The 144,179-nt window shown below is 42.6% G+C and overlaps 3 protein-coding genes across 4 annotated transcripts; all 3 read right to left on the bottom strand.

Moving 5' to 3' along the window:
• Positions 1-14,694: 14,694 nt before the first annotated feature.
• SMAD4 (SMAD family member 4) lies at positions 14,695-45,674 on the bottom strand. The gene is made up of 12 exons (XM_077816679.1): positions 45,384-45,674; positions 28,372-28,740; positions 27,528-27,702; positions 27,046-27,075; positions 25,095-25,307; positions 23,681-23,800; positions 23,429-23,542; positions 21,784-21,834; positions 20,562-20,745; positions 19,142-19,310; positions 17,741-17,879; positions 14,695-16,077 (listed from the first exon to the last, which is right to left on the bottom strand). The coding sequence occupies exons 2-12, from the start codon at positions 28,618-28,620 to the stop codon at positions 15,866-15,868; spliced, it is 1,656 nt and encodes a 551-aa protein (XP_077672805.1). The 5' UTR covers positions 28,621-28,740; positions 45,384-45,674; the 3' UTR covers positions 14,695-15,865.
• A 31,424-nt stretch (positions 45,675-77,098) lies between these two features.
• On the bottom strand, positions 77,099-89,822 carry ELAC1 (elaC ribonuclease Z 1). 2 transcript variants are annotated; one of them, XM_077816678.1, is made up of 4 exons: positions 89,807-89,822; positions 83,457-83,678; positions 80,147-80,614; positions 77,099-78,421 (listed from the first exon to the last, which is right to left on the bottom strand). In XM_077816678.1, the coding sequence occupies exons 2-4, from the start codon at positions 83,611-83,613 to the stop codon at positions 77,952-77,954; spliced, it is 1,095 nt and encodes a 364-aa protein (XP_077672804.1). In that variant the 5' UTR covers positions 83,614-83,678; positions 89,807-89,822; the 3' UTR covers positions 77,099-77,951. The 2 variants fall into 2 exon arrangements, with proteins under 2 accessions (XP_077672804.1, XP_077672803.1); XM_077816677.1 differs by lacking the exon at positions 89,807-89,822 and having other exon boundaries at positions 83,457-84,751.
• Positions 89,823-96,398: 6,576 nt separating this feature from the next.
• On the bottom strand, positions 96,399-143,578 carry ME2 (malic enzyme 2). The gene is made up of 16 exons (XM_077816676.1): positions 143,447-143,578; positions 132,643-132,764; positions 122,970-123,103; positions 121,058-121,207; positions 120,212-120,287; positions 119,117-119,278; positions 117,364-117,467; positions 116,895-117,004; positions 116,669-116,766; positions 116,124-116,237; positions 115,917-116,031; positions 114,447-114,589; positions 108,443-108,545; positions 107,591-107,661; positions 106,147-106,245; positions 96,399-103,986 (listed from the first exon to the last, which is right to left on the bottom strand). Exons 2-16 carry the CDS (start codon positions 132,748-132,750, stop codon positions 103,822-103,824), a joined length of 1,752 nt encoding a protein of 583 aa, XP_077672802.1. The 5' UTR covers positions 132,751-132,764; positions 143,447-143,578; the 3' UTR covers positions 96,399-103,821.
• Positions 143,579-144,179: the final 601 nt, after the last annotated feature.

Here is a 144,179-nt window from a genome sequence, read left to right as displayed (position 1 = left end):
AGTGCTGTTGACAGAGCTGGTGAAGGGCTGGTCTAAAGGAAGCAGAAGCAGGACTTGGACGAAAACCCTCTCACCTCACTTGAACCACCTAGTAACCAGGCCTGTGGAAGCAGGAGGTGATGCGGCACTGCTGGGTGAGAGAATGCACACACCGCTACCTACGGCCTGGGTACCAGCAAGGCAAACAACCAGCAACCTGTTTTCTTAAAGGCACTTTTCTAGAAGGCCATTTTTAGAAGCTAGGGCAGGAACCTAGATCCTGAGTTCTGTTCCCAGCTCGGCAACTGGCTCCCTCTGTGACCTCGCTCATACCATTTAACCTCTTTCTGCCTGGGATACTTAGCTGCTATGAAGGGGTGCTGCGGGACCTAATTAACATTTGTGAAGTGCTTTGGGGTCCTCAGGTGAAGGGCTCTGTACACTTGCAAAGAATTCAGACTACCCTTACTTAACACAAGATGGGCTGGGCCAGCCTGCAGAAGATGGGTCACGCTACAGCCATCTTACCTGATGCTGCGCTCCCCACAGATCTAGCATGCTAAGCGGAGTTAGTGCTGGAATGAGAGAGCTCCAGGAAACACCAAGGTGCCACTGGTTCAGTAGGGGGCATAATCAATGCATGAGGTGTAATCCAAACTTGAGGAATGTTGTTGCTTGTTCTCGATAAAATTAAAATAATCAAAGGCATTTGTTCCTTTTCTACATATGCTGTGGTACAGCTGGCTTTTTAATTTCTCCTTTATGTACAGAGATGTGAACAGGGAGAAAATGCAGGCATCTCAGGAAAAGATCAAAATAAATGGCTGGTTTAATCAGCACAGGTTACGCAAACCAATCTCATCACAACCTCAAATTAGTCAGTTAGCACCCACATTGTTTCAAAACCAAGCTACTCTTCTGTTCTTCCTTCCTCCACTGAAGGCATTTCTGTGAGCATGGAGAGATTTTTCTCATTGAATTGCCGGTCACATCCTTCACTGCAGTCTGATTTGGTTTTTTCCCCCCAAACACCTGATCAACCACAATTCTGTATAATCATTTTATTGATAATGCAAGAGCTAGTGGTGCAGATGTATACCTGAATATGGATAGTTTTAATATTTAAAAACACAATGTAAAATAAAAACAGACAAAATATTCAAGCAAATCCATGTGGCAGAGATGGGCTAGAGTAAAAGGGCCACAATCTGATGTATTTTACACCATTGTAAAGCAGGAGGAATGCTACTGGAGTTAGCAAATTTGAACCAATGTAAATGAGTCCAGAATCAGGCCCTATGACTAAGGCTGCGAGTTTGTCATGGAGGTCGCAGATTCTGTGACTTTCCGTTACCTCTGTGATTTCTGCAGCAGTCGGTGTGCCTGGCCTGGGGGCCACCTGAGCAGCTCAAGCAGCTGCTGGGCCAGGCGTACTGGTCGCTGCTGGGGCAGACTCGGGCCACCGCGCCTCTTTCCCCTCCCCACCCAGCAGCCTTCCCCTAGGAGCTGAGTGAGGGGGATGTCACCGCTTTTGGGTAGGCATGGGGCCAGGTAGGGAGCCTGCCAGCCCCGCCAATCGCCACCCCAGTACCCACGGCACCCCCGGGGCCACCGCTATCCCCGAGCACCCGTGGCACCTCCCGCCCCCAAAATTTAGTCAGGGGTATATAAGTAGAAGTGCGTTTTTGTTTACTGCCCGTGACCTGTCCATGACTTTTACTAAAAATACCCGTGACTAAAACATAGCCTTACCTATGACTGAGAACCCCTCTAACAAGGTAGAGTTTTCAGACTGCACACCTGACAATGAACAACATGGGGTACAGCTACCTGAGCTGCAATCACACCTCAGATTGCAATGTAGAAATACCCCTGTTATTCAACCATCCCACCGGGGCCGAGGGGGCATTCACAGAGCAAGAGATACCTAGCTGGACTCTGTATCCCTTCAACACATGGATGATACACTCATGCTTAGAAATCATTCTTCCTCACAAAGAGTTTTCCTGTGTATTTTGAACAGCACAGGAAACAGGACAGAACATGGAGGGACACTGCATTTCAAATCCACCAGCAACAGCACAATTATTCATCCTCACTACCTGACCCCTAATTTCTAGGTATGGCTGAAATACATTGGTGGGCGATTCCAGATGCTTCAACAACTGAGGGCAATTCCTGGTGTAACTAACCCTGAAAGCTGCTGAGATACTCCAGCACGTCCAGAATGGACAGCTGATCCTGAATTATCTCCAGAAGGTCTTTCATTCGCTTCCCCAAGTCCAAAGGAAGGAAACCCTTGAAACATACTCAGGAGTGTCCAGATGTCCCTGGATCTGAATAGCCAGCACATTTTCTTCTGCCCTAAAGGAGGGTTGACTTGAGACCAGGCAGTAATTAGCAAGCATGCCCATACCAAAGATAGTTTCTTGAGAAAGGGGACGAACCATTGTATATTAAAGGATAGCTGTACCCTCCTGCCAATAAGCAAGGTGTCGGTAATATCTGCCAGCAACAGCACCACCGCTACCCAATTTGCTTAAATGCAACCAAGGTGTTAAGAGCCACTGCGGATGGGCCTTGGGGAACCCAAAACCATACATGGCCTCAGGCACCAGACAGATTCAAACACTGGATCATAGACTGCTGGCAGCAGACAGCTCTTGTAACAAGAGCTGGGGATGCCAGCCTGGAGCCTCCTCCTCACCGGTAAGTTCTCACAAATCCACCATGTCATATGAACTCATGACAGAGACCAAATGAAGGAACCACCAACAGGACAAGGAGTCCAGAGGCTCCATATTATACATTATCCTGAAGAGTTCAGCTGAACCATTGCTTGTGGTGTATGTAGCTGAAGATAGGTAACATTTCATATACTTTTTATACACCAGCAGAACCCAGGAACAAGTATGGGATGATTCTGAAAATAAACTCATCTTCATCTTATGAACAGAAAAGAATCAAAGCAACAAAAACTCACACATAGCCATTGCACTCCTATTAACCTGCATGAGTTTGGTGGATCACTCAGAATCAGTCATGCCAAAACTGGGCCTGCAGCATCATCCATGCCGGTCTCAGAGTTAGATCACAACAGAATCATCAACTATATCATATCAGCTTTATTCAGACAGGCCAGACATTGGCCAAAAATCACCAACCTGGATGTCTTTAATTGATTATCTCCCCAACAGGGGTTTCTTTAATACATCTTTTCAAAGGGGCTAGCCCTGCTCCTTCACCAATCCCACATCCACCTCACCTACACCAAACACAAAAGCGGTCATAGTGAACAAGCAACTCTACATGAGCTCTAGTACAGGGGTTCTCAAACTGGGGATCTTGACCCCTCAGGGGGTTGCGAGGTTATTACCTGGGGGGTAACAAGCTGTCAGCCTCCACCCCCAAACCCCACTTTGCCTCCAGCATTTATAATAGTGTTAAATATAAAACAGTGTTTTTAATTTATAAGGGTGGGGGGTTGCACTCACAGGCTTGCTATGTGAAAGGGGTCACCACTACAAAAGTTTGAGACCCACTGCTCTAGTGTGATGCTGTGGTAAGAAGGGCTAATCTAACCCTTGGATGTATAAACAAGGGAAGAAGTGATTTGGAGCAGGGAAGTGATTTTACCTCTAGATGGCACTGGTGAGACCAATGCTGGAAAACTAACACAATGGAGTTCTGGTCCATAACTAGGGACTACAGTAAAACAAATGATAGATAATAAAATAATAATAATAATAATACCACCTCTACTTCTGGGGTCCACATTTTTAAAAAGATATTGAAAAATTGGAGCCGATGCAGAAAAAATAGCCACAAAAATGATTTGAGGGCTGGAAAAAATTCCTTAATGGTGAGAGACAAAGAGCTCAATCTGTTTAGCACAGCAAAAAGAAGAGTTAGAGGTGACTTGATTACAGTGTACAGGAAGAAAATACCAGGCACTAAAGATCCCTTTAATCTAGTGGAGAAAGGCACAATCCCCACCAATGACTGGAAGCTGAAGCCGGGCGAATTAATTTGGAAATCAGGCAAAAAAATGTTAACCGTGAAGGTGGTTAACCATTGGAACAAAACTATCAAAGGCTCAAGACTGGATGCCTTTCTGGAAGATAGGCTTTAGCCAAAGACAAGCGTAGTCAGTGGGTGAAATTTAATGGCCTGTGATACAGAGGTCAGACTAGATGATCGAATGGTTCCTTCCACCCTTAAACTCTATGAATGAAAAAACAAAGAATATTAAAGGGGAGGAGAAACTCACTAACTTTTCATGAAATGGATTAATTGGAAAATACTCTTACCACAGACTCAATCCTGGAAAATTATGTTATTTTAAAAAATAGTAATTAAAACACACACTATTTGAATATATGCTTATTTTAAAAAAATATTTTCTACCTGTCTAAGATACTTAGGCCAGTGGTTCTTAAACTTTTTTTTTCGCGGACCACTAGAAAATTGCTGGGGGTCTCGGCGGACCACTTAAGGGTCTTTCCAAATGTTGTTTATACCGTTAGCTAACTATTGTAAAGTGCTTTGGATAAAAGCCCTATATAAAAAAAACCTTAATAATAAACATTTTTTGTTCTACAAATAAAAGCACACAACTCATATTTTAATATCAGGAGTCTTACCTTTCGAATGCGATGGATGTGCCCTCTCGCCCACGCCGTGGCAGCCCCGAGCTGGGGCTGGGAAAGAGGGGGGGTGTCTCCCCAGCAACCTCCAAGCTGGGGCAAGTCGCCTCTTTCTCTGGACGCCGCAGCCCTGCATGTCCCAAATTCCCTCCACCCCTCTCTTCTCACCCAGTGCCCCCTCTCACCTACCCCCTATTCCCCCCAAGGCCACCACCTCACCTTACATGTGTGTCTTCTCCAGGGTCCAGGCGCCTAATTAGTGGAGCCACGCCTGCGCCGCTCCACTAATTAGGTGGGTGGCCCTTCCTTCTCATGTGCGGCCACCCAGGTGCGCACCTTAGAGGGAACTATCCGTGGACCACCTGAATGGAGCTTGCGGACCACTGGTGGTCCACGGACCGCAGTTTGCGCACCACTGACTTAGGCCATGTCTGCATTACAGCCGCTACAAAGCTAAGGCAGTGCTGCTGTAGCGTGTACATTTCCTACACGGACAGAGAGGGTTTTCCCATCGCTGTAGTTAATCCTCCTCTGCAAGAGGCAGTAGGCTAGGTCGGTGGAAGAATTATTCTGTTGATCTACCGGCATCTACACTGGGGGTTAGGTAGACCTAACCATGGTGCTCTGCTCAGGGCACAACAGTTTTCACAGCCCTGAGCGATGTAGCTAGGTCAATCTAATTTTTAAATGTAGACCAGGCTTGATCATTACAGTATCTGAGCACCTGTCTTTGATGTGCACCCCTGAAAGGTTAACCAGTGCTTTTATCCCCATTTTATTTGCAGGGAATGGAGGTAGAGAAAGCTTACCTGACTTGCCCAAGATCACAGAGGACATCCATGGTACAGCCGGAATTGAATTGGGTCTCCCATACCCCAGGTTAATGCTCTAATCAGTGGGCCATCTTTCAGCTCATTGATCTGAGATAGTGTGACTGGCAATGAATGTTCAACTCATTTAGTTGCATTATTTCCTAGTATTTTGTTTTTAAATCACTGCTCAGGCATTTCAGAATTCCTGTAATTTTAAAAATGGCAACAGACAAATCAAATGATTGCATCTCAAATCTGTTTGTAGTATCATACAAAAAAAAACCCCTTTAGATTGTGAAATATAGAAGACGTATTAGCTAAATTGGATCTGCAATAGTTTGCTGTAGAATATAGCAAGACTTGCTCCTAAACACTTCCTATTCCATCTTGACTAGATGGTGCTGTGCCATCTTATTGAAGAAAAGTACAGCACATACCATTTACTTGAGACCCCTCAGTTTGCAATCAAATGGATCTGGAGATATTTAGAAACCAGTCCTGATCTGGAGAGAAGATAGTCAGTCACATAGAGATTCAGAAACAGATATTTGAGAGGTTTGACAATCATTCTTGGGACCTTCATCAATATTGGTTCTCAATGGAGCATGTTGCCCTTTACCCCTGAATGATGCCACATGCTTTGTTAGTCAAGACTATTCTGTGTTGATAAGGGTGGGGGGGTCAGACTGATGAGTGGAATTTTTTTTTCAGTCTGTGAAAGCACTGTCAAGCATGAGGGGTTTGTTCTGATAGTTACTTCAATCAATATTTTTTCCTCCTCTCTATCAGTCCATTCTAGATACTTGTGAAACTTCAGATAATCACTCATAGTAGCCAATCATCACTTTTCAAGTGGACCATAGGTTTGTGAAGTTATTGGAAATGCATATCAGGACAATACTTTTTAAAAAGTCATTAAGTATAAGATTTCTGAATGGGAAGGCTCAAATTCTTCTTAAATACTAGTGCTTCCAAAGAGTGGATTCATGTAATAGCATATCATTCTAGTGCAAAGGAAAGAGCACAGCTCCTAGTCTTTAGTTAATAATACTCACTGTGAAGCAACGATCAGGTCACCCTTGAGTCAAGGTAATTAAGTGGAAGTGTGACATTGGTAATAAACCTAATTCTGCATGCCTTGCCCATTCAATCAGATGTAATAATGCAGCCAACTGGCACAAGAAAGACACTAATAGCAGTAACAGTATAGTGATATTAGTAGGAAACTAATAACACTTCGCATTTGTTTCATGATTTACATATACAAAGCCACTACACAATTCAGTAATCCCTACAGCTATGAGATAGCTAGGTAGGTACGTTTCCCATTTTGGGGATGAAGAAACTGAGGCAGGGAGGGACTTGCACAAAGCCACAGAGTGATTTGGTGATAAAGCCAGAATTAGAACTCAGATCCAAGCCCAGATCCCATTCTTCCAGACCATAATGCTTTAGGGCTCTCTGCTTGATGTTTTGGTACACTAATTAGTAGGTAAAATAAATACACATGTATTTATGAGGAAACAGAGGATGGGGGGGGGGAAATGTATATAACATACTCAATTAAGATCCTCCAACTACTGTTGCATTCAGCAACACATGGTTAAAACAGTAACAAATGTACAACAGAAGGACAAAGCACCAGTTTCAAATGTCAATCCAAATATCAATTTTCCACTTCACCATTTTTAATCAATTTTTTCCCGCTGCTATTACGGAAATAGGATTTAATTTCTTACCGTGGCTAAAAAGACTGTGGGTTTCTATTAACATCAGCATCATATATCTTCATATATGAAGTGTATCATATAAACTGATTTTATTGAACATAAAAGGCAGCTGGCAATTTCGTTTCTCAGAAGGAGCCATGAGTATGCTAAGTTTAGATAACCAGAAATTAAAAAACCGAATACAATACCCACTGAAGTCCCTGGAAAGACTCCCATTCATTTCAATCAGCTTTGGATCTAGGGCTATGTGAACAGCTGGTTAAAGACAGTTCCAAAACTGATAGCTGGAATTATGCACCATCCCTTTAAAATTAAGTGATGCAGACTGCTTTAAGAGAATCCCATTTCCTACTACCCAGTCAGAATTAAAAATAACTGATACCGCTTGGGTATGTAAATCAGAGATTGAAGCAGTGACATAGGAAGCAAGAGCTCAGCGTCCCCCTTCAGTGGCAATAGAAGAATCCATTACCAGTTACGAGAAGTCTAATCAACCTGGATGATGTCATTCAATTTGCCCTCTTCAGACTAGGAAATAAGGGGATGGGTGACTTCTTGCAAAGGAGTACGCCCTATAGTAAGGGCTAAGCACTGACCCATGAGGATAGAAAGAGAATAGCTATTGGTGCCCCTTTAGATAGTTCACAGCACAAGAGAAATGATAAAAGGGGCAACAGATGGGATGTATGGAAAAAGGATCTCTTTCCCTGTGTAATAAACAGGATGAATTAGAATTAAAAATGCTGGAGGAAAAATACCTTGTGGCAACTGCAGACGTTAGGGATGACTTGTTCTGGAATGATAACTAGATGCACTGCACAGAGGAAAAAAGGACAGATGGTTTTTATTAGGTTTTATATTATTTATACATTGTATATAAGCTTCTTTATTATGTGTGTATATGTATATATATATATTTATATATACACACACACTATGTAAAAATACACATACAAACCACAGTTTAGATGGTCAGATTATATATTAATGGTATGTACATAAAGCGGAAAGATAAAGGATATTTACAGCAGAGTCCTATAGATTTTTACTTAGGTGAAAGAAAAAGATGAATTGTTGCAAAGGACTTGGGGCAGATGAGTAAAGGGAAAGTTGACCATACTCATGGGACTCTGCTGCCGTTCATGAGCTGTTTAAATGTCAGTGGTGCCCCCAAATCAATTACAGCCTTGCATATACTCTGTCCGTCTGTTATCCTCTTATTGTCAAAACAGTCGAGCACTAACATCATTAGCATATTAGTTCATTTATTAAGAATCACAGTTCAAGTGTTACCAGCCCAGTAAGAGCTGAGAATGGAATTATATGTTTCTGGATTTCATCTGCTAAACAAGAACGATAGCTTCACTCATTTAAGCAGCTGCCCGTCACTGTGGTCTGGGGAATACACAGATGACAATCAGTTAGGTCACTCAAGAAAACATCACTCATTACAATGGATTTCAGTCTAGATGTGTTTCAATACTGAATCAGCCATACAAAAAGTACCTCAGATTGGAATGATAAACAGTTTACTGGCTGGAACTGGGGGAAGTAAGTTCCAAGCAAAACAGCCAAAGGATATCTTAATTGTTGTAAAATGGATTACAAACTTGTATTAGCATTCTGGCCTGTCATCCACTAACATACTGCATTATGCTATGAAGCGTCCTTCCATCTCTTTAGAGAACAATACATTTGCATTAATATGACCTTTACTTTTAAACGTTTATTTGGCTTCCTCAGTTAATGCAGGTCTTTCTTCAAGAGCGACAAGTCTATGCTACTGTTCTTTATTCCATATAAATGCTGTTGACTTATTACTGGTAACTTAATAGGACAATATTTATTTTGAACACCAAACTGTACACTTATGTGGTATTAGATGTGTTTCTAAAAGTTCCAACAGCTTAAACATAACTTTGCTGTCTGTCATTCTGTTGTATGGTAGTCCCACTGTTGTTATTCTGGAACTTGTACACGTCTATAGGTCTTGACAGAAAAACATTCCTTCCATTTATAATCTGTGTGTGGAAGCAAGTAGTTGTGTTTTCTTGAGTTATATAAAGAACAGTGAGAGGACTAAAGCTACAAGCATTGACAATTATAATATAACTTTATAGGGAAAGTTTTTGCCCTTCCCATTAAACTGTTCCATGGCTTTAAGTCTTCAAAAATCTGTTCAGTTCAATTCCAAACATTTAAAATTCTAAGCTTTCCAAACTTTTAGTTGGGTTTTGAAAATGCATCTAATCTCTTCCCCATAACAATTACCCTTTTCCATGACTGTCTTTTGCAAGCAAAAGGAAGGACATCTGCCCCAGAATTAGGCATTTAAAAACTATGCCACAACTGAGATGTTCCCTGCACAACTTTTCCATCCCAGTAAATACTCCTATTAAATGCTACACATACATTATGCCCCTTAATTTTCTAGGTGTGGAAGTCCTCATGGAGGACACCAAGCCAAAGATGAAGGAGGAATGGCAAGCCAGGAAAGAATTTATTCATTTTGCAAAGAATAAAAAGAGCACACAGTTTAAAGTTCTTCTCACACACAAGATAATTCAGAAACTATGGTTTTAGATTAAGATTATGGAACTATCCTTGACCTTGTGTGCAGACTCAAGGTGCAATGTTAACATAAAACCATATCAGCAGACTTATACTGATATAATTAAATATGTGATTTTATACCAATTTAAACTGGTGCAACTTGGGTGTACACTCTAATGCTGGTTTACACTCGATTTACGTATATTCAGCTTGTGTCGGAAACTTTATAGGCATAAACTAAACCAATAAAACAAGTTCTAAACCAATATAAGTGTGTCCACACACACAAAAGACACAGCAGTTTAAATTAATTGAAGTTAAACTGGTCCAACTTCTGTCTTATATAAGCCCTAGTTGTCCTCATGTACAGGCAGTGCCTACCACACTGTGAACCGTACTAGAATTCAAATAGTACACAGTAATAGTTTGCAGAAATATATTACTAAAGTACATGCACTTCAAGCAAGGATTCTTTAATGTGATGCAGCCTAAAATGGCTACCTTAGCTAAAACGGTGCTCCCTCACTGCTTCAATTTTCAGTATTGACAGCCAATTAAAAAAATGCATAGAAGCCATCCACTGAACAAAATAACGAAGCAGCCAAAGATTTGAATCTTTACTTTTTTTAATCAAAAACATACTCTGTTACAGAACTTTCAGGAAAATTAACTACAGTATATTATCCACAAACTGTCTAGTGAAAAACATACAATAAGCTACAAAGGAACTACTGGGAATTCTATTGACCATTTATCAAAAAGGCAATGGCTACAAGCATTACTGTTCACTAGGCTTTTGTGCTCAAAAGAAAACTTCCACGGTGCATTTTGGGCTCTGTATACTTTACAGTAATCAATCCAGTTGTGTCTTGGCTTAGTAGAGCTATCAAACACCAAGGATAAAGGTATTGGAGCCAGAAAGTACTTGATGAATTCATCGACCTCCAAAATGTTGAGTCCTGTAATTCCAGAGTGATGAAGCACTCTCACATGTGCATAAGGTAACTAGCAGCCAACAGTATCAAATCTCTCAGCACTTTCTAGACCATATTCCTACTGTTAGCGGGGATCGCCAAATTAAGTTTTCAGACAACTCAAAAGCAGAGTCAAAATCCCTGTGAAACTCAGCGGGAACATGCACAGTAAAAATAGTGACAGAATAAAATGGGATATTCCAGATCAGAGATTCAGAAATGTTGGGTAGGTAAACTCTTTGATAGTGTTTGCAAAGTGCTTTGAATAGGTAACATCCTATGAAAGGGCAAAGTATTCTTTCTACAACCTCACTGTCCACCGATCTAGATCTTGGAACATCTGGGTAGAGGTGTCTCATGGAGAATGTCAACGAAGGTACCATGTTCAGTAACAACGTGCTGACTAGCTGCACCAGAGGTAGAGGAATCCAGCCAATGGTGCCTCAGAAGAACGCAAAAGTGATCAGATAGCCGCCTTGTAAGTCTCTGCTCCTAGAAGGGTGGATATCTCCTAGAAGAGACCTTAACTGTCACCAGACACAGAAACCCCCAGATACATACACCACAGAAACAAGCATGGTCAAACAAAACAACTCTTCTTAGCAACTGTTTTTCTTCAGTCTTGTTTATAAAATAAAACATACCCAAATTAATGGAATTCCTTTGGATGTTGACAGTACTTTACGTCCAAGATGCTCCCTCTCACAATGTGAAGGAATAGAAATTAAGCAGCACAGAAGAGGAAGTGAAAATTTTTTGACTCAAGTAAAATCTGGATGCCACCTAAAGGAAGAATCATCTTGGGTATTTTTTTTTTTAATTAATTGTATTACAGAAGCACCAAGAAGTCCCAGTCAGAAAGTGGACCTCACTGTATGTGATACTGTAGAAATGCCAAATAAGAGACAGTCCATGCCATACTTGGTCTTAACTATCTTGAGCAGTTTAGTATCATCTGCAAACTTTGCCACCTCACTGTTTACCCCTTTCTCCAGATCATTTATGAATAGGTTGAATAGGATTGGTCCTAGAACTGAGCCTTGGGGAACACCACTAGTTACGCCTATCCATTCTGAAAATTTACCATTTATTCCTACCCTTTGTTCCCTGTCTTTTAACCAGTTCTCAGTCCATGAAAGGATCTTCCCTCTTATCCCACGACAACTTACTTTACATAAGAGCCTTTGGTGAGGGACCTTGTCAAAGGCTTTCTGGAAATCTAAGTACACTATGTCCACTGGATCCCCCCCTTGTCCACATGTTTGTTGACCCCCTCAAAGAACTCTAATAGATTAGTAAGACATGATCTCCCTTTACAGAAACCATGTTGACTTTTGCCCAACAATTTATGTTCTTCTGTGTCTGAATTTTATTCTTTACTATTGTTTCAACTAATTTGCCCGGTACCGAAGTTAGACTTACCTGTCTGTAATTGCCAGGATCACCTCTAGAGCCCTTCTTAAATATTGGTGTTACATTAGCTATCTTCCAGTCATTGGGTACAGTAGCTGATTTAAAGGACAGGTTACAAACCATAGTTAATAGTTCTGCAATTTCACATTTGAGTTCTTTCAGAACTCTTGGGTGAATGCCATCTGGTCCCCGTGACTTGTTACTGTTAAGTTTCTCAATTAATTCCAAAACCTCCTCTAGTGACACTTCAATCTGTGACAATTCCCCATATTTGTCACCTACAAAAGATGGCTCAGGTTTGGGAATCTCCCAAACATCCTCAGCCGTGAACACTGAAGCAAAGAATTCATTTAGTTTCTCCGCGATGACTATCTTTAAGTGCTCCTTTTGTATCTTGATCGTCCAGGGGCCCCACTAGTTGTTTAACAGGTTTCCTGATTCTGATGTACTTAAACCTTTTGTTATTACCTTTTGAGTTTTTGGCTAGCTGTCTTCAAACTCCTTTTTGGCTTTTCTTAGTACATTTTTACATTTAATTTTACAGAGTTTATGCTCCTTTCTATTTACCTCACTAGGATTTGACTTCCACTTTTTAAATGATGCCTTTTTATCTCTCACTGCTTCTTTCACATGGTTGTTAAGCCACAGTGGCCCTTTTTTAGTTCTTTTACTGTGTTTTTTATTTTGGGATATACATTTAAATTGAGCCTCTATTATGGTGTCTTTGAAAAGTGTCCAGCAGCTTGCAGGGATTTCACTCTAGTCACTGTACCTTTTAACTTCTGTTGAACTAATCTCATTTTTGCATAGTTCCCCTTTCTGAAATTAAATGCCACAGTGTTCTTCCCACCACAGGAATGTTAAATGTTATTATACTATGGTCACTATTTCCACATGCATGCTGGGAATCGTACCATGACCAGAGGAGCCTGCAGCCTGAGAGTGATTCTAGGGGATCGCAGAGATGGGGGTATGAGGAGAGGGGTGCAGCCCAGCTGTATGTCCTGCTGAGACTGTCTGGCACATAGCCTGGACAGAAGATGCTCATGGGCCTAGAAGCAGCAGGGTGCCCTAGCTGGAATGGGCTTCCAGACTCCAGGTATCAACGGAAATACCGTTTCTTAGAAAGAAAGAGTACACATGGGACATGAATCTCTGAAAGGGAGTTGCAGCCAAAAGAGTTTGGGAACTGCTGCTCTCGTCCATCCCCCTGCAAGCTCAAGATTGTTCTTATTTGTTTTAAGTGTCTCCAGGAGGAGGCATCCACACACAGTTTCACCATCTCACAGACCTGGCAGGAAAGTTTTCCTGATTATAAACCTGGAATTTGTATTTTTGGTTAATCCCTTAGTCATCTGAATGTATTGCTCTAATCTGAATACTCTCGTTTGCCTAATCTGAGCACAGTATTCCAGATGCTGTTTACAAGAAATGAAGGGAGAGATCATTGCTCCTGTTTTAAATCCCTCTGTATATACAGCCTAATCTGTTGATTCCTTTCAGGCCACAATAAAGTATTTGATTTGGTTTATTTTAAATCAGGTAGCGGGAATCTTGCATTACACTATCAAGCTGGCAGAAAGTTTGGGGACTCAGGTATATGCAAAGTTCTGGAGGATTTCTTCCATGTAGCTGTGCAAAGATCAACAATTATAAACTGAAATGATGAATGCCTTTAGGAGATGCATAATTCTTCATAAGGAAGTGACATGGAATCCAGTTCATGCAAACTGCCCCACGACAATTAACTTGTCAAAAGTTTGTACATTTTCCAAGTGGTTAGGAACCAAGAATCCAGGATTAAGAGCAGCCAGATGGGTAAGAGCAGAGTCAGGCTTCACTAGTTCCACCAACAGAAAAAAAACCTTCTCCCAGAGACCTTTTTTAGTTTGTTTTTTGGATGAGTCAGGATCTTTGACCAAATGGTTAGAAGCATCCTACCACCTAAGAAAAGCACCCCAGCTGTCACTAATTTGGGCAAGTCATTTGACTTCTGTGTACTCATCTGTAAAATGGGAATGACAACTGCTGACCACTTTTGTAAAGCACTTTGAGATCTATGGATGAAAAGGGCTCTATCTAAATGCTATCATTGTCCTCTGCAGATTCTTGATTTGATGCAAGGAACATGGCAAAAAACAAACAAAAAAACCCTTGAATAATCTGTTTCAAGACTGTTTCTTATTGTGTTACCTGCTGAAACTGTTCTATTAGATTGGCTCAACACAACAATGCAGGCAGATTGAATTAACAGTGTTTGAATGCAACACTGGATTTGCACTCACTAGTTCTGGACCATTTCTTCAAGTTCCAATTCCTCACACAAATGCTGTTAGAAAACCCCATAGCCACACCCAGTTGCGAAGAAACAACAACTCTTCTGTACTTGTTGAGATGTAGCAAAAGAAAGAAAAGCTAGAATAGCCCTGATGAAAAAATCAAAATTTAGGTTGGAAGTTACATAAATCTTAATGCTATTGGCTGCTGATGATCTTTCAAGGGAAAGTGACTAACCACTCTAGATTAGTGCACTCGAAGTGTAGAAGAAAATATTTAATCTAAGCAAACAAAATATAATTGTATAAACTGGGGTTTTCAGAATTTTATTTCTACTATTAACTAGAGAGAAAGCATACATATTGTAGCTGTCATACAGTCAATACATTTGCAAGTTTTTCTACTTTAAATTCTCTATACAAAGTCATTGCCAATTGATGAGGTCATTGATGGCATCGGGCTTAAAATAACCAAGAGGTATAAAAACAAGTTTGTCATCTTGCCCCGAATGGAAATGGTGAACAGATACAAAAACTGGATCCTAAATACTGATGTCATAATATACATGATTTAATGGTATATGCAAGTTATCACTTTTCAAATTAAGTATAAACAATCAAACTACCCATTTTAGTCTGACTTTTTTTCCTTTGTATTTAGATCACAGAAGTCAGCAGTAGTTATGAAAATATGTTCCTACCATTAGATATTCATTATGTCATTTAATTGGCAATTTTACAGATCGGATATTTCATGTTCTATTTAAACTGAGTGCCAGCACTGAAAGTATCCACTCCTGTTAGTGTTTTAAAAATTGTGTGCCTATATAAATAAAAATCTAAGACATCTTTTTAAAATACAGTAAAGGAAAAGAAACATTTCTTTTTCCAGGCTACTTTTAATTATCACCAACAACATACTCCTAATTTTTGGCAGTTTGTACCCTTCAATCTGGAAAACCACAGCAAGATCCTTATCAAGATAAAGAAATCTCTGTTGCTAATGATTTGTTCCCTAAAAGAATTAAATGCAAGATTTCAGTAACTTTAAAGTTCTTTTAAGGTAAATGTTTATGGTGATTAGAAAGAATTTTCAGATATAAATATATATATATATATATATATATATATATTCTGCATACAAAAGGGTCTCATTGGGCTCGTCAGCAAGTTGCCATAATAGAGCAGATCAAAGTTACCAGTGCTGTGTTCAATCCCTTTGAAAATATCCATATAGGCTTTACTTTAAGCCCTGAGCCACCTGTTGTGACAGTAAAGTTCTGAAAATGTAACTTGAAATCCAATTTCTGCATGTTCAGTTTCTTTCTGAAAAGAGCAAGAAGGCAAACACATTTTTAAAACCTGGTTTTAAAAGATTAAGCAGAACAAAAGTAAAATATATCTTCAGGTTATAAACAGAATTGTATTTTACAATCCACCATCCTGACAATATAACGGCCCACAGCAGTGCGCAGAGGGATCTCAGTCCAGAGGTTGTGGGTCTGCAATAGGCATGGTATGAAGTACTTCATCTAGAAGCTGGAGGGCCCGGTGTAAATGAATTTCAATCCAACAGGGTGTTTCTTTGATGCTCTGTCTTGGGTAATCAGGTCCCCAACCTTTCACAAAACTCATCCTGAGTATGCATAAGCGGCGAAGATCATCTACGCCGATTCCAGCAGCAGCCGACAAACCTAAATAAGAGGTTTTGAGTAAGTGTTCATGTGCATTTAGTTGCCTCAGACATGCTGTTTTACGCAACACCTAGCCAATTCTACATAGTAACCTGTTTGCTCAGCTGTTCCTTCATGTACAGTTCTCCCTCTCCACAAACCATACCAATCAAGATTTCTAGATTTGTGCTACAGATACATGTACCTGTAGCCTGTGTAAGCTACCAGATACAACCAATTAGCCTGAAAACAGTTATGTGATGCAAGCCAGTCTTAAAAGCCCATTTTAGAAAGTTAAGTACACTAAAGATACTTATGTCTGGAATTAAGTTAACAGTACACTGTCAGCCTTATGAGAAAGTATTGACAATTCAATATATAGCTGTGCCATCTTGATTCACAATGGCCCAAAAGACAAATCCAAATTAAACAAAAGCAAGCAAAAAAAGACTTCCAAATTTGTGTATGTAATTTATCCAGATGCACCTTCTATGTACAAGCACATGTATGGAGCCAATCTCAGTTTTTTCACTTCAACATGATAACCTAACAGGACTGTACAAATGGTGTTGGGAAAGCTCCAGCATCTACTGAAGTTTATTTGCTGCTAACGTGATTTCTTTAAAATATTTGTAGAGCGGGGTCTAAAGCCATAATTGTCATTTTAAATGTGCTATTAATGAGAACTGTTTGTATTTCCATTTTAAACCTCTATTTCAGTGAATTTAGCTTCGCAATAAACATTTCCCAACAGTGTAAGGTTGGTACAGACAATAGATTGCCTTCTCAAGGAAGATTTTTTCTGTTTAAAATGTTTAATGTTTAAAAGCAGACAAAAATGTACTCCATATTTAAATAAAAAAACCTTACCCAAATTATTCTGTTTCTTTTTTATATTGTTTTGTTCATGTTTAATGAAACAAAAGAAAAGATGAATATGGCAAGTGATCATTAAATAGGACTGGTGCTTTCTGTTAATAAAACAAGTTAAATGTTGTGGCCAAAATAATTTTCAATGTTCTCTGAAATGGCTTGAAATATCTACTTGCCAACAGCAATACGGAAGCTAGAGAAGATTGATTTGCTTAAGTGTCCAGCATTTTCAAAAGTCTGGCTACTTATTTAGGTGCCTAAATATGGACTTAGGAGCCTAAACTTAGGCACCAATTTAAAAAAACAAACAAACTTTCCTCTTAGCAAAATTCAGGGCAAGCTCAGTGACAGATCCCAGCACCTTCCTCCAGAACAGGCTTCTTACATGGCTGTTTCCCCTAGACCTCAGTGATGGGCCCCAGTCTCTCCCCCTCTTCCCCCACATTTCTTTGGCGGCTGACTAGTACATTTAGTTCTTTCTGGGAAATTTTTCACACTCTGTTTTAGGAGGGGGAGATACAACTTCATTTAGAGGAAAAGAGTTATACTGTTTGACCTTTGTGCCTCGGAAGCAGCGTACTTTGTCACACTGCTTTTACACAAATTCTGCAGCCCCGTTCACACCCGGAATTTCCACAGACTTCACAATGGGAGCTTCATGTGCAGAGAAGCTACAGAAATGGGTGCTTTATTTACTTGATAAAAATAAGAGTAAGTCTGAAGTGTGAATAAGCAGAGATATAATATGGTCCCCATTCTCTGTAGGGTGTTTTTCCTCAAAAAGAGCAAAGAAATTACTTAATGTACTTACTGATAGCTGGGGCTATTCCACCTACTGATCCTGGTCCAGGGATGTTTCCAGCTACTGCTGCAGCCTGGGCAGCAGCTGCAGCTTGGGCAGTAGCAGCCTGCTGCTGCATCTGACGATGACACTGGCGTAAATCAAACACCTTTAAAAAAATGTAAGTCCTGCATTACATCGATTTATCTTAACCACTGAGGGAAAGAGTTCATAAGAGCCCGTGCTATCATTGCTGTTATGTATGAGATAAATTAAAAATCGTAACACCACAGAGTTACAGGCAAGCTTTTACCGACTGAATTTTTATTTCTAGAACATATAGGGGTCAAAAAAATTCTATCCATTGTTTTTACAGACTCTTCCAAGATTTGAGCACTAGTAGCTTTAAAAAAAGCCCAACACATTGAGGCCCTGACTGAATCTGAGTGGCCTCAAGAGGCTACTTGTGTAGATCAAATTGCAGGATCAGGGCCTAAGATTGTCACAAACCGACAAAATCCAGGAGAACGTCATAGCTTAATACTTAATTTAAAAAAGCAAGGCATATAAATGAAAAATTAGAGATGTGTCCTCCTAAACTTTGAGAGTCCCCATCTGCTTTTGTCACAGCCTTGTTGAAATATGGAAATTTACTTACACAGAATACGGACACATGGTAGGCCTCAAATTAGAACAGCTAGGTTTCAGTTTGTGGGCACACTGCTTTTTTTATGATCAGACAGGTTATTGAAATACACAAGAATTCTGCTCTCAGAGACTGAGGGTTTCTGCAGTGAATGAAAGAAATCCAGAGCTCTGGGTATGTTGCCCAGCAAAGTAGTTTGGTTTTAAACCTCGTTTTACCCTGAGATGTACGTAAAGAGAATGTTCATTTTAATGTAGGTTACATTTGAAATCTTGCAGAAAAATATACGATTTTGTATAAAGTTTGACTTTTGGTGGATTCATTGGTTCAATATTTCCATGTCAATGCTTTTAAAAAAAATTAGCTATTTTTTCAAGATTTTAATATTACATTTCAAAATATCTTTTTTTCCAGAATGAGAAAAATAATTGGACCATATTATAAGCTTAAGTAACCAACTTTTTTTCATTTGAACAAAAACTGCTAAAATGCAATATCACTGCTAAGATTGCTTGTGACAGAATTATGAAATGGCTGATTGCTTCCATAACATCTAAATAAACACTGCCAATTTAAAAAGCCAGTCATCAACAATAAAACGAACAAAACTTCATTGGGCACTAGTTAGAGACTAAAACAGTTTTTTTTTTTTAGTGGGAAAAAATAATTTAGGTTATTTGGTTTACATTTCTTTCAATACTTCATAAAACAATTTCTTTGCCATCTACAAAGAACAAATTCATTTGTTATTTCCTACAACTGTCATCCAGGATATTCAAACCAACCTTTATATATGCACTTGGGTAAATCTTGTGAACTGCATCTCCTGGTGCACGCCCTGCTTCTCTATCCAAGTAGTAACTCTGAACGAAGACTGCGTGGTCACTGAGGCACCTAACCCACACGTCGCCTTCACCTTTACATTCCAACTGCACCCCTTTACCTATGTGCAACCTTGAAAAGGGAAAAAGGTCCAATGTACTTATGTTCACAAACTACATACTAGAATCTCCTTAAATGAGCCATACACAAATCCTAAGAGTTCTCAGCAGTCCACTACACCATAATCTAAATTTTAGGCTGTAAAATAATTTACCTAGAAGGTGAATAATTAACTTTTTCAAAGAATTGGGATTGCTGAAGTCTTAGCAGCAGCAGCAGTCCACTGCAAGCTATGCAACAAAGCATGAAGGTATATCACATCCACTGTATAATGAGCACACTGCATTGTACATGTAACATTAACTTTATGGAAGTAGCAGCATGGATAGGCAATGTAGGTCAAGGAACATTTAAAGTAATTATATAGACATAGAATCTGCATTCCAAAACTGTATCTCAGCAAATACAACACTTGGGCCTCCTATTTCAGCAGAATAAGGATCCACACTGACAAGTGTCCTAAAGTGTTTGCAGCGTTGCTGTAGCCATACTGTATTAAAACATGAGAGAAACAAAATGAGTGAGGTAATAGCTTTTCCTGGCCCACCTTCTGTTGGTGAAAGATACCACCTTTCAAGCTACACAGAGCTCTTCTAAAGTCAAGTGTACAGTCCTGCGTTAGAGGATAGCAGTGTATACATCTTTTGAAGCAATGCTTCAATACAGCAACATGACCTCTTGGTGATGTCACAATAATGCACCATATTTTAAGCTAACTAACTATAAACACTTGAAATTATTTTAGTCCTGTTGTACTCCTGTTTGTTTCATGGGGAAAGGACTTTATCACTAGCAAAAGAGTTCCTGAAGGCCTTTTTCTGCTCCTTCACCAAAACTTAAGTGTGAGGTGAGACTGAAAAACAAGTATCTTTTTTCCATTTGCCTATGATGCTCTAAAGAACCTGTGTGCTTCACTTAGTCTAATCTTTGCCCTTACCCTCAATAGATTAAATCTTCTCTCCCCAAGCACAAGGACACAAATTGTTCTTAAAATTATGACAACTTTCAAACACAATTATATAAACCAACAAATGAAATATGCCACATCAAGGGGCACACTCCTGGGCCACTCATACACTACTCAGATGGATGAACGTACCCAAAGTGTGAACCCAAAGGCCCAGGAAAACACAAGCTGTATCGTATCAATCAGAATGTACATAACGGAATTTATATCTTCAAAAGAAAGATATACACCAAAATCTTGAACAATAAATATAAAATACAACCAAAGTCTGGCATTCCAGAAGACATGCAAAATACCTTGCTCTTTCAATGGCTTCTGTTCTGTGTACATTAGAAAGCTGGCCCAGGCAAAAGCGGTCTCCTCCAGAGGGGTCCACATAGCCATCAACAGTAACAACTGGACAGCTTGAAGGGACTTTAAATGTCTCCCCAACTTGCACATCCATTTCAAAGTAAGCAATTGAACACCAGTACTCCGGAGCTAGAGAAGACAAAGAACAGGCTGAAATGTGCCAGTAAAAATCCTGCAAAACCCTGAGACACAAGTGTTTAGAACTTTTACCATTTGTACTTGCAATTTAATTTTCAAAAGTGTGTGTATGTATGTAAGAAGTCAGTAGTGAGCTTAAATGAACATAAAATTGCCTCCGCTTTCAAATTTTTATGTATCATTTACTAGTAAATGTTTTGCACATTAGAGATGGAACAGAAACACCTGGGCAGGAATGAGGTCATGGTAACTTAAGCTTGAAGCTGCATTTAAAAATTATTCGAACTGCACCTCAATGTCAATTAATTTGCATATTAATTATACTTTTTATATACAGATAGTACAGGTTGATTTTTAGGAAATTAAGACAGAATCACCGCAAATTACTAGGAGAAATACTGTTTTTATCATAATAGGACAGACACAAAAGCTTCCAGTTTTTACAAAAACCCTTAAGGAACAAGTATTTCAGACTTATGTTTATGAAACAATACTTAATTATGAAGAGTATGGATCATTATAAAAATATGAATTTTTATATAAACATTGAGGTCTTATCACCAGTTAAATTCAGCTGTCAATCACTGCCAGTTTTCCTTTCGGTGGTAGAGGCCAATGAATGAACGAAAAAATAAGTTACTGTTTAAATCATACAAAATGATATAACCTATGTGATGGACAAACTGTATTATTGTAACGTTACCATACTACCTTGCATCTGCAAGTTGGCTAGTTTTCTAGGTTTCACACCAAAACTGTACTTGCTTAGATTCTATTAATTGCTTAAACAAATAAAAATCTGTTTTTTCTATTTAAAATCCATTCTTTGAAAGCGTGGGCCTTTAGTTTCTGGAAATACCAACAGTTATCATTCATCCATTTTGTTCCATCTCAGAATGTATTATTTCTTGTAACATATGCTTGGCATAGCTTTTAAAGTAGGTGATACATGGCTTTGGATCAGGCCCATACGGAATACATTTAATTTTCCATTATACTTTGAACAATTTTTCAGAAGCTTGCACTTACCAGGATGATTTGATATAGGAGGCTGGAATGCAAGTTCATTGTGAACTGGCCCTTTAAAAAAAAGCATGACGTTTATTTTACATGAAGATACAGATTTATGAGTAATTTTGTTTTGGTAGAGTCCACAGTGTGCTAGGCACTTTCCAAACAGAGAAGAGGGTATGGTCCTAGCCCTGACAAGTTCATTCTAAAAACAGAGATCAGCAGAGAGGTTAGTCTTGGCAAAGCATAGTTAACTTAACAATTTGTTTTAATTTTCATTATAAATTAGCTATGCTCCTCATAGGCAGCACAGCAGAAGTACATCTTTAGAAGGGATTAAATGTGCCGTTTTACAGATGAGTTCGGGATATGCATCATGGACAAAGGCACAATGGCTTCTGGGAGAAGATGACAAAGTTGGCAGACGTTAATGGATGAGACTGCCCAAAGTGAGAGGAGCAGGAGGCCAAGGAGATAGCCCAGGAGTACCAACATCCATTTTTAGAAAAGTCGAAGTATTAAACTGGAAAGCCAAGTCAATATTGAAAACATTTATGAATAACAAGCACCAGAAATATTTTTGAACTCCAGTACTTCAGATAAACAAGATGGAGTATGGAGTGGGAACCAGGTAGAAGGGAGTAATATAAAACTTAATATCAGAGTCTAAAATATGTTTTGTGGATACAGGAAAACTGCCAAAGTAATTTATTGCAATAAGTGATTTTAACTCCCCCTCAGGAATAGAGTGCAGAGCATAACCACTGCAAATAGAATAATTTATAAGTACAATAATAGGAAATCCAGAATTATCCCAGTGTTTAGAGATTATTGAATTCCATAATAAAGGAGGACAGGCAAAATTAATTTTAATTTTTGTTCTTTTCTCACCACACTCCTTGCTCTTAGATAACCTATCTAATCTGCTATACCTTTAGGCTCTACTGATTTCAATCAAACCTACTAGATTACAACATGGTAAAACAAAAATCAATCTATTTTGCCTTGAGGCCAAGAGCTAACTAGTAATCTTTAAAGAAAATCCATTTACAGGTCTGTTTTGTAGTAAGTGCAAACGTACGTGCCAAATGTCCCCATGAACTGGGTTGTAGTGGGGCCAGTCAGCAATGATTTTTAACTTTTATAATATTTTTAAATTTTAGTGCACATAAATTACACTTTAAAAGAAATGCCTAAGTACTGTAAGTTATTAAGAAAATGAGACTTTACTCTAAATATGTTTCTAAAGGATCTGAAACAGGAACTTGAACCAAAAAAGGCCAAATATTATTTCAAAATCTACTTTTGGACCAACACTCAAGGTCAAAGGAAGCATTTACAGCCAAGTTATAAAGTTCTATAAACAGAAGCTAAAAAGGGAAATACAAACAGGTTTTTAACTGCAAAACTGGATGGTGCCATTATAACAACTAAAATTTTAATCTGCTCTCACCTGTTTTGATGCAGCACAAAGTACAGCTCACCAACTCTCATGGAGCTTTCGTATTTAATTGTCAGAATACGTTACACAGTAATTATAGTTTTATAATTAATAGAATTTACGTGTGTGGGGGGAAAAGGTCACAAGAGAGATTAGATTCTGCCATTATGCTACAATGACAGCACAGAAAGTATAGCAATTTGAAAATCCACAAATGCTTACAGTAATGTCCAGGGTGGGGCATAGGTGGGTGATGCTGAAGATGCCCATTCTGATGGTGAGGTATAGTAGGTGTGTAGGCTGCCGTTCGACTTCCAGTCCAAGTCGTTGTACTATCTAAAAGAAGAAAAAAAGGACTGGACTACTTCGCATTTAAGGGAGCTTACCCATGTCATTTCTATTTCTTTATTTCTCCTGAATATTTATTAACCGGTTTTAGAAAACTAAAAAGAATGCATGTACGTGTATACTCACTGTGATGGTAAGTAGCTGGCTGAGCTGTAAACCCATTCTGCTGCGTTCCTGGCTGAGGCCCTGAAGCAATCTGTAAGAGTCCATCACTATGGCTACCTGTCAATATACTGGTTGGCTGACCTGGTAAAAGAACATATTTCCCATTCATAAATATTCCACAATTTTATTGTAAGAGGGAAACTGCACAATCCTACTGAGGAAAACACATCCCAATTATCAAGGTTATTACAATAAAGCTGCTAGAATTTAAGGATATATTTCTTGCAGGAAAGAACCTTAGAAAGCTGCAGGTAAGATACTTTGTGCATCAGCTAATTTTTCTTCTATTCCAACAGCGTATTTTGTGTCATATCTTATGACTGGGATTGCTCTGCACATTTTTATTTGCTAACAGGAAAATGGATCTTTGTTTTACTCAGATTTTGTTTTGGATATTTTCGATATAGGGAAAAAAGAGAAGCTAAAGGCTTCACTTGAAAGATACAGAAAAAGCAACATGCTTCACGCAGCCCCAGAAACACTTATTTTCAATAAGATTTCCACGGACTTAGAAGAGGGATCAAAGACTGAAAGGAAATGGAGACTAAATTATCTTCACACTCTTTGAGCAATATGATACTATGGCGATAGGAGCGATACAAAACCCAAAATACAAATGGTTTTTCTAGGCAAGGACTGAGGGATGTTGCCAAGGTAGCATAGGGATCTTTGCATACTGCTACTTCCTGATCTGAGTACAGAATGATTTCATTTTCTAGGGCTATGTGATAACTGATTCAATTGAACACTTCCACACAGCTAAATTCACATAAAACATTTAAGAAAAATTAGATATGGCATACCAACGTGTTCATGAGGATTTTAAGAGAGTCTGCAATTTTTACAGGCTTATTTTTCAAGTGGTTCAATTAGTTTTTTTCAAAAAAGTTAGAAGAGAAGGTGTCCTCAGCTTCAGAAAGTTTAAGAACTACCTCTTCATATATCCAGTTTTATTATCCCTCCTGCTGATTTAATGGAATACTGAAATTTTCCATTCCCACCCCAGTTGTTCAATACTAATGCTAGTACTCCTCAAGGGTCAATAACTTAAACAACAACACAACAATGAACAGTGTTTGGAAGGGTTTCTCAAGAAGTGTGTATCAGCTTTTTGTAGTTTAGAAAATTCAGTCAGTGTAATGGGGGGGGGGTAACAGAAAAAACTGATTCAAATTCTAGGCTCCAAGTAAAATCTCATTTTAACATCTGAGATCAACAGGCCACCTGTGACTGGAACAACAAAGTGAGGTATTAGTGTATTTACTTTGATAAAATAAAAGCAAGTTTCCTATGCAATGTCCACTTTAGAGAAGATCAAATAGTTGTGCCATTCAAGTATTCTGATTTTATATTCCAGATAATCTAAGTTTCTTACTTGTGGAAGCCACAGGAATGTTGGGAAAGTTGGTGGTGCTGGTAGTGCTAGACTCAGTAGGAGCTAACATAGCTGGGGTGCTGTAAGTCTCAGTAGAAGCCCTGTTACTTGGTGGATGCTGGATGGTCTGGACTGAATGGCCTTCAGCTGTAGATAAGGACTGTCCTTCGAAGTCATGAACATATTCATCTTTCACCAACATACTTGATGGAGCTATGAAGAAATAAAGGTTTAAATCCTTAAGCATGCATGTGCATTTTGCTAATTTATAGGTAAGTATGTGGAGCTGCTCCACTTCCAAACCATTACAACACTATTAAAGCTGCATTCCTGGAAAAGCAGTTTAGGCAACCATCTCTGACCTACACAGACAGTGTACAACATTGTGGGGCACGTTCTCTAGTTTACAAATAAATAAGCAATTCATCCAGTAGCTGAGAACTGTAAAAAGTAACTTTATAGCACACCAAAGAACGGTGAGCTCAACTTGCTGCCTCTGAAATAACAATTTCGTTCCCAAATTATGCATATTCTAACACCATGCTGGTTTGTGTTCATTAGAGTATGGCTGGAGGGGGTGAGAAAAGTGGAAATGCACTGTCAAGCACTTTAACTTACATTAATGCAATATTGAAGTTACAACTTTAAACAAGCAATTCAGAATATGCAAACTCCTCATAATAAACTTAATTCAGCAACACTGCACATAAGAAAAACCCTTTCTCTCCTCAAGCTACTTTTATGCAACACCCTTTGGAAATGTGCATGCACATGGCAAGGCACTACAGAACTCACTTCGTATTTAACAACTACTAATCCAAAATAGTATCTGTGGCTAGTGTGGGTGAGTTACAATTATATGAACACTAACTTTTGCATTCTGTATTTAATGTTTTAAACTAATTTTTTACATTGCATTAATTCCATCTTTGTTTTTGGTTTAAGAAATGTCAAAGGATATTAAAATATTTTCCTTTTGTTCTCTATCAGTTCCATAGCTGTAGTGAGATAGCAGCACAAAAATATAATTATGTAACCAATACATACCATGTATTTAGTTACTGTACTATAAACTTTGGTACAAACTTGATACTGTGCACATAAATCATTTTCAGTTGCTTCTTCTCCTTCAGTAGAAAGCAAGCTGGCCTGGAGTCTAGTCTATCAAAAGTTCAAATTTGTAAAGTTTAGCCAATCAATTTGATTTTCTTTATTTTTTTTTTTTTTTTTAAAGTTTATGTCCAAGACTTCCACGCACATGAACCAACAAAAAATCCCACCACATCTGTCCTTTAAGAGGAAAGGAAAACCCTAGCTTCGGTGCATCAGTTGCATACACAATACAGTTACAGAAATAACTAAAACCCTATCATTTTGCTTCTCTGAGTATACCTGGAAGTAATTGTTTAATTGTTTCCAAGTTTTAAATACATTCCCCCCAGTTTACCAATTTGATTATTCTCCAGCACACCTGCCACAAGTCTGAAGTTAGAGTTCAGATGTCTGAATTAGTTGTGCAGTCTTAGTTTTTAATACTATTTTACACAGGAAAAGTCTATTTTCATCCTATCACCTAGCTCAGATGGTAAATATACTATACTGCCAGACTTATTCCGTTCAAACAAAAGCAAAAAAATTTTTGGCTTGTAACTTTCCATGCTTGCTCTGATTCCAAATGAGAGTTTTGGGGAAGTTACAAATGAGTGAAACTAGAGCAACAACGAAAGGTGAGCTGAAAGCTTAGGCTATATCTTTTTTGATGCACACACCAGATTGCTTCACGTACCACTATTCTGAAAGGTCTCCTAACTGGAGGAAATAAGTGCATTTCTATCCTTGCTTTCCCTCCCTCTCTCAGCATGTGAGAACACTTGTGAATATGCTATTTAAAGTGCAATCTAGTTCTTTTTACATAGAAATCTTTATCAATTATAAACAACTAACTACTTACCAGAACTCTGCAAGGTCAGTCCTGAAAGATCTTTTAAAAAGAAAAAAGGAATCTTTTAAAAAGTAAAAATACCTTTAAAAACCATGAAATGCATTTACAAGCTTGCAATACATTGAACTCATGAATATACACAAACGAACAGAAATTTGAGGTTAGTGACTACATACACTATGCCAAGACATCACAGAAATATGCAAACTAAAATCACTCTCTTACAGTTTACATGAACTAAATACCACTTCATATTCAGTTCCGAAAGGCTAAAACTGCAAATTTCATCCCTATGCCTCAAGTTTATTCCAAAGTTAAACTTCAGTAACTATTTCCAATAAATAAAAAGTAAAAGTAATTCAAAGTATACTTGGTTTTTAACTATGTCATTATGCACTCATTTTTATTTAGGTCTACATTTTCTAGAACATAAGGAAAAAATATTTACACTTTACTTCCACTGTTCCACTTTAAATCGACAGACTACTTACCAATGCCAGGTGACACCACACGTTCATAATGGTAAGGATTCACACAGACACTGTCACATTTTAGGTCAAAAGCATACTGACAATATTTAACATGCTTGAGTTCATTTTTGTGAAGATCAGGCCACCTCCAAAGACGAGCATAGATCACGTGTGGGAACCCTTTACGACCAGCCACCTAGAAAGTTAAAGACACAAAAGGCATCTGGGAAAGTTGGGGAAAAAATAAAAAATGACTTTCCCTCATTTCCCAATAACAGAATAAGGCTGGCTAGAACCGAGCAGATACCTTTCACTAAAAATTTCTCCTGCCATGTTTTTAAAAATACTTATCCTCCAAAACTCTGGATCCAATAGAAAGAATCCAAAAAGAAATCCCAGTGGATATTTAAACTAATGCAATTATTCCCAGGAGAAAGTATAAGACTGTGACAGGCGATATTGAAAATAAAATGGCCAACACAACAAAAGTGGTGGGAATTCACAAGTTAGATGAAATTGCAAACCACAGCCTCCCAGAAGTCTGTTGATAAAAATTATGGGAGAAACTGTAGAATTTTATCTCTAGATTAAAAAGCTAATACCTTAGCAGGATGTGAAATGGTCTTTCTATGTAACCTGTGGCATGTACATTTGAAAAAACAGGTATTAGTAGAAAAATGGTAAATGTTATGGAGGCAAACCCAACAAACTGTCTGCATATGGGTTTCTATCGCCTCCAAGGCAGGGAAAATTATGCCATAGAGCCACTCTGCCTTTGTGGTGCACCCCAATCCTATTACACCCACTTTTGCTACCACGCAACTAGTATACGTAGAAAAAATATCGTGTCTGTATCTGGACTAACCTGAAGCCTTCCATCCAATGTTCTCTGTATTGTAACACATTTACTAGGATGAGCTCCATTTGTAGTTATAGCTGTAATCAAAGAATCCAATTCATCTTTTTTCTCCTTTAGCTTTTTAACTAAGCTTTCGATTGCTCGTTTTGCAAAAGTTTCACTCTCTCCACCTTGCCGATGGCACATCAGGCTGTGAACAATGCTCAGACAAGCATCATTACTTGTTGGTGTGTTAGTAATAGACATATTGTCCATTTGGAACAGCTTTTTCTGGCAGATCAAATATGCCTGGAATCCTTTTTAAAGCTGTATTTTCAGGCTAGCGAACAAGAGATGATCAAAGAAAATGTCAGGCACACGGGGTCTTGGGCAAACCTAGGGAAGAAAAATACACCTACTGTAGAAGAGTTTTCATAAAGCATTAATACATCACAGCTTGGAGGTGATAAACATGTTATCAAAGCAATGGATAATTTAACAACATATTAAAACTAACCACAACAGAACCAGTACCTTGGCATTATGTTTCAACTTTTTAGAGAAACTTTCATACAAAACGTTTTATTATAAACGAAAAAATATATTTATAATCAGTTTTGACAACAAAATGATCATATATTATATATCTATATATAATTTGATGAGAAAAGGTGCTGAGTAGACAAATAACCTTGGGTGAGTGGGCTCTGATTTGGAAAAAGAGGGCCAGAAAGACTGATTTGTAGTACCTCATATGAGTAAGATTAAACAAAAGACAGATTGGGTGGGTATAAATGTTGGGGAAATTGTTCGGAAACAGATAATTTTTCGTGTATTTGGTAGACATGTCCATTATTAAACGTACTGGATTGTGATCTGTAAACAAATATTATAAATTGTTGGAATTAAATTTTCCAGTGTTAGAAGCTGCTAGACTACCAGTAGCTTTTTAGTGGAAAAGAATAAGTTGCCCCAAGTTAAAGAAATCGTTAAAAAAACTGAGATACTACTATTAGAAAGTTGATGTATCAAGTATGTATGCAATTTATAGACAAGGTTTCCTTCCTGTGAGTGCTACTATATTTTCTATAACCTATGTCTATAAGATGTTACAGACCAGTCAGCTTAACTTCTGTATCCGGAAAAATAATGGAGCAAATAATTAAACAATCAATTTGCAAATACCTAGACGATAATAAGGTAATAACAGTCAGCATGGATTTGTCAAGAACAAATCATGTCAAACCAACCAGATAGCTTTCTTTGACAGGGTAACAACCCTTGTGGATGGGGGGAAAATGGTAGCTGTTTATATCCTGACTTTAGTAAGGCTTTTGATACTGTCTCGCATGACCTTCTCATAAACAAACAAGGGAAATACAACCTAGATGGAGCAACTATAAGGTGGGTACACAACTGGTTGGAAAATCGTTCCCAGAGAGTAGTTATCAGTGGTTCACAGGCCTGCTGGAAGACCATAACGAGTGGGGTCCCACAGGGGATCTGTGCTGGGTCCGGTTCTGTTCAATATCTTCATCAATGATTTAGATAATGGCATAGGCAGTAAACTTAAAGTTTGTGGACGATACCAAGCTGGGAGAGGTTGAGAGTGCTTTGGAGGATAAGATTAAAATTCAAAATGATTTGGACAAACTGGAGAAATGCTCTGAAGTAAACAGGATGAAATTCAGTAAGGACAAATGCAAAGTACTCCACTTAGGAAGGAACAATCAGTTGCACACAGACAAAATGGGAAACGACCACCTAGGAAGGAGTTCTGCGGAAAGGGATCTGGGGGTCATAGTGGATCACAAGCTAAATATGAGTCAAAGGTATAATGCTGTTACAAAATAAGCAAACATCACTCTGGGATGTATTAGCAGGAGTACTGTAAGCAAGACACAAGAAGTCATTCTTCCGCTCTACTCAGTGCTAATTAGGCCTCAACTGGAGTATTGTGTCCAGTTCTGGGTGCCACATTTCAGGAAAGATGTGGACAAACTGGAGAAAGTCCAGAGAAGAGCAACAAAAATGATTAAAGGTCTAGAAAACATGACCTATGAGGGAAGATTTAAAAAATTGGGTTTGTTTAGTCTGGAGAAGACAAGACTGAAAGGGGACATAACAGGTTTTAAGTACATAAAAGGTTGTTACAAGGAGGAGGGGAAAAAATAGTTCTTCTTAACCTCTGAAGATAGGACAAGAAGCAATGGGCTTAAATTGCAGTAAGAGCGGTTTAGGTTGGATATTAGGAAAAACTTCCTAACTGTCAGGGTGGTTAAGCACTGGAATACATTGCCTAGGGAGATTGTGGAATCTCCATCATTGGGGATTTTTAAGAGCAGGTTGGACAAACACCTGTCAGGGATGGTCTAGATAATACTTAGTCCTGTCTTGAGTCGAGGGGACTGGACTAGATGACCTCTCGAGGTCCCTTCCATTTCTATGATTCTATGTTTCTGGCCCTTCTGGTTTTAAAGAAAACGCTTACACAATTTAGGATACCACACTATGGTCTGACTGAGCATGCAACCAAATAATATTATTTTGGAGTTGAATTTTCCCAGTCATCCAAATAGGACGATTCCCAGGAAGGCTAATTAAAATAGCTAAAATACCACTGGTTCACCACTTCACTATTCAGTGATGCAACTGAACAACTAGCAAGTGTGTTTATCCAAATCAAACAGATGTATCCTGGTACTCTACAGAAACTGCTACAGAAATATCCATGTCCCAAAATGGTTAAACAAGCAGATACTTCATTTTGATTGAGGATCCATGGAAAATAGCTTTTAAAAAAAGTAGCGATGCCAGCGTCAAAGATTTAAAGATAAACACCCCCCATTTCTCCCCTGCCACTGCAAAAAAATGACTTGCAAATTGTAACATCTGGGCACTTAAATGTAAGTTTAATCATGCCATCTTACTGGAAGCTGATAAACTTTAGTGATCTAGCAACTTCAAGCTGCATGTATCCCCAGAAAACTGGGACAATTCCCCCCTTTGCAACTCCACCACTGGTAGCTATAGCATAGACAGAACTCATGTATTTCTACCACTAAATCACCCAAACCTAGTTTGATGATTTGGTGGTAAAAAATGCCTCAGTCCTGTTTACCCTACAGCTTCCACTGGTGGAAAACTGTGTGCCATCTGCCAAGCTAAGACCATGGAGAAGACTATAAACTCAGGGTATAGCTACATTAAAATGCTACAGTAGCACAATCATAGTGTAGTAGACACTTACTACAGGAACAGATGGGGTTTTTCCATTGCTGCAGCAAACCCACCTCTCAGAGGCAGTAGCTAGACAGACAGAAGAGTCTTCTGTCAACCTAGCAGTGTCTACACCGGAACTTAGGTCAGCTTAATTACATTGCGCAGGGCATGAAAATTTTCACAACCCTGAGGTACGTAGTTAAGTTGACCTAAATTTGTAGCATAGACCAGCCCTCATACTGCAGGCTTAAATTTTCATGAAGCAATATTTTGCATATTACAAAAACAAATTAAGAGTCATTTTTTTCCTTTTATGAATTTAGCACAAATATATAAGTTAATGAAACTATAACTGTTCTATCTGTTCAATATTTATTCTCTTCAATTTCAATTTGAATTCAAAGCTCTATAGCAAACTTGATACAAATGAATTAGAACGTCAGATACCTTTCCCCATCTGTCCATTTTCAGGAGTTTTTCAAAACACACTTTTGGACGTGAAATTTCTCCGTTTTCCAAAAAGTCTCAGTAAAATGTTCTCAGCTATTCAAGTTACTCCTTAATAAGTAGTGTTCCAGATAGAAACACATAATAAAGTGAATCTACCTAACTGAAAACTTAAATAAATACTTAAATGACTAAAGATAACAGCCAACATTTAGAAATAAGTGCCTGAAAATTATACTCTTTGAACTTGATCTTGCACCACTGAAGTCAGTAAGAATTTTGCTACTGACTTCCATAAGAGTAAGATCAGGCCCTTGAATCCTTATTTAATCATTTAAGTGGCCTGATTTTCAGAAGTGTTGAGCCACCCGCCAGCAGCCACTGAAGTCCATAGGAGCTTCTGGCTGCTCAGCACTTTTGAAAGTCAGGCCACATATTTAGGCATTTGAATACTTTTACACATTGGTAAAGAGTTCAGAGTAGCAGCCGTGTTAGTCTGTATTCGCAAAAAGAAAAGGAGTACTTGTGGCACCTTAGAGACTAACCAATTTATTTGAGCATAAGCTTTCATGAGCTACAGCTCACTTCATCAGATGCATACTGTGGAAAATATAGAAGATGTTTTTATACACACAAACCATGAAAAAAATGGGTGTTTATCACTACAAAAGGTTTTCTCTCCCCCCTACCCCACTCTCCTGCTGGTAATAACTTATCTAAAGTGATCACTCTCCTTACAATGTGTATGATAATCAAGGTGGGCCATTGCCAGCACAAATCCAGGGTTTAACAAGAACGTCTGGGGAGGGAGACAAACAAGGGGAAATAGGTTACTTTTTATAATGAATCAATCATTCCCAGTCTCTATTCAAGCCTAAGTTAATTGTATCCAATTTGCAAATTAATTCCAATTCCGCAGTCTCTCATTGGAGTCTGTTTTCCAAGTTTTTTTGTTGAAGGATAGTCACTTTGAGATCAGAAATCGCGTGACCAGAGAGAGATTGAAGTGTTCTCCGACTGATTTGTGAATGTTATAATTCTTGACATCTGATTTGTGTCCATTTATTCTTTTACATAGAGACTGTCCAGTTTGACCAATGCACATGGCAGAGGGGCATTGCTGGCACATGATGGCATATATCACATTGGTAGATGTGCAGGTGAACGAGCCTCTGAACGTGTGGCTGATGTGATAAGGCCCTATGATGGTGTCCCCTGAATAGATATGTGGGCACAGTTGGCAACGGGCTTTGTTGCAAGGATAGGTTCCTGGGTTAGTGTTTTTTGTTGTGTGGTTGCTGGTGAGTATTTGCTTCAGGTTGGGGGGCTGTCTGTAAGCAAGGACTGGCCTGTCTCTCAAGATTTGTGAGAGTGATGGGTTGTCCTTCAGGATAGGTTGTAGATCCTTGATAATGCGTTGGAGGGGTTTTAGTTGGGGGCTGAAGGTGACGGCTAGTGGCGTTCTGTTATTTTCTTTGTTGGGCCTGTCCTGTAGTAGGTGACTTCTGGGTACTCTTCTGGCTCTGTCAATTTGTTTCTTCACTTCCGCAGGTGGGTACTGTAGTTGTAAGAATGCTTGATAGAGATCTTGTAGGTGTTTGTCTCTGTCTGAGGGGTTGGAGCAAACACGGTTGTATCATAGAGCTTGGCTGTAGACAGTGGATCATGTGGTGTGGTCTGGGTGAAAGCTGGAGACATGTAGGTAGGAATAGCGGTCAGTAGGTTTCCAACGCATTATCAAGGATCTACAACCTATCCTGAAGGACGACCCGGATCCGCTCTAGGTAAACGCTGGGAGGGGGAGAGGAGCTGGCGGGCCGCAGAAAATAACCCCGAGTGTTTGAGACCCCTGGCTTAACATCTGCTGTGAGCATGAAGCTTTAAAATCATTCACTTGGATAATAGGGGCTGAGAAAAAAAATGCTTTTAACACAGTATTGCACGTAACTACAAAATTCTAAGAATATGTCTACACTTAAAACACTATGGTGGCACAACTGCAGCCACACCACTATAGCACTTGACTACAGATTCTCCCATCACTGTAGTTAAATCCATCTCCCCCAGGGTGCTAGCTAAATTGATGCAAAAATTCTTCTGTCAACCTAGCACTGTCTACACTGGGGCTTAGATCAGCATAGCAACATCAACTCCCCTGAGAGCTTTAAAGTTTTCAGTGTAGATCAGCCCTAAATAGAAGCTATATAAAGTTAGCAACCCTACAAGATACTAAATATGCTTAAGTTATGGAATTCAAAACGCAACTTTAACAGGTCTGCATTTGTAAAAAGAAAGAAGTGTAACAACTAGTGTTTTATACAGTATCTACAAATGTACTGTATCAAGTAAGGAAAAAATATTGTTGGGAGCCAATTAGATTTGGGAAACAATAGCTAAGTACTTAAAATACAGATTGAAAAAACAGCTAACCAAGATACTACTGTCCCACTGAAAAATTTATTACTAGCCAATTCTTCAAAAACTTTCCTTAAAAGTCAAACTGAACTGAAAATTCCACTGTCACACTTCTCTCCACCCAAATGAACAAAACACTAATTACTACTCAGGACTACACTGAGGTAGTGAAGGGTGATGTATCCTTTTAAACTAGGCAAAGAAATTCAAAGCAGGAGGCAGCTGTTTAAAATTAACAATGGTAGGCAAGTGCCACATGCCTCCTCATTTTCATACCTGTGGATACTTCTGCCAAAAAAAGGTTATCTGAACAAGAAAGATATAATTTGCAAGCATTTAGGTCCATCTACAATGGAAATTATATTGCCTATAATTAAAATGCTAGTAATGATTTGAGTGTTATTGACATTACTGAGTGTCTACATTGCAGTGCTGTTTCACTTCCATTATCCTCATGTCCACACAAAGCTGGTGCAAGCAAAATGTCCATTGGGAACCAATTCCCAGAACAACTGCTGTGCTATATCCCTGATAATAGCAGCCATTTCTATAAGATCACCCCAAAATGGAGGCCAAGCCAAGCTCTCAGAGGTAGGATTTTCTGTGTGAATTACTGAAAAATTCATTGCCAGTCAAGTTGCGAGGCCCAGAAAAGGAGTCCAATTTTTTCAGATGGGGTGCTTCTGGTCAGCTTGACCACAGGACAGTGAAATACAAAAAGCAACCCAGAGAACACCCAAAGGAGTGAACAGTGGTGGGAAAATTAGTATACCAGCTAGTCTGACAGTATTCCTTATCTACGGTAGGAAGGTAATACTACAAGCTAGCCTGGGCAAAGAACAAGTGTTTAGACTTGCTCAAAGCAGGAACAAAAAAAATGGTATGAGGCCTTTTGAATACTGGCAGCAAATCTCCGTGCAGCATGCTGAGCATTTAAGAGAGAATTATTTAATATACCAAAATTCTCCAGCATAAATGAGGCCTTAGAACAGAGGTGGGCAAATTACGGCCCATGGGCCAGACCATCCTGCTTGGCCCTTGAGCTCCCGGCCGGGAAGGCTAGCCCCCAGTCCCTCCCCTGCTGTCGTCCCTCCCCTGCAGCCTCAGCTCACTGTGCCACCAGTGCTCTGGGCAGCGGGGCTGCAACCTTCTGCCGAGCAGCATGGTGGTGTGGCTGGCTCCACCCGGCACAGCTGCCAGTCCAGCTGCTCTGAGCGGCATGGTAAGGGAAGGGGGGGGGGGGGGGGGGCTGGATAAGGGGCAGGGGGTCCCGGGGGAGGCAGTCAGGGGACAGGGAACAAGGGAGGGTTGGATAGGCGTAGTAGTCCCAGGGGGACCTGGGGTGTGGAGAGGGGGCGGGGCAGTCAGGGGACAGGTAGCGGGGGGGGTTGGATGGGGGTGGGGTCCCAAGAGGGCAGTTGGGGGGGGTCCCGGGAGGGGGCAGTCAGGGGTCAAGGAGCAGGGGGGATTGGATGGGTGCGGGGTTCTGAGGGGGGGCAGTCAGGGGGCAGGAAGTGGGAGGGGGCGGATAGGGGTGGGGGCCAGGCTGTTTAGGGAGGTACAGCCTTCCCTACCTGACCCTCCATACAGTTTCGGAAGCCCGATGTGGCCCTCAGGCCAAAAGGTTTGTCCACCCCGCCTCAGAATTATCAAGAAGTTTCAACAAAGGAAGCCCCTTGACATATCCTGTGGTCAAAGGGGGGGGGGGGGGGGAGTATTTGTGTCTCTGTCTTTTTCATTCTGAAGAGGGCATGAAAGGTTTGGTTTAGTTTTTAAATAAACTTTTTCTGCTTTGATGTTAGCAATATTAGGATATGATTTCCACGCTTTTACTGAAGGACTCCTCAGAGAAGAACTGAAGTGGGAGCTTACACCCTCAGCTGAAGTACAGGAGTGTTGAAATTAAAAAAACAAACAAACAAAAACTACCCCATGCATATGAAAAAGCCAAAAACAATGTTTTAAATTATGACAAAAAAATCCCTCCCGCCCAACCTCAACCTCTCTTTCATTGTCACAAACCTACTAATTTGCCAGTGCTTAAGAAGTATACACCTGTAAAATCTAAAAATCTTTCAGGTTCTTCATATATCAAAAAGGAATCAAAAATAGGCACTTTTTGCCTTGACAGGTGACCTTTAACACTTTTTACAAAAATACAATCCACAAACATTTTGTCAGACTTGGTTTTAAAAAGCTGAACACTATGCCTGTCAGATATTAGAAATGAGCCATACTACATAACTGTTAAGGCAGGACAAGCTATTGTTTGGCCCAAAGCGACAGAAGGAAAACGTGCTCTTGGTGAAGGAAAACTAGATTATATTAAGGATGGAAATGAGAAGCTAAGGAAGGATGCAACAGAAGTAGATACATGTTATCAACAGTCCAACAAATGTCTTTGGCAAGATGGTAGACTCAGGGCCAATATTCATACATCACACAACTGATTTACACTAGCAGTTAAGCCAATCACATCAGTGTAGAAGTCAATTTAATCAAGAAACAAACCCAAAATATTAAATATGACCATTTAAAATACCACTGGATAATTGTCCTAAGGTTCCCCCATTTCATTACTATTTATTATAACTGACAGCATCCACAGTATGCTAGGTGTTTTCTAAACAAATGAAGACACGGTGCCTGCCTAAAGAGTTTACATGTTTTTAAGATAAACAGACCGACGAAGAGAGAAAGGTTTGGGTAAAAGGGAAATAATATTAAAGTAAAGCAAACAAGATGTAACTGATAATGCCTGGGTAAGAAAAATTTTAATTGAAATATATATTATTTCAAAGTTACGACAATCTTCTCATAATCAGACTATTAGTTTCTGTAGGCATGACAGCCAAAATGAGTCTTCAGGAGAGATCAGAGTTCTGCACGGCTACCGCCCCTTCTGATCAGGTCAGGAAAAGTCCAAAGATGCTTGTGGGAGAAGCAGACAAACATCACATAAAGACTGGCACTGTGTGGGCTGCTAGCAAATATAGACATGAACAGAGTCAAGAGTGGATAAAAAGGGAGAGGTGGACTTATGAAAACATGTGCAAGAAGCTTAAATTCAATGTAGTTGTGGTGGTGCACAATGCACTTGCATATGAACCAAAAGAAAAACAAAGGTTTCATATATGTTCAATACTGTATGACAAATTCAAGACTCTAACTTTTGGTTTTGTCCAGTTGAGGGACTTAAATGGTGAAAAGAGAAGAGGGGTTACTTGTTTTTCCCCAACAGTTGGTTCAAATGGAAGAAAATGCTTCACATTAGCTTGTGCACTTAACATTAGAACTCTTCCAAGGAAGAAATACTAGGTAAGCACTAGATTTTTTTAATGGCAAGTGTACAACATTAATGTGATACAAATGTTGAAGATTTAAACCCTAAAAATGTAATGTGACTATTATCAGTTCTTTTACCAGTATACAATTTAAATGGAAAATATAAAAAGATAGTGCTCATCCCTCAAGATTGCCAAAGTATCACTAGCAGATATTCTTAAAACAGAGCCAAAAATGAAAAAAAAAAAAAAAAAAAAAACCAAGATCAGAAGGGGCAGAGTGAAGGCAGGAAGACAGCCATATCCTGATCTAGATCCATGCACAGAAATGAATAGTAACAGTATATGAGCTAAAGTTTGAAACAGTTAGAACCCAAATTAAATTCTTATATTTTCAATGTAATGGCCAACAGCCAGGAAGATGCATGTTTAACTGTCTCAGAGGAGGTAATTCATCCCCTGTAAATGCTGCCAAATTGAATAACTGTCTCAAAACATCGCTAACATTGAAACAGATTTCTGATTAAGCCAAGGTGAGAAAGCTGCAGCGAGACTAGACTGAACAGTATTTTTTTTTTTTTTGGTTCTCAGATAATTATTTCATCCTAAAGGATACATTTCTAACTGAAACATAATTTAATGGCATTTTTAAAGCTTTAGATAGGTGCCTAGTGGGATTTCCAAAGGTGCATAGGTGCCCAGTTGCACATTTACGCATCTAAATACCTTTTAAAATCTGGCCCAAAGTTCGTGTCTTATTTCTGGAAGCAAGATTTCAATCCACTGAGGTCTCAGATAAATGATCACTCTCCACATTACAAATTGACTGAAAGGGTTTGCCATAAATGGCAGCCTAATCTCTTGAACTAAATGTGCAACACCACAAATTAGTTTTCCCTCCTGCTCTGTTATAGATGAAAAAAACCTGTTATACCAGAAAAAATTATTAAATAACAATCTTCTGAATATTAATATAGATTCAAAGGTAATGTACAATCTGACATTGGACTTCAACAGCTGCAGCTCCCCCCCCCCCCCCCACCCCAAGCTAGGTGCTAAAGAAATGATCTGTACCTTGGAATATCAGACAAAGCTCTTATGGCACAGCTAACACAGTTGTATTTAGCTCAGTAAATGAATGGGTTAGTGTTCTCAATTCAACCATAGTGCAGAAGTGATATTTTATGACATACATTTGAGTGCCCCCCCCAAGCCTCCAACCAACCAAAATGAAAAGGGTTGAAAACACAATGCTTACAATGTAGCCAGTCGTAACTATGAAAACCTTAGCTTTTTATTTCCTGATGTCTGAGCCTTTAAATTAGGAACCTTAAATTGAAGTTCTCCTCTGAAAAATTACTTTGTAAAAAGACAATTCCAGGGTTCCATTCTGATGTGTTTCAATCATATCCTAATCAAGTACTTTCATACCTGACCAGGGTTCTCAACGTTAATCTGTGTTCTTTCCTTGTATATAACCATCAATTATTAAGGACCTTTAGCCCAAATTACAACCGTGACAATTTCACAGATTGAGAAAAATCCTATTGTCCAGCAGCCTGAGACAAGCAGAAATACTATAAGCATCAGGTTTTCTGCCTGCCAGACAAGGAAAGGGAGATAAACTGAGCGTCAGGCACAGCAGCATTAAGGCGCCAATGAAAAGGGTGGTTGAAGGGTCTGTGTGTGTGACTACAGCAAAAAGTAGTGATCTCTCTATAAACAGAGAGAGGAGGAGGGAATGAGCAGAGTGACTGAACTAAACTCCCAGATGTTAAGGGATTGGGCCTAGTTGATATCAGCTACAAAAGTAATGCCCTCGAAGAAGTGTACTGCTAAGCATAGCTGAGGCAGAGTCCTCGCTTGACCGTGCTATCTGTCAGTGCTCTGACTAGAGAGATCTGTTGTGACTGGGTTTGAGATTTTCAGCTACAGATAGATTGCCTATGATTGAACTATTTATCCTTTGACAAGAAGGCCAGCAGAAGTTTATTTTTCCAGCCAACCTATAGCAGGCTGTGTATCAAGTTTTAGAGCTTTGCAAACTGGGACATTTTAGCAGCAGCTGCAACTGAAAGATAGTTTGATTTGATTTAAGAGGGAGAATAAAGATTGCAAGCTGTTGGCCACAAAAGTTAGAAAGTTTGAAGACTATTACTTTGTCAGGAAGACAAGCAACATTTTAACTTAACAACCAAGCTAAAATACACAATTTGATAACCAGCTGCTGATACAAAAACCAATTTGATTTTAGAGGGGAAGATGGTCTATTACTTTGGCCTGGTCTACACTGGGCAGTGGGGGAGGAGAAAATCGATCTAAGTTACACAACTTCAGCTACGTCATTCATGTAGCTGAAGTCGACATACTTAGATCTACTTACCGTGGTGTCTTCACTGCGTAAGTAGACGGCTGATGCTCTCCCATCAACTCTGCCTGCACCTCTCGCCCTGGTGGAGTACTGGAATTGACAGGAGAGCGTTCGGCAGTCGATTTATCGCGTCTAGACTAGACACGATAAATCAACCCCCGCTGGATCAATCGCTGCCCGTCGATCCAGCAGGCAACGTAGACAAGCCCTTTGATACTATCTTTGCAGATGGTGTGCAAGCCAAGTTTCAACTGGATACACCTCGTGTTATTGTGCACTGAATCATCCAGAGCTCCTATTCGAGATTTTAAAATAGGTTAACTTTAGGTTTAGAAGATTTCAAAATAAATTCAAACATTTTCAAATTTTACTATAAAAAGATGACAACTTCGGGCTCTTACTGATACCTTTCAGGCAACTGGGAGGTATATGGAGATATTCACCATGTACAGTACACTGTGTTTCTGCTCAGGCTACAGCACTGAAGGCAATGATAAAAAAATCATCATTTGATCATCAGCCACTTGATCTGTTTCTATAATACATTCTAAGACAAGCACATTAGTGGACACAATATACTTCATGACAGATTTCACTACTGTGACTGAAGACTAACATTTTAAGGAGACAATCTCTTATTGTTCGAGGCTTTACAAAAACTATATATTTTGTAATTTAACATTTATATTGCAGGAGCACCCAGAGGCCACAACAGGGTTGCACTCCACTGTGATGTACATCATCAAACAGACACATAAACTTACAATCTAATATCTAGAATGCACTATGATGGAACTTTCGACGATGAAAAAAATTCCCAGAATTGATGCCCAAAAATGTATCTTTAGGGATGGCAAATTTGAATGGATAAATATTTCTGGTCCTTTAGAAACAAAGCTGGAAGGAAAAAATAAAATTATTTTCAACTTCCAATGGACATATTATTTATTTGTAGCAGTTGGTTATCAAACTTTCCATTTTAACTGGTTATTGTTAGTTTCATGGTCTACTACTGCAGTGGTAGATTTCCGAGTAACAGCCGTGTTAGTCTGTATTCGCAAAAAGAAAAGGAGTCCTTGTGGCACCTTAGAGACTAACCAATTTATTTGAGCATGAGCTTTCGTGAGCTACAGCTCACTTCATCAGATGCATACCGTGGATGAGAGTTTCCACAATAAACTTAATAAAGTGAAGCCCACAAATAAATATGCAACAAAGCACCTTTATGTCTTGGTGCAGATATGCCCAAAGGCCCCAAGTGTGGATGCTTTCCCACTCACATCAAATTCTCTCTACTTGCCTAAATGAGGAACAACAACAAACAGATTTGTAGATGCTGGCACAATCAGCACACAATAGCAACAGCAAGCACTACTACCATAGCACTAGACTGGCATGGCTACATATGACAAGCAGTAGATGGTTGTTATCCATAATATTCTTTAGGCATTAGAATTTTTCTTCAATTTGAATTAAGTTAAACAACATCAATTCTGACTGTCTCACTGATGGTGGTGGCGGAAATGGCATATTCACTTATACTAAAGCAAGGACAACACAAAAGAAAATAAATAAACTTTTGCACTATTGTACAAAACACAATAAGAGGAATTCACAGAAATGCTTTGAGACAAATTCCAGTAGCAATAATATTTTGTCTTAATTAAATTAACAGAAGACAACAGTTCAAAAATTCAGAGCGCCTCTTTTTCTTGTGGAACAACTAAATCTGAAGTCTTAACTGCCTTTAGAGAGTTTATCTGTTTGTTTTTCTCAGTCTCCACCTGTGCTCACCTATTACTTTCAATAACATTTTACAAGTGTAACAGATTGGCCCTGTAACTGGAACACAGTAAACCTTTCTACTGATGATATGCAAGGATCTACCTTAGCTGTGCTACTTCTGCAAGGTTAGCAGACATAGTAGACAAAAAACCACCAACCCTCACTCTGTCACCTAAGATAACAGCTATGAATCAAATACATATATGGAAAAGATTTGATGAATAGGTACCGTGTTTATATAGTCTTTTTCAGACTAGAATCACATTTTAAAGTTATATTAATCTAAGTTTTTGTGTTTCAATTTTCCCTCCCCTCCCGCCAGCCATTATTCTTAAGGACTTGTAAAGGCCAAATAAACTCCAATTTGTACTACATACAACAGCCTGACTTTGTCAGGGAAGGAAGATGATCACTAGAGCCCTACCAATTTACAGCCATGAAAAAGGTGTCATGGGCCGTGAAATCTGGTATCCCCAACCCATGAAATCTGGTCTTTTGTGTTCTTTTACCCTATATTATTCAGATTTCATGGGAGGACCAGCATTTCTCAAAATGGGGCTCCCTACCCAACAGAGGGGTTGCGGGGGGGGTCACAAGCTTATTGTAGGGGGATCACCTTCTGCGCAGCCTTCAGAGCTGGGTGGCCGGAGAGTGGTGGCTGCTGGCCAGGTGCCCAGCTCTGAAGGCAGTGCTCCGCCAGCAGCAGCGGCGCAGAGATAAGGGGGACAATACCATACCATGCCATCCTTACTTCTGTGCTGCTGCCTTCAGAGTTGGGTCAGGACCCCTACACTGTCAAATTTCAGATCTAAAGTACCTTAAATCATTAAATTTATTGTTTTTGAATTCCTATGACCATAAAATTGACCAAAATGGACCAGAAATTTGGTAAGGCCCTAATGATCACACATAATGCTGGGGCGCTGCATATTCCTCTGGGCCGCCATTCAAATTGGATTTGTTTCGAAGACCTACATCTAATCTTTGAGACCCTCAATGATCTAGGACCAGACTGTCTTAAGTTCCAAGTGTAGACAAAGCCTACGTCAGTATAACTACCTTGCTCCAGGGCATAGACGTTCCACACCCGTGAGCAATGTAGTTATACGAACCTAACCCCACCATTTAGACAGCGCTATGTCAATGGGAGGGCTTCCCCCACTGACATAGCTACCGCCTCTTGGAGAGGTGGAGTACCTACACTGACAGGAGAAGCTCTCCTGTTGGTGTAAATAGCATCTTCACTAAGAGCTATAATGGTACAGCTACACTGTAAGTGTAGACAAGCCCTTAGAAACACAGATGGAGAGGCTGACACTCAGACATCTGTGTTCACAAGGAATGCTACCACTGACAGAGTCAAATAAAAGTTTCCCCAAGCCTATAGTTCATGGGGTGATCGGTTAAGGCTTGTCAGTTTCATAGCCAACCATATACAAGGGAGTGATGGGGCCAGCATCGCATCCAACTGCCTTTGATAGGCCCTAACACAAAGGCTCAGGTATCCAACTGCCTTTGATAGGCCCTAACACAAAGGCTCAGGTACCTATGTTGCAACCAGATGAACTGGAAGTTGCCTTTCAGTGTGAAATCAATCAAGACTTGAACCCATGACCTTCAGGATTGTAGCTGAGCACATTACCCGCTCCACCATCACACCTCTATCTCACTCTCTCTCACTGACGGAGGCCAGAGTGAGAATTTCAGGAGCAGAGGAAAGGACATGCTCAGCAGAGGGCCTTAAGATGTAGAACTCCTTAACACAGAACAAAGGAAGCCCAAAGCAAACAGTTTTCAGAGCACAATACAAACCCACCTTTTTGCAAAAGCCTTCCTTCAATAAGGATTGAACAATAACCTGGCAAAAATCTCATAAATAGAAAAAATAATGCTGACTGAACCAAATAACAGAAGGAAGAGTAAACTCTTATGGACAGATTTAGTGTAATTTTATATTTTTATTTAATGCCTTGATACCATAGCAATGGGTACTTGGCTAATGTGCGTTCTGTACTGAAAAGTGCACAGGGATAGTATTTTGTGTTAGCTCAAGCCCACCCCCCCCGCTTTTTTTTTTTTTTTTTTAAATCTTCACCTCTGTGGTGAGACCAAGCATGGAAAATTCCAGCCCCAAAAGAATTTTTCAGAATACGTGCAGTTCTTTTGAAATTCTTTGCAGTCAGGTCTGTTGCTCTGCTCCACCGTATGCAGATATTTCTCAACATCTGTTGTGTTATTTCTTGTATAAAGTAAGTTGAATTAAACCTATCCACTTATAAAACTAATTCTAGATGTTGATCAGTTTCAGTCACATTTGTACTGATTTCTTTAGAGCTTTGCTCTGTGCATGAATACTGTTTTTAATAAATACATATACATGCCTGTAAGACAAAGAAATCAAAAATCAAAATAGGTTCATGACTATAAAGTGGAAGAAAGCCTTGTTCCAACAATCATCTAGCCAAAACAAGACAATGGCCAGAAGGAGGGTAAGAAAGATAAGCTGCCTCCCTTTTCATTACATTAATTTTGTAGTTTAGTATAACTATTTATAAATAGAATAGTCACACAGTTTGAAAACAACTTTACCGGGACCCATACACACAAAAAGAATTGATTGGGGATTAGGATTTTATGTTAAAAAACACACAAGGATCCTAGTATGCTTAATATCTTCAAAGCATAAAGGCCTCTGGGCACCTTAAAAATAAACTAAAATATGATTTAGAATAAAAGAAAACAAGATGCGTTCAATCTCAGAGCAGAAACCAAATATGATAAAAAACACACACCACGTTTTAGAAGTGTAACTAGAGCTGTGGGCCACAGTATCAAAGAACATAGTGGCAGGAAAGGCACTTCAATAATGAGGATGGTGGAGGAGCTTAACTGGGGATAGACTGATCAACAGGAGACTCAAGAAAAGAAACCTTCTATGCCACGGGGAGGGGGGGGGAAATAAGGGAGCTGGGGAATGGAGCAGAGTGCAGCACAAGCTGGGCACCCTCCTACAATAGGGGGAGCTCAGAGAGAGGAGCCTAATAAGTGGGGCAAGAAAATGAGGGGGAACTTGTAAACTGGAGGGAGCGGAGAAGGGAAAAGGGAGCAAGCAGGGAGGAAGGATGCTCTCCTAACGCCCCAATCCTGCAGTGGGATCAGCACCAGGACCTAGGTGTAGGGTGCAAGGGTCCCCTGGCCGCAGTCCTGGGAACTCCGCCCAAGGGGGGCGGCCCGTTACTGCTGGGTGGCGCCCCAGGGGCTCTCCCCTCCCGCCAAAGGGGGAACCCTGGGGAGGGCCACGCCGCAGCAGGCAGAAGAGACCTCGGGGGGAGGCTGAAGAGCGCCCCTCCCCCACGCGGGGGCGCGCACCCACCCCAGGACAAGCAGCCACAGGGCGCAGAAAGCCTCCGAGCGAGGGGTGGGGAGGGGGACCCGCGCTCCCTCGGAGTGGGGGCGGGGAGCACTTTCAAGGGGGAGGCGCTGCCTGATTGGTCACAACCCGGGGTGGGCGTTACCTGGGCTCTCCAGGCTCGGCTGGGCCGCGGCGGGCCCGAGCCCCCCCTGCTCCCCCCGCCCCGGTGCGGCGGCCCCTGGTGCGCCTCCTCCTTAGCCAGGGGCCAGGCCCTCGGGCGGCGCGGCCTGTCTCCTCAGGGCGGCCCCGGCGGGGTGGGGGAGGAGGCGCTCACGGGCCTCCGGAGCGGGGGAGGGAAGGATCCAGCCGCCCCGTTACCGCCGCCTCCGCCGTGTTGTTGTTGCAGCTGCTGCCGCTCCGCCGCCGACACGTCCAGCTGCCTCCGCGCATGCGCAACATCCGGGCAACCCCGCCACAGCAGGGAGTCCCCCTCCTGCTTCCACCATCACTCCGGAGCGCTTGTATTTTTTGCGCATGCGCGTAGAGGCAACCACCGTCTCTAAGGTCGCAAAGCGCCGGATAACATTTCCATGCAGGCGGGCGGGTGCTTTTTTTGTATGGGTGAAATTTTAATGTTGTGGTTTCTGTCCCCGCCGTAAGGGGAAAAAGTGAATTTTCTTTCCAATCTCAAAAAGAAAAGAAGTACTTGTGGCACCTTAGAGACTAACCAATTTATTTGAGCATGAGCTTTCGTGAGCTACAGCTCACTTCATCGGATGCATACTGTGGAAAGTACAGAAGATCTTTTTATACACACAAACCATGAAAAAATGGGTGTTTAGCACTACAAAAGATTTTCTTCCCCCCGCCCACCCCACTCCCCTGCTGGTAATAGCTTATCTAAAGTGATCACTCTCCTTACAATAAGAAAAGGAGTACTTGTGGCACCTTAGAGACTAACCAATTTATCTGAGCATAAGCTTTCGTGAGCTACAGCTCACTTCATCGGATGCATACTGTGGAAACTGCAGAAGAACAGTATACATCCGATGAAGTGAGCTGTAGCTCACGAAAGCTCATGCTCAAATAAATTGGTTAGTCTCTAAGGTGCCACAAGTACTCCTTTTCTTTTTGCGAATACAGACTAACAGGCTGTTACTCTGAAACCTCTCCTTACAATGTGTATGATAATCAAGGTGGGCCATTGCCAGCACAAATCCAGGGTTTAACAAGAACGTCTGGGGGGGGGTAGGAAAAAACCGGGGGATACAGGTTACCTTGCATAATGACTTAGCCACTCCCAGTCTCTATTCAAGCCTAAGTTAATTGTATCCAATTTGCAAATGAATTCCAATTCAACAGTCTCTCGCTGGAATCTGGTTTTGAAGTTTTTCATAGAATCATAGAATCATAGAATATCAGGGTTGGAAGGGACCCCTGAAGGTCATCTAGTCCAACCCCCTGCTCGAAGCAGGACCAATTCCCAGTTAAATCATCCCAGCCAGGGCTTTGTCAAGCCTGACCTTAAAAACTTCTAAGGAAGGAGATTCCACCACCTCCCTAGGCAACGCATTCCAGTGTTTCACCACCCTCTTAGTGAAAAAGTTTTTCCTAATATCCAATCTAAACCTCCCCCACTGCAACTTGAGGCCATTACTCCTCGTTCTGTCATCTGCTACCATTGAGAACAGTCTAGAGCCATCCTCTTTGGAACCCCCTTTCAGGTAGTTGAAAGCAGCTATCAAATCCCCCCTCATTCTTCTCTTCTGCAGGCTAAACAATCCCAGCTCCCTCAGCCTCTCCTCATAAGTCATGTGTTCTAGACCCCTAATCATTTTTGTTGCCCTTCGCTGGACTCTCTCCAATTTATCCACATCCTTCTTGTAGTGTGGGGCCCAAAACTGGACACAGTACTCCAGATGAGGCCTCACCAATGTCGAATAGAGGGGGACGATCACGTCCCTCGATCTGCTCGCTATGCCCCTACGTATACATCCCAAAATGCCATTGGCCTTCTTGGCAACAAGGGCACACTGCTGACTCATATCCAGCTTCTCGTCCACTGTCACCCCTAGGTCCTTTTCCGCAGAACTGCTTCCTAGCCATTCGGTCCCTAGTCTGTAGCGGTGCATTGGATTCTTCCGTCCTAAGTGCAGGACCCTGCACTTATCCTTATTGAACCTCATCAGATTTCTTTTGGCCCAATCCTCCAATTTGTCTAGGTCCTTCTGTATCCTATCCCTCCCCTCCAGCGTATCTACCACTCCTCCCAGTTTAGTATCGTCCGCAAATTTGCTGAGAGTGCAATCCACACCATCCTCCAGATCATTTATGAAGATATTGAACAAAACCGGCCCCAGGACAGACCCCTGGGGCACTCCACTTGACACCGGCTGCCAACTAGACATGGAGCCATTGATCACTACCCGTTGAGCCCGACAATCTAGCCAGCTTTCTACCCACCCTATAGTGCATTCATCCAGCCCATACTTCCTTAACTTGCTGACAAGAATACTGTGGGAGACCGTGTCAAAAGCTTTGCTAAAGTCAAGAAACAATACATCCACTGCTTTCCCTTCATCCACAGAACCAGTAATCTCATGATAAAAGGCGATTAGATTAGTCAGGCATGACCTTCCCTTGGTGAATCCATGCTGGCTGTTCCTGATCACTTTCCTCTCATGCAAGTACTTCAAGATTGATTCTTTGAGGACCTGCTCCATGATTTTTCCAGGGACTGAGGTGAGGCTGACTGGCCTGTAGTTCCCAGGATCCTCCTTCTTCCCTTTTTTAAAGATTGGCACTACATTAGCCTTTTTCCAGTCATCCGGGACTTCCCCGGTTCGCCACGAGTTTTCAAAGATAATGGCCAATGGCTCTGCAATCACAGCCGCCAATTCCTTCAGCACTCTCGGATGCAACTCGTCCAGCCCCATGGACTTGTGCACGTCCAGCTTTTCTAAATAGTCCCTAACCACCTCTATCTCCACAGAGGGCTGGCCATCTCTTCCCCATTTTGTGATGCCCAGCGTAGCAGTCTGGGAGCTGACCTTGTTAGTGAAAACAGAGGCAAAAAAAGCATTGAGTACATTAGCTTTTTCCACATCCTCTGTCACTAGGTTGCCTCCCTCATTCAGTAAGGGGCCCACACTTTCCTTGGCTTTCTTCTTGTTGCCAACATACCTGAAGAAACCCTTCTTGTTACTCTTGACATCTCTCGCTAGCTGCAGCTCCAGGTGCGATTTGGCCCTCCTGATTTCATTCCTACATGCCCGAGCAATATTTTTATACTCTTCCCTGGTCATATGTCCAACCTTCCACTTCTTGTAAGCTTCTTTTTTATGTTTAAGATCCGCTAGGATTTCACCGTTAAGCCAAGCCGGTCGCCTGCCATATTTACTATTCTTTCGACTCATCGGGATGGTTTGTCCCTGTAACCTCAACAGGGATTCCTTGAAATACAGCCAGCTCTCCTGGACTCCTTTCCCCTTCAAGTTAGTCCCCCAGGGGATCCTGGCCATCCGTTCCCTGAGGGAGTCGAAGTCTGCTTTCCTGAAGTCCAGGGTCCGTATCCTGCTGCTTACCTTTCTTCCCTGCGTCAGGATCCTGAACTCAACCAACTCATGGTCACTGCCTCCCAGATTCCCATCCACTTTTTCTTCCCCCACTAATTCTACCCGGTTTGTGAGCAGCAGGTCAAGAAAAGCGCCCCCCCTAGTTGGCTCCTCTAGCACTTGCACCAGGAAATTGTCCCCTACGCTTTCCAAAAACTTCCTGGATTGTCTATGCACCGCAGTATTGCTCTCCCAGCAGATATCAGGAAAATTAAAGTCACCCATGAGAATCAGGGCATGCGATCTAGTAGCTTCCGTGAGCTGCCGGAAGAAAGCCTCATCTACCTCATCCCCCTGGTCCGGTGGTCTATAGCAGACTCCCACCACTACATCACTCTTGTTGCACACACTTCTAAACTTAATCCAGAGACACTCAGGTTTTTCTACAGTTTCGTACCGGAGCTCTGAGCAGTCATACTGCTCCCTTACATACAGTGCTACTCCCCCACCTTTTCTGCCCTGCCTGTCCTTCCTGAACAGTTTATAACCATCCATGACAGTACTCCAGTCATGTGAGTTATCCCACCAAGTCTCTGTGATTCCAATCACATCATAGTTCCTTGACATTACCAGGACCTCCAGTTCTCCCTGCTTGTTTCCAAGGCTTTGTGCATTTGTATATAAGCACTTGAGATAACCTGTTGATCGCCCCTCATTCCCAGTATGAGGCAGGAGCCCTCCCCTCACAGACATTTCTGCCTGTGCTTCCTCCCGGTATCCCTCTTTTCCACTTACCTCAGGGCTTTGGTCTCCTTCCCCCGGTGAACCTAGTTTAAAGCCCTCCTCACTAGGTTAGCCAGCCTGCTGGCAAAGATGCTCTTCCCTCTCTTCGTAAGATGGAGCCCGTCTCTGCCCAGCACTCCTCCTTCATGGAACACCATCCCATGGTCAAAGAATCCAAAGCCTTCTCTCCGACACCACCTGCGTAGCCATTCGTTGACTTCCACGATTCGACGGTCCCTACCCAGGCCTTTTCCTTCCACGGGGAGGATGGACGAGAACACCACTTGCGCCTCAAACTCCTTTATCCTTCTTCCCAGAGCCACGTAGTCCGCAGTGATCCGCTCAAGGTCATTCTTGGCAGTATCATTGGTGCCCACGTGGAGAAGCAGGAAGGGGTAGCGATCCGAGGGCTTGATGAGTCTCGGCAGTCTCTCCGTCACATCGCGAATCTTAGCCCCTGGCAAGCAGCAGACTTCTCGGTTTTCCCTGTCAGGGCGGCAGATAGATGACTCAGTCCCCCGGAGGAGAGAGTCCCCGACCACCACCACCCGCCTTCTCCTCTTGGGAGTGGTGGTCGTGGAACCCCCAACCTCAGGACATCGCATCTCATGCCTTCCAACCAGCGGAGTCTCCTTCTGCTTTCTCGCCCCAGACATATCATCTGGTCCACTCTCCGCAACGGTACCTGTGGAGAGATCATGAAAGCGGTTAGTTACCTGTGTCTGTGTTACTGGAACCCGGACATTCCGCTTACCTCTTCTGGAGGTCACATGTTGCCAAGCTTCTTCACTGGCCTCTTGGCTCCTGTGTGCAACCTGCTCTATATCTTTAGAGCTTTGTGCCCCTAGAAGCCTATCCTGAGTTTTGTCCAGAAAATCCTCAGTTTCTCGTATGCAACGCAGGGTCGTTATCTGTTCCTCCAGACCTTCAATCTTCTCTTCCAATATGGAGACCAGCTTGCACTTTGTACAGACAAAGTCGCTTCTGTCCTGTGGAAGAAAGACAAACATGGCACATCCAGTGCAGGTCACAACAGCTGAACCCCGCCCTTCCATATCACCTTCCTACTACGAGCTTCCTCAGAGCAGTTTGCAAGACGTAAGCCTCACTGGGCTCACTCCAGGCGAACTCCCAGGCAAACTCCTGCTGTGAGCTGCTCTGCTGTCCCCGCTGCTCAGCTGGTTCGCTGCTGCTCAGCTGGTTCGCGAAGCTCTGGCTATTTTTAAACAGCCAGGCTTCCCTGACGCAAACAAAGATATTCGGTTGTAATATCGCAACTTTCATGTCTGTAATCGCGTGACCAGAGAGATTGAAGTGTTCTCCGACTGGTTTATGAATGTTATCATTCTTGACATCTGATTTGTGTCCATTTATTCTTTTACATAGAGACTGTCCAGTTTGACCAATCTCCTTTGGCTTTTCCCGTTCTCAGGGGCCCAGAACTCTGAGCAGTTATTGGAGCACCTGTCTGACTCCTGTTGCTGGTGGGGACTGTTAGCTGCTGTAGGGGGGCATCATGTCTGTGTGGCGGCTACTGCTCTGGTTCTGTATCTGGGGGGATCAGCCTGTGGAGCTGGGGTGCTGAGGGAAAATCAGGGTGTCTGCTCTTATTTCACACCCATAGGGGAGAGAGGACAGAGACCACCATTTGCCTGAGCTGGCAGGAGGGGAGATAGACAGATTAACTGCGGGGCTAGGCCAGCACCTTGCAAACTGGTCCAGACGCATCCTCTCATGCTCAGGCCGGCAGAGCTAAACAAGGGGTGGGCCAAGCAGTTGTTGGGGATCATTGATGCCATCCTGCACAGCAGGGCATGATGTCAGTCCAAGGGAGCAGCAAAACTACATACACCCACCTTCCGCTGGAAATTTAAAAGCCTGAAATTCTTCTCTTGCTGCCATCCTTCAACCCCTTTCTCTCCTCCCTCTCTCCACTCATGCCCCATCTCAGCTTGCTTTTGCCATTTGACTCAATAAAGTCTACAGCAAATTAACGTTTTTAAGTCAAGGAAAATGGTATATCCTGGCTACTTTAAAGATATGTAGGTAATGACAGGTCACAAGAACTGCCTTCAGTGTAGTCTCCCTAAACAGGACAGAGATCTCTGGTTTTGTCTGCTTTCAGAGGAGCAGCCGTGTTAGTCTGTATTCGCAAAAAGAAAAGGAGGACTTGTGGCACCTTAGAGACTAACCAATTTATTTGAGCGTAAGCTTTCGTGAGCTACAGCTCACTTCATCAGATACATACCGTGGAAACTGCAGCAGACTTTATATATACACAGAGAATATGAAACAATAACTCCTCCCACCCCACTGTCCTGCTGGTAATAGCTTATCTAAAGTAATCGTCAGGTTAGGCCATTTCCAGCACAAATCCAGGTTTTCTCACCCTCCACCCCCCCACACAAATTCACTCTCCTGCTGGTGATAGCCCATCCAAAGTGACAACTCTTTACACAATGTGCATGATAATGAAGTTAGGCCATTTCCTGCACAAATCCAGGTTCTCTCACTCCCTCACCCCCCTCCAAAAACCCACCCCCATACACACACAGACTCACTCTCCTGCTGGTAATAGCTCGTCCAAACTGACCACTCTCCAAGTTTAAATCCAAGTTAAACCAGAACATCTGGGGGGGGGGGGGGGGAGGAAAAAACAAGAGGAAATAGGCTACCTTGCATAATGACTTAGCCACTCCCAGTCTCTATTTAAGCCTAAATTAATAGTATCCAATTTGCAAATGAATTCCAATTCAGCAGTTTCTCGCTGGAGTCTGGATTTGAAGGTTTTTTTTTTTAAGATAGCGACCTTCATGTCTGTGATTGCGTGACCAGAGAGATTGAAGTGTTCTCCGACTGGTTTATGAATGTTATAATTCTTGACATCTGATTTGTGTCCATTTATTCTTTTACGTAGAGACTGTCCAGTTTGACCAATGTACATGGCAGAGGGGCATTGGTTAGTCTCTAAGGTGCCACAAGTACTCCTTTTCTTTTTGGTTTTGTCTTTCAGCTTTTCACTGTCTTTTTGCATTTGCACAGTCAAAAGCCCTGAGATTCTGGAAGCACCCCTGTATCTGAAGAGTCTCTCAAAAGCCTGAAACTCTGTTGAAAGCCTGAGGCTTGGGAGATATGGGTGAGACCCTTGTGCAAAGAGCCATCATTTCCCATTGACAGTCCCTCCAGTTATCCCTGTTTGTCCCTCTCATTTTCTGGGGCAGGGCTATAATATATAGTAATAGAGCAATGCCCGCATCGTCTATATTTCTGCAGTCCCTGTGTATAAGGGCATGGGGCCTTACAGCACATACGTGTGTCCCAGTATGCCTATTACAGGCCTTGTTGGGACCTTTATACCCTGGAGCTATAGTTGCAGCTTACATGACTAGGAGCAAGCATGTGGCCCATGGGAATTCTTAAGGCCTCCTGCTATTTAGAGGGGACAGCCCACCAGAGACACAGATTTTGGGAAACCCGAAAGTAGGTCTTATCATAATAGTTTGGAAGGACTCCTCTGGAGGAAGGGTGTATATGTGTATTCTCTCCCCTCACAGCTGGTGGATGCTGGGACTGCCCTCTGGAAAGGGTGTGTATCCCTTTCCTTCCTAGCTGGAAAGTCCTGTGTGGTTGTAATCTAGTCTGTGTTTTGGAAACAAAGCAAGCCCTGAAGAAAGGGTTTTGAAGACTTCTGTAGTTTAGACTTGATATTTCTACCCATGGCTGGTGAGTTTGCACATTTGCCAACACCATGCCACTTAGTTTTCAGGCACAGAAATACCTGCGATTGATTGCTCAAAGGAGATAATGGACAATGGGAAGGTGATCATATTGATTTTATTAGATCTGTCAGCAGCCACAGTCTGAAACCCATAAGGAGCTGTTTATTTTTCTCTGGACAGTGGAGGCGTGAATGAGGGTCCTGACAGTGATTGTTTCTTCTTCTCTCAGATCTTTTCCCCAGGATTGTTCTGGATTTTAGTCTGTCACCCTGTTGTGCCTCTACAATTTCTGTGGGAGACAGAGACATGCTGGAACTGAGTATCAGTTATTAATTTGTTTGCCGTACACTACCCCAGCTTAGAGAAGCAGCAAAGTGAGCTTTAGAGACCACATCCTCAGCCCTCTCTGTCGCATGGACTCCTGTGTTGGACAGGAAGAGTCTTTTGGCAGAGAACACAGAACAGCACTTCCCTATCACCTCTCTGTGCTAACCAAGGCCGGGTTTAATCCTTACTTTGTAACTTGTTTTTAAAATGCAAGGTGCCCAGTTGCTATGGTGATGAGCATAATAAAAGAACATAAAAATGCATAATGCAAGGAATAACATCCAGAACTGAGTTTCTATACAGATAATTTTAAAAAAAAATTATGCTAAGGTTTGCAGACAATAGTGTTAACCACTATTAAATGAAGCAAACTTCCTTCCCTCCCACACAAAGCTTCTTAAACTAGAAGCTTTTATTTCTTTTAACAAAGACATTCTCACTTTCTGAGTGCTTGATCCTGCAACACTTAGGCCATATCCACACTACAAAGTTGGGTTGACACAAGTTATGTTGGTGTACCACCACCAAAGTTTTTATATTACTTGAGCGCACACACACTTGGCTGGTTGCATTGGCGCTGCCCATACTTACTAGGAGTGCTTGCCTCAATACAGAGTGTGATGATGCACCAGAGCTAGGTAGGTATCAGTGTGCTCCTTGCCATCCTCCAGCGCGGTGCCTTTTGGGACATTTCACAGTGCTTTGTGGGTGTAGTGGGTTAGCGGTCCTCCCTCCCCCTTTGGCTTGGAGGGAGGTCACTCTGCCTCACTGGGAGGTCAGCTTAGTTGCAGGAGGAATTAGCAAATCAAGGGCTACAATGTATGGGGCCCTGGCCCTCAGGCAGGGCAGAGCTGCAAGCAGTCCGGGGGAGCTCTGGCCCTCAGGCAGGGCAGAGCCGCAAACAGATGGGGCAGCAGCCTAAGATGGGGAGGCTGCCAGCGCAGGGGTGGGGTTGGCAGCAGGGTGTAGGGGGACCCAGGCCCACCCTACTCCACCAGGTCCCAATGGCAGAGGGCTTCACCAATGGGTCAGCAGGGATGCCAGTGAAACTCGCCAACTCAAGCAACGACAGCAAAACCAGACTAAAGTCTGGTTTCCCTGGGCTGCTTCCTACCATAATCCAAGTAGGGGATTCGGCATCCAGGGGTCCTCCATCTCCTTAGGCTATTCGGCCATCCCAGATGCTCCTCTCCAGACTCAATCTCCTCTGGGGGCATGCCACGGCCTGGTTCAGCCGTAAGCCTGCAGCAAGCAAGAGGCATCTGTCTCCTTCCCGGGCTCTTCTCCAACTGAGCTGAAGGCCCCACCTCTTATACTTCTTGTCCCACCTCTTAACTTCCAACGCGAGGGCTGGGCTCGGCCTGGCTGCACCCACCCAGGTGCAGAGAGCAGCCCCACCCCCTCAGGCTTGGCAGGAGGCCACTCTGCCTCACTACCTTGGGATAGCAGTGATTTGTCCAGGGATTTCTGGGTATTAGGGGTCAAGTTACCACCATGCCACTTTATCCAGCCCATAATACTTTCCACATCACATAATGTGCTTTTGACATGGTCTCCCACAGTATTCTTGCCAGCAAGTTAAAGAAGTATGGGCTGGATGAATGGACTATATGGGGATAGAAAGCTGGCTAGATCATCAGGCTCAACAGATAATGATCAATGGCTCCATGTCTAGTTGGCAGCCGGTATCAAGTGAAGTGACCAAGGGTTGGTCCTCAGGCCGGTTTTGTTCAATATCTTCATAAATGATCTGGAGGATGGTGTGGATTGCACCCTCAGCAAGTTTGCAGATGACACTAAACTGGGAGGAGAGGTAGATACGCTGGAGGGTAGGGATAGGATACAGAGGGCCCTAGACAAATTAGAGGATTGGGCCAAAAGAAATCTGATGAGGTTCAACAAGGACAAGTGCAGAGTCCTGTACTTAGGACGGAAGAATCCCATGCACCACTACAGACTAGGGACCGAATGGCTAGGCAGCAGTTCTGCAGAAAAAGACCTAGGGGTTACAGTGGACGAGAAGCTGGATGTGAGTCAGCAGTGTGCCCTTGTTGCCAAGAAGGCCAATGGCATTTTGGGATGTATACGTAGGGGCATTGCCAGCAGATCGAAGGACGTGATCATTCCCCTCTATTCGACATTGGTGAGGCCTCATCTGGAGTACTGTGTCCAGTTTTGGGCCCCACACTACAAGAAGGATGTGGAAAAATTGGAAAACGTCCAGCAGAGGGCAACAAAAATGATTAGGGGACAGGAACACAGGACTTATGAGGAGAGGCTGAGGGAACTGGGATTGTTTAGTCTGCGGAAGAGAAGAATGAGAAGGGATTTGATAGCTGCTTTCAACTACCTGAAAGGGGGTTCCAGAGAGGATGGATCTAGACTGTTCTCAGTGGTAGTTGATGACAGAACAAGGAGTAATGTTTTCAAGTTGCAGTGGGGGAGGTTTAGGTTGGATATTAGGAAAAACTTTTTCACTAGGAGGGTGGTGAAACACTGGAATGCGTTACCTAGGGAGGTGGTAGAATCTCCTTCCTTAGATATTTTTAAGGTCAGGCTTGACAAAGCCCTGGCTGGGATGATTTAGTGGGGGATTGGTCCTGCTTTGAGCAAGGGGTTGGACTAGATGACCTCCTGAGGTCCCTTCCAACCCTGATAGTCTATAATTTTTAAAACGCCCACAGGGCACTTTTCGGTCTCAGCCACCTCTCTGACAGAAGCATGGACCCTGCAAAGTTCAGCCCGATGCTCATGCATGTTGCTGATACAGGACATACAATTCACAGAGCTTGAGGGAGTATTGCTACAAGCGGAACTGTGATGAGGAAGATGTGGAGATATTTGAGTACCATAGCTGGATCCTGAGGGATGTAGTGGGGGAAAAACGCCACGTTGGTGTTGGCATTCACAGAGCAGCTCCGCATCTGGTGGTGCTGCTCCTGAGCCTGAGAAACAAGCACTAATTGCCGGGATTGCATCATAATGCAGGTTTGGGATGATGGGCAGTGGCTTCAGAACTTTCGAATGCAATAGGCCACAGCCCTGGCTTTGTGTGCCAAACTCACCCCAGCCCTCTGGAGCAGGGATAGGGTGACCAGACATCCCAATCGGGACTGTCCCAATTTTAACCCATTTGTCCAGCATCCCGACCGCACATCAGTCGGGACGCCCTTTGTCCCAATATCGGGGATGGACCTCTCACCATCACTGCCAAAGTCCCGGGGCTGGCGTGGTGGCACTTCCTGGGGCAGCCCCCAGTGGCGCACGCGCCCGCCTGCCGGCAGGAGCCAGCAATGCAGGCGGCCCCTGGGCACAGAGGCAGAGGAGGTCTCTGCATGCTGCACCGGCTCCCTCCTGCCCAATCAGAGCTGTGGGGGTGGGGCTTGCAGGCACCAGCAGCGGGCAGAGAGCCCTCTGCCCTCCCACCCCACCCACCCCACCCACCCCACCCAACCCTAGGAGCCAGGGGGACCTGCCAGATGCTTCCTGGGACCTGCCCCAGATAAGCACCACTGGACTCCCACCTCACCCCCTGGCAGGTCCCTCTGGTTCTCAGGGTCAGGGCGGGGGGGGGGGGGGCAAGGGGCTCTCTGCATGCTGCTGGCTCCTGCAAGCCCCGTTTCATGCCTCCAGCAGCTCCCATTGGTGCTTTTCCCAGCCAATGGGAGCCACGGAGCTCGTGCTTGTGGCGGGCACAGCACGTAAAGAGTCAGGAGACCCCCCGTCTCGCCGCTCTGACCCAAGGAGCTAGAAACTTCCCAGCAGGGCTGGTGAGTGCGGCCAGGGAAGGGGGCAAAGTGTGATGGAGTGAGTGTCTGGGAGGTCTATGGGTATGTCTACACTACAGAATAAGGTCGAATTTATACAAGTCGGTTTTTTAGAAATCGGTTTTATATATTCGAGTGTGTGTGTCCCCACAGAAAATGCTCTAAGTGCATTAAGTGCATTAACTCGGCGGAGCGCTTCCACAGTACCGAGGCTAGAGTCGACTTCCGGAGCGTTGCACTGTGGGTAGCTATCCCACAGTTCCCGCAGTCTCCGCTGCCCATTGGAATTCTGGGTTGAGATCCCAATGCCTGATGGGGCTAAAACATTGTCGCGGGTGGTTCTGGGTACATATCGTCAGGCCCCCGTTGCCTCCCTCCCTCCGTGAAAGCAAGGGCAGACAATCGTTTCGCGCCTTTTTTCCTGAGTTACCTGTGCAGACGCCATACCACGGCAAGCATGGAGCCCGCTCAGGTAACCATCACCCTACGTCTCCTGGGTGCTGGCAGACGCGGTACGGCTTTGCTACACAGTAGCAGCAACCCCTTGCCTTGTGGCAGCAGACGGTACAGTATGACTGGTAGCCGTCATCGTCATGTCCGAGGTGCTCCTGGCCACGTCGGCTGGGAGTGCCCGGACAGACATGGGCGCAGGGACTTAATTTAGAGTGACTTGACCAGGTCATTCTCTTTAGTCCTGCAGTCAGTCCTATTGAACCGTCTTATGGTGAGCAGGCAGGCGATACGGATTACTAGCAGTCGTACTGCACCATCTTCTGCCAGGCAGGCAAGAGATGAGGATTGCTAGCAGTCGTATTGTACCATCTTCTGCCAGACAGGCAAGAGATGAGGATGGCTAGCAGTCGTACTGTACCATCTTCTGCCGAGCAGCCATGAGAGGTGGATGGCATGCAGTCCTTCTGCACCGTCTGCTGCCAGCCAAAGATGTAAAAGATAGATGGAGTGGATCAAAACAAGAAATAGACCAGATTTGTTTTGTACTCATTTGCCTCCTCCCCTGTCTAGGGGACTCATTCCTCTAGGTCACACTGCAGTCACTCACAGAGAAGGTGCAGCAAGGTAAATCTAGCCATGTATCAATCAGAGGCCAGGCTAACTTCCTTGTTCCAATAAGAACGATAACTTAGGTGCACCATTTCTTATTGGAACCCTCCGTGAAGTCCTGCCTGAAATACTCCTTGATGTAAAGACACCCCCTTTGTTGATTTTAGCTCCCTGAAGCCAACCCTGTAAGCCGTGTCGTCAGTCGCCCCTCCCTCCGTCAGAGCAACGGCAGACAATCGTTCCGCGCCTTTTTTCTGTGCAGACGCCACACCAAGGCAAGCATGGAGGCCACTCGGCTCACTTTGGCAATTAGGAGCACATTAAACACCACACGCATTATCCAGCAGTATATGCAGCACCGGAACCTGGCAAAGCGATACCGGGCGAGGAGGCGACGTCAGCGTGGTCACGTGAGCGATCAGGACATGGACACAGATTTCTCTGAAAGCATGGGCCCTGCCAATGCATGCATCATGGTGCTAATGGGGCAGGTTCATGCTGTGGAACGCCGATTCTGGGCTCGGGAAACAAGCACAGACTGGTGGGACCGCATAGTGTTGCAGGTCTGGGACGATTCCCAGTGGCTGCGAAACTTTCGCATGCGTAAGGGCACTTTCATGGAACTTTGTGACTTGCTTTCCCCTGCCCTGAGGCGCATGAATACCAAGATGAGAGCAGCCCTCACAGTTGAGAAGCGAGTGGCGATAGCCCTGTGGAAGCTTGCAACGCCAGACAGCTACCGGTCAGTTGGGAATCAATTTAGAGTGGGCAAATCTACTGTGGGGGCTGCTGTGATGCAAGTAGCCCACGCAATCAAAGATCTGCTGATATCAAGGGTAGTGACCCTGGGAAATGTGCAGGTCATAGTGGATGGCTTTGCTGCAATGGGATTCCCTAACTGTGGTGGGGCCATAGACGGAACCCATATCCCTATCTTGGGACCGGAGCACCAAGCCGCCGAGTATATAAACCGCAAGGGGTACTTTTCGATAGTGCTGCAAGCTCTGGTGGATCACAAGGGACGTTTCACCAACATCAACGCGGGATGGCCGGGAAAGGTGCATGATGCTCGCATCTTCAGGAACTCTGGTCTGTTTCAAAAGCTGCAGGAAGGGACTTTATTCCCAGACCAGAAAATAACTGTTGAGGATGTTGAAATGCCTATATGTATCCTTAAGGCCTACCCCTTAATGCCATGGCTCATGAAGCCATACACAGGCAGCCTGGACAGTAGTCAGGAGCTGTTCAACTACAGGCTGAGCAAGTGCAGAATGGTGGTAGAATGTGCATTTGGACATTTAAAGGCGCGCTGGCGCAGTTTACTGACTTGGTTAAGCCTCAGCGAAACCAATATTCCCACTGTTATTACTGCTTGCTGTGTGCTCCACAATATCTGTGAGAGTAAGGGGGAGACGTTTATGGCGGGGTGGGGGTTGAGGCAAATCGTCTGGCTGCTGGTTACGCGCAGCCAGACACCAGGGCGGTTAGAAGAGCACAGGAGGGCACGGTACGCATCAGAGAAGCTTTGAAAACCAGTTTCATGACTGGCCAGGCTACGGTGTGAAAGTTCTGTTTGTTTCTCCTTGATGAAACCCCCCGCCCCTTGGTTCACTCTACTTCCCTGTAAGCTAACCACCCGCCCCTCCTCCCTTCAATCACCGCTTGCAGAGGCAATAAAGTCATTGTTGCTTCACATTCATGCATTCTTTATTCATTCATCACACAAATAGGGGGATGACTACCAAGGTAGCCCAGGAGGGGTGGTGGAGGAGGGAAGGAAAATGCCACACAGCACTTTAAGCACAGCACTTTAAAAGTTTACAACTTTAAAATTTATTGAATGACAGCCTTCTTTTTTTTGGGTAATCCTCTGTGGTGGAGTGGCTGGTTGGCCGGAGGCCCCCCCACCGCGTTCTTGGGCGTCTGGGTGTGGAGGCTATGGAACTTGGGGAGGAGGGCGGTTGGTTACAGAGGGGCTGCAGTGGCAGTCTGTGCTCCAGCTGCCTTTGCTGCAGCTCAACCATACACTGGAGCATACTGGTTTGGTCCTGCAGCAGCCTCAGCATTGAATCCTGCCTCCTCTCATCACGCTGCCGCCACATTTGAGCTTCAGCCCTGTCTTCAGCCCGCCACTTACTCTCTTCAGCCTGCCACTTACTCTCTTCAGCCTGCCACTTACTCTCTTCAGCCCGCCACCTCTCCTCCCAGTCATTTTGTGCTTTCCTGCACTCTGACATTATTTGCCTCCACGCATTCGTCTGTGGTCTGTCAGTGTGGGAGGACAGCATGAGCTCGGAGAACATTTCATCGCCAGTGCGTTTTTTTTTCTTTCTATGCTTCACTAGCCTCTGGGAAGGAGAAGATCCTGTGATCATTGAAACACATGCAGCTGGTGGAGAAAAAAAAAGGGACAGCGGTATTTAAAAAGACACATTTTATAAAACAGTGGCTACACTCTTTCAGGGTAATCCTTGCTGTTAACATTACATACATAGCACATGTGCTTTCGTTACAAGGTCGCATTTTGCCTCCCCCCACCGCGTGGCTACCCTCTCAACCCTCTCCCCTCCCTGTGGCTAACACGGGGAACATTTCTGTTTAGCCACAGGCAAACAGCCCAGCAGGAATGGGCTCCTCTGAGTGTCCCCTGAAGAAAAGCACTCTATTTCAACCAGGTGACCATGAATTATATCTCACTCTCCTGAGGATAACACAGAGAGATAAAGAACGGATGTTGTCTGAATGCCAGCAAACATACACTGCAATGCTTTGTTCTACAATGATTCCCGAGTACGTGTTACTGGCCTGGAGTGGTAAAGTGTTCTACCATGAAGGACACAATAAGGCTGCCCTCCCCAGAAATCTTTTGCAAAGGCTTTAGGAGTACATCTAGGAGAACCGCGAATGCCAGGGCAAAGTAATCCTTTCACATGCTTGCTTTTAAACCATGTATAGTATTTTAAAAGGTACACTCACCAGAGGTCCCTTCTCCGCCTGCTGGGTCCAGGAGGCAGCCTTGGGTGGGTTCAGGGGGTACTGGCTCCAGGTCCAGGGTGAGAAACAGTTCCTGGCTGTCGGGAAAACCAGTTTCTCCGCTTGCTTGCTGTGAGCTATCTACAACCTCATCATCATCATCATCTTCTTCATCCCCAAAACCTGCTTCCATATTGCCTCCATCTCCATTGAAGGAGTCAAACAACACGGCTGGGATAGTGGTGGCTGAACCCCCTAAAATGGCATGCAGCTCATCATAGAAGCGGCAAGTTTGGGGCTCTGACCCGGAGCGGCCGTTCGCCTCTCTGGTTTTCTGGTAGGCTTGCCTCAGCTCCTTCAGTTTCACGCGGCACTGCTTCGGGTCCCTGTTATGGCCTCTGTCCTTCATGCCCTGGGAGATTTTGACAAAGGTTTTGGCATTTCGAAAACTGGAACGGAGTTCTGATAGCACAGATTCCTCTCCCCAAACAGCAATCAGATCCCGTACCTCCCGTTCGGTCCATGCTGGAGCTCTTTTGCGATTCTGGGACTCCATCATGGTCACCTGTGCTGATGAGCTCTGCATGGTCACCTGCAGCTTGCCACGCTGGCCAAACAGGAAATGAGATTTAAAAGTTCGCGGTTCTTTTCCTGTCTACCTGGCCAGTGCATCTGAGTTGAGAGTGCTGTCCAGAGCGGTCACAATGGAGCACTCTGGGATAGCTCCCGGAGGCCAATACCATCGAATTGTGTCCACAGTACCCCAAATCCGAGCCGGCAAGGTCGATTTAAGCGCTAATCCACTTGTCAGGGGTGGAGTAAGGAAATCGATTTTAAGAGCCCTTTAAGTCAAAATAAAGGGCTTCATTATGTGGACGGGTGCAGGCTTACATCGATTTAACGCTGCTACATTCGACCTAAAGTCCTAGTGTAGACCAGGGCTATGTGGGGTGCTAGGCTGTGAGGATGTGGAGGGCGCTGGGCTGTGGGGGAGGTTTGTGTGTTTTGGGGTGCTAGGCAGTGGGGGCCTGTTGAGGGGTGCTGGGCAGTGGGGGAGATCTTTGTGTGTCAGGGCACTGGGCAGTGGGGAGTCTGCGTGGGGCATTGTTTAGTTGTGGTGGTGGGGCTAGGGGGAAGGGCACTGGGAGGGAGGAGAAATCTGTGCCCCTGTCCCTGTGGCTTCTGCTGGGGGCTGGAGCTGGGGCCATGAGTCCTTGAGTCCTTGCCCCGTGGCTTGTGGTGCGGGCTGCAGCAGGGGCCGTACACCCCTCTTGCAGCTTCCTAGGGCTGTGCGCCCCCTCTCATGGCTCTGGTCAGGGCTGTGCACCTGTGGCTCCCCCCCGCTCGCCCAGTGTGTCCTGATATTTCACTCTTGCGATCTGGTCACTCTAAGCAGGGACAGGCTGCGAACACTCCCAGGTTGGACCATAGGGTTAAGGAAGGTGCCACATGGTTTATGGGGAGCAGTGACCATGGAGTTCTCCAAGGATTGGAAAGACTGCTGAATCTGGGATCTATGGGCCTGTCAGTCAGCCACATTCTGCAACATTTAAGTTTGTTGCCTGAGCAACCCTGTTATGTCCTGATATGTTTTCCAATGCACCTCTCAATCCCTTTGCCTCTCCCGCAGCAATCACTATCTCTATTCTTGGTCTTTCTCCATGGTTGGGTTCTGATGGACCCCCAAGCCCTTTGATCACAATCTGAGTCAATAGTGGCCTGGAGGATCTCACAGAACATATCCACCTCAGCCCTCTTCCACCTCCTCCCAAGCAGGGTCAGATGTTCAGTGGGCATGGAGGAGGCACCCCTACAGCCACCATGACAGAAGTTGCTGATACACCATTAGATTAATGGTCACAGTGGAAAAGGAAAGATGTCTCAAAACTGCCTTATATTATTCAAATAAACACCCTTAATAAGAAATGCTTATTGACACTTAGCTATGAAGCACCTTGCTACAGCACTGCTCCCCAGCTCAAACCATGGTGAGTATCTCCTAGCAGGGATGTGTTCTGTTGCATATTGCTATAAAGATGATATAGGCATATCATATAACATGGTTTCTACTCCTTTAGTATCTCAGGAGGATGTAAAACAGCAGCTAGTAAAGCAGCAGGTAACTTGCATCCAAGAGTTTCGAAAGAGCTGGCTAAGGCACTTGCTGGACCATTAATGTTGATTTTCAGTAAGTATTGGAGCAGTAGAGAAGTTCCAGAAGACTGGAAGAAAGCTAATGTTGTGCCAATATTTTAAAAAAAGATAAACAGGCAATCAGGGCTTAAATTCAGCTGGAGCTGTCCACAGTGAAGCTCCGGTAAATATTTTGAAATCCACATGGCAGAAGCCCTGGGCCCTGACTTGTCCCACAAGGCTGAAGCCCCGAGTCCCCCATCTCACAACTGAAACCTGGAGCCCCGAATAGCATAAGGACCGGGGGGAGTTCCAGGAAATACTTTATGAGAATTTAAACCTGCAGGTAATTATAGGCCTGTCAGTCTGACATTGATCCCTGGCAAGATAATGGAGCAGCTGATACTGGACTCAATTAATAAAGAATTAAAGTAAGGTAATATAGTTAATGCCAAGCAACATGGGTTTACAAAAAATAGACCCTGTCAAACTAACTTGATTTCTATTTTAAGAGATTACAAGTTTGGTTGCTAAAGGTAACAGTGTTGATGTAATGTACTTAGACTTCTGTAAGGCACTAAACTCGCTACCACATCACATTTTGATTAAAAATTGGAACAATATAAAATCAACATGACACATATTAAATGGATTAAAAGATGGCTAACTTTTCACAAAATGTCATTGTAAATGGGGAACCATCACTGAATGAGTATGATTCGAATGGGGTCCTGCAGGGATTGGTTCTTGGGTCTGCACTATTTAACATTTTTATTAATGACCTGGAAGAAAACATAAAATCCTCATTGATAAAGTTTGCAGATGACACAAAGATTGAGGAAGTGGTAAATAATAGAAAAAGGTAACTGATAAAGAATGACCTGGATTGCCTGGTAAACTGGGCGCAAGCAAATATGGTTAAATGTAAATGTATAAATCTAAGAACAGAGAATTTAGGTCCTATGTACATGGGGTGGGGGGAATCTATTCTTGGAAGCAGTGACTCTGAAAAGGATTTGGGGTTCATGGTAGATAATCAGCTGAACATGAGCTCAGAGGCTGACACTGTGACCAAAAAGCCTAATGCAATCCTTGGATGCATGAACTGAGGAATCTCGAATAGGAGTAGAGAGATTATTTTACCTTTGTATTTGGCACTGATGAAGATGCTGCTGGAATACTGTGTCCAGTTTTGGTGTTCACAATTCAAGAAGGATGTTAAATTGGAGAGGGTTCAGAGAAGAGCCACAAGAATGATTAAGGATTAGAAAACATGCCTTATAGTGACAGACTCCAGGAGCTCAATCTATTTAGCTGAACAAAGAGAAGTTTAAGAGGTGACTTGATTACAGTCTGTAAGTACCTGCATGGGGAACAAATATTTCATAATGGGCTCTTCAATCTAGCAGAGAAAGGTATTCCATGATCCAATAGCTGGAAGTTGAAGCTAGACAATTCAGATCACAAATAAGACATACATTTTTCACAGTGAGAGTAATTTAGCATTGGAACAATTTACCAAGGGTTTTGGTTGATTCTCCATCACTGACAATTTTTAAATCAAAACTGGATGTTTTTTCTAAAAGATCTGCTCTAGCAATTATTTTGGGGAAGCTCTATGGCCTATGTTATTCAGGAGGTCTGACTAGATAATCATAATGGTCCCTTCTCGCCTTGGAATCTATGAAAATTTTAGACCCCCCCTCGCTGGGCGTGGGTACAGGGAATTGGCTGTGGATATATTGGCACTATTTTCACAGGCAGCGCTGATTTTGGCTGATACCTCACTCCTGAGGGTAATAAAGGCACAGAGACCAAAGCTGCCTAGATCTGTATGTTTATATCCTGTTTACTGCAATGGGGCCAGCCAAAAGCACTGCAGAGTGGTATGAGAAAGTGTCCTGTTGTGGTCGAAAAAAAAAGGTTGCCATCCCTTAAAATCTTCAGGAGAGGATTGCAGAGTATATCCATGTAGGTTTCAACCAGAACTCTCAAGAGAATAAAGAAGTCATCTTTATTCTGATAAACAGAATACTCTGCATAGCTCCCACGCCTAGCCCAACCAGCCAAAGGAATGAAAAGCATTTTGCAGATGATGACTCTACCTTTGTTTGGTCTACCTCTGCGTAAGCACCGGACACTGATCTGATGTGGATTATGTAACCACAATGTCATACAATCCTTTTTAGAATTTATTCCCTAACTAGGGTGACCAGATGTCCCTATAAAATCTGGACTGTCACGATATTTAACCCTTTGTCCCGCGTCCCAGTCAATGTATGATCAGGATGCCATTTGTCCCGATATTCAGGTAAGGAGGCGAGCGGGAGGGAGGCACTGACTCTGTGTGTGCTCTGGGGCTGGAGCACCCACGCTCACCACTAGCCTTTTCACTAGGAGAAAAATTAGTGGGTGCTCTGCATCCACTGACAGGCAAGCTCTCCTCTCCTCACTTCCTTCTCCCCGCTCCAGCGCACCACATCGCCGCTCCTCCCCTACCCTATCAGTGCTTCCTGCCACCTAACAGCTGTTTGGCGGTGCTTAGGACTTTCCCCAGAGGGAGCTGGAGGAGCGGGGAGGCAGCGTGCTCAGAGGAGGAGGGGAGAAGAGGCAAGGCAGGGCAGGGGCGGGGACTTGGGGAAGGGGGTGGAATGGAGGTGGGGCGAGGGCGGTGCAGGGGCGGGAAGAAGCGGGGGGGTGAGCACCCACTGGGCAGAGGGGAAGTTGGCACCGTAGGGATGAGGGGCAGGTGGGGGTGTGAAAAGGCTAGTGGCAAGCGAGTGGCGGGTGAAGAGGCAAGCAGTGGGTGGGGGACTGAGGAGGGACGCAGCAAGCCAGCGGCAGGCGGGGGGATGAGGAAGGGCGTGGTGGGGAGGGGGCGGGACCTGGGGCAGAGTGGGGGCAGAGCCTGGGAGGAGCAGGGGTGGACTGTGGGCAGGGCTGACAGCACCCCAATGTGTCCCGATATTTTACTGTTGTGATCTGGTCACCCTATCCCTAACCTTTTATTTTCTAATGTTACACCAGTAAAGCAATGACCACCTTTGTCTTGCCTTGTAGATGGGACAGGCACCATTTTTATAGGGGATACTAAGGCAGACAGGGGATGAGGTTTGAGGGAAAGGATAAGCAAAAAAAAAAAAAAAACATTGCAAGGAATAATGCATGTACGCACTTGTCTGAATTCCCTTCCCTTTCATCAGCAGGCTCATCTGTGCTTGCCTGGTGGGACTGGCTAGACTCGTGCAGAGTTTCACATGGTTCCTGGCTTGCAACATGGTTTGAATTCCCTCCACCCCTCATGTGTTCCCTAACCTCCCCCCTTGCTGTTCATAGAAGGTGCGTCTATCTCAGGATCCTCCAAGGTGTCCACCGTCATCTGCGGGGTCACTGCCAAGCAAGTCATGCTGTTCATTGGAAAAGCTTTGGGGCAGCCCTACTCACTTTGTGGTATGTCTGGAATAGTTCCTTCACTTTCACAAGGAATTGTTGCTGATCCCTGTCATGCCTCTTTGCCAGCATTCCCCATGCAACCTGCTTATAGATGTCAATGTTTCTATGGCTGGTCTACAGCTGAGCTTGCACAGCCTCTTTTCCCCATGGGCCAAAAAATCCAGGCAGGTGTGAGTCTAGTAGCGCTCTGTGTGTGGAGCCAGCATGGTCATTTGGGCAGTCGAACAGACACAAGGGTGAGTTGCTAGGTGTACTCACCAAGGGGGGCAGTCAGGAAAAGGCATTTCAAACACATTCAAGGTGTTTTAAAGGGGGTGGCAGGCTTCCAGTCTATGGGCAGTGGAGTTCAAAACTGTGACCGGAGCGGTCACTGTTGCGGGGACAAGGGCATTGTGAACAGCTGCTAGAGAAGTAGGAGGTTGAACACAACTACTTCAGTGTCTACACACAGACTATATCATCCCGCACAGGCTGACTGAGGCTCTGCGTCACTCATGGAGGTGGTGTGACTGTGGCACTTTAATGAGCCGCTTACATCAGCAGGAGACAAATTTTAGCACTGACACATAAGAACGGCCATAGTGGGTCAGACCAAAGATCCATAGAGCCCAGTATCATGTCTTCTGACAGTGGCCAATGCCAGGTGCCCCAGAGGGACTGAACAGAACAGGTAATCATCAAGTGATCTATCCCCTATCACCCATTCCCAGCTTCTGGCAAACAGGATAGGGACACCATCCCTGTCCATCCTGGATAATAGCCATTGATGGACCTATCCTCCATGAATATATCTAGTTCTTATTTGAATCCTGTTATAGTCTTGGCCTTCACAACATCCTCTGACAAGGAGTTACACAGGTTGACTGTGCGTTGTGTGAAAAAATACTTCCTTTTGTTTGTTTTAAATCTGCTGCCTATTCATTTCATTTGATGACCCCTAGTTCTTGTTATGAGAAGGAGTAAATAACACTTTCTTATTTACTTTCTCCACACCAGTCATGATTTTATAGACTTCTATCATATCCCCCCTTAGTCGGCTCTTTTCCAAACTGAAAAGTCCCAGCCTTACTAATCTCTCCTCATAAGACAGCCGTTCCATACCCCTAATCATTTTTGTTGCCTTTTTCTGAACCTTTTCCAAGTCCAGTATATCTTTTCTCAGATGGGACGGGCACATCTGCACACAGTATTCAAGATGTGGGCATACCATGGATTTATATAGATTTATAGCTTTATATAGAGGCAATATAGAGGCTATTTTCTGTCTTATTATCTGTCCCTTTCGTAATGATTCCCAACATTCTGTTCGCTTTTTTGACTGCCGCTGCACATTGGGTGGATGTTTTCAGAGAACTATCCACAATGACTGCAAGATCTCTTTCTTGAGTGGTAACAGCTAATTTAGACCTAATCATTTTATATGTATAGTTGGGATTATGTTTTCCAATGTGCATTATTTTGCATTTATCAACATTGAATTTCATCTGCCATTTTGTCGCCCAGTCACCCAGTTTTGAGAGATCCTTTTGTAGCTCTTCACAGTCTGTCCGTGACTTAACTATCTTGAGTAACTTTGTATCATCTGCAAATTTTGCCACCTCACTGTTTACTCCTTTTTCCATACCATTTATGAATATGTTGAATAGGACTGGTCCCAGCACAGACCCCTGGGGGACACCACTATATACCTCTCTCCATTCTGAAAATTGACTATTTATTCCTACCCTTTGTTTCCTATCTTTTAACCAGTTACCAATCCATAAGAGGACCTTCCCTCTTATCCCATGACAGCTTACTTTGCTTAAGAACCTTTGGTGAGGGACCTTCTCAAAGGCTTTCTGAAAATCTAAGTACACTATATCCACTGGATCCCTCATCTACATACATAACAAGGTCAAGGCAAATGGACTTAAATCAATTTAACTTTGTCGTGTAGACCAAGCCTTATTCATGTGAGTTGTCCTTAAACAAGTGATACCAGTCAGCTCTGTGTTCTTGGGGAACCAGGGCGCAGTATCCAGCCTGTCTGATGCATGAAAGACACCGCCCCACCCCTCCCCCAGCCTCTGCTTAAACCAAAACCCATCAGAGAAAAAACTTGCAGAGAGCAATGAAGGGCGGATGGGAGACACACCTAGACCCCTCCTGACAAGGATGACAAGATTAAGACATCTCCATGAGCATACAGAATGGAAAACGGAGACAACTCCCCTAGCCTCATCTGCATGAAAGATGGGACAGGAAGACATCTCAATTTGCATACAGAATGGAGAACAGAGAACAGCACTGAACTCTGGGACCAGAAAAGCAGGGAAACATGGCATCATGGGGGATCTCTTTTCCAGATGTTAATGAACCTACGCGTGCACACACCCTGCTCAGCAATTATCAGACCAATTCAAGTAATAAATCCTAGATTGATATCCAAAATACTGAAGGAAAGGAGTACTTGTGGCACCAATGCATCCGATGAAGTGAGCTGTAGCTCACGAAAGCTTATGCTCAAATAAATTGGTTAGTCTCTAAGGTGCCACAAGTACTCCTTTTCTTTTTGCGAATACAGACTAACACGGCTGCTACTCTGAAACCTGTCAAAATACTGAAGCAGCCTAGTTGCATTGAAAGCTCCCTGGAAGAAAACACCACCCATAAGCAAGAGTGATCAGCTCCTATTATCTAGCCCAAAGAAAACCCTTAAGTCATCCATTTACCCATAAACAAATCTAATGTTCTCCCTTGAACCATTGTATTTTCTCTACAAAAATCCCTACTCAGCCTCCAATCAGTGTTCTGATGCATGGACCCAAACTCTTAATCAGTTCTACTAGGACTCCATCTCCTAGTATCGTGCTGGGGACTCTGCCTGTCTCCTGCACTCAGGATCCTGAGCTACCACCATCACCTGGGAACCCCAACCAGTTCATGCTTCAGGGAGCAGTGAGATCCTTTTCTTTCTCTCTCTCTCTGTTTTCCTTTCTACCTCAGGTATTGACTTTTAATAAAGTATGTTATGTTGGTTTAGGCTTTCCTTGTGTAGTTATCACTATTATTCAATAAATAACTTTTATGGTTAAGCTGGTTGCTTCTCTCTCTCTCTCTCTCTCTGAACTTTACTCTTTTGTGTTTTTAGCTTCCCCCATTTACTCTTCAGCAACACTTCTTTTACCTAAGCTAAAGATCCCACAGTATTTTGGGGCACTACAGGGGTTTGCTCATCAGGTGGGTTACTACCAGTACAATTGTGACGTGAAAGGGGGGATAGGGACATGTTAAACCTGTGGCATATAAGGGTAGCTGAAAGTGCTGCTTGACCCAGCCCACTGAATACAGGGACATATAAGGGGGTCAGATTGAGAGTGCTGATTGACCTGGTCTGCTCAGACTTGCTCTGTTGTGTGTGTGTGTGTGTGTGTGTGTGTGCACATGTTCATCTGGTTCTAGGGCTGGAAGAACCCAGTCCTGGGGAACCTAGGTCCTACAGGATAGCTCCATTGGGGGGTGGACTTGCAGAAGGAAGGAGTAGAGCTCCATATGAACACACAAGTGACATAAGCAGTACATTAATAGAATTACAGAAACCCCTCCCCCCAGAAGAGTAACCCTAATAAATGAGCATACCCCAGAGTAATGGGCACATCTGGTAACAAAAGTCATTCCACTGAAGTCAATCAGACAACTCATGTGCATATGGGTTGCCAGACTGGGTCCTAAGAACTGTTTGCAAATACTTAATTTATATTATTTATCTCATCAGATCACGTCAGAGCCTCACTTGTGGATCAGGACCCCATTGTGCTATTCAAAGACAGAACAAAAAGACAGTCCTAACACACACCAATGTATTTGTGCCATGTAGGCCTTGTCTCGACTGGGGGAAAAGGTGCTGTTTTTCAACAGCTAGTTCAGTTGAGGTAGCCTAACAGGGTTATCAAGCTACAGTGCTTAACTGTGTCTGCTTTGGTGTTAAGAGGAGTTTTCATTCATGTTAAACTGATGGGGGAAAAACACCTTGTCTATAGCAGACCTAAATGTCAAGCAGAGAGCAATGTCCCCTCACCATGTATGGCCTCTACTGTCATTGTATCCGAGGAAAGTCAAAAACATGAATGAATTAATCCTGCAAGGTAGGAAGGTGGTGGTCCCTTTCCTGGATACAATCTGTGTCACCACCTGCCCTGCCACCTTGGGTGCCTCATAATGCTTTGCTGCTGTCGCTTCCAACTTGGGCTGCTCACAAACACCCAAAAGCATGCAGGTCACACCTTGAGTGTCTGTCCCTGGTCCAGCAGCTCTGACCCCAGCAGCCTGCCAGGAACACACCAGCCACACTCTGGCTTCCAGCAGCCTTGGTTACTTGGTTGAAAATTCAAGATGATTGTACAATGGCAAATAACAAATTTAAATATCATTCTCTAAATATCTTCAATACAATTAGTTTGTTTTCTTGGCTCTCTGGCCAACAAGCCCCATCTGGAGTAATGAGAAGGCTGTGCACCAAATTGCTGCTGCTAAATTGTGTTTTAATTATGCTTTTAATATACAGTCATTTTAAATGTAAATTGTGGTTTTTAAAAATAAATTATAGAATAACTAACATCACATTGTTCCCTGCAGTCTGCACTTTATCAGGGGAGCTGCAAGGGATGGTCTATAAACTCAACAAGAAAAGTCAATCAGTTTTCTTATATTCAGGTACAGCATAGGGGTCTGAGCTTAAAGACTGCAAATTCACTGGCAGATGCAGTGTTCAGGAGACTTATTCTTCACCACCCTAATTTGGTTACCTGGGAGCATATTATACATTTTTATATCCCATATAACTTTAGTTCAGGTTCCCAATTGAACTTTATTCCTCGGATACGCCCTGAAATTTGCTGCCTTTAGTTTCAATCATCATGTTTATTTCCCAGCCTGCTGCTTTGTAAACAATTATATTCCAGTCGTTTTAAGTATTAACCATAACAAAAATGTTAACAGTAATATGAATAACAAACTTATGTAGCACCTACTCTCTATTAGGAATCCCCAAGTACTTTACAAACTTAAGCCCCGATCCTGCAAAAACAAACATGCTAATGTAAAGTCCCCCTGAAGTCAATGGGACTCTACACAGACAGACAAGCCTGCTCCACTGTGACTCTTTTCAGGGCCTTAAAATGACAGAGTAATTATATAAAGCATAGGAGGTATTTTGCACAGCAGTTGTTGAAAAGTGTACAGCCAAACTACACACCAGTTTAGGCCAACGTATGAATATTGTATCCAGCTGAAACTTCAGGGAGAACAGTAAGGTAGGCTGAACGTAACTACCTAAATTGAAATTTCAATGAGAAGGAAACTGAGTTCACACCACACTTTTGGGGAAGATTTTGTGGCATCTTTAATGCCCACAAGCGGTCAGAACCTTAGTATTTAAGGCTCATCTGAAAGGCTGCATCTCTAGTAGTACAGTATTTCCTTATCAGCCTGCACAAAGAGGGGCCAGGCTTGGAGAGAAGAGTGCAATATGGTTTTTCCGAAGCCACCTAGAAGTTCCTTTTAGGTTACACATTTCATCTGTATTTTGAAATTTCAAGTATTAGTGACAGAAATTTCACACCTTATATGCAAAAAATAAATTTGAAATAATAAAATTACTTTGATTGGATTTCTCTAGTTCCTTCCATTTCAGGATCCAAAAGTATGTATTTTTATTAGTATGTTTTTTAAAACACTCAAAGCTCTAAGTCTGCGTTAGTGACTATGGGCCCAATCCAACTTTCACTGTTTTCAGTGAGAGATGGATCAGGCCCTATAAGCGTGCCAAAATGAATTAGTAAAATGAAGCTATATGAGTTATATAGTCACAAAAAATGTATGAAACAATCAACATATTTTTCTTTATAAACAGCCATATAATTCAATAATGGGCAAGACCATTTCCTTTTCAAATCTGGCAGAAAAATAATCAGTCCCAAACTAAGATCATATGCCAAGTTCCAGCAGCACAAAAGGATAATTTACTACTTATGAACCTTCAGCAGAAATTGATCTATTAACTATCCCCTTGCTATAGCTGGTGAACTTTGTTCTGGGGGGAAAAAGGGGTTAAGAGCTAAGCTAGTAATTCATGTTTGATGGCGCACTCACAAACATAGAGAAAGCATACATGATAGTGAGATATAAAGGTTTTTATCAGGTGGCTGCATTATTCACAAATGGTGATTTCATGAGTAATGATCACAAAAAAATGGCTACCGAAACCTTTTACCACATTGCACTTGTATTTTGTTTATGCCACATATTGTACAGAAAAAAATTTCCAAGATATGTTTGATAGCATTTACAAATGTTATTGGTACTATTTTACATCTCTCTCTTGCTGTAAAGCTAGCCTAACTTGGAACCCCATAAGGGCCACCTAGGGAGAAAAAAAAGCCATAACAAATAGATTTTAGAACTCACTAAAGCGTTCCTAAAATAGGATTTTTTACACAAAGCAATGTTTCATATTTAAGTTCCCATCTTGTGATTACCAGGACTAAAAGCTTTCATTGCCACCTCTGCTGGTTCTTGAGGTATTAGAACTTACAGTCACTCCTAAACAGATACAAATAGGCAGTTCAGATGCCAGGTGACTGTAATGGTTACTGTCCAGAAGTTTGTTTCCTGGAGATACAATTCTCTGGAGGCTGGAGCCACGAGACCTAGAACCAAACACATTGAAGTAAATGGAGATTTGCTGAGGGCCAGATTAATCCTCTAGGTAGCTTGTACCAGACATTGAATAGCTAAACATTTCTGTACTTTAGGTTAGGGTTTCTGTCCGTGAGTTGACAAAGTTGACATAGAGCCCAAAAAGGAAAAAGAGATCAAAAAGAGAACTGGGATAAAAGGTAACATTAATTACCAACTGTATGTACAAAAAAGGCAATGTTACAACCCTTTAAAATCAATTTTCCCTTGCCATTCCCATAGCACTTTACTAAATTTCTCATGCTCTTCCGTTGATATCAGCCTAATGTGAGTCCTCCCAAAAGAAAAAAATCTTCAAGTACAGAAACAGTTTAAAATTCTGGAAGTCGTTGGCTTACATACTGGTAATCAGCACCTCCGCAAAACCTCTATTGCCCCAACACTGTCCTGATCATGTGGGTTAGTCTGCAAATCCATAGTGTCATCTTCAAGTGATAGCAATTCTCACCTGTTTCAATCCTTTTACTCGGCATCAAGAGTGCCCCCATTGTCCTAGAACTTGAATAGCTGAGAAAAGTTCTGGATTCAGTTATCCCCACTATTATTTTTACCATCTCATCTTCAGATCCTAGAAGTTGGGGAGAAAAAATAGCCAGAGTAGCAGTTTTCTCCCTGCTCTCCCTTGAAATACCTCAGTTGCTCTGGGGGTCCACGTTTCCATGTGGTACAATCCAAACCAACTTCACATATATTGTGCCCAATCCTGTAAGGTGCTAAACACTCAGCACTTGACAGGAACTTTTCTCAATTCCCATCGAGCTATATGGCAATTGAGGGCACTCAGCATTTTGCAGGATGAGGACTAAGTAGGTATCATTTACTGAGAGAGCACATCCATTTGCGGTCATTACATAGCACTAGGACAGCAGCCAACTAGTGGGTTGCGTAAATTCAGACATTAATGCTAGAGGAAATTTTACTTGGCCCAAAATTCTTAAAGGAGAGGAAATGTTATCTGAGTCTGAGGGAAACTTTTGGCATTCAAAGGGGAATTTGTACAGCTGGAAATTTTAATCCATGCTATATCCTGCTCACTTGAATATGGGAGAATTCAGCCTTTGTACCTGCCATACCAGCTAAGTTTAAAATTAGAATGATGACATTTGAGCTGTATTGGGTCTCAGTTTTTTTTCAGGGAGAAGTATTTTTAACTTTGGATGCACTTGGAGATAAAAATAAAAAGGGAAGTCAAGGATCTCAAGTTTCTCTCCACCATAGAAACTTTGCAAATAAAGAAGTTACTAAAGCACACTTCACAAATCTACTCAGAGATTTTAGTATGTTACCACATTATTTAGCAGCTCTCAAGTTAAACATTATCAGGCAGATATACTTGAATCCTAAGAAAGTTCTCCCTCTGGTAATTTAATGATTAATGGATCAATGAGAAAAGGATACATCCATTAATAGTGAGGATAAAGAACAATCTATGGCCCAAATCCTGCTTTTCTTACTAGCACACATAATCTTAACTTCATTCTAATGACACTAGTAGGTAGATTTTCAAAAGAGCTCAGAATCCAGCTTTTTTCAACCAAGAAAGGAAGAGACTGGAGGGTAGGAAATGTGTTTGTAAAGATAATAGGCTTTGGCCCCATAACAGTTGCTAAGAGAAATTCAGCACAAAATATGCACAAGTATTTCACATACACCACTATAGTTACATAATGCATACCATGGTACTACAGATTTGTTTTGGCAGCAGGGGTGTGTGCTTTAACTGCATGCTTTTCAATGAGGCAGCCAGTGTGGAGGAGCACCATGAGAGTATTTGCAGGATACAGCTTTGTTTCAAGACAAACCCCACTTATGGCTGAGGAGTGACTATCACTACTGTATGCAGATCACTGCATTCTGTAAGATATTTGAAGGACACTTGTTGGGTAGTGAGCTAGTATAAACAGGTGGCCCTCTCCTGAAGAGAGGTAGACCTGCTTAGAGCTGGGCTGAATTTGACCCATTTTTTGAGAGATGTAGTAATGTGAGTATTTCTGTAAATGTGATTATATCATACTTAGTTTTTAAGTCCTGTTAAATTTAACACAAGTTTTGATGCTAATTTTTCTTGTTCGTATTAGCATCAGTGTAATAGGAAGTGGACAGTATCATAAGTATCAGTTGTATTTTAATAAATGCTATAAAAAGTTAGGCACCGTAGAAACCATTCAATATCGTTAGCCTTTAATAATCCACGGTAAGAAAGGGTATCTAGGGTAAAATTTTTAAGAGTTCTTAAGTGACTTAGGAGCCTACATCCCATTTTCAAAGGTGACTTGGTGTGTAAGCTCCTAAATTCTCATTGATACTTCTGAGCCCAGACACGTTTGAAAATGGGACTTAGTTTTTATTTTGATTTAATCATTCCGATTTAGAAAAAGATACAGTTAATCACTGTGACTCCTCTTGTGTAGATGCAGTTATACTGATAAAGTAACGCTTATTTTGCATAAGCTACTTTCTGGGATCATTCAAAAACATGTCACTTTTCACTAGGTTTACAGCACAAAGCTCACTACTGGAATCAAGGTTTTTTACACAGGTAGGGAAAACTGGAATTCTCAGTTTTGTCACAGAACATCTGAAAAAGAACTGCCAAGCCATGCCTGACTCTAGAGGACTGACTAAGTAGGAGAAGGAACAGGCCCATAACTAGAATTTGTTTTATCTCTTCTCTGCAGTTACTTCTTTCTCAAGTATACATAAGAAGATTTTAAAATCATAGCTTGGAACAATTATTTTGTTCCAAATCTTTCACAAATGTGATTTGTTAAATTAGACCATGTATTGGTATCAATAGGCTTATACAAGTTTGCATATAGTGTAGTTAAAATGACATGATTTTTTAATTTCTTTACCTATGTTATTAACATCTTAACGAAAATTTTAGTTCAGTTTGTTACTATGCACTTCAGTTACTGTACTGCTCATCTTGTACAATGAAAGTCAGTTTCCCTTGCAGGTTCTTGGTGTACCCATGCTTGTGTTTCAGACACTACATGAGAATGTTTAAAAATGCTGAACACAAAAAACAACCCCAGGAAAAAAACGCTTTGCATGGCCCTAGACAGCATATTTTGTTTGTTTGTCTACAAAACCCATAATTTTAAGTCTGAGCCAAATTTAAATCTACAGTGTCCTTTTAAAAGCTAGGGAGTACAATCAACCATTTATCTGAGTGGTGAATTTTCATTGACATTAGTGATCTCTTCAAGCAAATAGATGTCAGGTATAGTCAAACAGACACAATAAATCCTGCAGGGAGTTAGACCAGACCCTTGCAGTCTCTTCTAATCTTATGGTTCTATGAAATACAGTAAGCATATTAATTTGTAGTATTTCTGTACATTAGTGATGAGAGTAATTTACAAAACGTGGCATAGTTATCAATACTTTATTAGTTTGTTTATGCAATATTCCTTTTACATAAAATCATGTTAATAATTATTGAAAATATTTTATACAAAAGCTCATGAGAGGTTGAGAAGTTAAAAAATATCTACTTTGATATGCCACTAAGATTTACAAAGGATTGTAAATAAGAGGCAAAGAATGCAAAGTTCTATTTTAAGACTTAAGACGAGAGAATCTGAAGTTCTAATAAAAGTGTCTAGTGTTCGGAAGATTTCTGCCTACACAGTTAAGTTTTCCAGATTGTTTGGCTAAATACCTGTATCAATCACCTAAACACTTAAATTCCAAAAAGATAAGTTAAAGGCGTTCCATATACTTGTAAAATAAAGTTATTTAGATTTGCAGCTAAGTGTTTAAATGATCAATAAATATTTTGCTTTGTCTCCATATGTTTGAATACTTGTATTTATATAAACCTAAGAATGAGTTTATTTCTCCCCCTTGCTTAGGTAGCTGCACACATATTCACTTAAGGCAGTGAGTTTGACTAGTAATCTGCTTTTCCATCTCCCTTCTTCCTAGGCAAGTTAACAGCAATACCATTCTATAATGGCCCATTTCTCATAGGTGTGGAACACTTTCAACTGCCATTAAAGTTGCTGAGGCACTCAGCATCTTACAGAGTTGAGCCTTAAAACTCTATAGCAAGTAAATCCAGCACTTAGTCATTCTCTAGCAACTGAGCATGTCACCTTAGCAATTCAACCTCTTTCTTCATTGGGAAACTGAGGAACCAATTTGGATACCTGAAGCCCTACCTGTAAACTCACAGTCCAACAGCAAGCTAATTTGTGTGGTATTATCAAGCTAGATGCTACTTCTGCTTTTTCCCTGGAATTTCTATTGTCATAAAATCCTCAGCTAAAGTTACTTCTTGACCATTTAACGCTGATTCAGCTTGTCTCTTCAGTTCCGTGACATCAATATCTCCTTCTCCAATCTGACCAGCTGGTTTATACCTTTGACTGAAGTGAGTCAGAACCAGTTTCTTAACCTTACACAACTTTGCAAACTCAGCTGCCATTTTTGGAGTGCTATGACCATGCTCTTTGGCTTTGTCCATTTGGGTGTCATCCAATGTGGCTTCATGAACTAACACATCTGCTTCGTAACAGAGTTTCATTGCTCCATCTCCAACAACACCTGAACAGTCACCTAAAATACAAATTTTTCTTCCAGGAATAGGCTCATCCAAGACATCTGAAGGAGAAATGGTTACTCCATTTTCTAAGACAACCGTAACACCATTCTTCAGTTTCCCATATATAGGACCTGGCTGAACTCCTAGAAAGTTAAGTCAAAAGTGTCTGGTTAGTTTTAGTGTTTTGAAAACAAACACTGCTCATATTTCAATGCAGTATCTGACAAATTTTACATTTAACCTATTCTTAAGGCATGGTTTTCTTACAAATTAAGTATTAGGGTATGGCAAAGTGGGAATTTTCTTTAATATTTTTATGAATCCTATGTGCACCTCAGTTTCTCTCTATCATTGCATTGCTACCCAGTGGGAGCAAAAAGGTTAAACGTTGCTCTTGCACCAACACAGGAGACATAAGCATGTATCATCTCGCTGTCTGGGTAGAATGAATAGTCATTAAGGAACTGGTTGAAACTGATCCAGATCAACAGAGAGAGTCCAGAGAGACAACAGGTAGTACCAATGATTGAACAATCACTTCCTCTCAGCAGGGAAGCTGAAGAGGAACCCAAGCTCCAGCAGTGGGGCTCTGAACTCAGCATGGCCCTGCCTGGAGAATAAAAAAGGACAGATGTGTCCATCAGGGAATAAAATGTGGTCTTCTGGGTTTGGAGGAAGCTAGCTCACTACTGGGGAACTTACTAAGTAAATCAGAGAGAGATAGTGCCTGAAAATGGAGTTCACTACAGCATGGCTGGTGAATTATGGCTTCACCAGAATGGACTATTCTTTAACATTTATTTCTCTATGTTAACCTAAGGACTTCCAATGCTGTGTTCAGCTGACTAATAAATCCTACTTTGCTTTTGAAAACACTGTTGGGGTGTCACTGCAAATACCAGCTCAGGTGCATTAGTCCCTGAAGAGCGTACACGTCTCTAACCAGAAGTGTATCTCAGTTGGACTCACTGATTACAACTCAATGGTGTGAAGCAAGAGTGCTGAAGCCCCAGAAGTTCATCAGTGAGGCTGTGTGGCATATGCTGAAGGAAGAGAGAGACCTCTTGAGGTCTGGCACACTAAAGGGTATTTCAAAGAGTCTGTTCAAAAGCCGGTGGTGTAGCACCAATATTGTAGATCCATGACTTACAAAAACTAATAGTTTACTTATTTCATACTCCAAGAGAACAAAATCTTTTAATTTTAGTAAGAGGCTCTACTAACAGATTTTAAGTTGTGTATTTTGAAGCTGATACATCCCCCCAAATACACTCTACGGCCAGTTTTATGATCTCTTTCTCATGTAAGCCCTTAATAAATGTGCTAGAAAGGGGAGCTTGGTTTTTACCCCTCTAATGATCAAACTAGTATGCATTTGTATGGAAAAAATAAGTTCTAGAATATCAAACTTTCCTTTTCTTGTGAAGAATAAAGTGTCCCATTTCAGAATGTATTACAGACAGACGCACACTGTTCTGATTCAGTAAGCTTCCTTGCAGAAGTTTTCAGAAGACACTCTGGCTATTAGTGAAGAATATAATTTTGTTACAATTCCTGGAAATGTGAATCAGCTGTCAGCCTGAACACTGTGTATACTTGAATATCCATCACCTATTGATGGATCCATTTTCAACAGTTATATTGTAACACTCTTGCTTACACACTATCATAACAGATGCCTTAGAAATTCTAATAAGGCATTTGGCAGTTAATGTAAGCATATACAAAATGTAGTTAATCATACAGTTCTATTATAACTTTAATGTATATCAATTACATCATAAGGACATTCATGAATAGATTTTAAGAAACAAAGTAATATCCACAAGTCATAAGAATTAAAGGAAAAAATAAATGAAGCTAATTACCAAGGCCTTTTAGCTTCTGTGCATTGAGTTTACCAGTCCGCTGCTTCTCCTCCACTAAAAATCCAAAGGAAGGAATACGGTGAAATAATCGAAATGCTTTCATAACAAATTGCTGATTGTTGACCAGCGTGTAGGAGTTTTCTACATGATCCAGATGGAGCGTTCTCCCTTGCACTTCTTTGGAAGAGACTTCATCTCTGTCAACATAAGACAGTTCTTTAAATTCTTCTGCAGGGCACTGATCTGGTGTAGGTACCAGTTCATGAACCACATATGGAAAGAGAAGTTGCGAGTGGGAGAGTTCCAGAGTTCTGCAAATGAAGTTTCGTAGTCCTAATGGTCCATAGATATCAACAGGTTGCTTGCTTGTAGTAGAACTACTCTGAAGACTAATTGTGCACAGGAGACCAGGAAGACCAAAAAAATGGTCCCCATGAAGATGAGTTATGAATATCTTAGTAATTCTACCTATGATTAAAACAAAAAGACACCATAGTAAGTGTGCTGAATGACAATTACACTCACAGCTGCAAAATTAGAACTGGTTGAAAAATTCAATTATTTTGTGGGAAATTTACAAAAAAATTAGTTCCCAATTTTTTAAAAACCAAAACCAAACCAAGAAGTGATGTTTTTTAATTGAAATTTTTTTCACTTTTTATTTTTTCAATGAAAATTTGAAAAATGCGAACCAAAATTACATTTGTCACTTTTTTTGTTTTGGTTGATAAGCCATTTTTTCCTAAAGGTTTGTGTGATTGAAAGTTTAGATCAAAATATATTTTAAGAGCAAAGAAACTAAGAAAAATTGACTAATATGGTGATCTTTGCTGCATTAAAATGCAAACAAGTTGGGGATGGGGGCTGCACTTTGTCATACCACATGACGACTGTGGGCCAGTGAGAACTACTGAGTGAACTTCTGCCTTTGTTCTAGTTTCTAGTTCATTCCAAACATTCATCTAGTCTGACCTTCTGTTTTATCACAGGTCACTCCCAGTTACCCATGAATTGAGCCCAATAACTTGTGTTTGTCTAATGCGTATGTTCCAGAAAGGTTTACAATCTTGATCTGAAAACTTCAGGAAATGAGTAATTCATCAATTCCCTTGGTGGTTTGTTCAAATGGTTAATCACCCTCCCTGTTAATTTGCGCCTTCTTTCTACTTTGGCTTCAGTTTCCAGCCACTGGTTCTTGTTATATACCTTTCTTTGCTAGATTAAAGGGCCCTTTACTACCCGGTATTTTCTTCCTGTTGTGAAGGTACCTATAGATTAATCTTCTTGTAGATAAACTACACAGCTCTTTAGATCTCACTGTAAGGTATTTTCTCCAGCCCTCAAATAATTTTTTGTAGCTTTTTTCTGTACCCTCAGCAATTTTTCAACATTTTATTTAAAGTGTCAGTATCAAACCTGGACACAATATTCCAGCACTGCTCTCACCAATGTCAAATACAGAGGTTTTAAAAAAATTGCATCCCTACTCCCACTCATTACTCCCATTTATACATGAAAGGATTGCATTAGCTCTTTTTCCACAGAATTGAACTGGGAGCTTATGTTGCATTGCTTGTCTACTATGACCAATAACTCATTTTCAGAGTAACTGGCTTTCCAGGATACAGTACCCCATTCTGCATTCCTAGATGTATAACTTTGCATTTGGCTGTAAAATGCATTTTGCCTGAATGGACCCTGCTTACCAAGCAATCCAGACTGCTCTCTCTGACTACCGTGTCCTCATCACTGACCACTTTGTTATAATGTGCAGATTCTCAGCAGTGATTTTATATATAATTTTCACTTCACTGATGAAAGCCTTGAATAGCATTGGGCCTAGGATTGATCCCTGTGGGACCCCACTAAAATACCCCCGTTCAATGATGATCCCCCATTGATAGCTGCTTTTTGAGATGTGTCAGGCAGCTCTTAATCCACTTAACTTGTGCTCTCTTGATATTGTATATTACTAGTTATTCTTAATCAGAAAGTACCATGGTATTAAGTCAAATACCTAAGTATATTACATATATGCAGTCACATTTGCCAACCAAATTCGTAATTTCAAAGAATAAACTAAGATTATCTGAAAAGACCTAACTTCCATAAAACTATCCTGAATGGCATTAATTATATTCCCATCCTTAAACTCTTTATTAATTGAATCCCATCAACTTTTTGATTATTTTGCCTGACATTGATAGTGGGCTAATCAGCCTATAGTTATATTCATGTCATCCCACTTCTCCTTTTTGAATACTGGCACAACATGAGCACTTTTCAAGTCTTCTGTAATTTCCCCAGTATTCTAAGATTTATTAAAAATTAATGTTAACAGTACATAGACCCTCAGCCAACTCTTTTAGGACTTTTAGGTGCAAGTTATCCAGGCCTGCTAATTTAAAAATGTTTATCACTAATAGATAATATCTATCATCCTCATAGCTACTAATAGACTGGAAAGAACTTCATTTTTATGTGGTAGGAATATCTCATCCTGCTTCTTTCCAAATATAGAACAGAAATATTTACTGAACACTTTTCTGCAATATCAATAATTTTATCATCCCCATCTAGCGATGAGCCTATGCAACTGCTAAGATTTCTTTTGTTTTTACTTAAGCAAACATGAAAACAAATAATGTACAATCAGCAGCACACTCAGTGTTTATTTGTTTTGATATTAAATTCAGTTCCATGCTAACCCCTTATACAGTTTTTGATATGCCATAGTTTTTGGTATGGACAACACAACTGCACTGTAAAAGTCACAAGGGAAAGGTGAATACTTTGGCAGCTAGGTAGAAAGCAGTTAGGGTTTTTGGAACTTGCACAGGTACTGGGAGTGTTTTGGGATAAGCAGATATAACAGCAAATAATTTTAAGTGGTCATGAAATAATTAACGTTAATGTTGACATGTCCACCAATATCTGTAGCTTTCTGAACACCCCATTAAAGTGAATGGGACCATTCACACGTCAAGCTATTGTTTCAAGCTGCCTGCAGACTCAGAATACGGCAGTGCATAGGTTTAAATTTAGTTCATTTTTGGAAATTATAATCATGAAGGCTAGAAGCTTGTATTAGATTAAAGCTTATGTTCTGGAGAACAATTCTGCAACAAAGGGTGATAAAGGAGAATATCATAGCAAGTTCAAATGGTCCCACCGAAAATACAGTAATTAGAGATGTTCACTCTTATTTACAGAGGTCTTCAGACTATGTGAGCCTGAATAGGAAAGGTATTTCATTTGGACTGTATGAAGATTTTTCTCTCTCAAGATAACAACTTTCAATTGCACTGACCTGCTTTAAGATGGCTTTTCATAAATTGTGTTTGAGTTCCCTCGCCACAATCAAATAGCCAGCATTCTCCTTCACTACGAACGACTAAAGCTGAAGCTCCTCTTGTTGGAGATGGATATGCTGAGCCCGTTCCCAGAAAAGTTATATCCATGGACATTATGCCCAAGTCAGCGTACCACCCAAAACAAATATATCACTGTAAGTCTATTGCACGTGCTTACTCTGCAGAGGGGAAAAAAACAATAACTAGTTGTGGCTTTGCTTTAAATAAGGGGTGTCAAACTCATTCTACTGCCTGGGTCAAATTACATTTTTTTAATGTTGTGCATGGACTGGGGTATAAATTTAGGACTGCCCTTTCCAATTCACAACATATCTCCCAGTGATGTTAATGAGGTCTGCACAAAGATGAAGGGTAGAATATGGCTTTTATTTAGTAGCAAACCTTATTGTCCCCTTCAATATCAATTGGAAGGACAGTCTCATTGTCAGAAAGACAACACATTGGTTTATGCTCACTTTGCATTTGGAAGAGAAGAATCTCTTAGCAACAATGATGGCTAGAAATCTATTTGGGCCTGGTCTACGTTAGAAAGCTAAGTTGGTGTCAGTTAGGGTGTGAAAAATCTATATCTCTGCACGGTGTAGTTAAGCCCACCTAACCCCTACCGTTAGGTCAACAGGCTTGTTTACACTTAAAACGTGACAGCAGCACAGCCGAGCCACTGTAGTGCTTCAGTATAGACACTACCAATGCTGATGGGAGGGGATTCTCTCTTGGGCATAGGCAATACACCTCCTTGAGAGGCAGTAGCTACGGTCAACAGGGATTTTAGGTCAGCCTAACAATGCCCCTCAAGGGTGTGGATTTTTCACACCCCCAACTGACACAGTTAAACCGACCTATTTTCTAATGTAGACCAGGCCCTAGCTATCAGCACTCGGGGAGGTGGATTACCTATGCCAGCAGGAGTATCCCTCCTGTCAGTGCAGGTAATGTCTACACTGAAGTGCTACAGATATAGCTGTGCTGCTGAAGCATTTCTAGTGTAGATGTTGGTTTTAAAATGAAAGCAGAGATTCTACAAAATCTTTAAATGGTATGCAAGCCATATGACAACGTTGAGTGGGTGAGCTGTTTGACACAGCTGTTTTAGCGGCAGTATTTTGTACAAATAGTTGTCATAAGTTGGTTTTGTTTGTTTCTCCTTTACACTGTCAGAAGGAAGTTGTCTTACGTTTATATATGTGATCTGAGTGTATGTGCCATTTGCATGTTCCATTAAAAGCAGTCCAGAGACTGTTAGCAGAATATTGTAAATTGTATTCATGCTTTATGTTGCATATTTGCATTCTTAAGTTAGTAATTTAAAAACTTAATTTTCAAAATTTATTTTCAGACATTTCCACAGCCTTGTAAACAATACAAATTTTGAGTATTTCAATAATTAAGTCTTTGCCCTAGGGAGGGGTGAGGGAGGAAAGGAAATCTAATCTGCCTGCCATTAAAGCTACTTCAAAAGGTATTAAAATAAAATACCCATACAGCCAACCACATTTAGTTATATCAAAAGAAATGAACCATTATTTCCTAATGGGCTATAACGATTCTCTCCATTTCAGTTCAATAGTCCATTACCTCACCATATTAACAGGATTCCCTGCAGGATGGTAGAAGATAGCATGTTATTAATCTGAACCTGATTACGCTATCAGTTACCTTGTTGAAATAAAAGTACTATAGCTCCAGAGAAGTCAGAAATAAAAAATTGCTTTGTATATAATAGCAACTATAAATACACAAAGGGCTACATTCTTTTTTAACAATGTAGGCATGTCCAGATGATCAATAACTTCTATGTTGAGGTAAGAGCCCAATACAGTTGTTGAAGTTCAAATGGGTTTTTGCCATTGACTTCAATGGGAACAAATTGCACTCCCGCACCCCTCTTCAAGGTACTACCCCAGTAACATGTTCAGTAATTATGTGCTTAGGTGTTTAAATCAGTCCAATATTGTACAGCACATATTTTGAGATACGATATAAAATCAGAGTTCTAGCAACCAGTATTCATTAGAGATCTCATGTCACTTTTGGGAAAGAGGATGTTAAATTCACTACCTGAACCATAAACTGACCATGAATGAGTTTAGGCTGGAAATGAGAAGGTTTCTAGTCATCAGAGGACTGAGGTTTGGAACAACCTTCCAACAGGCACAGAGAGGCAAATACCCTAACTAGTTTTAAGATGAAGCTTGATAAGTTTATGAATGGGAATACACAATGGGGTAACTTGTGATAGCAGGTGACTGGACTCGATGACCCAGGAGGTCCCTTCCAGTCTTATGCTCCTATGACTTATAGCAGCGTTTCTCAAAGTACGGGTCACGACCCGGTACAGGGTGGTGGCATGTCAGGCACTAGGTCGCCTTGCTGATTCAAATGATAATGATTGTTGCTGCACAGCAGCTCTAAAGGCCTATGCAGCAAGGACCTGGGAGAAGAAAGAGGTAGCAGGTGGGTGGGAATTGGGGAGGGAAGCAAGTTGGGGCTAGCAGGGCTGCTGCAGGCCTCTCCCCTGGCCCCGGAGCTCGCTGCTGCTGACAGGGAGAGAAGGACCTTTGCCCTCAGGGCTCCATGCTAAGGAAAAGAGAGGCCCTTTCCCCGGAACTAGCTACTGCCAGCGGGGAGAGGGCTGGGGGAAATCCTCTGGCCCAGCCCAGGGGGAGCCTGCCTGCACCCCAAAACTCCTCATCCCTGGCCCCACCCCAGAGTCCCCACCCCCAACCAGAGCCCTCACCCCCTGCATCCCAACCCTCTGCCCCAGCCCTGAGCCCCTTCCTGTACCCTGAACCCCTCATCCTCAGCTCCACCCTAGAGCCCTCACCTCCATACTGAACCCTCTTCCCTACTCTGGGCCACCTCCCACACTCCTTACCATAGGCTTACTATGGCTAATGTCTAGTGTTAGTTATGTAAAGTGGGTTAAACTAGAACGTATTGCATTATTATGATTTTCCAAAAACTCTAGTCAAAAGATATAATTATGTTGGGTCATGGGCATCAAAAATTTTCTTCAACTGGGTCAGGAGGAAAAAAGTTTGAAAATCACTGACTTATAGGAACCTTTCAGAGTAGCAGCCATGTTAGTCTGTATCCACAAAAAAACCAGGAGAACTTGTGGCACCTTAGAGACTAACAAATTTATTAGAGCATAAGCTTTCGTGGGCTACAGCCCACTTCATCAGATGCACAGAATGGAACATATAGTAATATATATAACATACATACACACACACACAGAGATAAATTGGAAGTTACCATACAAACTGTGAGAGGCTAATTAGTTGAGAAGAGCTATTATCAGCAGGAGAAAAAAACTTTTGTAGTGATAAACAAGATGGCCCATTTAGACAGTTGACAAGAAGGTGTGAGGATACTTAAGTTAAGGAAATCGATTCAATATGTGTAATGACCCAACCACTCCCAGTCTCTATTCAAACCCAAGTTAATGGTATCTAGTTGGCATATTAATTCAAGCTCAGCAGTTTCGCATTGGAATTTGTTTTTGAAGCTCTTCTGTTGCAAAATTACCACCCTTAAATCTTTTACTGAGTGGCCAGAGAGGTTGAAGTGTTCTCCCACCGGTTTTTGAATGTTATGATTCCGGATGTCAGATTTGTGTCCATTTATTCTTTTGCGTAGAGACTGTCCAGTTTGGCCAATGTCCATGGCAGAGGGCATGACGGCATATATCACACTGGTAGATGTGCAGGTGAACGAGCCCCTGATGGCGTGGCTAATGTGATTAGGTCCTATGATGGTGTCACTTGAATAAATATGTGGACAGAGTTGGCACCGGGCTTTGTTGCAAGGATAGGTTCCTGGGTTAGTGTTTGTTGTGTGGTTGCTGGTGAGTATTTGCTTCAGGTTGGGGGGCTGTCTGTAAGCGAGGACTGGTCTGTCTCCCAAGATCTGTGAGAGCGAGGGATCATTTTTCAAGATAGGCTGATGATGCGCTGGAAAGGTTTTAGTTGGGGGCTGAAGGTGACAGCTAGTGGCGTTATTTTCTTTGTTGGGGCTGTCCTGTAGTAGGTGACTTCTGGGCACTCTTCTGGCTCTGTCAAATCTGTTTTCTCACTTCAGCGGGTGTAGTTTTAAGAATGCTTGACAGAAATCTTGTAGGTGTTTGTCTCTGTCTGAGGGATTGGAGCAAATGCGGTTGTATCTTAGAGCTTGGCTGTAGACAATGGATCGTGTGGTGTGTCCTGGATGGAAGCTGGAGGCATGTAGGTAAGTATAGCAGTCAGTAGGTTTCCGGTACAGGGTGGTGTTTATGTTACTTGGAAAACCAAAAAGAGACGAGAGATCCATGCTATTATGATATAAGACTTTCTCCTTCACATCTTTACAGGCACAATGCTGAGTCCTTCTGAAAATGGAGCAAGTTTGACTATGCCCCATACCAGCTAATGGCAGCATTCCACTTGTGAGAACCATGCTGCCTGAGTCAAGGGTTTTCCCAGGGATAGTTACAAACCTAAGAGTTGCAGCTTATATGCATCTCCAACCTACTCCTCTTCTGATCTTCACAGCTGTGAGAGAAGATTGCAACAGTATCTTCAGAAGTCATGCAATTATAGGGACCAACCTGCTCATTCCATGGGGTTTAAATGCTTTAAGGGGAGCACATGGCTCTTAGCCGCACCTATACTTACACCATTGTGCAGGTAGGAAGAGTCCTAACGTAACAGACATTCCATCCATAGGGAAAGCATCATACAAGTTTCACACTACCAGTTAGCCAGTGCTACTCCACAGATACATTCTGGCAGAACAAAGTGAAGTCATTAAAATCCTTACATAATTTCAGTCCCTTTCTAAAATACATAGGACAGTAACTAAAAATATATCTGACAAATTGAAAAGGGAAGGGTGAGGTAGTGGAGTGTGCACTGGTTTCTACAAAAAACTATCACAAACACCGACCATGAGAAGAGAAAGATTACTTGTTAGCATCCTTTAATGAAAGCGCACCCAGGTTTTCTTGTGCCTTGTAATGAGGAAGTTTTGCTAGGATCAGCCCTACCAGCGCCAGTCCTCTTCGCACCGCGAGATGAAGGACCAGCCCCAGAGAAAGCCCTAGCGGGCCCAGCCTGCTTCGCACCCCGCGATGAGGGGCCAGCCCCAGTGGGCCCAGCCTGCTTCGCACCCCGCGATGAGGGGCCAGCCCCAGTGGGCCCAGCCTGCTTCGCACCCCGCGATGAGGGGCCAGCCCCAGTGGGCCCAGCCTGCTTCGCACCCCGCGATGAGGGGCCAGCCCTAAAGGGAGCCCCGGTGGGGCCCAGCCTTCTTCGCACCCCGCGATGAGGGGCCAGCCCTAAAGGGAGCCCCGGTGGGGCCCAGCCTTCTTCGCACCCCACGATGAGGGGCCAGCTCTAAAGGGAGCCCCGGTGGGCCCAGCCTTCTTCACACCCGGCGATGAGGGGCCAGCCCTAAAGGGAGCCCCGGTGGGCCCAGCCTTCTTCGCACCCCGCGATGAGGGGCCAGGCCTAAAGGGAGCCCCGGTGGGCCCAGCCTTCTTCACACCCTGCGATGAGGGGCCAGCCCTAAAGGGAGCCCCGGTGGGGCCAGCCTTCTTCGCACCCCGCGATGAGGGGCCAGCCCTAAAGGGAGCCCCGGTGGGGCCAGCCTTCTTCACACCCTGCGATGAGGGGCCAGCCCTAAAGGGAGCCCCGGTGGGGCCAGCCTTCTTCGCACCCCGCGATGAGGGGCCAGCCCTAAAGGGAGCCGCGGTGGGCCCAGCCTTCTTCGCACCCCGCGATGAGTGGCCAGGCCTAAAGGGAGCCCCGGTGGGGCCCAGCCTTCTTCGCACCCCGCGATGAGTGGCCAGCCCCAGTGGGCCCAGCCTCCTTCACACCCCCTGACACCTGGGCTGCCTCAGCGGCTCCAGTCTCTCTCACACACTTCGATGAATGGGTTGCCCTAGAGGACCCCGCACCAGCGGGCTCAGCCTTCTTCGCACCCCGCCATGACGCGCCAGCCCCCGAGCAGCCGCTGGCGGGCCCGGCCTTCCCCACGGCTGGCAGCGGGGCCGCTGCAGGGGTTCCCGGCCCGCGCGGGAGGGGGCCTGCGCTCCCCAGGCCCGTCTCGCGGGCCGCAGAGACCCAGCTGCTCGCGGCCTCCTCACGCAACGGGGCCGAGCGGCCCCTACAGCCGGAGCCTTTCCGAGGAGGCCGCAGGGGGCAGGCGGAGCCCGCGCGCGCCGCGCGAGAACCGCGCTGGAGCGCGCCACGTCCCGGGGCGGAGGGAGCCCGGGAAACGCTGCCCCGCCCGCCGGGCCTCCTACCTTCCTGCCCCGCCGCGCGCCGGGAGGAAGCGCCGCCGCCGAGGAGGCGGGGCTGGGGGCGGGGCCTGCGGGGCGGGGTCGCGGTCGCGCTGGCGGGCTGGTGCCTCAGGGGCCCAGTCAGCCCATGGGGCGAGGAGCGGGGAGGTGAAAGGGGCCCCAGCGACTGGGGTTGGGGAAGGGGTGACGCAGAGGGTCGTGGGGGTGGCAGCGGGCGTCAGCCAATGGAGTCGGAGCGACGGTGGGGGTCAGCGATGGGGGCGGGGGGGGGGTCAGCGACGGGGGTGGGGAGGGTCAGCGGGTGGGGTGGGGTGATGGAGAGGGATGGGGAGGGTCAGCAAGTGGGGTGTGATGGTGGAGAGGGGCGGCAGTGGGGGTCACTGACTGGGTTGGTGCGGTGTGTGACAGTGAGGGTCAGCGGGTGGGGGTCAGCGACGGGGGTGGGGTGGCGGTGGGCCTCAGTGACTAGGTTGGGGTGATGGAGAGGGACGGGGAAGGGCAGGGGGTGGGTAACAGTGCGGGTCAGTGAGTGGGGTGTGATGGTGGAGAGGGGCGGGGCGGCAGTGGGGGTCACTGACTGGGTTGGTGCGGTGTGTGACAGTGAGGGTCAGCGAGTGGGGTGGCGGAGGGGCTCAACGACAGGGGTAGGTGTCAGTGACTGGGTTGGGGTGATGGAGGGGGCGGGGAGGGTCAGCGGGTGGGGTGGGGTGATCGAGAGGGATGGGGAGGGTCAGCAAGTGGGGTGTGATGGTGGAGAGGGGCGGGGCGGCAGTGGGGGTCACTGACTGGGTTGGTGTGGTGTGTGACGGCGAGGGTCAGCGAGTGGGGTGGCGGAGGGGCTCAACGACAGGGGTAGGTGTCAGTGACTGGGTTGGGGTGATGGAGAGGGACGGGGAAGGGCAGGGGGTGTGTAACAGTGCGGGTCAGCGAGTGGGGTGGCGGAGGGGCTCAGCGACGGGGTGGGTGTCAGTGACTGGGTTGGGGTGATGGAGGGGGCGGGGAGGGTCAGCGGGTGGGGTGGGGTGATGGAGAGGGATGGGGAGGGTCAGCAAGTGGGGTGTGATGGTGGAGAGGGGCGGGGATGGCGCTCACTGACTGGGTTGGTGCGGTGTGTGACAGTGAGGGTCAGCGGGTGGGGGTCAGTGACGGGGGTGGGGTGGCGGTGGGCCTCAGTGACTAGGTTGGGGTGATGGAGAGGGACGGGGAAGGGCAGGGGGTGTGTAACAGTGCGGGTCAGTGAGTGGGGTGGCGGCGGGACTCAGCGACGGGGGTAGGTGTCAGTGACTGGGTTGGGGTGATGGAGGGGGTGGGGAGGGTCAGCGCATGGGGTGGGGTGATGGAGAGGGATGGGGAGGGTCAGCAAGTGGGGTGTGATGGTGGAGAGGGGCGGGGCGGCAGTGGGGGTCACTGACTGGGTTGGTGTGGTGTGTGACGGCGAGGGTCAGCGAGTGGGGTGGCGGAGGGGCTCAACGACAGGGGTAGGTGTCAGTGACCGGCTTGGGGTGATGGAGGGGGCGGGGAGGGCCAGTGGGTGGGGTGGGGTGATGGAGAGGGATGGGGAGGGTCAGCAAGTGGGGTGTGATGGTGGAGAGGGGCGGGGGCGGCAGTGGGGGTCACTGACTGGGTTGGTGTGGTGTGTGACAGTGAGGGTCAGCGGGTGGGGGTCAGCGACGGGGGTGGGGTGGCGGTGGGCCTCAGGGACTAGGTTGGGGTGATGGAGAGGGACAGGGAAGGGCAGGGGGTGTGTAACAGTGCGGGTCAGTGAGTGGGGTGGCGGCGGGACTCAGCGACGGGGGTGGGTGTCAGTGACTGGGTTGGGGTGATGGAGGGGGTGGGGAGGGTCAGCGGGTGGGGTGGGGTGATGGAGAGGGATGGGGAGGGTCAGCAAGTGGGGTGTGATGGTGGAGAGGGGCGGGGCGGCAGTGGGGGTCACTGACTGGGTTGGTGTGGTGTGTGACGGCGAGGGTCAGCGAGTGGGGTGGCGGAGGGGCTCAACGACAGGGGTAGGTGTCAGTGACTGGGTTGGGGTGATGGAGGGGGCGGGGAGGGTCAGCGACTGGGTTGGGGTGATGGAGGGGGCGGGGAGGGTCAGCGGGTGGGGTGGGGTGATGGAGAGGGATGGGGAGGGTCAGCAAGTGGGGTGTGATGGTGGAGAGGGGCGGGGCGGCAGTGGGGGTCACTGACTGGGTTGGTGTGGTGTGTGACGGCGAGGGTCAGCGAGTGGGGTGGCGGAGGGGCTCAACGACAGGGGTAGGTGTCAGTGACTGGGTTGGGGTGATGGAGGGGGCGGGGAGGGTCAGTGGGTGTGGTGGGGTGATGGAGAGGGATGGGGAGGGTCAGCAAGTGGGGTGTGATGGTGGAGAGGGGCGGGGGCGGCAGTGGGGGTCACTGACTGGGTTGGTGTGGTGTGTGACGGCGAGGGTCAGCGAGTGGGGTGGCGGAGGGGGTCAGCAACTGGGATGGGGCGATGGGGCGCAGTGGTGGGGAGTGGCACAGAGGGTCAGTGACTGAGGTAGATGGGTGGATGGCTGGGGCAAGGGCGGGTTCTGACACTGAAATAAACTTCCCCACCGTAGGATTTGATCCTTTATCCACCTTCATCATTTTCAAAAACCCGAGGGCTGAGTTGCAGCCCCCAGTGTTGGCTGTGAACACCAGGCCTCATTGTGCCCCCAGTGAAATCCGTGGGGATTTGTAACGACCTGTGGGAAGGGCTGGGAGCATTCAGACAGTGCTAATAGGAACAGCAATGCCCCCTTAGCGCTGTGTGGGGAGCATCCTGAGAGCTGCAGGAATAGCTGAGTACCATAGGACTGCTGTGACAGCCAAACTTTCAGCCACTTTCAGGCTTTGTCTTTATTGCCAAAAAGGTGGAGTTTACCATCGTATAACTAACCAGTTAGTTATTTTGCTATAAAATCATAAGAGAGAAACATGACACCTGTAGGTTTTACTATGAGGTAGCTAGGTGAATTCAACGCTATCTTCCCCCATGTGTGGTTGACCGCACTCGTTTATTAATTATTATTTATATTATAGCACGTAGGAACGCCAGTCATGGACCAGGACATGGTTGTGCAAGGCTCTGTATAAACACAGAAGAAAAAGAAAGTCCCTGCCCTCAAATAGCTTACAATCTACTTACTGTAGTTTACTTTAGGGTAAAACTACAGATGCATTGTCTCCACTAGGATTTTACAGCAGGATAGCCCATAGGGTTGCCAACCCTCCAGAATTGTCATGGAATCTCCAGGAATTAAAGATTAATCTTTAATTAAAGACAATGTCATGTTATGAAACCTCCAAGAATTCATCCAGCCAAAGTTGGTAACCCTAACAGCCCATGATAAAAACACTTTTTTGTTTTGTTTTAGCAATTATGACAATGCCTGTTATGCTGTGTACCAGAACTTCATGGCGACATTGCTAAGATGCTTGTTGCTCCAAAAATGCAGGACCTTTACTCTTGGGCTGCATTATGTTAGCAAGCCATTCTGATTTCATCCACACTCTTAGGCAGTGATAAACATACATACTAGTCAGTTCATTACATAGTTCTGGGAACTTTGGCTGTGTATACGTTCTGCATTGGTGATGGCAATTTCTGTACATCATTTCTATTTTGTTCAATTTTAACTGAGAACTCCAGCCAAAAACAAAACTAAGAATGCTACTTATGCTATGCACTAGGCTCACAGATTATAACAGCATGCCGCAAGGGTCTACTTTAACATTTCCCAAGTACCTTTCTTGCTTTATATATAAACTGTTCAATGGAGAGTTTTTGAATGAGGTTTCTCACAGCTACTGACTTCCAAATCATTAGGATTTTAAATACAGCTATTTTATAAAACCAGTAAAGACCCCTGATGCTAAGGTCAGGGTGAACACTGGTTCAAAACATTTTTGATACTGTTTATGTACAATTGTATCCCATGATGAATACATGAGTGGTATCAAAGCAAGGTGGGTAGCAGCTGGATATCTGAAGAACAATGTTATTAATTTAAGCAAGCTTGCTGCTATCTAATTTTTCAAAGCTGAGCAGGTTTGGCCCTAAGTAGAATTTGGATGGATAAACCATCAGTAATTACATAATGTTTACCTGTGCTGATGTGACTACAGTGATTGACATGTATGATTATGTATATTAAATGTTCTAAAAATTTCTACATATTGAATTGAGCTGCACGACTCATTACTGGGTGCCCTTAATTGGTCCCAGGATAAGCACTGGTCAACTAAGGGGCAAAGATGGAAGTGAGCACCAAGTGTGATCCAGAGGAACCTGAGTGGAGCAAATGCTTCCATTCTGTAACTGATCCTGTCTGGTTCTGAGGGAAGAATTGTTATGTAGTTAAAGCACACAATAAAATCAACATTCTATTCTCAAGTATCAAGGGGTAGCTGTCCACAAAAACAACAAGGAGTCCCGTGGCACCTTAAAGAGTAACAGATTTATTTGAGCATAAGCTTTCATGGGTAAAATCCCCAATAAATCTGTTAAGTCTTTAAGGTGCCACTGGACTCTTTATTCTATTCTCAGCTGCACAACAAACATATCAAGTGGCCTGGGACAAGCCCCTTTAACTCTCTCTGCTTCTGTTTCCCTGATTGTACAATAAGGTTAATACTTCTCTACTTCACAGGGTTTTCAGAGGTACAGGGCACCTACAACTCCAACTTAAGTTAACTGTGAGTGTTCAGCACCTCTGACAATCAGGATCTAATCCTTATAAATCCCCTGAAAACACTTTGTTGGAAGCCATTATAGAAGGTACAAAGTATTAATCTAGCTTCTCCTTCCCCTTGGATATTTATGCCTTTATCTGTGCTGTTTCTTACCCTCATTGTGTCTTTGTACACTCCTGGTTTTTATTCCAATTCACCATAAAATACACTTCTGCTGTTCAGCCTTTCAATGATAACCCAAATAGACAATATTTTAAAATTACTGGACACTCAACCTGTGTGTCTTTTGTGTCTGAATTTGTCCTCTATGTTGGTTATACTAAAGCTTATTGGGGTAGGGACTGTGTAGTCTGTGAGAAAAGCACCAGGCATGTCAATGAATAATAATAAAAAGATTATATATTTGGGAATGTGTCGAAAACCCAAACTGTGTTTTTATACTATAACTACTATATGGAAAGTGATTCTCTGAGATGCAAGGAAGGAAAGGACAATGACCTATTAGTAAGCAGAGTCTGCTGCAGATCTGACCTTTTAGTTGTGTGAATCTTGGTGACATTTTTGTTACTGTATATTGAAAACAAACAGTACCGATTGTACATGTCTACGCAGTCTGGAATTTTATCTGTTCTTTTCTGAGGAAAGCTCAAAGGCTTTTGCCTCTGGAAACTGTTTTTAAACTATGAAGATCTTATAGCTTTTAACTTGTATTGAATTTAATTCCCCGGTGAAGTCCTTTCTCCTTAGGATTCAGATGTTGCAGAGTTCTGCAGCTGTAGGTATAGCAACATGACTGTAACAGTCATCAGAAGTTCTGAGCAGCAAGGGGTCGTAGTAATAAATGAATCCTGGCCTAGTGGTCAGAGTCCTGGACCAGACTCAAGGGACTTGGATTCTATTCCTGGCACCGCCACTGACCTGCTGGATAACCTTGGGCAAGTCACCTCTCTTGCACCTCAGTTTCCCTATCTGCAAAGTGGACATAATGATACGGACTTCCTTTGTAATGTTGAGATCTACAACTAGAAAGTGTATAGAAGATCAGGTATGCCTACAGAAATATATCTGAAGTAAAACTTTAACTGCTTACTTTAAACCCTGGGGGGATGAGCACTACAACAGTTCACAGTGGGGCAGCCACTGACCTTTTCTCTTTATAGCTCATCAGCGATACTCAGTCATTTCTTCAAGATGAGGAACACTGATTTAATGGAGAAAATAGGAATGGAATACCATTTTCTGAAGTGCTACTAGGGTTTTGCCCACTCTTCCAGTAATGGCTCACAAGGGGCAAAGTTCTCTGACCCATGCTGCAAATCTTTTGCATTTTCCACATTTGTTCCATGCACAGCATTTCCATTGACCACACTGGGAGTTCTGAGTGTGGAGAGAATGCAAACTAAGCAATAAAGCCACAGTGTGGACCAGAGAACAGAATCTTTAGCATAACATACTGGTTAAAAAAGAAATGCTTATTTATATCAGCTATATATGCAAACCATATTACAAAAGGCTTGTGAATGCCCCCTTGGAGATCTGTGGATTCTAATCCCATTTTAGGTTAATGTGAAGATGAATTTGGAGATATCCTGCTAGTCCCACTATTTACATATGTTACCATACACGGTTGTCAGAGCTGGGAGTCCCTACTTATGAGTCACCGAGGCCTGGAATAAAAAAAATATTGTAGGTCAGGATTGAGGGGCATTGACATAGGTGTATGGGTGATACCTGCACAGGACCTGCTGTAGGACATTAGTTGTTGGTCACTTACACTAGCACTGAAATCCATTACAACAGAGTAAAAATGCAAGTTTCTCTCAAGCAATTTAGTATCATTTTTGGAAAGTTCTGTATATTGAGCAGATACATTATTTTAAGAATAGAACAGAATCAAGCATAATTTGGGCAAAGGAAAATGCATTTTACTAAGAAAATAGAAGACCAGAACACTCATCTCAGTACAATTACAATATTATAAAAGGAAAAAAAAAAACAATTCACATTTCAACACAATTTTTTTGTTTCAGCTGACCCTGACCCTCCTGAAATCAATCAAATCCTAGATTGAATCTGACATCCTAAAGATTCTCTTTGTCTAGACTAGAATTGTTCACACAAGAACTCCCAATATAGAGTGATTTCTTTACCTCGTGTTTGAAATAGACAACAGTTAATTTTGCTATTTATTTTATTCCAGAAAAGCAGGCAGATCTACTGTGTGTAGTCTGGAGTAGGGTTACCATATGTTAAGTTCCCAAATAGAGGACACTACCAGGGGAAGGAGAATACAGTTTCTTTTTACTTTGAATATTTAACATTTATAAACAATATCTAACATTTATAAATAGCCTCAAAAATAAATGTAAATCAAATTTAAATGTACCTTTTTACATGCACTCCTTTTCTACTGCCTTCTTCCTGTTGTGCCCATGCATATTCCTCTGTAGAGCATATCTTTCTCAGCACTGGCTGATTGCTCAGTAAGCAGCCATGGAAGTCTTTGCAAGATGTGTGCCTGAAGTTGTACTGTACAAGCAGGATCCCTTTCAGCAACTCAACAGTCCATACCACGCCAGCCTTACTTCTATGCTGCTGCACTGCCTCCAGAGCTAGGCACTCGAACAGCATCACCACTCTCTGGCTGCCCAGCTCTGAAGGCAGCGCTGCCACCAGCAGCAGCACAGAGGGTGGCAAACCAGTAAACATGCACGTCACTCTTAGGGCACGCCAGGAATTGCAGTTCTACCAGAACTGATGTTGAAAAAAGAATGAGCAAGGAAAAATCACAGACATTTGTTTGTATTTCAAAAGTCTGCCCGGATGGAGATTGGTGGACCAAAAAAGAGGTCATGTACGGGAAAACCCGAATGTACGGTAACCCTAGTGTGGAGAGTAATTCTGATTTCCATTTTTATTATAAAGGAACTTCTTTAAGGACAGATGAGCAAAATTCTGAAAAAACGATTGAATGCCTATATAACACAATGATGTGTGCTCCATGAGAGGCCTTGATCCCTGCTCCCATTGAAGCCAATGATAAAAACTCCTCCTGACTTCAGTTGTGCAGAATCAGGCTCTAAAAAACAGGAAAATCAGGAAGGTTATGCAGGTAAAACTCCTTACTGAAGTCAATGGGACTTTTGCTTCAGTAAGGATAAATAAGACCTGCTGAATTTGCCTAGATCTTTTAATGCTAAAAATGTTCTAAAACTGCCTCAGCTAATTTTACTGATTAGTTTATAAGAAGATAGTTTCCAAAGTAATGGGAGACTTCTCCCCCTTCCCTCAAAACTAAAATGGAAGGGACCTTTCTCATTTCCGAAGTGCACTCTACAATCATCCAGACTCATAAAAATTGCTCCTTAAAGTGTATTTCTAGTCTGAAGGTTTCAGAAATGTTCACTATTTTGTCTCTCTGTTTGGGTGCACAACTTTGGACACCTCAGGCCTGATTTTAAAGCTGCTGGAAATATGTGGCTCCCATTAAAGTCTGAAACTTTTGTTGAATGTAAAAATGACATTTTCTTACTCATTAAATCCAGTCCATGTGTATGTTCAGCAGATCTGACTCTGAATAGTAACTTTTTATTTTTTTAATGGTCTTTGCACCTGCTGGTCCACCACAGCCAATGGAGCTAAGAGAAAATGAGCTGGATTCTATTCCATTTTATGAATCAGCAACACAACTGGTACAAAAGTTCCAGTCAGCTACACCTGTACAAGCCTGTTGAAGGCAATGCGAGTTCACAGTTGAACGTGAAGACACAATTCCCCCAGCAGACGCTTTATTAGACTTGAAGATCATGCACAAGAAGAGATGACTCTAAGCTCCCTGGCTGTGTGCGCATGGGCTGGTAGTTAGAAAAAAAAACAACTTTCTACCTGTATACTGAGCACATTTGTTTTGGTGTCAGAGAGATAAATATGGAACCTCATGAGGCCATGCTTAGTCATTTTTCAGAAGAGAATTGCATGTAAAGACATCTGTACACAGTATGCTAAATTCCCTCCAATGCTTACATAGGTGCATAGGGTTTGGACAGCTAGCAAGTCAAACAGCTGCCATGAACATAGGTTTTAAATCAGCACCAAACACTGTGCTTCAGAAGGTAACAGCTGCAAGAAGAGGCCTATTGCATGCTGGGGTGGTCCCATATGTGCCATCCTGAGATATTATGGAGACATGAATGTTAGAAGTACCTAGATAGGTCAAGATGGACAAATACACAGATATAGACAGATGACTCTTCTACCAGAGGCATGTTACAACAGCATTCAGCTGGAGTTGCTACTGGTTTGGCATTAATGCCCAGATCTGTTTTTGTATGTTCAATCAATAATTATTTGCTGGTTCGATGATTTCCCTTTCTCCAGCATTCATCATATGATAAATAGATGTAATGTGCAGGACTGATGTTGTGAAAGTTCTTATACAGCATTTGTGGCAGTTGTGGGCATTATATAAAAAACAGAGAGCAATACGATTTGTAAACTTCGGTGTATCATTTACAATCATGAGAGTATTAGAGTCTGAATTTTTTTATTCTCACATTTCATACCTAAAAGACTGCTAGATGACAAAATGAAATGATATTAAGAGCTTGATCCTGCACTAAAAGTAAATGGTAGCAGGACCAGGACCTAAATGAAAGGAGATAGCTGCCTTTTTGTGCCTACTTAAAATCCAGTCTGAGCTGAGATACATGGTTGGATCTGTATGACAGCAATGATGCCACTGTTAACTTGGCAATAATCCAATTCTCTCACAGTAATATTCCTTAAAGAATAAGACTACTGTTTAGTAAAAAGGAGCCCTTGTCCTTTGTCCCTTCATTACATTTTCACACGAAAAGAGTTAGTGATAAAAACCTGCTAGAAAAAGTACAAAGAACAAATTTATCTGCTCGGGGCAAACAAATTAAATACTGATGCGGGTGAAATGATACTTCACTTACAACATTTTCCCATTAAAGCTTGTAAAATGCATGGAACATCATGCAACATCCTAATATGTCTAAAACAAATGTATGTGGCAAGTTACACTTTTGTATTAACCAGATACAACATTGGACTTTCACGCACAGTTGTTAGCCAAAAGTAGTATAAAATATACAAAGCTTTCAAATGCTTTTTATTGAGCATGTATATTTTCAGGAGACAAAGTGGGTGAGATAATATCTTTTATTGGACCAACTTCTGTTGGTGAGAGAGATAGGATTTCAAGCTACACAGAGCTCTTCTTCAGGTCTGAAGTGCTCTGTGTAACCTCGAAAGCATGCCTTTTTCACCAGCAGAAGTTGGTCCAAAAAAGATATTACCTCATCCATCTTGTCTCACTAATATCCTGGGACCAACTCAACTACAAACACCACTGCAAACATGTATATTTTGTGAAGTTAGGCCATGTTCTCTTAGTCTTTTTCTTTTTGTTAAGTGCACATTCCTTTCACTTGTAACACAGATGTTTCCCTCCTTTGTTCTCTAAAGGACCGATACTGGTCCCATTGATGTGAATGGGAACACAACTGGGACCAATCCTGGACAGAGCTCAGCACCCTCAGCTCCATTGCCTTTAATGGGTGCTTAGGATCCTCAGCACCGTGTCAGAAGTGCTTAACACTGTATAGGACAGGGAGTGGAGGAGAGTTAAAGCATTTCTTCTGTGTGCACAAGTCATGGGAACGTATGCAGATTGAGGACAGGATCAGGCCCTAAGCAATGATTTTTAGAGAGAAGTATGTGCCTATTCTGCACAATTCAGTGCTATAGAATGTAACATCAGTGATAAATTTTTTTTTCTTTGGATTAAGATCATTTCCTTTATTGATAATTGTGTATAACTACCCTTGAAAATGGTTGCAAAGCAAAATCAGAATTAGTTAAAATATGAAGCTGAACACTATGGGGTTTCCTTTCTGGATGACAGATCAGTGAATTTTCAATAGTTTAATTCATACTCTCAGGCAGTTTGAATGAACTTATTAAATATGATAATACATAGAATCTCTCTCATCCCTTTCAGCATGTATTTAAAAATAATAAAAAGGAAGAATGAAGTGCATCCAAAGTAGGATTACCTGAGCTGGTATCTCAGTCACAAACAGAAAACACAGTGGTGGTAAATCATATGTATAATCTTAGGTCCCAGTTATGATCCAGCGATAACTGAACAACAAAACCTGGTCACAAGTTAAAAGTTGCAAGTTAGATGAGATCTGTGTACTAGTAACAAAGTTAAATCCCTGGACTTCCATGATCCTTACCCAGTTGCAAAGACATAGTCAGATCTTACCTACATTAGAACTTCGAAGCATTCTGTATCCAGATCAGGGAACAACTGTATTCTAAATGTGTCTTCTGTTTCAGTTATAGATCTAGTATAGACAGGGACAGACTCAGACAGGAGAGCTATGCTCCCTCCTCTCCTTTTCAGTGGCTTCTTGTATCTCAGACGAAGTTTCAAAAACATTCACAGCTGGTCAATGCCACTACAAGCCACTTTTGAGCAATGTAATGCTCTTGGCTCCTATAGATGAAGGACAGCAAGAAAATAATGGAGTATGTTTTGCAAAAACAGGAAACCTGGTCCACACTTTTATTAGAAGTCCCTGCCAATTTTTTTCTGTGTTTTGGCTGACAGTATCAGCTGCTACCCTTACAGCCTGGGGCAACAGCCTACTGCGGTCAGTCAATGCCACTCTTGAAGGGCCTAATTTTCAGAAGTGCAGAGTACCTACAGTTCCCATTGACTTTAAATTGTGGCTGCTCAGCTCTTCTGAGAAATAAGGCCCTAAATGGAGCTATGTATGTTTCTATTTAGTCACAAGGTACAACCTTCCCCCAATGGCTGAGCACACAGTCTCTGCAGTCATTGCTGACCCAGGATACAGAAGACTCCTGTTCAACACATGCCAGGCCATGAGGGCAACATATGGAGTGCTTATTTTTTTCTTTGTTAAATTCATATTTTCACTGGAAGGAGTGGGGAAATGTTTGTTGCATGTTTACTTTAATACAATGATGCAGAGTTCCACTTACACACAAATAATTCATTCTCAATTCATGCTTTGGTGAGATTTGAGTTTTCAGAAGGCCTGGCAGTTATTTTCTGTACTAAATAAATAATGATCCCAGAATAAGATTCAAGTTTAAATTAACTTATAAATACACTAGAAAGCAAGCATCGCAAAAAAAGATGAAAAGGCATTCTTTGTAAAAAAACACCATGTGCGTGTTGGTCTTTTTTATAGATATATATATTGCGAACCTCATAATTCACAAAAAACACAACAACCGTAGAATTTAGAGCCACCTCCACGCTCCGTGTTTTACCAAAACCTCAGTATATTGTCAAGTAATTTTCCCATCACTGCTTTTTCTAAATATCTCAGCCTTCTCGCCTCACCTAGTTAAAATCCACTGCAAACTCTACTTTTCTTCCTCTCACCTTTTGCTCTTAAAAAGATTAAAATCAATCAATCAATCCATGTTTATTTTAAAACCATAACAGAGTAAGCAATAAAAGGATGGGGGGGGGGGGGGAGCTCTGCACCCTCTTCAAGGGGACATGGTAACTGTGCTTCCTGCTGTGCATTCGTTTGCCATGGATATAAAGTCTGTAAATTTATTCCTGTATCTGGATCTTGGCTTCTAGCCTGTCAGTTCAGCCAGAAGAGGTATTTATTTCTGCCATTGTTCCTTGACACAGCAAAACTCCAGTAAAGCACACAGTTCCCTTTGTCTAGTCTTACGTTATCCCTTCTCTGTTGGGGATGGTTTTAACAACGTCACAGACAACCACAATAGCAACATTCTGTGTCTACTAACGTAGAGAACTGGATTTCACTCAGACAGTAGATGGGGGGAAACGAGAAGGAATCCAAACAACAATACCCACGTCAAATTCAGGGCCTTCAATGCAACAGAAGGCTAAGCCTGAATGAATCAATGAGAAAAAAAGAACTAACCTAGCAATGGTCTAGCCACAACTTCTGATTTCATATGGAGTAACCCGATAGAAATTAAATTAAATTCACATTCTGTGGCTTGAAGGGGAACAAGGGATCGACTGAAAACTTTTGAAAGTCAGACTTTTCGAGTCTTCTATTCACACTGAGCTACTGGGAGTCTATCAAGCGAAGACTGCAGGAAACATGCAGTCAAACCACTGGAAGGGCACATATCAACAGCTGCCTGCAGCACCCACTGTTCCAGCTTTATCAGTAACAGAAAAAAGAAAGGAGGGAAAATAATCTTTGTTCAAAGCACTAAGTAGATCGGTTTTGGAGTCACTTCTGGTCAGTGATGGGTCACCTGGCTCTACAAACTCCTCACGTGAAAACAAAGGATGTAAGTTCTAGGAAGAACACAATGCTGAGAGGTTTTCTTAAAGTAACAGAACCTTAAAAAGAAAACAAACCAAACCAAAATCTTTTGGCAGATAATTTCTGAGTTCTGCAGCTAAACTGAACCACCTGTAGCTTCCACAACTCACTATAAAGGATTCTGTAGACTGCTTTATAAACTGAACCCCAAAAAGTAGAATAATCTGCAATAGTTTACCTTCTTTTGCTTAGATAAAAAAAACCCGCTATGATGTGATTATTTTCAGACTTTTCAAGAATAACTTTTTTCAAACTAATTCAAAATTTTTTCTAATGATAAATTCCATACAACGATTGAACTGTAGAGTACAAATATTGTTGCAAATTTCAAATGTGCACACAACACTGGCCTCCCCACAGCCAAGAATTTACAAAGCATGACCACTGAACAGAGTAGCTGAATGAAGCATGGAAACCTGGACACATGTAGCTTTGTTCTGCAGATGGAACAGAATCTGCCATTTGGATACATTTGGCCTTTTTTCTTGACAGATTCTTTCTGTGATGCCACAATTCATTGTTTGTGATGACAATGAAGAAACTAGACAGAAGACTTCGTATTAAAAAGCAAAAGCAAATATCTTGGCAATCAGCAATGATGAGAAGGAGAGATACACTTCATTATCATTTGTCTGTGGCTAAAATACCATTTAAAAATTCTCTGGTGTGAGGAGCGCTCTAAACTTGAGTTACAGCATTACTGTCATTTAAATTAATTTTGGACAGCTATATCATTCATGTGATGTGAGTCATCACCAATATAGTTTAATCAGATTTTTATAGGAAAATCTGTCACGCAGGAAAATGAGGGGGTGGAGGGGAGACAACAAAATGAGGAAAAATAAGTTACAAGTTGCAAAAGTCATTATCGTAAATTGGTCTGAAAAGAATTCCCTGCAGAGTAGAAGACAGCACCCGAGGAGTGCAATCTTTTATATGTCAGTGCATTTCAGATGGTTTTGCCGTAGCCAGAGGCCAGTCATACACGTCTGGCATGAAGGATTCATATTCATAGCTCCAAACCTTTGATCGTATATATTGGTTCTTGTCTGCAGGTTCAGGGTAATGGAAAGCCATGTTGTTTGCGTACATAAATTCCATAACCTGAAAAGTTAAATCAATGTACAGTTTGTGCCTGTTAATACTTATTTGGATGGTATACTACGAAAACAGAACAGAACTTCAGCTAAGCTAGTGAAATTAGATGTATTAAAAAAGGCTTGGTCGAGGGTAGTAGATAGTGTCAAATAAAAAATCACATTTCTGATTTTTTGTTTACCTCCCATTATTACAAGTATCCCCTATGCAAGGAAAAGGGCAGGGTCTCATTCTAGTGCTCACAAGAGAGTGTAAAAAGGGGGCCTGGTTTACGTATTGGCTGGTGCTTGAAGTCCCTAAGAAGGCATGATTGGCAGCCAAGAAGTAATGGCCAACTCCCCAGATCGTTGGTGTATATGCTACAGACCTGCAGGATGTGCTGGTCTGGGTGCACTCTACTTCTGGAAGGCAGCAGAATGCTCACCCAGCTTGGATCCGTCCCCTGAGCTCCTGGCCTGGTGGGGAAAATTCGAGGCGCACAAGACACACATGCCACTATCCCTGCTCCCTAGGGAAGTGCAGATGAGGGAAGGATTTGGCCCTTCGTACCTCTGTTCTTTTTAAAGTGGAGAATAAATTTGTTTTTTTGATACAAGAAGTGGCACTTTTATACTCTCTCTCTCTCATATTAGCAATTCCAGAAGATCTTATATACTAAAAAGATTGCTACGATATCTTTGACATCTTATGCAGTGAGATTAACTGCTCTAAAGAATGTTTGATACACAATAATCAAATATTTTTCTTTGCATCCTTTCAGCTGAGGTAGGAACACACACTTTGAATGCAGCCATAAGGCAAAATCTAACATTCAGGTAAAGTATCATTATGCAAACTTCTTGGGCACCCATGAAGCCACAAGCTACTTAAAGCATCAACACCATCTAGGAGAATGACAAACTATCCTCTTTGTCTCAAATTAAAGCCAGTTACTTATGGGACCACTCTGCAACTCATAAGTTAGGCAAAGGCATGCTGAAAAAAATAGTGCAATATGACCTAAAGGGTGTATGGCTTAGCCTCATTTTGACTTCTGGTGTCAATGAGTTCCAAAGCTGGTGGCCCTTGACCGAGACTACTCTGTTCCCATGAGTTCAAATCTGGGCTTCAAAAGCTAGAGAATCCCTTACAGGCAGAACTACAATAGGTTATGATAGAGGAAGAAACATTCTAGTTCTTTTAGGACTTTAGAAATAAGGAGCAGAATCTTTTAAGGGACCTAGAACTGGAATGATGTCAAAGAAGTCAAAGGAACAAAGTTTTGACTAGTGATCATTACCAGCATATAAATAAACTAATATTTCACAAATCTCCCTTATTATAGCAGAATCATAAAAATGTAGGTCTAGCAGGGACCTCAAGAGGCCTTTTCTCATCACACTGCACTGGGCAGGATTAAGTATACTTAAGCCATCCCCGACAAATGTTTGTCTAACCTGTTCTTAAAAACCTCCATTGATGTGGGATTCCACAATCTCCCTAGATAACCTGTTCCATTGCTTAACTGTCCTTATAATTAGAAGTTTTTGCTAATATGCAACCTAAACTGACTCTCAACTTTCTGCAAACTAAGCCGACTACTTTTTGTCCTATCCTCAATGGATGTGGAGAACCACTGATCGCTGTCCTCTTTATAACAACCTATTACATATTTGAAGACTTACCAGGCCCACCCTCGGCCCTCTCACTTTTCGACCTTTCCTCATAGGTCAGGTTTTCTAAACCTCTTATTCTGTTGCTCTCTTCTGGACTCTAATGTGTTAACATCTTTTTAAAAGTGCAATACCCAAAACTGGCATAAAACTCCAGCTGAGGCCTCACCAATGCAGAGCAGAGTGGGACAACTATCTCTTATGTCTCACATACCACACTCCTGTTACTATATTCCAGAAAGACGACATTTTTTTGCAGTAGCATCACATTGTTGGCACATATTCAATTTGTGATCCTCTTTAATCCCCAGATCCCTTTCAGTGCCTAGTCACTTATTTCCCATTTTATATTTATGCAGTTGATTTTTCCTTCCTAAGTGTAGTACTTTGCACTTTTATCAAGAGCCTGAACATTAGTCTGTTCTTTTTTGTCCCAAATATCATGCTATAGAGCTTGGGAAGTTTATATAATGTATAGTGTATCTTTTCGCATAGGCCAATGCTATCCACTTACTTTAACAGCAATGCAAATAGAAACTTCTTTGATGTTGGACAGTGGTGGATAAAGCCTTCCTTGGGCAAGTTCCTCATTAGTTAACTGGTCTGTCAATGCCTGTATTAAAAACAAATATTAGCAATTTATTGACCCTTCTCAGGAGGCAATGCATCACTAAGCTGCAAACAGAGGAATGTGTTTGTAAGTTCTTACTGGTACAGCTTACCTGAAATACATATAAAAATGCATGGTATAAGTCCGCCAAAGCCTCAAAAATTACTATAAAGATGCAGGCTGCAATCTGTGACCAAAGCAACAAGCCTCTCACTTATTATTAGATTTTTTTTAGTATCTCAGCTGAAGTCAGATGTTTCTTTGCTGAAGTGTCAACATCTCAATGTTAATGACAGTAAATAGGTAAATTACAAGGGAGCCACCTGCACTGCAGGGTTGGCCCATTGAACATGGATGCACAGAATGATGGATCCCATCATTCCACTCACTTCCAAATAAAACAACATAAATAAGTAAATATAAAAAGGAGAGGGGGAGATGGAAAAGCAAACAGACAGACAAAAGAAGCTGCAGAAGGTGATGGAAGAACGAAACAGAAATTACAACAAAGATTGGATGGAGCCGCTTTGTTTGCAATAAAAAAGAAAAAAAACACACAATAAAAACCACACACACTGTATTTCAGGGTTTAAGGCTTTTTTCCTTTCTACCTTTGTTCTGTCTTGTAGCTGCTCTCCCCTCGGGCAACCCTAAAAAACCCTGGCTACAAATTCTCCCAGTAACATCATCCAACCATCTTATGGATCATTTCCCCCGCCTAAAGTGCAGAGACTCCTGCTGGCAAATCAAGTCCATAAAGTTGGACAGCACATGGCAACGTAGGGAGATAAAAAAACATCAACCCTAGAGCTGGTCAATAAATGGGGTTCTCCCCTACCTCTGTGGAAAATCTATTTTTTTGGTGGAAATTTGAGAACCAAAATATTTTGGCCAAACATGTTAAATATTTTGATTTGGAAATGCTGCTGCAGTGCCTCATGTGTCCATTCTCCTCCACAGTCCAAGCTCCCTCACTGATCTCCCATGATGCACCACCTCCCCTTTTGGAGAAGGGACGTGGTGCATCATCAGAATCCCTGGCTACTGTGCAGCACAAGAGACATAGTCCAGCCAGAGAGCACAGCCCATAGAGGAGAATGGGAACACAAGGTAACCAAACTACAATTCCCATGAGGCACTGCAGCTACATTTACAAATTGACAAAAATTTTATTTTTTGAAATATTTCATGAGCAGACATTTCCCACAAAAAATATTGATAATCAAAACCCAGTTTTCTACTGAAAAACCATTTCAGTGGAAAATTTTTGATCAGTCCAACTCAGCCCATCATGTCAACGGGACTGACTTTGCCTTTCAAAAGCCATCATCTATGTTTGAACACATACCTTTGCAGCCTCAAGGAAGACCTTATCACTAATATGCCGAACACTGCTGAGGACTACAGCCAGAGCCACACCTATAATACAATTATTGATAATATTATTATAAAATCATTTTTAATGTGCAGCCCCATCATTGATATGGTACAAGAAATGCAGACAAGCCATAAAATAAAGTATTTCAGATTTATGGATAGGATTTTTTTAACCTTCTCTGTCAAGTGCCAAAAGATTCATAGTAAGGAGAGAGAGAAGTACTAATTTTGCTACATAAGCATAGACAGACGGTGGAACACTCAAGTGCTGCACTGGACTTTTTGCATTAATGAGCAAAACTCTTGGTTCATACATTCACTTTAGTTGAATGTTAAAACACAAGTTCTTCAGACTAGTTACTGGTGTCCTAGTAACATACCAGAATGTGCAACTTTGGGGGGGAATCCCATGATGCCTCTTTGCACTATTATCTGTGCAAAAGTAATTAGAAGAACAGCATCTTGACGAAAGTCCCCCCCTCCCTGCCAAGAAACAATAAATAGGCCTTGGTTATTTGTATTTCTAAAAAGTAATCAAACTGAAACCTGCTAATTGTGCACACAGACAGCCTATGTCACCACGTATTCTGATCACTCGTTCTTGTCATATCACGTATCCTTAACGGCCTCCATTTATTTATTGTACTCACTTAAGTCTTGTCTTAAACTAGACTAAGCTCTTCAGGGCTGGGAAGGTCTCTTACTGTGTGCCTGTACAACGGAGCCCCAGTCCTGACTGAGGTCTCTAGGCAATGCTGCAATATTAGTAACAACTCTGAAATAATCTAATCCTAAAGTGGAAGAACAGAATTCTCTATATTACCTGGAAAAATATAGGCATTGTTTCCCTGGCCTGGTTTGAAGGATCGTCCATCTTTCAAAACCACATGCTCGAATGGACTGCCACTGGCAAACAAACACCGCCCCTGTTAAACAAGAGGGAGTCAGTCATTCACAGAGTCTGCATTACATGAAAATAAAGTCGCCACGAACGAGAGGCTTACCACACCACACTCACAGTCATCTAGGCCCCAATTCAGTAAAGGTACTTAAGCAGAGATGCCAGAACAGGGGGTGACAGGGGACCATGGACCCATCACCTTTAAAAGTGGGAAGGCGATGCACACCAGCAAGAGTGCAGAAGTAAGGGTGGCAATACCGCAACCTCCCAGAATATGCTTGCGACTCCCTTTTGGGTTTGGATCCCAGTTTGAGAAACACTGGATGATGAGGATTCCATAATCTCCCTTGGAAGCTATTCCAGTGCTTAACTATCTTAATAGTTAGAAAGGTTTTCCTAACATCTAACCTAAATCTCCCTTGATACAGATTAAGCCTGTTACCTCTTGGCCTACCGTCAGTGGAGGTGGAGAACAATTGCACAAATCCTCTTTATAACAGCCCTTAACGTATTTTAACACTGATCAAGTCCCCTCTCATTTTTATTTTCTCAAGACTAAACATGTCCAGTTTTTATTAACCTTTCCTCACAGGTCAAGTTTTCTAAACTTTTTATCATTTTTGTTGCTCTCCTTTGGACTTTCTCCAATTTGTCCACATCTTTCTTAGAGTATAGTGCCAAGAACTGGACACAGCACTCTAGCTGAGGCCTCACCAGTGCAGAGCAGAGTGGGACAATTACCTCCAGGGTCTTACATAGAACAGTCCTGTTAATACATGCCAGAATTTCAGACCAATTTGCCATGATCACTTTGAATTTTAATCCTGTCCTTCAAAGTCACTCCCAGCTTGGAGTCACCCGCAAATTTTATAAGCGCAGTCTCCACTCCATTAGCCAAGTAATTAATGAAAATATTGAACAGTACTGACCCAGGACAGATGCTATTCAATATTTTCATCAATGACTTGGCCAGGGCCCCGCTGTGCTAGGTGCTATGCAAACATAAGACAAAAAGATGGTTGTTACCACAAGCAACTTACAATGTAAAATATAAGACAACAGGCTGATAGACAGACAGATGGGAGCACAAGGAAAGATTGAGACAATGTTGGTCAGCATGATAGGCTGTGGTCTCAATATCTGCTTAAGTGCTCTGCTGCATCAGGGCCTCTAGAAGGAATGTGTTTTGCAATTGATCCTCTCTTGCTATAAAGATAGTTTTAATGATTAAAAAATATTAAAAGTCGCCGAGAGGTTTGAGTGTGAAATCTGCTTGCCCTATGGTCAAGCAATCTCTCCCTCTTCCAGTTCAAACCGGAAAACTGAATGTCTGATAGCAAATTGTGAAAATAATAAAATTAAAAAGTTTATAGCTCCATATCAATCTCACACATGAGAACACATCACCATGTATGCAAAAGTTCTGGTACTGTGTTTGAGCATGCGGACATATGCACAGTAATGGATTTTTTGACAGCTTCAGAGTAGCAGCCATGTTAGTCTGTATCCGCAAAAAGAAAAGGAGTACTTGTGGCACCTTAGAGACTAACAAATTTTTTAGAGCATAAGCTTTTGTGAGCTACAGCTCACTTCATCGGATGCATGCAGTGGAAAATAAAGGGGGGAGATTTTATATACACAGAGAACATGAAACAATGGGGTGTTACCATACACACTGTAACGAGAGTGATCAGGTAAGGTGAGCTATTACCAGCATGAGAGGGAAAAAACAAACACACACACACACACACACACCCCTTTTGTAATGATAATCAAGGTGGGCCATTTCCAGCAGTTGACAAGAACGTGTGAGAAACAATACGGGGGGGGGGGGGGGGAACAAACATGGGTAAATAGTTTTACTTTGTGTAATGCCCCACCCACTCCCAGTCTTTATTCAAGCCTAATTTAATGGTGTCCAGTTTGCAAATTAATTCCAATTCAGCAGTCTCTCGTTGGAGTCTGTTTTTGAAGTTTTTTTGTTGACGAATTGCGACTTTTAGGTCTGTAATCGAGTGACCAGAGAGATTGAAGTGTTCTCCAACTGGTTTTTGAAAGTTATAATTCTTGACGTCTGATTTGTGTCCATTTATTCTTTTACGTAGAGACTGTCCGGTTTGGCCAATGTACATGGCAGAGGGGCATTGCTGGCACATGATGGCATATATCACATTGGTGGATGTGCAGGTGAACGAGCCTCTGAACGTGTGGCTGATGTGATAAGGCCCTATGATGGTGTCCCCTGAATAGATATGTGGATGGAGTTGGCAACGGGCTTTGTTGCAAGGATAGGTTCCTGGGTTAGTGTTTTTTGTTGTGTGGTTGCTGGTGAGTATTTGCTTCAGGTTGGGGGGCTGTCTGTAAGCAAGGACTGGCCTGTCTCCCAAGATCTGAGAGAGTGATGGGTTGTCCTTCAGGACAGGTTGTAGATCCTTGATGATGCGCTGGAGAGGCTTTAGTTGGGGGCTGAAGGTGACGGCTAGTGGTGTTCTGTTATTTTCTTTGTTGGGCCTGTCCTGTAGTAGGTATTGTAGTTGTAAGAATGCTTGATAGAGATCTTGTAGGTGTTGGTCTCTTTCTGAGGGGTTGGAGCAAATGCAGTTGTATCATAGAGCTTGGCTGTAGACGCTGGATCGTGTGGTGTGGTCTGGATGAAAGCTGGAGGCATGTAGGTAAGTATAGCGGTCAGTAGGTTTCCGGTATAGGGTGGTGTTTATGTGACCATCGTTTATTAGCACTGTAGTGTCCAGGAAGTGGATCTATTGTGTGGACTGGTCCAGGCTGAGGTTGATGGTGGGATGGAAATTGTTGAAATCATGGTGGAATTCCTGAAGGGCTTCTTTGCCAAGGGTCCAGATGATGAAGATGTCATCAATGTAGCGCAAGTAGAGTAGGGGCATTAGGGGACGAGAGCTGAGGAAGCGTTGTTCTAAGTCAGCCATAAAAATGTTGGCATTTTGTGGGGCCATGTGGGTACCCATAGCAGTGCCGCTGATTTGAAGGTATACATTGTCCCCAAATGTAAAATAGTTATGGGTGAGGACAAAGTCACAAAGTTCAGCCACCAGGTTTGCCGTGACATTATCGGCTTGTAGTCCATCTTTGTGTGGAATGTTGGTGTAGAGGGCTTCTACATCCATAGTGGCCAGGATGGTGTTTTCAGGAAGATCACCGATGGATTGTAGTTTCCTCGGGAAGTCAGTGGTGTCTTGAAGATAGCTGGGAGTGCTGGTAGCATAGGGCCTGAGAAGGGAGTCTACATAGCCAGACAATCCTGCTATCAGGGTGCCAATGCCTGAGATGATGGGGCGTCCAGGATTTCCAGGTTTATGGTTCTTGGGTAGCAGATAGAATACCCCTGCTCGGGATTCTAGGGGTGTGTCTGTGCAGATTTGTTCTTGTGCTTTTTCAGGGAGTTTCTTGAGCAGACAATGTAGTTTCTTTTGGTAACCCTCAGTGGGATCAGAGGGTAACTTCTTGTAGAATGTGGTGTTGGAGAGCTGCCGAGCAGCCTCTTGTTCATATTCTGACCTATTCATGATGACAACAGCATCTTTTTGAGTAGGTGAAGTCAGGGTCAAAAGATGATGTAAACTAAACACAGAAAATATTTCTTGCAAAGCAGCAGAGGGCACCAAAGCATCACCATACTCGTATGAAATGCAAGAATAAGTAATAAGAGTTTATTGATGGTTTCTTCATGCTGTTAGTGTTATTTTCAAGTTTTCCATTTATAATGGTTAGGCCTTTTCTGAAGTCAAGAAACCTAAAGGGCTGGGAGTGGAGGATTGGTAATTACAAGACAAACTCTAATAGTCAAATGACAAGGGGAACATTGAGTAATTTTGGATAATCAAGGTTTTGGCTAATAAAGGGAATTCTCTATGTAATTATTAAGTGTCAGAGAACATGACCCTGCTTAAGATAATGGTGAATTCTGGATAACTGAGGTTGTACTAACTACACTTTAGATAAATAATTATTCTGAAAATGGACATAATATTGGGCGGGAAAATATAAACTGCCAAAAGTATTAGAAAAAATAAAATTTGGAGGGCTGTAACAATTAAAATCCTTTTTCCATTAACCTGTAATATTTCACAGCCTTAACATTATAAACACAACAATTTAAAACTGCATGTGAATGGTAGATTATGGGAAATCATGAATAGAAATTAAGGCAGCCCCTATACTGGAGAAAAATAAAGATTCCCTCCCCACCTGCCAAGGACTAATTGTTTTGAGTACCAGCCTGACTTGCTTTTAGTGGTGTTTAGCTAAGTGAAAACACTTTAAACTGATCTACTGCACCTGGATCTACCCAGCACTATCTTGTGTTGGAAACTGACAGTGATAAAGTGTTCCAGAGAGTGCACTTCATCACTCTACATAAACACATGGGCAATTCCGTGGAGACAGCTGTTGTTGTGTAGACCTTCTCTAAAGTGAGAAACAGAACCTCATTCATATCATGTGTAGGTAAGTACCTCCTATAGATATCAATAGAGCTACACTGATTTATTGCAGCTGAAGATCTGGCCCTATCATCTGTTTCTGTTTACCTACAATCTGAACTGTGAATTTAGAGTATTATATTTTATTCACCAAAATATTGCCTAATAAACATCTGGGGAATAACCAGTACACAAAGAATTAAATTGCCCTGAGGGACTAAACACCTTGCATATGAGTTCCCTTGTGTCGTAGAAATCCAGAATACAGTAGTCAAAATCCAGATTTGGTACAGAGGCTTTTGTCTTTTACGAGAGCGGGGCTTTGCCCTTGCAAAGCCTCCGCTAGAGACCCACTGATCTGGGGGAGAACTAGCAAGCTATACTAGAATCTCAGCTTTCATTGGGGAGGCAAGGGGGAGAGGTAAGTTTCAAACCCTTTAGCCTTAAAATGTACAGTGCTATGGATCAATGTGATGACCAATAATGCTGAAAGGAACAAACCACAAATACACATTTCTGCAACAGGATGCACACACATTTTTACATAAATGAGTCACTTAAGGTTGGGATGTATTCCAAAGAACCATTTCACTAACCCACTCCGCTTCTAAAGTCCCCATGCTAGCCCTATGGATAGTGGTAAGATCATACAGGACAGGAGTCAAAAAGGTTTAAATGGAAGGCATGGCAAAAAATTGTTTTGCAGGCCAGCTCAAAACTACTAAGGCCAACTCTGTCTCTGCTTTTTTTCTCCCCTATCTCTTCCCCCTTTGCCCAGCTGCTCAAACAAAAAAACAGTCTTATGTGCACAATGCTTAAAAAAACTGTGCAGAAGGATAAAGGTTTTATTGGGTTTTCCTTTATTAAATGCAAAATACTGGGCCTGAACTCACACTGGGCTAAGTTAGCTGTAGCAGCACTGAAATCAGTGGAATTACAAAATCCAGAGAGAGAGAGATCAGAATCAGGTCACTATGCTTAATTTTAAACATTTGACCAATTCAAATATTAGGAAATTCAGTGCCGAGTATGAGCCTTGGGCTGTACAACACAAGCAAAGACATTCCCTGTTCTGAGGACCTGATTCAATATTAAATAAATACTGCTTTAATTAACTATTTCCAGGTTGTAGCTGGTTTCTGTCATGACTATTACATAAAATAACTGTTTCTTTAAAAACAAAAGCTAAAAATAGTCTCAAAAACAATGTCAGTCAAGGTTAGAAACACAAGTTACTCTCAGTAACCAATGATTACACTTCAATATTGTTTCACCTGCCAAATCTAATAATTTACAATCAGAGCTGCTTTTTAATGTATACCAAGACAAATATGCATTTGAAACTGGAAGGTAATGAGCAGTTGTATTCTTTACAAGGAGAAATTCCAAGTTTAAATGCTTGGGGTTTTGCACTCTTAGATTACAGACAGAAAAACAATATATATGCATTGACATTTTTCATCATTAAGTACCTCTGTTAATGTATAAGCTTCCTCAGCAGTGCATTCAGCTTTCACTGTAGGGTTACTTAGTGCAAATATTATAGGTCTTTCATTGATGGAACCCATTGCTTTGATCACATCATGTGAAAAAAGCCGGCCAGCCCCTGCAACTCCTGAAATAAATTGAAAGATACAAAAATTACAGTTACACATTTAAAATGGGACAATGATTGCAAAAACTTTATACTGTATATATTTATTTCTGATGTTAATCAAGATCATCACTGTTAAGGTCAGTCACACTCAGAAAAACCAATAAAAGGCTTTGAATAAATATTTATCATTCATTAAAGCAAGCTATATCCAGAAAATGAGCTGTGGGAAACAATCTTGCACTGTCAGGAGATGCACAAGATGACCCAAAAGGTTTTTTCCATCTCTAATTTGAAATGCATTGGAAACTTAAACCCTACACTATTCAAACCCAGCGAATACATTACAAATCAGAATGCTTGAATTTTCAAAGTTCAGATATTTAGTTATTTATGAGGGGGGAAGAGGCCTTAAAAATGAGGTACTCCTTCTCCCCACAATCATTTTATAACTCAAACAGTTTAACACACTTGACATACATATGCACAAATACATAACAATGAATATGCACACTCCAACACACATACCTGCACACACTCAGACACAAAGACTCAGTCCAAAACCATATTTTTTCAGAAAGTTATGTGCAAGGAAAAAATATGGAACTATAACAGAAGCCATTTTGCAGCCTTAACTATAGCGGTGGCTACTAGGGGCTGTTATAATTAACATGTACATACATACTCACACGCATCCACTGACACAATGAATACTGGGGAATAGGGACTGGAGTGCAGAACATCTGCTTTACACCAAATTGCTGGCAGATACTAGGTTAAGTCAGTGTAACCAGCCATGGGAAAAATCATTTCAGCATAGGGGGTATCGTGGTGACACAAAGTATGCAAAGCAGCTCCTACACCATCTCTCTCCCAGCTGCTGGGGTAGGAATGTGACAAGAGAAATGGGGGTAGCTGGGTCTACTCTATTTCTCACTGATCCGCAGCTGCAGTATCATTCTTTTGGACCACTGGCAGTCAGTGTAACTCAGACCAGTCTGTAAGCTGTTCTAAGCTACACCAGCAGACTAGCCAGCCCAGGATTGGAGTGGGGAGCAAAAAAAGGTCATGCCCCAGAGCTGCACTTTGAGCTCCTCAGCCATAGCTGAGCCTGTATGTACTATACACATGATGCACTGAGCCCCACAGCCATTTTACACGTATTTTAAAATAGTGAACCAAATTCTGCTGTCATTTACCCCAGTGCAAATGCAGAGTAGCCCCATCAACTTATGTGGGGTTATGCTATATGTACGGTGATAAAAGTGAAAGCAGCAGTTGGCCCAGTGACAGCAAGATAAAATTAACAACATATATTATCTAAGGAGTCTGAAATAAGTTTACTGACCAATAATAGCTGATGGCTGAAGTACATTCACCGCATCTACAAATGTCTTTGGCACCTGGTCTGGAGGTTGGTGCACAAATGGTTCTTGATTGGCATCTACCTTTTGTTCTCGGCCCTAAAGATTTAAGTTGATTACGATTGTGAGAAAGACAGGAAAGAGAACAGCAATGTGTACTGTGTTATTCCAAAGGCCTGGCAGACCCTCACCTGAACCAACAGGCCATATTTATCAAACATCCAAATTTTCTTATACGCTTGCTCTGAAGAAATACCGCTTTCCATCATAGCCAGAACAATGAGGTTTGCAATTCCAAGAGCAGCCTGACAGATAAAGAACAAGTATTTGAAAATAAAGGAAACATCCATCAGTTTAACTTACGGTACTATGAAAACCATGGTACATTTCCTTCCAGTATGGTAAGAACTAACAATTACATTCTCTCTCGCGCGCGTGCGCAGAATCATTAATTTTGGGGGCTAAACCCTGCCATAGTATACATGGGTCCATCTGCTTTATGATGTCTGTATGGGTAAAGTGAGAATCTGGCCCTTGAAAATTATCCTTTTGTAAATGTTAAACCCAAACTTCAATCTAAATAATAATCTTCTGTAAAGGGGCATTTCCTTTAATACAGTTCAGCAGGCCTCCCTCATACAAAGTTCTGTAAGAAAACACAAAGAACACCCACACCCTTTTTTATAGTTCTGTGGGGTTTAACTTGTATTGCACTAGAGACCATGGCAGAACTCACCTCTCCTGCTCCAAGGAACAAAACTTTATGCTCTGTGATTGCTTTCCCAACAACCTTCTGTGCTGCCAGCATTCCCGCTAAGGCCACTGCGGCTGTCCCTACAAAGGAAATAAAAGTCTCTCAGGAGAGCTGAATAGATTGACATGACAGAACATATTTGGAGGGGTGGGGGGGGGGGGAAAAAGGTTTTCACATATGTAGCAAGAGTCAGAAGTGAACATTTTACCCTGAATGTCGTCATTGAAGGTGCAATATTTCTCTCTGTATTTCCTCAAAAAACGGAAAGCATTATGATTTCCAAAGTCTTCAAACTGAATAAGTGTGTTATGGCCATACCTAAAGAACAGAGCATGATATTTTATCAACTGACACACTAATAAATCAAAAATTCCTAAATATACACAGAGAGTTGTTTAGGGCCAGATGCAGTCCTCAGGCTCTTCCTGGAAAACGGTTAAATACCATCTCTGTCTTATATATGTTTAACACAGAGGACAGGAGATGTGCCCATAAATCAAACACAAAGTCACTGGCAGAGCCAGGACTAGAATTCAGGTCTCCCGATTCATAGTCCTGTACTCTAGTCACTCGACTATATTCTCTCCTTATATGACATTTGAAAATGAAGTTGTGGGATGTTTCCCATGGCCCACTCCTTCTTGACAAATTTATGAGTAACTAATTCAATACCATACCTGTCTGTAATGGCTTCCATAAACTCATCAATCAGGTCATCATAAAGCTGTGAGCGGTCTCTTTTTTGGTACAGGCCCATGTAAAAAGGATCTTTTAATAGGGTCTATAAAGTAAACCAAAGATAGCAGCAGAATGAAATCATTCATTCAATATACACCCTCCAAAGTTCTAAGTGACATATTTCAGTCACTACCCAGAGATAAGATACTGAGAAGGATTTCATCTATCTTTCCTTCTGTGAATATTTTCACAGTTGAATTCCTAGCTAGCCATAGTCAGGGAGCCAGGAATTCTCTGATTCTGCAGCCATTGGAGCAAATACTGCAGAAATCCTGGGTTTTGGTGGCAATTCTCTGGATTTTGTAGCAGTCACCCACCATCTTTTGCTCCCTTTCTATTTCTCCCTCTGCTTTCTCCCCCAATTTCATCACTTTCACAAACTTGAATTCTAGCTGCCTTTGATGAGAATGCGTCACGTCTAATTGAGCTTGCAACTTAACTGGCCATGCATGGGTCTAAAGTGTTTATGAAAAGAAACTGGTGGAGGGGCTAGAATAAGGAATCTTGGGAAACTGGGTAAAATGAAATACACAGGAACAGAGTAGAAATTTTCTTTTAAAAAGATAATTGGGAAGTAAAATAAGCTGAAAAGAAAAAGGGGGTACATTTTCAAAGGCACAAACTCAGACCAGTCTGTAAACTCTAAGCTACACCAGCAGACTAGCCAGCCCAGGATTGGAGTGGGGAGCAAAAAAAGGTCATGCCCCAGAGTTGCACTTTGAGCTCCTCAGCCATAGCTGAGCCTGTATGTATTATACACATGATGCACTGAGCCCCACAGCCATTTTACACGTATTTTAAAATAGTGAACCAAATTCTGCTGTCATTTACCCCAGTGCAAATGCAGAGTAGCCCCATCAACTTATGTGGGGTTATGCTATATGTACGGTGAAAGCAGCAGTTGGCCCAGTGACAGCAAGATAAAATTAACTTTAATTAGCTCCTATTTGTGCCTTTGACAGTCTCCCTCCAGATGCTTAATTGGGAGAGATATTAAGTCCTCTCTTTTCATAATTTTGTTAGTAGTTAAATAGAAATGATTTGCTAAGGCATTGGAGCATTGTTTGATTTTGCCTATAGCGAATCCATCCTCCAGAAACAAAAAAGGTCTAACGGGATCTAACTGGAAACTCTTCAGGGCAGGGACTGTGTCTTCCTATGTGTTTGCACAATGGTTAGCCACAAGGAAGTCCTGTCCCTGCTGGGGCATTTCTGCAATATAAATAAAATAGACAACAATACTACACTGGGAATACTATGTTACATAGCCACAGACCTAAAGGAACAAGTTATGAGGTTAGGCAAATATCGACTATTACCTGAAAGCATTACATCACTGTCCTTACAAGGGGACAGATCAACATTCAGAGTAATGATGCTTTAACAAATCTGGTTCACGCTTCCAGCAGCTTAAAAAATCATGTCACCTTTTCCCATTGCTTTGCAGTTCAGACCAGCTTTCAAGTAACAGTCCAAATGCACCACTTAACTTTATATACGTAGCTGGGGATTCTTAGATCTTAATATTCAGCTTTAAATTCATTCCAAACTACTCAGTATTACACAAGATAATTCCATCTTAACACAGAGTACTCACTCAAATTCATACACCTTTTTGTAGTACTAATTTTCACTACAAACCACCATCAAAAAGTGATTTCTTTATGGCTGTCAGAATACAGTTTGACTTACTAGATTGTCAGTTCCAACGTCGATACATACAGGCAGGCATTTATCTGGCCGTATTCCAGCACATGCTGTATACAAACATAGTTTTCCTACAGGAATTCCCATTCCATAGACACCCAGATCTCCAAGACCTAATATTCTCTCTCCATCAGTTACTACAACAGCCTTAAAATTACACAAAGATTAAAGGTAAACTTTGGTAATCATGGACATAAAGGATAAAGCAATATTGCATAAATTTTTCTTGGTAAAATTAAGCATTAAAACAAATTAAGAATAGCTTGCAAAGAATTTATTGTCTCTAGTGGCAACACTTAAGGACTAGCTAATTTTACCTAAGAGGAAATAGACAAGGTTACGTGAGTATCTGCAGTGTTCCCTGTACTGTACTTGCCTAAAGTGACCACAGGAATCAGCTATCTTGCTGCAAATAATTACTTAGTTATCTAAAGCAGCTGACAAGTTTTTAAGTACCACCATTGTAAACAGACCTTGCACTTCCACTGGAGGATCTCAAAATACTTTCCAGTAACTTTAATAAAACTTAAACCACCGAACATTTCTTCAAATTTGGTGTTTTTATTTCAATGTTAAAGATAGGGAAACAGAGTCACAGACTCCAAGTGTTTTGTTCAAAGTCATACAGGAAGTTTGTGGCAGAGCTGGGAATAGAACCCAGGTCTCCCAGTTCTATGTCTTAATCCTAAAACAACAACAGTAGGTAATTCAGAGAAAGAGAGGCATGTTAAGAAACAAATCTCAAAATCCTCTCCAAATAGAACTCTTAAGAAAAAAGTGTTTTGTAAATTTTATTCTACATTGTGATGATCACAACTGGCACAGGAAAGAAACATTGTTGATCTGCAGCTTTCATGCTGTAGGTCTTGAACTATAAACTTGGATTTAGAGTACAGTCCCACACATCTTTATGTGCAGAACTGTTACAAACTATATACAGTTGTCATTCTCATACAATTGCCATGCATGCATTATTTAGCATCAGCAGGTCTCTCAATAAAACTATCCACTTTTTAAAAAGTGGAGTAGGGATTCATAAAGAAAAGGCAATTAGAAAATGGAGTGTTGTAGTGGTAATACCTTAACATCAGTTTCTGGCCAGTTGTCCACAATTGACCTAATATGACCTCTGTCTGAGATAGAAATAAATAATCCTCTGAAACAAAATCAGAATGGAAATACTTTTATACTTGATCATTAAAACTGCAACTCTGCTTTGCAAAACAAAGTTTTAAAGACAACATTTTTGGTGCAAATTAATTATAAATTTTGCAATTGTTTACACAAAAGAATATAAAAGAGCCAATGAATGATAGTTATAACTAAGTCTATGCAACCCAGATAACATACTAGATTAAAAAGATAAATGTAGAGCCATACAGTTGTTCACAAGACTACCTGGATTCTGTACTGCCATGAGTTAGCTTGAGTTGCACAACCAGGCAAAGGGACCCTAAAGCTAGTGTCAGCAGCCATGGCAGGACCACCTACCCCCGATAGGGATGGCAGATCAGTATAGAACTCGTGCAACAGTTCTTATGCCACCCGCTTCCCTGCTGTCAGTGCAGGAGTGTCTGGAAGAAAGGAGCATGGCCAGAGCTTCTTTATGTCCCACTGATCTCTGGTTGCCACATCAACCACTGGCATAACTCAGAGCTGCTTTTAGGCTGCTCTAAATTACACTGGGGGACTGGCTCAGCCTAGCAAACATCTAGCCTAGCCCAGGCTCAGAGGAATGGAAAGGTGAGCTTTATGCTACCTGTGCACTCCTTGGCCACAGCCAAGGATTGAGCCTTTACTTTCAATGTGCCAAAATCTGCAAGTGAAAGTGTTCCATATAAATTCTGAATTACAGTAGAAATAAGAATCATACTTAAGAAAATTACTTGCACTCATTTCAAAAATAAAATTAATTACTGTCCTTACTTTGGTCTCCTAAAGATATGTCCATATTGGGAACAGGCTAGACCTACTGTCGGTGTATATACTATTGGCATTAACCTTTCAATATCATCTTGTAATATCCTGTAGAATAATTTTTCATTTCTCTCTTGGATTCCCATTATGTAGATATACCTGTAATCAAACGGGATAACCAGGCAAAAGAAGAATTAGGTTAAAATGGTTTGCATCTATCTAGAAACATATAGTGTGAAATGCCGAGGCATAAACCAATTTGCTTTAGATTTTATTTTTTGTAGCTCATGCATTTCCTTCCCCGACTCAACCCTGGCCTTGAGAAACTGATGTAAGCTGGAGAATATAGAATTAAACAACAACAAAGTCTGAATAAAAATACTGGATGTACTGTACTGCGTATGGGAGCACACCAACTTATGGATGTACACAATGATAGGAGTTCATTCCCACCTCCCTCCCTCCCCTGTCACAACTGATTTGCAGTTTAAAGGCTGATTTCTTTTTGTGAGGTTTTTAATGTTCAGATTTCCTAACCTCGTTCTTTTCTAAATGAAAAGTTCCCACACTGAGAATTTTTGAACACTAACCAGAATCTCATCTGGATCCTACGATAAACAAATGAGTGGATGGACATTGTGCAAAAGAAACATTTCATTTTTTTCTAATATAATCACTGAAAATGCATTTTGGTTTTAGGATATAAATTGTAATGTTCATAATTAAGAATAGAAATAAAGTAGCATTCTCCAGATATCTTTCTATAGCCTTCTGATGTCAAAACAGAAGTTGGAATACAAAAATATAAAATGAATGAAGTTAATTAGGGGTCTGATTCTGCAAACACTACAGACTTTAAATATTAAAAAATAAACTCTTGAATCTTTGTTTTCTCTATTACAATGCAGATTCAAAAGAGATTCATGAAGGTTTCATTTTGGGCCATTGGTTTACAGTAGAGCAGTCCCAAAAGCATTCCTAATGGAAACTATTTCATTGCTCCATTCCAACAGGCTATGTGATACTGATTCAAGTTACTTTGTTCTATGATCAGTGGACTGCAGTACGAATCTTGATGTGGTCCTAATGTAAATCAATGGTAAACCCCAAATCATTCTAGCTTTCCACTCACTGGCTCTTAGGACATTGCACCCTAACATAAGTCAACAATAATATGATAAAAACGTCAAGCTATTGCAGCCAACAGGTGCATCCTTTAAAAAAAAAAAAAAAAAAAAAAGTGTTTTCTAGGCTAGAGAGTTCAAAATAAGAAAAAAAAACACCACCAAACAATTAATCATTAAGTTCCCCATAAATGTTAAAACATCTTTTGTTTCCCTCTAGTCATAAGTTAATATATATTAACTACTTTTGTATTGTTCCTGTCTGATTTTTAAGTCCTAAGTTGATTTTTTTTCTTTCCACATCTGGGAATCTCTACAAAAATCTGAAAAATTATATATCTAGATTTGGAGATCCTGAAACTCAACTCATCCATCTCCTAAACTTCTAAAGCACAACAGAAAGACTGCCAGAAACATAACAGTCATGTTTCCACCAAGTCGCTATAATGCTACAGCCTGATCCTGCAGTCCTAGCTCAGACAAAACTCCTATATAAATTAACAGAAGTTTTGCCTCAGCAAGTACTGCAAGACTGGACCTTTTATTTATGTATATTCTTTTTCACATCACATCACAACTGTGGAGTAACACAAATGTCTTCCTTTAAATTACCACGAAACCAACTTAGCTGCACAAGTCTGGATGATAAATACAGTTTGCATTAATAAAAAAAATTGCCAATTATTAAACCCACTGGATGCAAGAGATCTGCCTTGATATTATAATAAATCAGATTTTCTCAGAGTCCTTTAAGCTTGCACTACACATAGGTAAGAAAAGTACGGATTAATTATTACTTTTCCAAGGGGTCAGTCATTTTTGCCAAATTCTTATGGAAGCGTAAGGCTTGAATGTCTTGTGTCTCTATTTTAGGAGGTAAAAGTCCTTGGAGCCCAAGCATTTGTCTTTCCTGTAATGTAAAGGCCATGCCCTGAAAACAAAAGGGGAAAAAAAAGTTAGTTTATGTTATTATTTACTTTTTTGTTAGCTAAAGTAGTTATTTTGTTTAAAATTTACATGTACCTATATTTATGACCATCCATTTCTATAATGCCCATCACTACAGTTCCTAAGCACCTCACAAATATTAATGAATTAAGCCTCACGACACTGGGAAAAAGGAATTCATATCCCTTCTTTACAGTTGGGGAAACTGAGGCATAGAGAAGTGGATGAGTTCTTGGGCAAATCATTTAAATCATTGGCACAGACAGAACCCAGATCTCCTGACTTCCTGTGCTTTAATCATCAGCACATATATCTTCCTCCAAGCACATTTCTGCTTTTAGAACTGGATTATATCCAGACGGAGATTCCTTTGGAGATATGCTGGTTTTTAAGATTCAAGTGATATTTGCTTCTTGAGATGTTCCTTTTGAATATCCCTGTTTGAAACATTTCCCTACACACTTCTGATAATCTAGCCACCCAGAAATGTTATTTGCAGTGCCCTCAGACCTCTGCTGGGACAGACAGCATCTCAACCTGAAGCCTTCCTTTTAGTTAAGGATAAAACTGATCTCTTAATCTCTTCAACTGTAATCAACAAAACAAAAAAAGTGTTAGCCTCCTCCATCAGTTGCAACAAAGTAAGTTTATGAAGGGTAAAAAAATAAAAATAAAAAAAGATTCCAAATATCCTTAGTTGTACTAATCTCAGATGCATACAAATGTCCAGGAGTCCTAAAATATTTTACTTCTTTACAAGATCTTCCTGATATTTTGTTATGAAAACCTTTACTGGTGAATTTCAAGTATCTAACCAGCAGTATAGATGGCAGGTTGTCATTGTTTGGTAGGACTTTAACCTTCAGGCTGGTAGAGTTATTGATAGTAAATTATATAATGAATTTATCCCTTTTTCTGTTTGTGAGTCATCTGCAAACAGATCCTGATTTCTGCAAATGTACTCGTTATAATCAAATACTTTCAAATTTCAACCTGTAGTTTATTTGTGAATCGTTCACTTTCATTAGTTATCATTGTTGTTATTTTTTTTAAACTAAATTCCCCCATTTTTACTCCCTATGTAATACTTTTAGTGCATTCCATAGAGGTAAACATATCCTGGAAAGTTACGTGAAAAGGAAGTTTGCCAGCATATATGTCAGATAACTCCTGTTTTTCTGAACTGTCCCATTAATTCATTACTGTGCAGCAATTCATGCCCGATTACATGACCATCTCTCAAACTCCACATTTATCGTCAATGAAACAGGTGCGGAATCTGAAATTAACAACTGGAAAACAGTAACAATATTTTCACCATATTTTAGGCACTACAAAAGTAAAAGCATCATGAAGATTCTTGATGTGAAGGAACAAAGCACAGTCTATCACTTCAGAAGGTATATAAAACATGGATCAATAACACCTTTAATGTATATCCAATTTTTAAAATACACTGTAATACCCCTCCCCCCAAAAAAAATGAGGAGTACTTGTGGCACCTTAGAGACTAACATATTTATTTGGGCATAAGCTTTCGCGGGCTAAAACCCACTTCAACAGATGCATGCAGTGGAAAATACAGTAGGAAGATATATACACACGAAGAACATGAAAAAATGGGGGTTGCCATACCAACTGTAACAAGACTAATCAATTAAGGTGAGCTATTATCAGCAGGAGAAAAAAAACTTTTGTAGTGATCATCAGGATGGCCCATTTCAAACAGTTGACAAGAAGGTGTGAGTAACAGTAGGGGAAAAAATTAGCACGGGGAAATAGTTTTACTTTGTGTAATGACCCATCCACTCCCAGTCTTTATTCAAGCCTAATTTAATGGTGTTCAGTTTGCAAATTAATTCCAGTTCTGCAGTTTCTCGTTGGAGTCTGTTTTTGAAGTTTTTTTGTTGGAGAACTGCGACTTTTAGGTCTGAAATTGAATGACCAGGGAGGTTGAAGGGTTCTCCGACTGGTTTTTGAAAGTTATAATCCTTGACATCTGATTTGTGTCCATTTATTCTTTTGCGTAGAGACTGTCCGGTTTGCCCAATGTACATGGCAGAGGGTACTGCTGGCATATATTACACTGGTAGATGTGCAGGTGAACGAGCCTCTGATGGTGTGGCTGATGTGATTAGGTCCTATGATGGTGTCCCTTGAATAGATTTGTGGACAGAGTTGGCAACAGGCTTTGTTGCAAGGATAGGTTCCTGGGTTAATGTTTTTGTTGTGTAGTTGCTGGTGAGTATTTGCCTCAGGTTGGGGGGCTGTCTGTAAGCGAGGACTGGCCTGTCTCCCAAAATCTGTGAGAGTGAGGGATCATCTTTCAGGATAGGTTGTAGATCCTTGATGATGTGCTGGAGAGGTTTTAGTTGGGGGCTGAGGTGATGGCTAGTGGCGTTCTGTTACTTTCTTTGTTGGGCCTGTCCTGGAGTAGGTATTGTAGTTGTAAGAACGCTTGATAGAGATCTTGTAAGTGTTTGTCTCTGTCTGAGGGATTGGAGCAAATGCGGTTGTATCTCAGAGCTTGGCTGTAGACAATGGATCGTGTGATGTGGTCTGGATGAAAGCTGGAGGCATGTAGGCAAGTATAGCGGTCAGTAGGTTTCCGGTATAGGGTGGTGTTTATGTGACCATCGCTTGTTAGCACTGTAGTGTCCAGGAAGTGGATCTCTTGTGTGGACTGGTCCAGGCTGAGGTTGATGGTGGGATGGAAATTGTTGAAATCATGGTGGAATTCCTGAAGGGCTTCTTTTCCATGGGTCCAGATGATGAAGATGTCATCAATGTAGCGCAAGCAGAGTAGGGAATGAGAGCTGAGGAAGCGTTGTTCTAAGTCAACCATAAAAATGTTGGCATATTGTGGATACATGAGTACCTTTAGCTGTGTGCCATGGTAGTCCATGCTAACATTTTATCCTTAACCATACGGAACTATCCCACCAGTGAAAAGTACATTATCTCTGTCAAAGTTCTTGGTTAGATCCCTTAAAACAATTTACTTAATTACCACTGAGACCATAAATACTTAGGCATGACATTCTCTTAATTCCCCCTTGTGACCACAAGTCTTCTCGTTCCTTAATAAAAAGCTCAAGGCTTGTTTGATATATTTTATTAATAGCTACCCCCCCTTGTTTATGTGACGTACTTGCTTTTTTTTTTCCCCCCCAGCCTACAGATATCTTCAGTGTTGCTTGAGTGGCTGCAGTGTTAACATGTTGGAATTTTTTTTAAATGGCACTACAGTTTCCCACACTGTATATCTGGACAACTCAAGTCTTCACACTGAGCTGCATCTTAATTACTGGTCAATCCCTGAAGCCAACGATGCAATATTTTGGCTATTTCTCCTGCTGCACCTATGTCCACTCTATTCACTCCTCCTCCTCCTCTTCCCCTGCCCGCAAAAATGAGAATGTGACCATACCTAATCTAGGACAGCACTATCAAGATCCTCCAGGGACCTGCCTTCACTTGTTTTCTCTCATACAGTATGCTTTTTGACTACCCTTCCCCTTCTTTTTCTATTCTCACCCTCTCCTCCCTGCTGATTGGGCAGCACGCTGCTTATATCCTCGGAGGTGATGATCACCCTCCATTCACAATGACTTCAATAAGAGCCAAGGGGCCTAAGCAGCTCAGAAAAGGTGCTCCGCATGATGGAGCATTAGGTCCCCAGTGGTCACTTTTTTATTGATGCAAAGAGCTATAGAAGAGCTAGGTATTATTTGCTTTAATTGTGCTTGGTTGTTTACTTGCTAATTCACAAAGTTCACTGTTCTACAAGTCTCCAGTCATCAGTGCAAATGAACAAGGTTCACCCACATGAATGAAATGTCTATTTTATGTCTCACATAACCTTTATAATCATAGTTGACTGGTCGCTTAAATACAGCACAGGAAATGTGTTTTTCCTGTGGTTTCCTTCCTTTCCCCATATTTTTCACTTAATGGAGTGCTTGTGGAAGGTGCTGGATTGACAACACGATGTCACAGAAGATATCAAACACAGACAACATTAGCATAAGCTTCCCAGAATTTCCCATCAACATCTCTCACACCTTGACGTGAGGCTACTAGTTAATTTGGTCTCTGTGCCCAACGCCTAACCTCTCTGGTGAGACCTGCAGCAAGGATGCCAACTGTTCTATTTAAACCTCTGTTTGTTTGGAACTAGGTGGAGATCACAGATCTACTTCACAAAGGCCACCAAACAGCCATCAGACAGCAGGCGGTAACTCTCACTCATTAATATGAACCAGTCACTTCCATGCTGAAGTCTCGGCATACCATCACTGATCCCCTGAGCCGTCTGGATCCTTTAGAACTTATTTCCAAGCACACGCTGATTTGGCAATGCTGAAGTCACTAGCCTGATGGATTGTAATTGTTCACCTACCATTTCATCTAGACCAGTGTGGGCGAACTACAGCCTGGGGGCTACATCCACCCTTCAGACGTTTTAATCCGGCCCTTGAGCTCCTGCTGGGGAGTGGGGTCCGGGGCTTGCCCCGCTCCACGTGTGCTGTGGCTCCGCATGGCTCCTGGAAGCAGAGGCATGTCCCCGCTCCAGCTCCTAAATGTAGAGGCAGCCAGGGGGCTCCGCATGTTGCCCCCACCCCAAGTGTCGCCCCCACAGCTCCCATTGGCTGGGAACCATGGCCAATGGAAGCTGCAGGGGCAGCGCCTGTGGATGGGGCAGCATGCGGAGCCCCCTGGCCATGCCTCCACGCAGGAGCCAGGGAGGGACATGTCACTGCTTCTGGAAGCTGCCTGAGGTAAGCGCCACCCAGAGCCTGCACCCCTGAACCTCTCCCGCACCCAACCCCAATCCCCCATCTACCTCTGAACTCCTCAGTCCCAGCACAGAGCACCCTCCTGTACCCCCAACCCCTCATCCCCAGCCCCACCCCAGAGCCTGTACCCCCAGCCAGAGTCCCCACCCTCCCCAACCCTCTGCCCCAGCCCAGACCCCGCTCCTCCACCCTGAACTACTCATTTCTGGCCCCACACCAGAGCCCACAACCCCAGCTGGAGCCCTCACCCTCTCCTGCACCCCAACCCCCAATTTCATGAGCATTCAATTTCCATACCCAGATGTGGCCCTCGGGCCAAAAAGTTTGCCCACCCCTGATCTAGACCAACATTTCTCAAATGCGGTCACCAGGGGGTTTCTCTGTGTCCATGACAGCTTCCTGAGAGGTGACTGGGGGCGGGGGGGAGAGGAGGCGGCAAAGCACTGCCCCCTCCCCATCCTTCCTGGATACGCAGCCCTGCATGGCCTGGAGACAGGTGGGGCACAATGCTGCAGGAGCCCGGTGAGTTCTCAAACTGGGCTTAGGGGCGGATGAGGCTTGGGCTTCAGCCCTGGGGTGGCTGGGAGTCAGGCTCCAGCAGTGGGGCTTAGGGAGCCTGGCTGCGCGGAGCAGGGCTCCAGCCATGGGACTTCAGATGACAACACCCGGCTCCAGCTGCAGGTTTTGAGCGCTGACCGCCAGCTCTGGCCATGGGGCATCAGTTCAGGATCCAACCCCGGGCCCCCAGTGCCTCTCCCAGCCTACATCCATTCTACCATGGCCCCCACTGCCTCTGCCTCCGACCCCTTGTCCCCCATCCGGGGCTTAATTTGTCCTGGGACTTGCTGAGAAAAGTGACATTAACAAACACGCAAATATCACTTTTCACAGCCTTCCAGATAGCTACTAAGTGTCCTGTGAAAAGTGATTGATATTAACAAACATACAAATATTACTTTTCACAGTAATATTTTTATTATCGAGTCTACAAAAAAACCCTACATAAATTACAATGATGTGAATGTGTATATGTCGTATTTGTTTTTCTTAAAGTTAATCAAATATTTTAGGGAAAAAAGTGTCAATAAGGCCACCCAGCCAGAGTGGTGAGACACCAAAAAATTTGTTGTGCGAACCCCTGATCTAGACTGTGCACAGTCACTAAACGACTCAATTGAAGATATTTTGTTAAACTGTTGGTCTTCTAATTGAACAACCTTGTTTGGTTTTATTTTCCCTTGAAACACGCAAAGGCATCACTGCTACAAAAAATTCAGCAGCTTTGAGGTGGATGACTGAACTAAGGTAAATGAGCTGTAAGTCTAAAGCCTACATACATTTTTGACATGTCTAACACCTTCTCAAACAGAAAAGGAAAACAAGCTGCAGATTTTATAGTTTAACTCCTCTTCACATTTAGGTCCTTCAAGAACAGATAATAAACCTCAACACAAGTGAGGCCATCTTTAGACGTTAGACGTAGAGTATGTTTTTAATCTCAGGAATAGTCAATCCACCTGCTAAACAATTATTTTCCTTGTCCTCCCTGATATCTTGGTCTGTATCTATCTGTTGTTTCTTCACTTATACTTAGATTGTAAGCTCTTTGGGGCAGAGAGCATCTTTTTGGCATAATGAGGCCCTGGTCCATGACTGATGCTGCTAGGCACTACCACAATACAAATAGTGAATACTGTAACAACCTTTATAGTTGACTACAGTACACTGTATTTGGTTAACTATATTCCAAGCAGCAAACAAGCTTACTTATTTTTACACAGCAGTTAACGCTGACATAACAAAAGGCCTTTAAAGTTAAGTCATTGTAATTGGAGTCCTTGTCAGAGAGCAGCTTTGCGAAGTCACAGAAGAATGTAAAGACAGGTTCATGCAGTTACAGATGGTTCTGAAATCATCTGGTTGAAGTGACAAGGACATTACCAATATAGCTTTTCACCTTTCCTGGGCTGCCCTAACAATAGAACTTGAAAGCTGGACTTTTGAAACAAACAAATTCAATTAATTTATGCATTTGGCACCCATGGGAACCAGTTCATGGGAAAAAGGTCAGAGCACTTAAATTCTTGTATTTGCCAAGCAGTGAAGCAGGTCGAGGAGTTATGGGGTGGGAAGTTTAATGGTCACAAAAGGTGTGGGGTTGAGATCTGGGTCTGAAAATTTCATCCGCTGGCATCTTACAGCTTTTAATATGGCATTTAGTCCCCATTATTATGGGTCCCAAGTGGTAAGAGAGACAAAATATTAAGTAACATAAGTGAATGAGACTGCAACACAACTAGACCTGCCAACAAAAGATCCTACAATGAGACGACAATCTCAGCAGGTCCACAACAATGGATACCAAAGTCTGTTATTTATCCATACATCAAGTGCAACAGTGCAATTTTTCCTCACACCACCCCAGCCATTGGTCTCATCTCCAATACAGCAAGACCATCTACAATTGCAAGGGTAAATGAATTTCCATCCCCAGTCAGACATTAATTTTTCTGCTGAGCTGCTGAACAAGGGACCCCATTTAGTATTGCTACTTGTTGCCCAACAGACAAATGGTATCACCTAGTCGTTTCATAGAACCACTCAAACAGGTGCCAGAGTATAACAGACACCTCATAGACTAGAAGGCTCTTTATTTCATTGTCATCTGTCTGAATCAAAATGGATACTGTGAATTAAGTGCGACAACAAATTTCTTCTCTTCAAATATTGCATTTTGCTCCATTTATCATAAAACTACATCCTTGAAAAATAAAATGTAGAAGCTACTGCCAAAAGCAAACATATATTGTTTTCCTTTCTGACCACTGGTGCACAACCGGTGCTTGGAAAAGCTTGAGGGCTTTGAAATAATTTCCACTGGTCTGCCAAGAGCTTTTAGCTCAGAGAAGTCACAAGACTTTGTACCTTGACAAATCACATAATTCTCCTCACACTCCACTTTCTACATGATTTTAGCAGGCACTAAGTTTCAAAGCACTAGAGATCTCTATCTGTTGAGGTGTTTGTACAGCACTCACCCCTGTGGTATCTGAGCACCCTATCAAATTATATAAATCCATGTAGGTGGTCTGAACAAAGACATATGTTTTGTCTTCTCCCCCTCCTTTCAGGGGTAGTTAGAAGTCACTCTTTATATCTCACTATTCTTTTCTCCACTATCCCAGGAGCAGCAGAGTAATGGATTTTTGTCTCCTATTATGGATAGTATACAACAAAGAGACAGGTGTTATATTTTCCTCCAAGCCAATCAGGGTTGTGATCTTCCTCATCTCTTACAGAAGGGAGTTCACAGCCTTGGACCAGCTGCCAAAAAAGCCTGTCTTCAGCTCCCATTACCCCTATCTTAACTCTTGAGAGTTTCATTGTCCCCATGGATTGCAGCTGCCCTTGAATATCTCCTTCTGCAGTTAAGAGGCTGTTTTCTTAGGGTGAAAGCCCTCCCCAATGCAGAGGGCCAACACAATGCTGATGTACAACAACTGAAGTCCCACTTAAAACCAGTTTCTAAGTTGCATGAAGACCTTTTGCTGGCCCTCTTCATGGGGGTGTTTCACATTGAGATGGCTTAGTTCCAGCCCAAGGACAACTAAGAGGACATAGAGTTAGAGGTTAATACTTTCTACCACTTGAAAGGCGGGATTCAAAGCTGCTATCACGGATATAAAATATTGGTCTTGAGCTTTCGTGTTTCTTGAAATACTAAAGCCAAGTTGGAATTAAACTGGACAAAAGCAAGAGGGTAATCAGAAAGATGGGATTTTTAATTCATGATGGGGGATGGAAATATAAATTACTATGTTATGCTTAGGGCCCTACCAAATTCACAGTCCATTTTGGTCAATTTCACAGTCATAGGATTTTAAAAATTGTAAATTTCATGAGTTCAGGTATTTAAATCTGAAATTTCAGGGTGTTGCAATTTTAGAGGTCCTAACCCACAAAGGAGTTGTGTGTGTGTGCAGTGGGAGAGGGGGGGCTGCAAGGTTATTGTAGGAGAGGTTGCAATACTGCTACCCTTACTTCTGTACTGCTGCTGGCGGCGGCACTGCCTTCAGAGCTGGGCAACTGGAGAGTGGCGGCTGTTAGCCGGGCACCCAGCTCTGAAGGCAGAGTTGCCGCCAGCAGCAGTGCAAAAGTAAGGCTGGCATGGTGTGGTATGGTATTGCCACCCTTACTTCTGCGCTGCTGTTGGGTGCCCGGCTAACAGCCGCCGCTCTCCAGCCGCCCAGATCTGAAGGCAGCACAGAAGGGGGACAATACTGCAACCCCCCTAAAATAACCTTGTGACCCCCTGCAACTCCCTTTTGGGTCAGGCCCCCCAGTTTGAGAAATGCTGGTCTTCCCTGTGAAATCTATATAGTATAGGGTAAAAGCACACAAAAGGCCAAATTTCATGGTCCACCGTCCAAATTTTCACGGCTGTGAATTTGGTGGGGCCCTAGTTATGCCATTGGAAATCAGGGATTTGTAGGAGTGATAATGGCAGAAAGTCTTTGTTGCTAGCCCTGATATCATAGCTCTAAGATATTAAACTTTAAATCATCACTGAATCCTCAGTCTTGTATATCTTTTGTGGCACTGATCCAGAACTGAACAGAATAAATCCCTGACCTCACATCAGTATAATTTTCAATCCCAGAACAAGATCCACAGGACTGTTACTAACTGGAGATCAGATGTTTGATAAATGCACGCTACTAACCTTGTTTGTTCTTGGGTTTAACATCAGTGGTTTGCCTTTTTCTTTTGTGTGCACGGTGCGACATGCCAATGCACAGGGAGTGGCAACTACTCTTAATCGGGAGAGCATTTCTTATAGTTCACCTGAGAAAAAGGAAATGAAATAAATCAAATATAAAAATACTTCACCACATGTTCACATTTCTATGCCTGCTAACATGAGAGGGAGAAATCAATACACATCAGATAGTGCTAGCCTGGGGAGTCCTAGGCTTATAACCAATAATATTTTGTGGCAGCCAGGAAAAAGAAAGAGGGGAAGAGGGTCCTCACAACTATGCTGACGCGTCCATAGTGCACTACATAGACCTTCTGACTTGGGTCTGTGGCTTGAGCTGCATGTGCATGGCAAAATGGCTTGGACCTTAGACTCAGTGGGACTGACCCGCCCCCAACAGGATCCTAAGACCCGGACCCTGAGTGCTTGCTGACCCAAGTCAGACTGATTTGCGTGTGGACAGAAGCGATGCTTGGGCTTAGCCTTGAGTCAGAGCCCGGGCTTAGTGAGCAATGTAGACATACCCTGAGTCGACAGAACGTTGGAAAACTGATACATTTGTTATTGTACAGGGGACTGTATTCAGCCAGCATGTGCCACGAATTACCCGATATTTGCACCCTGTACTTAGAATAGAAAACTGCTGCTGGCCAATATTGACCTTTTAATGGCGACCAATAAACTTGCCACCAGTGTAAACACCAAGGAGGAGAGAATTATATAGGATAGTACAGAAAAGAACAATGGAGGCTGAATGTCAGGAAAAACTTCCTGACAGAGAAAATATATTGGCCTGTGCAATAGTCTCCTAAGGGAAGTAATGGAAACCCTGTTACTTAGCACATTTAAAACTAGACTAGAGGAAAAACTAGTAAATGTAAAAGAGGCAATAAACAAGATAAACTAACAGGTCTCTTCCACCTCTAGACTCTTATTTCAGCCCTTAAAAAATGGAGCTCTGCTGGGACAACTGGTGGGTATGCATTTCTGCAGGGTGTAATTTTCCAGAGCCTCCTTGTAAGATCCTGTTAGTGTTACCTTACAAACCTAGAGCCCAATCCTATGAAGTACTGAATGTCCTCAGATCCCATTCGGTTCAATTATTATTAGTTGGATTATGGTTAGATTGCAAGATCTTTGGGGCAGGGACGACCACTTACAACATTTGTACAGTACCACTTACACGTTTGTACAGGTCCTGGCCTGACAGGCCTTTAAGTACCACCATAATATAAACGTTTAATAATAATTGTAACCCCAGAGGCCCAAAATAGGGTTGTGGCCCACTGTGTCAGGAACTGTACAAATACACACAAAGACACAGTCTAAAGAGCTTACAGTTGAAGGATGTAGTGTTGATAAGCCTCAGAACTTCACAGTACGGGGCCAGAGGTAGCAGATTTTTGTTATATTTTAATGCTTTGCTCCTGTGTTACATCAAAGCCAGGCTTTCCCAGTTAAATACAGAGCTGGGTTAGCTTTCACATGCACATACATTTGCTTTCATAAGGCACACACATTTGTTCAAGCGAGCAATAATATGCTCACAAGATCAAAACTAACTGAATAATAAGCTGCACAGGGAGCCCTTACCTAGTAACAAATTCAAAACTACCAAAAAGTGTAAGCCATTTTTGAATAATGAAATGCTACCTGGTTTGGTTTTATAAAATGATTTATAGGTGGACCACAAATTACATTAGGGAATGACACTATCTTAATCAAACATAACTTGAATATTTGTAGCAGAAGTTATGTCTTTTAAATTATCTAATCAGCTGTTAAACACTATATGATGGAAGGGAAAAACCATATAGTATAATCTGATAATTTCCTTGAAAACCGTTCAAAAGTATCTAACAAAGTGCTTAGGAAAATTATCTCCCCCTCTGCCCCCCACATATTTGCATTTCTTCATTGCCCACAGAGTAAAGTTACAAACACCAGGAGTACCAACTGACTGGTCAACCACACACCTTATTTGGAACCGGAAGTACACAGTCAGGTAGCAGCAGAGACCAAGAAAAAAAAAGAAAAAGAAAAAGGCAAATACAGTACAGTACTGTGTTAAATGTAAACTACTAAAAAAATAAAGGGAAAGTTAAAAAAAAGATTTGACAAGGGAAGGAAACTGTTTCTGTGCTTGTTTCATTTAAATTAAGATGGTTAAAAGCAGCATTTTTCTTCTGCACAGTAAAGTTTCAAAGCTGTATTAAGTCGATGCTCAGCTGTAAACTTCTGGAAGAACCATAAAGTTTTGTTCAGAGTTACGAACATTTCAGAGTGACAAACAACCTCCATTCCCAATAACGCTGAGGTTCTACTGTAGCAGAACGCTACCCCTATTTACACAGCAACTGTACTCTGTTTCTCAATCACTGCTCCTTTGTTTGTATGTATGTGCCTTTCACTTTAAGAAAGTGTGATTTGAAGCACATACGTGCAGTGGGTTTGTTGTAAAGTACATTAGTTTAGTGTTTGTAGACAGGGTAATGGAAGTCTTGTTAGTATTAAAAACAAATGCTGCTTTTAACAGAGTAATTCCTCACTAGGTGGTGGTGGACTGAACACAGCTGGCTTGTCAGAATTAATCAGCAGTGCTGACAAAAATAACTTTGTAAAGAACAGGGTCTGATAAAACAAAATTAAATTCATGCTACAAACTGTCATCATTTGGGCACGGCAAATTCAATTCTGAGTACAGTTTAAATTCTAGCCACTTGTTTACCATTATTATGCAATTTCAAATTAATGCTCTATACATATGAAGCCAAAATTATTTGAGATAGCAATGCAAAAGTAACATTTAATATATATCAGCATTCTCTGAGGCTGGTTTCAATTTGTCAGTACTAAATATCTTAAACAAGGAACTATAATTAAGCCAAACCCAACCTCTTTCCTGTAACTGAATTCAATCACCTCACTACAACAAATGAGCACTTATGAACAAAACAGTACTCCCTTTCCTCTTTTGAATGCAGGAGGCTTAATTCCAGGTACTGTATAACCCAATAAAATAGATTAGTCATTTTTTTTTGTCCTGGACTCTCCTTCCCCAGATCTATTACTTAGTCATTTCTATTTCATCCTATCTCTTTTATCATTCCCCTGAACTGACCTCCCTTGTTCCATTCTCTTCAATTCATTTCCACATTTCCAGCTCACACGGACCTTTGCATTTTAAAATAAAGGCCTAAATCTTGCTCCACAAAACTCTTTGACTTCGATGGGAGTTACAGACATACTTAAAGGCAAAACTTAACCTTAATTTTTTTTAAATATAAATGAGAGCCAGAGTTATTTACTGCTTTATAAAAGTTTAGTAAGACAAACAGGCCCATGGGGCAGACCCTCCAACTGAGAAACTGCAGGATTGAGCCTCTATAAAATTACATTTTGTATTTGCAGTACAACAGCTGTTCAGATGAAGAACAATCACAAGGCAGTGCTAATACCTTTTAGACAGTTTGTAAGTGGGTGCTGGAAGGGTTTGTAGAAGAGTGTTTTTAAAGAGGGATCTGAGTTGAGGTGGTGATGTTTTGCTACATAAGACAACCAGAAAAAGGAGGGAAGTCAACTGTGGGGGAAAAAAATATATATAAAAGGAAGTGAAAGCAGAGATGTAAGCAGAGGTGCAGTTCTGAACAGGGATAAGAAGAGAGAACACAGGAACTGAAAGAGGAATAAAACGCCATCTAAAATCTGCCAGCATAATCAAAACTAGACGTTTCCCCCCCCCTTTTACCTTCAGTAACCAATAGTACAGTAAGCAACAGCCCTAAACAGAATGTGTTATACAACCAGATTTGATTCAATATAACCAGTAATTTTTAGCACAATATTGCTTACATTCTGTGTCACTGTTTAACTGCGTCTACATTTTTCAGCATATTGGATGACCGTTTTCCTCCGTGGAGTATCTTATCAGGAGGCATCTGGCCAGTTCAAACTAATTATTAGTATTATACAAGTGCACTTATCTAAGAGCAAATGTTTTTGTTAGTACAATTACGGATTTGTTAAATTTCAAAGGCTGCTTTTAGGGAAAAATATTCATTATACTTTTATAGGTACAATTACATTCCCAATTGAATCATGTAGTTCACAGAGCCAATTAAAGCAGTCTGCTTCAATTAACATTGAAGCTTATCTGGGTCACGAATTACAGCTTTAATACTTAGTAATATGTTTCAGCAGAGTTGCAATTCATGTTCAAAGGCTTTGCAGCCATCCCTCAGTTTCAACGACAACTGATCATTAAAATAATATTTCAAGTATTTCCTCCCATACAAAATGTCAGAGTGCTTGGATAGGAAATTAGTACAATTTTCCTTTAATATAGGGATAGCTCAGTGGTTTGAGCATTAGCCTCCGAAACCCAGGGTTGTGAGCTCAATCCTTGAGGGGGCCATTTGAGATCTGAGGCAAAAATTCAGGATTGGTCCTGCTTTGGGCAGGGGCTTGGACTAGATGACCTCCTGAGGTCCCTTCCAACCCTGATATTCTATGATAACTAGAATCAGTAATAAACGTTTATTTTAAATATCGGGTGAAACTCTTAATTTAAAGGATTGCACAGGCCTCGCTAAGCTTCCTGAGTTTCTAGGAAAACAAAATGTTTATTACATAGTAGTACCACCTTTGGCCCAGCCAGCGTTGTCACATACAGCAGTAGCAATTGTTTTGTGAATCTGTACAGTCCTGAATCATGGCTAAGTCCTTTTTTCAGTTTAAACCAATTTTTACTAAAAAATTCCTGGGTTTTACAAGTATTATTCATTTTTTTTCTGATTTTCACCCTACGTTTGTAGCTTTCAAATTTATAAAAAATAACTTGTTTTATTAGGAAAATACAATACATTGCATGAGATATATATATTACGATAATACATTAGCCTGTGTGTATATGCAAAGCTGCCTGTTGAAGTAAGGCTATGTATTAGTCTAGAAGATGCACACAATAAACCAACAGGCACACACGCAAGCTCTGAAGGGCGTGTGCATCTGAACGTACTGATGAACCTCATGCCCATCACATACACATTTCAAGCTGATAGCAGATAACAGTTTAAAGACTTTACATACTAAAACGGGAAGAAAATGAAAATCTGTATCAGAATACATTTCAGAGGACAAGGAAATATTCAAAAGTTTAAAAAAAAACAAGAAAAAGATGAAGTTGAGTGTATGCACTGCAAATGGTGTGGCCCAATTATTAAATATTAATATTTGTAGGCTAATAGTTCCAAGTCTACAACACTAAACCGTTTATTCAAATGAAAAGTTTTATTTGGGGATTAGAGGTGTATTGTTTTCTTAAACTCAGAGGTGGCATAGGTGGAATTCAAAGCATTAATCTACGGAATACCTTTCCCCTGTCTTTCCAGCCACCAAAATAAACCCCAATATTTACCCAGAAAAACCATTAATTTTTTTTGCACTGATTTTCACCCATTTTTGTTGTTGTGGTAATAAACACTGATAAATTCCCAGGAAAAATTAAATAAAGTAAGAACTGAAAACAAAGGGCCCTAATCATGGCACAGGCATGGAGGTTTGGGGTATTTTGTTAACTAAACATGGCTGATCTTCCCAAATATGACTCTCTCTCTCTCTCTCTCTCTCTCTCACACACACACACACACACACACACACAAAGCAGACTACAATTCTGAAATTGGGCGACTCCCAGGTCTGAATGCACTTCCCTTTAGGTCTTTTAAAAACAAACAAACAAACAAAAACTTCCCTCCACCTAGCAGATTCCACCAGGGTTACTTTACTTGGAGGAAAGTGCTTTGCTGAGCGCGAGATATGGGGCAATTTCCATTTGCCTTAAGGGTGGCCTTAAATTACATACGTGTATGTATAAGAGAGCCCAGAGTTCATATTTGGGAGTCAGGTGTTCCGGATCCTATTCCATATTCTGCCACTGATTCATTCGGACACTGGACTAGTCATTTCAATATTGTGTGCCTCAGTTTCCCCAACTACAGAATGGGGATATTTAGGTATCTGTCACAGGAGTTACAACACCATTTTAACTGACATCTGTAAAGTGCCTTGAGATTCTCAGATGAAGGAAGGTACTATGGAATTAGGAAGTATTATACAATGCATTTGCAGATGCTGACTGTCTCAAACAGCAATAGTAAACAGGCCACCTGAGACACAGGTGAATTTTAGACCTCTTTTTCCCTCATCATTGCGTGGCCAAATCAATCCAATAGTGGGTCTGTAGCCTCCAACGAGGGAGAAGAAACATTAAATCTAAAGTATTTATGCGGGGAACATGCCTCTGACCTACACAGTTTGAGACATTCAGCGCAGGAAATGCCCACCAGCTCAATTAAAACAAACAAACCTGCAGGACGCATGTAGACTTCTTGCAGCATTCGATATAAGCTGGAGTTCTCACAGTCCAAATAGAAAGAAGTACTAGATTATAAAGCTATAACTACACTACAGACCTTACATTGGCACAGCTGTGCCACAGTAAGGTCTCCCATATAGCTGCTCTATGCCGACCGGAGAGAGCTCTCCTGCCGGCATAACTAAACCACTCTCAACAACTGGCCGTAGTCATATGCATCGACTTCTAGTTTTCCCTGAGGGTGCTTCACCCTTGCTCTGCCATGAGGCCTCACCTCCACTTCACCTCTTCCCCCAAGGCCCTGCCCTCATTCCACCTCTTCCTGCCCCCTCGAGGCCCCTGCCGCCACTCACTGCTCTCCCTCAAACCCCTCCCAGGTTAGCTCAGTGGGGGCACCGCCAAACAGCTGTGGCTGGTGGGTGCTAAGCACCCACTATTTATTTCTGTGGATGCTCCATCCCTGGAGCACCCATGGAATTGGCACCTATGGCGGTAGCTATGTCAGCGGGAGAGCGTCTCCCACCAACACAGTGCTGTCCAGACTGGCGCTTTTGTCATTGAAACTTGTGTTGGTCAAGGGGATGGTTTTTTCACACTCCTGACCGACAAAAGTGCTAGTTAGAGAAAGCCTATGTCTAGCGATATCGAGAGACTCATAAAAGCTCTTATCTCACCACACAACGTGAGAGAAGTCTTTAATAGACAGGTTTCATCCGATGAAGTGAGCTGTAGCTCACGAAAGCTTACGCTCAAATAAATTGGTTAGTCTCTAAGGTGCCACAAGTACTCCTTTTCTTTTTGGTCTTTAATAGAGTAACTGATCCAGCAGTTACTGTTCTGGAGTTCTTAATACAATGATCTTATTAGGTTCTAAAGCAGCCTTGCCCAGAGCTATTTTGTGGAAGGTGCTGTTCTGATTTAGGGCTCAATCCTGCAAAGGCATGTGCTTAACTCTATTACCACGAGTAGCTCCACTGATTTCAATGGGAAGACTCATGGTAGGAAAGTTAAGCACTTGCATAAGCGTGTGAAGAATTGGTGCCCTAGTCTGAAGAATTCTCATAAGGACTGTGGATGGTGAACTGCCCATGAGGCTTCCTTCAAGCGTGAAGAGCCTTAATCCAGCAGAACCAACATGGTTTCACTGCGAAAAGCGGGGTGAGGAGACAGAGCAAGTTTCAGAACAATATTCTGAGGTATTCCCTGGGACTCCCAGCACTGCAACTGACAGGGGACACAGTGAGGGAGTAATGGAACAAAACCAGAGGATCCATGGTCATTGCTCCCTTCTTTTCCAGTAGCAGTTCCACTGCTACCCTGCGCTTGGAAGAGAAAATACTTTCCTGCAGAAAAGCCCAGAACAGAGCCTAACCATTTGGGTTGCATGCTAAAATTAGATGTAGCCTAAATAGGAGCAACATGGAAACGATTCACTGTTATAAGTAAGGCTCAGTCATTCCAAACATACTGAACAGCCAAATACTTCTTTTTAAAAAGTGTTCCCCCCTGCACAACAAAAAGACTCTAAAAACACATACCTAAAATTAGACACTAGCTCATGCAACAGTTCAAAATGGTTCCTTCCACTGTTACTGTTGAAATGGAAACTTCTGTTGCAATCCAAGAGAACATTTAATGAGCATCCACCAAAGCACAGCATGCTAAGGCCCCATTGTGTTTGGTATTGTACAAACACAGAACAAAAAAAAAAAAGGACAGTCCCTGTCCCAAACAGCTTACAATTTGTAGACTCATCACATTCTCGGTTTACATGAGACAAGCTTCTAGTTTCTTGTCAGGTGTCACCTACCGGATTCATATGACACCAACGTATGTTATTTCCAAGGAGTCACGATGAGCACAGAAGGCCCATACCAAGCTCATGATCACACATATGCAGTGATGAGCTGCCAAAATCTTAACAACCCGTTCCCTCCTCACCCCACAAGGGGGTCGTGGCCCACCCCCGGGACTCCTGCCCCATCCACCTCCTCCCCTGTCCCCTGACTGCCCCCAGAACCAGGCAGGAGGGTCTCGTGGGCCACCGCAGTGAGTGCCCACCCCGCCCCTAAGAGCCAGAGGGACCTGCCGGGGGGCAAGGTGGGGAGTCCCGGCATTGCTTACCTGGGGCAGCTCCCAGGAAGCATCCGGTAGGTCCCTCTGGCTCCTAGGGGACGGGGAGCGTAGCTAGGGGGGGGAGCAGGGACAGCGGCCGCTCCCCCCACTGATCACATCAAAAGTGGAGCCTTAGGCACTGGCTCCGTGGGTGCTCTGGGGCTGGAGCACCCATGGGGAAAAATTGGTTGGTGCAGAGCACCCACCGGCAGCTCCCTGCCCCATGGCTGGCCCCAGCTCACCTCACTTCCGCCTCCACCCCTGAACGGGCCACCACGCTCTGCTTCTCCGCCCCTGCTTCCTGCAAATCAGCTGTTTGCTCAGGAAGCCGGGGGCGGGGTTGGGGGGGCTGAGAAGCAGGCAGTGGCTTCGCACTCAGGCCCAGGGAGGTGGAGGTGAGCTGGGGCGGGCAGCGGTTCCCCTGCGCCCCCCAGGTTACCTGCTGGTGCGCAGGCAGCCCTCCTTGCACCCCTCCCGCCCCAGCTCACCTCCGCGCTGCCTCTCTGGGCCTGAGTGCGAAGCCATCACTTGCTTCTCAGCCCTCCAAGGCTTCCTGCGCAAACAGCTGATTCATGGGAAGTGGGGGAGGAGACGCAGAGTGGGGCGGCATGTAACTCAGGGGCAGAAGCGGAGAGGAGGTGAGCTGGGGCTGGGGAGCTGCCGGTGGGTGCTCTGCACCCACCAAATTTTCCCCATGGGTGCTCCAGCCCCAGAGCACCCACGGAGCCAGTGCCTAAGGTGCCACTTTTGGCCGGTCGTTAAATTTGGAAGCCCTTTTAGAACCCGTTGTCCCTTGTGGGACAACCTGTTCTAAAAGGGCTTCTAAATTTAACAACCAGTTCTAGCGAACCAGTGTGAACCAGCTCCAGCTCACCACTACACATATATACATACACACACATACCCCAACAAAGCAGATATTCATTTGTCACAATGGTAACATTTTTCTGGGACAAAGAATAGTTCTTCTACCATAGCTTCATCCATATCACAAATGCAGTAGAGTTTCCTTTAACTGACTACTGGTTAATGCTATTACTTGACTTTCTCAGTTTTACTCAAGCAGAACACAAGCACCTAAACGTACAGTGTAATAATAAGATGAAATTTAACAGGAATGCAACAATGGCATTTCAAATCATCACTGACATTTCTTTTACCAGATAGACAACAACAGATCAAACCAAGGCTTGCAGAAGCTAGTTCTAAAAATATCAACCGGCCTAACATTTCCTACTCAAAGCCTGCATCAGCATTTCCACTAATTATGAACTTTTACTTTCAAGGCTTTATGGCTCTGCCATAAAAATTCACTCCAGGTTCAATGTCAGCACGCAAACTGTCAGCTCAGGGACAGGGCTTCAGATATTTCAACAGTATCTAAGCCCTGTGTGTTTTCACAGTGGCCTGACTCAAGAGGTTTCTGTTTACAACAGCAAAGTCTTGCAACTCATTAGTTTGTCGTTTTCATTTTCACTTTTGCTATTTTGGAAAAAAGAACGCATGAATAACCAATCCATTTTACTGTGTCAACAACATACATCTTGCTTCCTTTCATAAAAAGATTAAGTTGTTCACAAGGAACCCGCCTGTCTGGGGGACACACTCCCTTCCTGGCTGAGCAGACGGAATATTCGACACCAGCAAGAGATACAGAAGACTGCAAGCGGTTTAATTTCAAGAGGCGGCATTTGAATGGAGTAGTTTGCAGGAAGTGGAGCGAGAACAAAGCCGTTGTGAGCAGGAGGAACGGTACTCTCCCTAAAGGGGAAATAATTTTCAGTGCAATCTAATTGCAGAACCAATTTGCTCTCCAGAGGCATCTTGTGAGCAAGCCATCCTTAGGCAGGGATGGTTTAGCAGTAGCAAGACACACAGAACCCTCATCATCCTACATCAATGTGAACATGGCCTATAGGTGTAGCAGCGATGCTCCTGTTACAACAGGACGGAGCAAGCAGACAAGCAGGATTTATTATAACAGAACTGCTCCCTCAGAAGTGCTGCCTATGATGCTGGTATTTGTGAAGCCTGTGACTGCAATAATAAACAACAACAACCCAGGCTTAATCTTGACCACTGCCTGAACCAAACACTGTGGCTCTCACCCATGCCCCACACACATCAGGGAGCAGACAGATGCCCCAGAACAAGGCTCCTAAGGAGGAAGAGTTTCAGGAAGGAAATGACCAGGAAACAAAGTCTTGTACAAAATGCCCCAAAATGGGGCCTTAAAAGAGTTGTAATGCTCTTAATATTGAAATGGAAAATAATTACCAGGGCAGGAGCTGCTACCTCTTCCTCCTGCTGCTGCCCTCTGTGTGATGCTGCCCCAGGACTTGAACCTGCGTTAGTCTCTGCACCAGCCAGCAGCTCTCCTCCGCCAGAGATACTTCCCCCTCGGCAGCGTGCACGGAATGAAACAGGCAGGGCAGAGCCTGGGAGGGACACTCCAGAGGGCGGGGCGTTCCCTCTGACTGACAATTCAACTCAACTAATGAGAGGCGGCGGACGGATGACGCTCAGCTACCCAGCTCTCGACGCCGCCGGCAGGGAGGTGGGGCTGAGACTGGGAGGGAGCAGCTGCTGGAGATGCTAATAAGGCGAATAGGGACAGCCAATCAGCGTGCGAGATGAGCAGGGACACGGGGGGCGGGGGAGGGAGATGTTTTAGCCCTGGGTCCATGAAGAACCCAGCCAAGGGTGGGGGAAGGCTGGTGGGGCTAGTTGCAGAGAGATGGGAGAGGGACGGAAAAGGAGTGGGGATGGGAGGGTGATTATGGAGTGGCTGGGGGACTGAGGTGGTGGCAGGTGGAATGGAGTGGGGTGGGGGGAGAATCTGGGGCCTGAAGGGGTGCAGGAGATGTGAGACTGGAGTGGTGGTGTGGAGGGACAAGGCATCGAGTGGACGGGGTGGGGGAGGGCGTTACCCATATTTCATGCTGTGCTATGGCTCATGTGCATTGCCCTCACGCTGCACAAGCCCAAATGTGGGGTGCAGAGAGGGACA

The sequence above is a fragment of the Eretmochelys imbricata genome, chromosome 5 (assembly GCF_965152235.1).
Source record: "Eretmochelys imbricata isolate rEreImb1 chromosome 5, rEreImb1.hap1, whole genome shotgun sequence".
NCBI classification, from domain to species: domain Eukaryota; kingdom Metazoa; phylum Chordata; order Testudines; family Cheloniidae; genus Eretmochelys; species Eretmochelys imbricata.
This window is presented reverse-complemented; position numbering and strand designations above follow the sequence as displayed.

Excerpts from the sequence above, each read along its gene's own strand:
- ME2 (XM_077816676.1), bottom strand. The coding sequence starts at position 132,750 with ATGCTCTCCCGATTAAGAGTAGTTGCCACTCCCTGTGCATTGGCATGT. Across the intron at positions 117,468-119,116 it reads ACGTTGGAACTGACAATCTA|ACCCTATTAAAAGATCCTTT; the intron begins GTAAGTCAAACT and ends TTTACTTTATAG. Across the intron at positions 116,767-116,894 it reads CTTCAATGACGACATTCAGG|GGACAGCCGCAGTGGCCTTA; the intron begins GTAAAATGTTCA and ends TTTCCTTTGTAG.
- SMAD4 (XM_077816679.1), bottom strand. The coding sequence starts at position 28,620 with ATGGACAATATGTCTATTACTAACACACCAACAAGTAATGATGCTTGT. Across the intron at positions 23,543-23,680 it reads GCCAGCTACTTACCATCACA|ATAGTACAACGACTTGGACT; the intron begins GTGAGTATACAC and ends TTCTTCTTTTAG. Across the intron at positions 19,311-20,561 it reads GAAGCCATTGAAAGAGCAAG|GTTGCACATAGGTAAAGGGG; the intron begins GTATTTTGCATG and ends TCCCTTTTCAAG.
- ELAC1 (XM_077816678.1), bottom strand. The coding sequence starts at position 83,613 with ATGTCCATGGATATAACTTTTCTGGGAACGGGCTCAGCATATCCATCT. Across the intron at positions 80,615-83,456 it reads GAAAAGCCATCTTAAAGCAG|GTAGAATTACTAAGATATTC; the intron begins GTCAGTGCAATT and ends TTTTAATCATAG. Across the intron at positions 78,422-80,146 it reads ACAGAAGCTAAAAGGCCTTG|GAGTTCAGCCAGGTCCTATA; the intron begins GTAATTAGCTTC and ends TTAACTTTCTAG.